Raw genomic sequence first — 144,179 nt, forward strand, 5'->3', positions numbered from 1 at the left:
CAGTACGGCGGAGCGGCCCTGACTGAAGCGTAAGTGGCCGCCTACTGAGGACAGAGGCACAGATGAGCCGTGGAGGCGGCAACAGGCGCGCGGGCCTGAGTGAAGCGTAATGAAGATTGGAGTGCCAAGTGGAGATGTCCATGTGGAGTAATTAGGTGATGGTATATGTTGCCCGTGAATTATATATATAAAAAATTAGTAATAGAGGTTGGAGTGAAGCAGTCTGTTGCTCCATTGGGCCCTCCGCAGCAGTGTTGCATCACAGGAAAAAAAAAACCTTGGGCGCAGTGGGCCCAAAGCGGTCGCTTCGTTCGCTTCGCCCTAAGGCCGGCTCTGCTAATAGTGACAATTAAAAAACATGCAAAGCAGACACCCGCGTGAACAACACTAAATGATAAAAGGCTGTGCTTCAACATCAGACCACTACTTAGTCCATAATGGAAAAGCAGAATGAAAATCAGGATGAACATGCATGAAATGTAAAAAAAAAAAAACATTATCCACATATAACTGCTATATAATGAATTATTATTATTAACTGCTTAATTTTTATTAAAATGTATTAACACACTTACTTTTGTAATTTCTTCACTGACCCCAAAACACTGAAACGGGGAAATGACAGCTCACTTAATTAGGCTAGGAGTCCAATTAAAAACAAACGTTGGTTGGAACTACAACTTGCTGCCCCAGGGGGTGCCCAGGATCGAGTTTGGGAGAATCATTGATTTAGAAAATAGAGCATTAATTAAACGTTGTAGGTTCCAATACAGAAGAATAGTATAATATAGCATGTACTTTATTGTCGGATAACAGGCCCCGCGATTTCTGGATTCCACATTTAATTCAGCATATCCTGTGTATAAGATAACGAACGGTAGGTTCACATCCCCTTTTCATATCATGTGGGAAAGTGCAAAGCTTCGAAAACTGTCGGAGCGCCGCCGGTGTGCTTCAATGACGTTAGAAGCTGTGGACGTCATCAGTCACGTGGTTCGAAAGCTTTTGGGGCTTCGCCACGCTGTTTGCAAGCAGTGCGTTTCATTAAACCAATCCAAGCTTCGAAACCTCAGTGTTGCAAAAGTGCCATCCCTAGGGAGTACAGATGTTGTAAGGCAGCAAAATAACCACTGTACTAATGCCTTCCCCATCCGGAAAATACTGCTTACCGAAAACCAATTATTTTTATAATGCCAAGTATATTTGGGCAAGTTCCGCTTTTCTTGCTCTAGTCTCTGCTGTTTCACTTAGGAGCGAAAGTTGTATAAAATACGATCATTCAAAAGTAACATTGAGAGCGCGGCCTTTTAAAATACTTCTAGAGAAATAAATACCGCTCTTCGTCGCCTTGCACTTTAATAACCTAACAATGTATGTTCCCTTTCAAATCTGTACGTGTAAATATCGCGCATTTACTAAAGTGTCTCGTAAATAGCAGATGCTCGAGTCAGAAGGCATCAGTTTTGTTTCATGTAGACTTCCGTAGGAAGGGGTCAGTGTCGTATGATTTTTTTTTTTTCGTCAAACTTCAAGAGGATTTCGTGTCCAGTGTTGGTGCGGGAGCTTACACGGGTCTCCGGATAGCAGCTGGATGCGACCCATAAGAACGTCAGGATGATTTCCAAGTTGACCGACGCCTGGCTGCGAATCTTCCGAGAAGTGGAGCGACTCTACGTGGCTCTGTGCCACCTGCACCTTGTGTTCGACCGTCTGTTCCATGCGACGGCGCCGCTCCTGGTCGGAATCTGTGCGGCCTGTCGCGTTGTTTACCGCCTCATTCTCGGGATTGATTGCTTTTTCAACGCGACCGCCAGCCGCTTCCAAAAGTTGCTCGAGTATTTCGGCTATCTGAACCCAGCTGAGAGACGAAACTTGGAGAGAAACTAGCACTGGCCAAGAGAGAATTGGGAAGGGCTGGTCGCCGCCTCCTCTTCTCATAAATCTGTGCGGAGCGCGACAGGCGTACGAGGCCATCCAGCTGCTGGACACCGTTACCTGAAAAGCACTTCACTGACAGCAGGAGAGCAGTGGATAGAAACTGACAACTAGTGAGGAATGCAGAATTAGCAGTCGTAGATAAAAAGAGGACGTTGAACACGGAAGACGGGTATGGTGAGAAGCAAACGCAGCTGGTCGGCGCCTGTCCAGCAGCTGCCGTCTGCAACACACAGACTTTTTTTAATAGTTCGTTTTGTTATTGGATCTGCTATTTAAATCGTTTAAAAATTGACAGAGTCGTCATTTCATTTATTATCAGTTATATTGATCAGCAATATATTTTGAAATGTCATGGTTGTGTTTATATGCGCCGGGGTGCACCGTCCAGGTCCTGTGCCGCCGGGGTTGGAGCCCCCCATGACGAAGAGATTGAATAAAGACGACTCGGAAAGTAAATAAATGGAGAGCGCTGCCCTCATTCTCTTATTGTTTTATAACCAGACCTCTCAGGTTGGAAAGGAATGAGCGCATTTGTTTACACCATGCTACAGAATGTTGGGGCGTCCCACCCTGGAAGGATCCTGTTCTGTCTTTTGCCTACTCACCAAAAAGGTGGTGGTTCGTGAGGGCTTTTATGCCAAAAAATGAGCAGCAGACCTTTTAGGTAACAACAAACAACAGCTTTTTATTTCGAACCCGCCATCAGCACCCAGCATACCCTGTTTTTTTCACAAAGTTCCCATCCCACTTTTTAGACCAATCACAAATAGAACATTTGCATTCTGGGGTTCTGTGCTCAGATACCACAGCTCCTCCCCTGTAAATACTAAACCCAGGTTGTACAGCAACCCAGAAAACAGTCTCCTTAAATTACTCAGTAATACAGTTACAAAATTCTTCCTCTTTTTTTTTTTTAATAAGAACTCCAAAAACAATTTTCATAAATCTAACCTCTGTGGTGCCCGCCTTATGCGAACTGGGCGAACTTGTGAATCCACCTGTGATGGAGGTTCAGGTGGAGGCACTTGCATAGTCCTGGTTTCCATGTTGCACTGACTCCTGTCAGTGCCTGTGTCCGCTACAATGTTCATCTCAATATCATCGATATCCAGAGATCCTCCAGTTTGAACTAAATCAGCCACCTCCACGCCAATTTCACCATTCTGCGTTAGTTTTGTATTTAACAATTGATTTACATGCCTTTTTACACATTACCCATCAACCTGAACCATATAAGTAACAGGACCCAACACTTCTGAAATTACACCACTTAACCATTTTTCCCCTCCCCTGTAATTTCTTACCAAGACATCTTGCCCCACAACAAAAAATCTAAGCTTCTGGGATCCGCCTGTTTTATTTAAACCTTCCAGCTGCATCCTATGTGAAAACTCAGGTTTAATTTGGGACAATCGGGTACGCACTTGCCTTTTTAAAAACAACTCTGCTGGTGTTTTGTTTGTATGAACATGAGGCGTATTTCGATAGCCAAATAAAAAACTGGCAATACAGTGACCAAGCGACATGCCCCCCAGTGCCCTATTCTTTGCTAGAGATTTTTTAAAGGTCTGAACTAACCGCTCAGCCAAACCATTAGAGGCAGGGTGATATGCTGGGGATTTGACATGTTTAACTCCATTTAATTCTAAAAAAGAGTCAAACTCTTTTCATGTAAACTGAGGCCCATTATCTGTGACTACTTCTTGTGGCAACCCATATGACGTAAACAAACTCCTCAGAGCTTCCACTGTCTTAGTTGTGGTTGTAGCTGGCATATGGATTATCTCTGGCCACCTAGTGTATGCATCCATGACCACTAAAAACATCTGTTTATGGTCCTCAGCAAAATCCAAATGAATTCTCTCCCATGGACTTGAAGCCCACTTCCAGGTTTGTAGAGGTGCCAAAGCTGGCATATTCCTCTGTTGCTTACAGATATCACATTGACTCACTTCATTCTCAACGTGTTTGTCTAAATCCGGCCACCAAAACAGACTTCTGGCTAGTGCCTTCATCTTTACAATCCCCCAATGATGCTCATGCAATTCTGCCAGGAGCCTAATTTGTAACTTCTGAGGTACCACCACTCGAAGACCCCACAGAATACAATCATCTTCAATAGTAAGTTCCAATTTTCTTGTAAAATACGGCTTTAAAGTGTCATCTGCCAGAAAATTTGGCCAACCACATAATACATGCTGTTTTACCCTTTTCAGTACAGGGTCTCTGTCAGTTTCATGTGCAATGTCTTTTGCAGTAAGTGGTAATTTATCTAGAAAACTTACTCTACATACTGGATTTGATTTCAGTTCCTTATTTGAATCCAACAGGGGTAACCGGGATAATGCATCTGCATTACTATGCTGTTCCGATTTTTTGTATTTAATTTCATAAGTATAAGCAGCCAAAATAAGTGCCCATCTTTGCATTCTAGCAGCAGCAAGTGTGGGTATGCCCGTCTTGGGTCCCAAAATCTTTAATAATGGCTGATGATCGGTTACCAATATAAATTTTCGGCCAAACAAATAATCATGGAACTTCATGACTCCAAATACAAGTCCTAAAGCTTCCTTTTCAATTTGAGAGTAATTTTTCTCGGTTTTGGTTAGCATTCGTGAAGCAAATGCTATTGGCCTCTCAGTGCCATCCTTCATTTTGTGAGAAATTACTGCACCTACACCTACAGGTGATGCATCACAAGCTAAAATAAGGGGCAATTGTGGGTCATAATGCACTAAAACGCTGTTAGACTGCAACTGTAATTTAGCCTCATTAAATGAACTCTGGCATTCCTCTGTCCAATTCCATTTCACACCTTTTTGCAGCAATGCTGTCATAGGTTGTATAATAGTGGATAAGTGAGGAATGAATCTGCCATAGTAATTCAACAAAGCCAAAAAAGACCGAAGCTCTGTGACATTATTTGGGACTGGAGCTTTCGCAATAGCCTCCGTTTTTTCATCTAAGGGATGAATACCTGTAGCATCTATAGCATGCCCTAGGTAAGATACAGTATTCTGCAAGAAAAAACACTTCTCTTGCTTTACTCTCAGATTGTACCTCTGCAACCGTTTCAACACTTCCTCCAGGTTTCTCAAATGCTCTTCCAAGTTCCTTCCCGTTACTAATATATCATCCAGATAACCTATTACACCATCTAGGCCTTGTAATATTTGGTCCATGATTTTCTGAAAAAGGGCAGGGGCACTAGCAACCCCATATGGAAGCCTATTATATGTGAACAAGCCTTTATGTGTATTTATGGTAAGGTAGGGTTTTGAGCCTTCCTCCAGCTCCATCTGCTGATATGTTTGTGACAAATCAAGTTTGGTGAACTGTTGACCCCCTGACAGTCTTGTAAATAAATCTTGCACTTTAGGCAAGGGGTACTGCTCTATTTCCAAACCCGGGTTGATCGTTACCTTATAATCTCCACAGACTCTCACAGTATTATCTTTCTTTGGAATACAAACAATTGGGGCCGCCCACTCACTGTAACTAATGGGGCAAATAACACCTTCATCCTGTAATTTAGACAGCTCCCTTTCTACTGCTTCACGTAACGCGTATGGCACTGTGCGTCGCTTACAAAATTTTGGTACCACACCATCCTTAACAAAAAGCTTGGCTTTGATTCCCTTAAGTGTTCCTAATTTAGGGTGAAAAACTGTGGAGTACCTGTCACACAACTATGCCACAGTTTCACTGGTGACCTTGTTTACAGGAGACCAGTCTAACCTTAAGCAACTAATCCAGTTTCTACCCATCAATGCTGGCCCATTTCCTTTAACCACCAGTAAGTCTAAATTTTTTACACATTCTTTACATTTTACCCAAACACTGATTTTTCCTTTTAGAGAAAGCATTTCATTAGATAGATAGATAGATAGATAGATAGATAGATAGATAGATAGATAGATAGATAGATAGATAGATAGATACTTTATTACTATAAGTTTTCAAATTACAATTAGCAGGGCTTAAGGTTATCTTTTTAAATTTACAATTGTACAGTTTATCAGAAATGACCAATACAGCTGCACCTGTATCGATCTCCATTTTCACTCTGACACCATTTATACTCACATTTACATAGTAGGGCTTATTACTGTCTCTGGTAGTCTCTAAAGTAAATAACTCAGTTCCTTGTACGTCACCTTCAAAAACCGGGCTGTAGTCTGTTGTCAAATGAACTTCTTGTCCTTGTATCTCAAACTGCTTTAAGGCAAGTCTTTCAGCGTCCCTGTTCTGAGACGCCCCACCAACGAGCGGTCCAGCCTGTATCCTTCGCGAAGGTTCCGACGTTCGCTGAAATGCTGCATAGGTGGTGTCTGTTTCAGCAATATCCAGGTGCCTTGTCCACTTTGCAGGTTTATTATTTTGGCCTTCCTGGCGTGCACGGCAAGCGCGAGCGATATGCCCTGTCTTCTTGCACTCGCGGCACTCCATGTCTTTATATCTGCAGTTATCAGGTAGGTGAACCTTGCCATTACATCGATAACACGCTTTCTCTATGACCTCCGGTTTCTTTCCAAAACCTTTAGTTTTCATGGTCAACTTTTCTTTTAAGACGTTAGTTTTAAGCGTCCTTTGTGCAAATTGTTGCGCACTGTTCTTTGTTACTTCGTACGCTAATCCCATTTCAATTACATCTTGCCTGAAGAAGGGGCCTGAGTTGCCTCGAAAGCTTGCATATTGTAATCTTTTTAGTTAGCCAATAAAAGGTGTCATTTTGCTTGGCTTTTCTCTACAATTGCCAGGGTTAAAGTCAAGTCTTTGCTGTGAGCCGCATTCAACAACCTATCCCTCAGCTCTGCGCTTTTAACACCACATACGAATCTATCACGCAGTGCTTCATCCAAAAAAGTTCCGAATTTGCAGGTTGCTGCTAACTTTCTCAGAATAGCGACATACTCGCTCACTGATTCTCCATCCAGTTGATTTCTAGCATGGAACTTGCATCTCTCGACAATAAAATTTGTTCTCGGCACGTAGTGTTTTTTCAAAAAACGTCCGGAAACGTCTTTTAGGATGGTTTCAATGGCGCACATAAGTCTATTAGCAAACTATGTGCTTTCTTTCCAACTATTGTTAAAAATACAGCTTTCGTCTTTTCATCCGTGCGTTGGAGACCATTAGCTTCAAAATATTGCTCTAGCCTCTCTAAATAGGCTTCGAAACTTTCCTCACTTTCTTCGAAGTGAAAATCTTCCGGCTTACCAAAAGCCATATTGCGTTTGCTCCTATCCGATACTCGTCGCCACTGTTCTGTCTTTTGCCTACTCACCAAAAAGGTGGTGGTTCGTGAGGGCTTTTATGCCAAAAAAATGAGCAGCAGACCTTTTAGGTAACAACAAACAACAGCTTTTTATTTCGAACCCGCCATCAGCACCCAGCATACCCTGTTTTTTTCACAAAGTTCCCACCCCACTTTTTAGACCAATCACAAATAGAACATTTGCATTCTGGGGTTCTGTGCTCAGACACCACAGATCCCTGCCTTGTACTTGATGCTAGAGATCTGCTTCGAAAGATTGAATGCAACAGGTCAGATAATGGATGAAAATACTTGGATCAAAATGATTGACATTGCTGGAAGTAACAGTTCCTCAGTTTAGGCTGAAATCAAACAGATCACCGGGACCAGATAATATTTACACTCGAGTTCTTAAGGAGGCTTGTGAGTACATATATATATATATATATATATATATATATATATATATATATATATATATATATATATATATTTGACACATATTTTTAGGAAGTCACTGCGCACTGGAGAGATCCCAAAGGACTGGAAAATTGTAAATATCATCCCATTATGTAAAAAGAGTGACAGGGCAGATCCAAGCAACTATAGGCCAGTAAACTTAACATGCATCACAGGTAAATTAATGGAAGGAATTATTAAGGATAAGATTGAGCAACACTTGCCAAGGACAGGAGTTATCCTGAACAGTCAGTATGGGTTCAGAAGAGGGAGGTCGTGTTTTACTAACATGCAGGAATTTTATGAGGAGGCAACAAAAGGATACGGTCAAAGTGGAGCACATGATATTATTTATCTGGACTTTCAGAAAGCATTTGTTAAGGTGCCACATGAGAGGTTGGGCATCAAATTAAAAGACGTGGGAGTTCTGAGTGTTGTTTTTAGATGGATGCAGAACTGGCTCAAACAGCAAGCAGAGGGTGATGGTGCAAGGAACCTCATCAGAATTGGCTGATGAAAAGAGTGGAGTTCAACAGGGGTCAGTGCTAGGGCCACTGCTATTTTTAATATATATACGTAAATGATTTAGATAGGAATATAAGTAACAAGCTGGTTAAGTTTGCAGATGATACCAAGCCAGGTAGATTAGCAGATAATTTGGAATCCGCTATATCATTACAGAAGGACATGGATAGCATACAGGCTTGGGAAGATTTGTGGCAGATGAAATTTAATGTCAGTAAATGTTAGGTGTGAATACACAATGGGCGGTCGGAAAATCGAGAGTACACCTTATGAGAAGGATTTAGGAGTTGGAGTGGACTCTAAGCTGTCAACTTCCAGACAGTGTTCAGAAGCCATTAAGAAGGCTAACAGAATGTTAGGTTATATAGCACAGTGTGTGGAGTACAAGTCCAAGGAGGTTATGCTCAACCTTTATAATGCACTGGTGAAGCCTCATCTGGAGGACTGTGTGCAGTTTTGGTCTCCAGGCTACAAAAAGGACATAGCAGTGCTAGAAAAGGACCAGAGAAGAGCGACTAGGATGATCCCATGGCTAAAGGGATTGAATTGTAAGGAAAGAATAAAAACTGAGCCTATATAGTTTAAGCAAAAGAAGATTAAGAGGTGACATGATTGAAGTGTTTAAAATTATGAAGGGAATTAGTACAGTGGATCGAGACTGTTATTTTAAAATGAGTTCATCAAGAACACGGGGACCCAGTTGGAAACTTGTTAAGGGTAAATTTTGCAGACATTAGGAAGTTTTTCTTTACTCAAAGAACGATAGACACTTGGAATAAGCTACCAAGTAGTGTGATGAACAGTAAGACTTTAGGGACTTTCAAAACTCGGCAATAGGTAGTTAGGACTGGTGAGCTTTGTTAGGCCTGTTGTCGTCTAGAGTGTTCTAATGTTTTCTTCTGTGTTCTTCACAGTGATGTGTCCTTTTAACAGTTTTGAGTGTTGACTGATCTGTTTTAATTATTAACCCGTCTTACTTGATACAGTTTGTGATTGTCGTGCTTGTAATAAGAAATATTATTTACATATATTTTAATTAGATTCACACATTTTGAGATATTTTTAGGTACATTAGTTTGAGTCAGCTATTTGAAAGAGATTACTGTGTATTTAGTAGTTAAATATTTATTTTTCCTTGTCTTCTTAGAGAGTCAAGGCTGGGGGGCTGTAAAGAGGCAGGGCCTGTTAAATTGTATTGTATTAATGAACTTAATATCCATCCAATGCTTGTTTTCCATCTTACCTTTTTTTTGTGTACAATACAGTTTTATGAAATCTGTCTGCTAACCTTGTTTGATTACTTTGATAATCTGAGGAATGGCGCTTGGTTGCTAACCCTCCTGAGTCATGCATTTTTTTAAATTTGACAGCTTTCAGTCTTCCATGGGTATTGTGACCAAGCGAATGCAACTTTAGTAAATGTCTAGCTTCACATCTCTTAAAAATGGATTGCACATTGTTTTTAAATAAAAAGGGAGAATGAAATGATCAGCATGCTATGCTTTGTTCATTTTTACTGTACAGTAATTAATAATAATATATCCATTGTCACACACAGGCTGCTAAAGGGCTCGAATGAGGGTAATTCCACACCAGACCAGGGGATGGCGAGGTGCACTAATCCTTTCTCTCTTTCCACTGCAGACCAATTATGGGAAATTCCATCTGGCCTCAGTGACATCACGATCCAGATGACGTTGCTTACCATCCTGAAGATTCCACTTCCGGTCATGACCCCGGTGATGTCACTTCCGGGCTCGAAGACAATACTTCTGGTCCCAGTCACGATTACCTCACTTCCTCTGCCTTACTTTAAATCCGCCATCTTAACCTCACCCAGTCAGTTCTGTTTTGGACTCCAATCTGTACACAACTGTACAACCAATTTAACGTTTTGCAGCCCATTTCAAGTATACGAGAGGCTGCCCCAAAACCTTTTTATGGCTCTTTGTCTTTTCATTGACCTAAACAGTGATTAGTTATTCATCCTACGTAAACAAAGATTTTGGACCCGAGTTATGTCCTGGATGCTGCCTTGTGGGTGGTCTACATGTTCCTCTCACGTCTGCATGGGTTTTCACTCAATGCCTGCTTTAATTTTGCTTGGCGTCACATTCTCTCTGAAAGTAGATCGTTTTGTCTTGCAGACTTCTGCAAACACAAAACACACACACCTTTAAACAGATGGTAAAAGAAAATATACTCAAACATTCGAGAAAAATAGCATAAGCTGGACTTGTAATGGTGATTTTAACTTCTTGAAACAAACAGCAGTAAAGGCACAAGAAGGCAACACATAATCAGCATAAGAGTCTCCGGCGTCACAGGACCATGTTCCTTTTCTGTGCATGAGATCCTGGTTCTTCTCCTTGGTTCAGTGAAAAAGGACCAAAGGCTGGATAACTTGATGAATTCCCAAATGATCACACTCAGAAGTTAAACTAGACAGAACATCAACAGGCAAACTGCAAGGTGTGTTGGCAGCTTTCTGTCTATAAACAGAATATTCTGTCAAGTTCTTCATTATGGAAAAGATTCTGTGCTAGACATTCTGTTGTATCTTGTTTTGACAGTTTTCTTTACATTGAAAGGAGCCTAGTGTCATCTCTATATATAAAAAAATCCCATGTCTAACTGTCTGTCTGTCTGTCTGTCTGTCTGCTTTTCACAAGAGAACTACTTGACGGATTTAGATCAGGTTTTTTTCTATAATTTGCTTGAACATTCCAGTTGATTTTGCGACTTTTCTGAAGAATCATAGTTTGCTTGGAGGAGTAATATATTCGCATTAATCCAAGACACAGGCTGTGGGCCGAGGGAAGGGGGAAGCATTGACGTCAGGAGTAGGGAGCCAGGCAGAGCCCTCCTCACTGTCCTGTTTCACTACTACACGGGTGGAGCCGCGGCAGATGGCTAGTAGTTCATAAAGTGTATATAATAATATAAGAGAGTTAAAAAAAATCACACATGCATCTACATAGCCAAAGCACACACTACACTGGGCACATTCCAAAGATATGTTCTTTTGCTTGATTGGCCAATCCAAATTGGCATGTGTCCAGTAATCTTGTGCTGGATAAAGTGGGTTAATGAAAATGATGGATGTTTACATTTTATTCTCAGAAAAAAACAATACAGATCCAAAAAGTGTGTTTGTGGATTAGACCTTTGACACACATACCCACAAACACACACAGAAATCCAGTCTTATATGGTTTGATTAGTCTTTTATGACTGTTTTGATTATTATAAATCATTATGTGGCTTTAGTAAATAGACTTTTTGTTATATATGTTATATATGTAAAGTAAGAAGATTGTATAACTACAAAAATGGTATTAAACTATTTTTCATTCAAGTTGTGGAGGAATTCTTGAATTTATTTAAACTGATGTTTGATTACCTGCGGTGGGCTGGCGCCCTGCCTGGGGTTTGTTTCCTGCCTTGCGCCCTGTGTTGGCTGGGATTGGCTCCAGTAGACCCCCGTAACTCTGTAGTTAGGATATAGCGGGTTGGATAATGGATGGATGGATGATGTTTTATTACAAGTCCCATATCTTAATAAATGCACACATTTCAATACTATTCATTCATGGCTCGCTTTAGCAAAAACTTTATATTATAAAAACTTTTTATTATAATTGTTTTTTTATTTAATAGCTGCATCATTATTAAATTCTAATTATAACATCTTATTTATGAGCTTTATAACAAATACAAGCCTTGCCTTTTTTAAAATGAAAAAGCATTTTTGAATCCGTATTCCAGTTGAAATTGACTGTAAGAAGTTAACATGAAAAGGACAGTTAGCCTGTGATAGGTCGATTCCTGCCTTTCAGCTAATGCAATCAGCATAGGCCCCAGTCTGCAATTCTGAATTGAATAAACTGTTAGAATACAGATGGAGATGTGTTATCTTTTGATGAATTTGTCTGGATACTGCATAGCAGTGGGAGTTTATTTTGAAATCTCTACAGTTGGGGTGACACAGGCCTTGCAGTTCCAGTAACATGGTGTTAAATGAAGGCCTGATTACTGTCCATTGAGATTTTACACATTATCATTACACAGTATATATGCAGGGTTTTTTCCATATCCACCAGTCACCTCATTTTCGGAGACTTGCAGGTTAGGTAGCATGACAGAACCGCTAGGGGGCATGCCAGCCACCCAACCCGACACAGACAGACACAGGAGACACACTTATAAACACACAAGTTTTTTATTTTTCTTCACTTGTGGACAACATCTTCCCCATTCCCACAACAAAGTCCAAACACAAAACAATTCTCTTCCTTCTCACTTTCTTTTCTCCTCCACTACTCTGGTCAAGCTTCATCTTCCTCCTCCCGACTCTGGTTCCTTGAGTTGTGCCTGTTGGCTCCTTTTATAAGGCACTCGGAAGTGCTCCAGGTGCTTAATGACTAATTTCCGGCAGCACTTCCGGGAGTAGCAGAAGGACTGTCCATAAGGGCTTAGTAGCTCCTGCTGCAGCACCCACTGGTAGCGCCAACAGGGCTGCATCAAACTCCAACTCCCATGAAGCCCTGCAGGAGTCTGAAGCACCACTGCAGCCCAGGGGGGTTGCTATCTAGTGTCCTGGGGGAGGTAACACTCTGGCATGCTTGCCCCCCCGGTTCTCCCAGTGTGGAGGCATCCTGCGCCGCACATTACAGTAGATTGATCCAAATGTGTAAGTATGTGTAAAGTTTTTCCTACCATGTGTGCAATACTTCCTGTATAGGCTCCAATCTTCTGTGAGTAAGCAAGTTCAGAAAATGAGTGAACAAACCTCTGTTAATATTTTATGGTATAGAGTCCTCGGTGACCCTGTTCTCCTTTTTATACTCTTTATTGTGTAGACCTTTCCAAAATTTTTAAAATCTTATACACTTACCACTAATGTCAGGCACTGCAGTTCCTAGATAGAGTGAAAGAACAGGCAGGAGATAGTTTCACTTTTAATTAATTAATTATTTTAGAGAATATGCCCAAATTATAAGAAGGCAAAAATAAATGAGTGTTGATTATAAAGCAGTTCAAGCTGATAATGCTAGAGATATAGTTTCAGATGGTGCAATAACTTGTAGGTACATTTGATTCTTCCTGGTCAGCTCATCATCTACACAGGCCCAGGCAGCCTGCCTGTTTCGATATGTCTGCTGAGACGGATTTCTTTTCTTCTCATGGAGAAATGGCAAGAGAGAGAGGTGGTCTTCTCTTCATAGCAAGAAGGACACAATGACTTTGCAAGCCTCCCTCTGTATTGTCTTTCTGCAGATCCTGACACATACACACCTCCCGGATATTTCCTGGGCCATTCGCCAGTGAAGCAGCTCAGACTACAGTGTAGGTGTGACGTTAACTATGAAACAAATCATGCAAGCTCAACCCCCTAGTTGAGCATTTTCTGTATTTTCCAAAAAATAAGAAAGAAAGGAAATGTAAGTAAGTAATATTAGATATCTAATATATGTAGATTCCCGGGCAACGCTGGGTACTCCTGCTAGTTATCTAATAAAAATAAGTCCTTTCTGTCACAGGTGGCCAGTAATTAAGTCATAAAAGCTAGCATTCCTAAAGCTCCTTCTTTCTTTTAAGACATCATTTAATGATAATAATAATAATTTTTTACAATATTGAGCTTATCATAGTGAGTGGGGAGCCACTTCAACCACCACTAAAGTGTAGCATCCACCTGGATGACGCAATGGCAGCCATTTTTGAGCCAGTACACTCGTCGCACCTGTGCTATTAGGTGGTGAGAGAGATAGCCAATTAGAGGTAGGATGAATAGGGGGGCAGAATGATTAGGCCGTTGTTATGGTGTATAAAATCTATACATTTTGGTTTCCATTATATTTTGTTTGAGACAAGACAACAGATGAACTAAGACAAATCAAAGCAGGTTTTCTTACACCTCACTTTTAAAACAGCTGTTTCCAACATTGAAAGGAAGACATTTCTGGTGGCTTCAATTACTTTATAACCTGGGAAAGGAAGCCTGAGCTGATACCTCAGGCTATTGATTACTTTATGGATGGACATTTGGGATAACAAAACTATGTGGTTTATAGCCTGGGAAAGGGAAGACTGAGGCAATATCAAAGAACTTTATTATCTGGGAAAGAGTTTGAGCAAAATTCATCAATCACATTGACAGCCAGCCAATCAGGTGCATGTGTTGTGAAACCAAGGCATGACATTTCATAATAAATATGCCTTGGTTTGGAGGAGCAGAAGGAGGAGAAGAAGCAAAGAGAAGAAAGAGAAGAAGAGGAACAGACGAAGACGGCACTGGTCGTCAGAAAGGCATCATGAACATCGATTGCTAAATCAAATGCCTCCCTGGGACATTCATCCTTGTCATCTGTAACTTTTTCGTAAGCTTTTCCTAAAGACTATATATATTCAGACTTTCCTATCAGTACCTATTTTCTATTATTCTTTGTTCCAGTGGTATTATTATTATTCTTGTAATAAACACCATGCTCCTTTTAACTTTCTATGCTTTGTCTTAATGTCTAGAGTGATTGAATTAATAAGCTAGATTTCTTTGAGCACCTGGTGTAGCCAGATTTTTTGCCATTATATCTGTGCTGCGAGGTTTATAAGGCTGAGAGTGAGGGCGCCACTCAATAGAAGGGACAGTACGATAAAAAGAAGGTATTCTTGGCTGATAAATGGCCTATAGTCAAGAGTGCCGAGTCTTTGTATGTTTAAATGTATTCTTGTAGACCAAAAGTAATATTTAGGTCTGAGATATCACTAAAACATCGTATGTTGTTCGTGCCGATAATAAGTAAGTCTCTTGAAGTGCTGAGTGACAGGCTGATGTGTGGTTTAAAGTGCTAAGGGTTAATCAGCTTGTGTGTGTCATTCATGGGGCACTGTTGTGGTTAGGGTCTGTGTGTGTGTGTTTATCTATGTGTGTGTGTGTTCATTTTAAAGTGCAACAGTAGACCAACCCGATAACGAACTTGATGAGAACATTTACCCTTGAGAAAACAGGTAAAGGGTAAGTAGAGGGAAATACTACGATAATACAGCCGTGCAGGGCAATTTAGACATTGGGATACACCCTACTCTTTACGAAGAATGCCTAGAGATCTTTTATGACTACAGAGAGTCAGGACCTCAGTTTTACATCTCATCTAAAGTATGGTGCCATTTTTACAGTGTTTCCATCAATGCACTGGGGCATTGAGATCCACATTCAAAACACACCTCTTCCAGCAACAACCCAAGCTTTTCTTAGGTGGTCTCCCATCCAAGGACTGGCCGGGCCCGAACATGCTTAGCTTAGACCTCTTGTGAAGTGCATATGATATGGCTGGTATTCACTTCTTGAATGACAATTTACAGGCAGTTATAAATTTTAAATATTCATCTACATAACAGTTATAAAAACAATACTGTATGAAATAAACTTGTAAAATACTGATATTGTAACTGATGTGGAGAAATTATGAAAGGCCTAACCATTTTATTGGCACACACAGAACCAGTCAATCTATTAGGCAACACAGGCGACCACTTAGGACTGTAATCTGAGGGGTGCCATTTATGAAGGTTAAGAGGTGTTTAGAATTATGATAGTAATGTCCGCAGTATGTACATAAAGGAGTGCCGTTTGTGTTTCTGAAAGTGTGCATGCCCTGGACACTGAACAGGACCATTCCCTCCAACCCATCATCAAACAATGATGATAATGAGTGGTCGCTGTTAATAAAAGTAAACCCAACAGAGGCCAACCCCAGGTCTTCAAAGTCTAAGAATAAATACTAACTACCCACAACGGAAAATGGGGGTTGACTTCCATCATCCTCACCTAGAGATTTAACTGGCATTGGGCACATATGCAATTTTGGTGCCTCATTATTTACATTAAAAATTGCCATTTTTAATAATTCTTTTAAAAATCATTTTGTTGTTAAGTTTAATTTCAGAAACTGTAGCGCTATATACATGTTAATAACTTCACCAGAAGACCCCTGTTGATAAATTAATGATTATAAGCAGAACACATTTTAAATCTAAAACCTTTTTTACACTTGAACTTCAACATTCCTGGTAACCCTACCCATAGTTCCAAGAGGGTTCACCCTGTTTACAGGCAACTCACTTTGTAATGTACAGTAGATTAACATGAAAACCAGAGTGGCTTTGTGTGGAGAAAATAGGAATAAAAGGTCACCTAATACAATTACTAGATGTAGTTTATGACTTATGGTACCTGTTTGTTTTCAGTAACTCAATTTACAAATACTGACAGCAGATGAAGTGAAGACAATTTGAAGATATGGCAACAGCAACTGGTGAGTGTTCCTTTAAATTTCTTAATATCGCTAAGATTCCATATCACTTACAAACATCATGCTTAAAAATGCTTGTATAAAATGCTGAGTTAAACATACGCCCTTCCTGGATTACAAAAGGAGAATTACTGTATAAACTGAGTTGGATTTCTAATATGAGTGTGCTGTTAAGTTTGTGCCTTGAAAACTAAATATAAATGTTTTAAAACTACTGGTTTGCAAATTCAGTTCTAGGACCCTTACCACTTTTGTACCAGCTAATATCCAGTTATTTTACAGCATAGGCCAAGCTTATTAGTGCGCCAACCGACTGTTTGGTAGCTAACTCATGCGGCTGGGTTTTTCCCCCCTTATGATCTGGCGATTACCTAATTTGCCATAATGGTGGTGCTGGCCCTGCTTACATCTGCACCATTTTGCTTTGAGTTTCTAGCTGTGGTCATGGCATGCTTCTGTTGCCAATATACATCTGGGAAGGTGATATGTATTGTAGGTGGAGGCTGAGTATTTTAGGAGGTGGGCATGCTTATGGCAGATCACCTCTAAGATGAGGTGATGTCAAAGTGTGCAGAAAAGAGCTAAATAAAATCTGTTAGGAGCCCTGTGCTAGCTTCACAGCAGGCTGTCATAGTGCTGACCTTCTGTCTGTTTGAACTGCCCTCCATTTAAAGGTAAGGCTGATCAAACTCATTTATGAAGATTTGGTCAACATGGCTCTTAAAAGCAAAACAGCAAAAATGGCAAATGTTTTAACTGCACTCTAGTCTGAAAATAGAGCAGATACCCAGTTCACAATGTAATCTTGAAGTTCAAGATCATGGAAAAACTAACAATTGTGTTTTCAACATTTAAAATATAACAGTGTCATTAAACTTGAAGACAAAAAAAAAAAACATAAAACATCTCTTGGCATGGCTGAATTTAGTTAAGCAAATAAAGAAAAGGTGTTTGTGCAATTGTATCTCTCCATTTTATAAAAAAAAATCTTGGAAGGAGATGATACATGACTTTCTCAGAGTGACACTTTCATGTCCCGCAAGACGAGACTTTGTCCCAAGAGATTTAACCACGCCCAGGGATGGAAATAAAAGATAAAGAGTAGATGACAAAGTAGAACGTCGTAAAAGAATTCAAAAATGTTGGCGCGATACACATGCAGAGCAGGTTAGAGATAATGGAAGTACGAAAATTCGAAAGTCTCAAAAAAATTATATTAAAGATCGCATTAGCGCAAACAGACGGAAATTATTACTTAGTGAAATAACGGAACAGCAAAAACAGATTGAATATATTGTTCGGATTTAAACTTTAAGTCAGAGACTTATAGAGCATCTAATTTGTGTTGTTATCAGGGAAAAGTAGTGTTTCTTCCCAATGAAGAGGCCTATCTGCAAGAATTAAGAGATTTGTTGTTTGGTGAAAGTGAAATCCACATACGCTGTCATGCTTGGGTCACAGAGTTGTACAGATACACAGGAAATTTTAGAGACAGAAACTTTATTCAAACACTTCAAACAAACATAAGTCTCTTTCAGGAGTGAATCGAGCTCCGTGTGTAGTCGGAGGGGACAGCTCCGTCTCTCAATTAAAAGAATAGAAAATCTCTTCAAAGGGGCAAAGCCTTGGGAGCTGGACCCCCAACAGGAGCAGAGGGTGTCTGGGGGAGAAGAGAGACAAGGCAGTGAGACAAAAGGACAGCTGCTGTACAGGCTTTTAAATGTTTGAAGCGCCACACAAGATGCAGATCACACAGCATGGCAGCAGCAGCAGCAAGCCAGCAGCTGATTGAGCAAAGAGGAGGTAAAAAAAAACTGTATTTGTTTCCAATTGTATCACCATTTAAGTGGGGGTTTCAGAGGAGCGACCGTGTCTCCTTGGGGTGCGTTCAGCCCCCCTCTTCATACTGCGAGCGGCAAAGACACAAAGTGGTTGGCGCATAGTGCAGGCCATGGTGGGGGGCAGGGGGATTGGGGTTGGCAAACGAAGCGAGCAGGGGGCAAAGACCCCTAGTAATCAAAAAAAAAAACAGAGTAACAGAAAAAATATCTCCAAATAATGATTCCTTGTATTCTCAAAATATGTTGTGTGATGGGAGATTAACTGCTGTGCTGCAGAGAGTCCAACAGACACATAAAAATGATTTTATACAGCCTTAGGGATGGGCAAAGGTCAGACAGAATTTAAACGACTTAAATGCTAATCAGGGTATCTTTGTGCAAATAGTATGTTGACCTATTGCAGGGCACACTTGTTCATGCTTAGATAGTAATAATTATTTATGGTGCACTGTTGCCTGAAAAGGTGAAGCTTGCATCTTGCGTGGCAATTTGCTTTTTTTCCTGCAGCTACCAAATGGGGTATATAGTTTGCAAATTAATGTAAAGTTCACACTAAATTTCCTGGCATAAAATTCTGGCACAACTCAACACCCTTTCACACAGCCAACTAACCCTGGCAAAGAATACATATACCAGAAAGTAAACTGTCCTTGCAAATAAAGAAATGCTTAAAGAAGTAGTTTGCTGAAACCAAAGCAGAACTCTGTTTGTCAAGATTTGCTATGATTTTGAGTCCTCAAAGGCTGCCAGTGTTTATTTCCATTGTTTTGGTCCACTTCCAGCGTTACTGGGGGCATGGCCTCTGAGGTCAGGAGCCATGTGTGAGCGATGTGACAGAATAAAAGGAGGGCTATGAGTGCAAATCCTTATCCTCTATGCGGATACCAAATCTCTGAAGTATTCAACGTTTCTAATTTTCTTGCGTGTATGTTTGGTTTTGACACTCTTATTCTCTCCACCATTATTAGTGCCTCTTATATTAGGCTTCAGTTTTGTTTCTCTTTATATCTTTTACTGTCTGTTTTTGCTTGCATCTTACGGTTTTTGCTCAAAATGTGTAACTGTCAGTTTGCTGAAAGAACATGTATACAGTTGCCATATCACCTTTCTTTCAATGAGTATATATTCTGCAAGAAATTAAGGCACCAAAGACCACCTTTACACCCTTCTGTTTAGGCTAAGTACTCCTGTGTGGTGACTGTGTGGCTATAGGATTCCTGTGTGTTTTCCTCCCACATAACCAGTTTACCATGTTTAGTTAATTGGTAACACTGACTGGTCCAGCGGGTGCAGCATGTGATTGACTGGTATGTAATCAAGGCTTGAATGAGTGAACTGGAAGAATGGCTATTTAAAAAAAAACAGCCACAGCCTAGAGAGCTGAATCAGTTAAAAGAAACTGTTTTTATATCTGTTTAATTTGGCATGGTTTAGTCTATAACACCTGGCAGATGGGAGAAGTTCAAAAAAGTTTGTGGCTTGGATATGAGAGGTCAGTGGCCTGCTTCATGATTCTAGAATAGCAGAAGTCCTACAAGATGGGAAGACTGCTGCCGATGATCTTTTCAGCAGACCTGACAATTCCTTGTAGCCTGTTCTTGTCTTGTTCAGTTGCTGATCTAAACCATACTGTGATGGACAGACTCAGTAATTGCTGTTTAGAACTGAATCGGCCACTCCGGTGGTAGAATGAACTCCCTCAGCTTTCACAGGAAGTACATCTGCTGCTGTACCTTTTTTATTATGGAGTTTATGTTGGCCTTCCATGTCATGTTCTGGGTGATGATAGAGCCCAAAACATGAAGATTGTGAAGACATCAAGACAATTGTCACCTTATTTTTAAGTATGAAGAGGGAAGGTAATAATGGGGGCGGGGAAGGCCTCTTGAAGTTCAAGCATTAAAACATGATTGGGACTTGCTGCCTTTTGGGGAAGTATACAATAGAGGTATGGTCTGTAAAGCCCCTAGTCAGTGGAGGAGAGAGAAGCTCTGGGGTGTTCCTCAGAAGCAGGACAAACCTATATTGCCTTTGAGTATCTCAGGTGAAACTTGTGATTTAACAAGCAACATGGCCTCCACTCTGTGGGACGACCCAGTCTGTGCACCTGTTTCAACAAAGCCACAAAGGGTGTAAGATCTAAATCTAGAGAGCAGTTTGTCCTCCAGGATAACATTCTCTTCCACCAGCATGAGCATGGGCAAAGGCTGGTGTTGTCTTTGAGTCTGTGAGGGGAAAAAGTGCTGTACCTAAGCCATAGCATCCCATGGTCAGATCACTTAGTGCAGGTGAAGACTTCAGACCAGCTGTCTCATTTCTATTGGCTGGGATGAACTAAGGATGTGGCCAATTACGTTAAAACATGTGCAGAATACTGGAAAGTTGGACCTTTGAAGAGGTGGCATAAGGTTCCACTTATCCTATTACCAGTAGTTGACCTGGTGGGTCCTCTTGACTGTAGCCATGCTGGAAATAGGTATATTTTAGCAGAATGCAAATACGCAACCAGGTCCCCAGAGGCATTTCCCTCAAAAAAGATCTGTGCCAGCAATATAGTCAGAGCACTAATACAGCTGTTTGCCAGGGTAGGGATCTCTGGAGAGGTGCCTACAGATCAGGGATCAAATTTGACATCATAGCTAATAAAGCAGGTTCTTTTGGTTTTTTTTTTGTTCTTTATTTCATCTTATATGATTTCTCGTATTAGAAATTTGTTAGTTTTCGCATACCCCTTGGGGTCAGAGCGCAGGGTCAGCCATTGTACAGCGCCCCTGGAGCAATTACAGGTTAAGGGTCTTGCTCAAGGGCCCAGCAGAGTAGGATCTCTTTTGGCAGTGACGGGGATTCGAACCGGCAACCTTCAGGATACCAGCGCAGATCCTTAGCCTCAGAGCCACTACTCCACCATAATTGCATACTAGGCATCTGGGGGTTAAGGACCACACCCTATCACCCACAGACTTGTGGGATGGTAGAGCAATGAAGTGCCACCCTGAAACAAAGGCTGTGGAAGTTTGAATGAAACTGGGTCAGATTGGGAGTGTCATATCTGTTTGCTTACCGGGAAGTTCCACAAGCATCTACCAGGTTCTCCCCATTGGAGCTTTTATATGGTCATCACATGCAAGGTCCTCTAGCAGTCCTAAAAGAAGCACTAGGGTGGAAAGAGAACTGAGTCACAGAATGTGCTAACTTCTGTCCTTAAGCTACAGGAAACAACTGGTAAAAGAAAATATGGAGAGTGCACAAGCCATACAGAGGTTATTGTATGACAAAGCAATCAAAGACCAAAGCCTTGCAATCTGACAAAAGGTACTGTTAATGCCCCCATCAGAATGCAGTTTGCTAGTCAAGTGGCAGGGAGCCTTACACAGTGACTGTACAAAAAGGGCCTGTCACGTACGAAATTGAAATGCTGGTTCATCCCAGGAAGCCAAAACAGACACTTCTAATGAACATGTTGAAATCCTGGTATGAAAATGCTAATCCGTCCTATTCGTTTTTGATTTGTAATGTCTTGGAAGAGGTAGAACAACAATACTTACCCTCTGCCAAGGAAGCAAAAACATTGCCCTCCTTGGAAAATCTGGCAGAAACAGAGAAAAGAAGTGTTAGCTATAATTCCTGTGGGCTTGTTTTGTTCCCGGCTCGGTAAGATAAATTTAATTCAACATGTATACGCTGAAACAGATGAAACAACTAGGGATCTGTGAGTGACTTGGTATAGCCCTGTAGTCCTTGGGCCTAAGAAGAATCGACAGATGCCTTCTGCGTGGATTACAGTAAGTTGAATAATGTATCTCCTTTTGATACTTATCCCATGTCTGAGATGGATGAGCTGGTAGAACAGCTGGGTCCTGCAAAATATTTAACTATTGATCTGTATAAGGGTTATTGACAGGTTCCACTTATTGAGGAAGCAAAAACACTGACTTCTTTTAGAGTACCTGGGGGACTTTAAGTTCACAGTGATGCCGTTTGGTCTGCATGAAACACCAAACAGCTTCCAGCATCTCATGAACAAAGTGCTGGAAGGGGCAGAGAACTATGCCAGAGCATACATAGACAATGTGCTAGTGTACAGCAAAAATTGGGAAGAGCACTTCCAGCACTTTATTGGATATACTTGATAGTTTGAAATCTGCAGGATTAGCGGTAAACCCAGAAAACAGTGATTGCCAAGACAGAAGTACAATACCTTGGGTATACCATGGGGTGGACCCAAGTAGACAGGATGACCACGATCAAGGATCGGTCAATTCCTCAGACCAAGAAACAGGTCAGGTTGTTCTTTGGCTTGTTGGGGTGGTATAATAGGTTCATCCCCAACTTTTCAGGTATAACAGCCAACCTTAACTGACCTGCTCAAAGGCATAGCACCCCAGAACATCAAGTGGACAGAAAACTGTGACAAAACTTTTAAGGTTTTGAAAGATCACCTGTAAAGTTGTGATTTTACACTGTGGTGATTTTAAGAAACCTTGTCTTTTACAGGTACGTTTACAACTTTGATGGGGGGGGGGGGCGAGAAAAGGACAATTTTGTTTATTAGTAGAAAATTGTTTGATAGGGAGAAAAAGTGTGCAACATTGGAGAAGAGAGGGCTGGAAATTAAGTGGGCAATAGTTTGAAGTACTACCTTTTGTGTAGTGAGTTCTTTGTTGAGAGAGACCACTGAGCTTTACAGTGGATGGAAAGAATGAGGCACTCCAATGCTTGAGTGGCACGCTGGTATTTGGCTCTCCAGCCTTATCGATGTCAGGTCTGCCATATTTTGGATGGGGGGAGAAGAACCTTATAGCAGATTATTTATCCCGTCCTAATGGACTGGAGTCTTAAGGGAGGAGGGTGTGTGGTAATTTGCCTTCCAGGCATTACCACTTAAAAGAGAAAGTCTAAGAACAGTGTAAGAACAACTTTCACATAATAAGAGAAGCACTTACCTGTTTAAAACTGTTGAAGTGTGGGGTGCGCTTTCACAAGGATTTTAACTTTGGCTTCAGCAAGTTCATGCATCAGGATGCTGGTGACAGGTCAGGCCTGCTGGAGGATGCTGTACATACCCTGTCACAAAGGCAAGTGTCTCTTTACCCACCTGCTGTTAGCAAAGAGAAAGGCGCGGAGCACGTAGTGCGTGCATACATTAGTTTGAGAAGGGGATCCCTGGATAAAGTCCAGAGAACGTTACAAGAAAAGTAACTTTCGGGGTGTGATCATACCCACTCGCACACACGTGAGCCTGCTAGCCTATTTAATTGGTTTGAAGATTTCAAATGTAGGAATAAGAGATGCTTCCTGTCTCTAGGGGTTGTCTTTTTAGACTCGGTGGTTGTATGCCGATTTCTTTTAGTATACGAAACAGCGGCTTGTGCTTTATTTACTGCTGTCACTGTCCTGCTCCACTGACAGACTGAGGAGATCGTTCCTCCCCCAAACTATGCAACTCTTCAATTCCACCCGGGGGGGTAAACGTTAACATTATTCAAAGTTGTTGTCTGTTTTTACCTACATTTTTATTACTCTTTAATTTAATATTGTTTTTTTGTATCAGTATGCTGCTGCTGGAGTATGTGAATTTCCCCTTGGGATTAATAAAGTATCTATCTATCTATCTATCTATCTATCTATCTATCTATCTATCTATCTATCTATCTATCTATCTATCTATCTATCTATCTATCTATCTATCTATCTATCTATCTATCTATCTATCTATCTATCTATCTATCTATCTATCTGTAATTTTTCTTTTTGTATAGATATCTCCTACTTGTAGCATTGGTTTGGTGGAGGTATCATGTATTTTGCATTTGCAGCACACTTTTCTACACTTAAACATTTTTGGATTTTTTTTGGACTGTGTGTGTAGTTCCTGATTTTTTTCTTTAAGAAGACTACAGTTTTGCGTATATGCATTTTTGCCTTTTCATTTTGGGACTGGCAAATTCACTGTCAATATCATTCACTATTTTTGATTGGGACATTTTTTTGTGTGTGTTTTGTGCACCTATATCTATATATATATATATATATATATATATATATATATATATATATATATATATATATATAAACCCAATCAAGGAAGAACAAGAAACAAATGGAAGTTAAAGTAGAGAGTGTGAAGCAGGCAGGAAACGGCAAAGAGCTGGTGCAGAAGTGAGGAGGCAGACAGCCAGGAGGAGGAGAAGAAGAGCCCCAGTAGGACTGCGTGTGGCCGATGCTCAGGGGTTGCAGTGATGGTTTGTTCCAGTTGAATGACTTAAGAGAGCGGGTGCGACCAGGAGGAGTGCGGCTCCATGTGGGAGTCCACAACAGAGATTCGCATGGGGAACCTTTTTTTTGTCCGTGGGAGGGAAGAACCTGAGTGTAGGGCTCTCAATCCAGACCTACTGTGGGGTCATGAAAGCAGCAGGGACTGAGGCCTGCTGACAGCATAAGAACTGAGGCAGAGTCTGTTGGGTAGGCAGCTCTTCATCTGCAAAGTCTGGAAGGATGAGCCGAGGAGATGGCGGTTTTAATGGACTGCATTAGGGCACGTGTCTTAATGGACAGTCTCTTGCACTGTTGGTTTTAAATTTGATTTTTATTGGAATATTTGACTTGATTCTTTTTTTTAACCTCCACTTGCACTTTGTTTTTATGGATTATTTATTGAAGATTGAGCACTGCACTTTTTGCAAACACTTTTTGTTGGATCTTAATAAAAGCACTGAGCACTTTTACACCTTCCCCTTGCTTGGATGTGTGAGTGTCCTCATTTGCCGGCTCATCCTGGTCATGACTATGAACTGTGTCGAGTTCAAGAACCTCCCAAAATGACAGTGAAAGCATGGAACTGACCCACACCATCAGTTTACTGTTGTCTTAGAGTGCAGGTGGACTTAGCCGAAGGACACTGAGGTCTTTTCCATAGGTAAACCTACCTCTTCACCTCCAACCCTAAGAACCTCCTAACCTATAGTTAAACCATCAGTTCTGGCCAGGAGCTCTGTGAAGACAGAAGTTGGAGAAAATGAACTACCTCTGACATGGCAGGTGTGACATCATTATCAGATTTTTTTTTTCTCTTAAGAACAGTTCTCTTTAGACAGTACAGCAGAATCAAAATCACCCTTTCTATTGTCCAGTGATTCATTTGCACTCCTTAATCTAATCTAATGTTAGAGTGGAGCATGGTCTATCCCAGCAGTACCCAGGAAACAATCTCTTGTGGAGAATCAGTCCACCACAGGTCCAGTTATGGAATTATATTGAAATTACACCTGCTGCCTCTAATGATGATGTCCTGAGTTTGCATTCCAGCAGTATTGTGTTGGGGAGGATAGCCACTGGGATGGGAAGCAACAGCCTAACCACATTCCTCATCAGAGACAACTGCTACCGTGTGTACTCAACAATCCCCTTCTCCGCTAACAGCCCAATCATCTGCTGGAAGAATTTTGATCTGTTTACCTTAGCAGTAGAACTTGCTACTTGTAATCCCAGGGTCTTGAGTTTACATCTCCAGGAGTATAGCAACAGCAGTGGAGTGACACAGCGATCAAATTCTGCTGCAGAGACATCCACTTTCCCTTGGGTGGCAGCTGGAGCAAGTATACCTTCTTGTCAGTTGTCTTCAGCATATTCCTGTCATTTGGACCTTTACACCCAATAGGTGACAGTTAGATTACTCATCCGTAGCACATTGCTAGTCACAGGATTAATGGTCAACTTTGTAATGATGCAACACTTTCGCTGAGAGACACAAGCAAAGAATTGCTTCTTCACTCAGTTCTGATATGCATATCAGCTGCTTCATAACAAAACGAATGCCCTTCTCTTTCAAGAGCCGTGAAGCCCTGATTTTTTGATTAAATTTCTGCGTGTTTAATGAGTATAGGCTGGCCTTCTTGAATAGGACAGTTTTGGGTTTTGTGTGTTTTTATGTGTCTCTCTTTTAATTTTCAGAAGACAACCCTTGTTTGTTTAACACAAAAACAAACAGAGCATTTGCACATTTTAAGTAACCCTCAAATTGAACATATCTGTACACCCTGTCACCTGATGATGGCTCAAGGTCATTTTTCTTTAAGCTGCTGATGTCCTAATCCAGCCTCCCAAGTGGCAAGAGGTATCTGCTTTGTGATTCTACAGTATACCACAAGGTGGCAGTCTCTCATTATATTAGGTCCCAGTGCGATCTGTCAAATTCAACTTGGTTTATTGGGATTTTTAATTGATTTAAATGGCACATAATTAGAAAAGTTTGGCAAGTAATAATATATAAAACCATTAACAAAGGTTTGTTTTAAGGAGGTGGAGGAGGAAGTTGGGAGCATTCACTGATAGCAAGGTTGAACAATAATTTAATTTATTATACAGATACCCTTCAGCTTTAATCTTGAACATCTTATATGAATCTGCACCCGTGGTATACTACATCCTATTATTTCTCTCACCCTGCTTCTATACAGGGTCTCGTATCAATCACAGTCTTAACATGAGACATCATTACGTGAAAAATCCAGTTGTTTAGCCATTAGCTACAAGGACAGAAGAAATACAGTATGTCCTGTGCCCTGGTTCTTCTGTTAGTCACAATTATCAGAAAATGGCTCTTAATGTGTCATAAAGCAGGAGCATTCAGTACTGATCTAGTAGAAGGTTCCTATCCCAACCATTTTAATAATATGATATCAGTCTTTTTTAATTATTGAAGTCATTTATTCAAAATGGGAGGGTGCAATGCTGCAGTGGGCAGCCCTTTGTTTAGATCCCAGTCCAGTCATCTTTTTTTCCCCCCTGAGGAAACTTTGTTTTTTCTTCCAATGTCCTAAAATCATACTGTATATATTAGGTTATTTGGATGAAAGTGGGTGTGAGTGTGTACTTGAGTGGGCCATGTGGCTCGCTGTCTGTGGCTTGTCCCTGAAGCTTGAACCGCTGTGACCCTCAATTGGATTAAATGAGTCTGCCAATGGAATATTAATATTATGTAAATTGCCCTGTGGTGGAGTGGTGCCCCATTTTGAGTGTGTATGATGGCAGGGGGCGAATTTAATCTGGTGGCTCATCTCAGTTTTCTGTGTATAATCACAGAATAGTGCAACTTTTACTTATCTTTGAAGCTCAGAAAGATAATATTGCAGCCTATGCACATGAGGCATTTTATGTATTTATAATGAGGCATAAATTAACAAGACACCAGCTCTCAGCGCCTATTGTGTTTTCATCATCATCTAGTTACTTCAAATAAAATATTTAGGGGTAAATTAACAAAATTAATTGAATGTATTAAAGTGTTTCTATTATCTCCATATTATTAGGTTTTTTTTTTTCTCAACAGAAAACGCTAAACATATATTGTACAATAAGCTGAAGACTTACAATGAGCGCAAAAAATGCGTTCTAATTTTTAATCTTCTTTCTATCAAGATTAATGGGAGAAAAAATCTAACAGCTTCTGTAGCGTAGTCATCTCGGGAAGGAATGCAGGGAAACTTCGATGTTCCACTGTACCTTTGGTGACGTCTTAGATTTAAACAACAACGATGTTTCACGAGTTATGTATTCGTCATATTAAAAACGTGTTATCATAAGTGCCAGTAGCCGCCAAGGCTGGCTCGTATCTCTGTACTTTGAAAACGTGTCATCGTCACCTCCGTAAGGAGAAGATCTCTGAGTCATAACGCAATCCTAAACGGAAATTTCAAAACACCGATGCGTTCCTCTAGGTCTGCCTAATTGTTGGAGGAGGGGCTCATCGAAAGGGGCAGGGAGGTTTCTTTTTTCTCCAATGAACGGAGGCGGAGCGGTCCACTTAAAAAAAGACTCCCCGCCCCTACGAGCGAGTCGTGCGGCTCCTGAAGGGCTCTGTTCGTATGGTTGGAAAGTGTGTTACTCTCATCCCACTGAGATTGGTTTCTACTGGAAACTTGATGCTTCAACAGAAATTTCGGTCTGAGGCATGGCATCTGTACCGTCCGCCTCGGCCAGGGCCGCCGTGATACGGTGTAGGGGCAGTTTGTTTGGACGAAAGCAACCCAAGAAGGCCTCATCTAACGGCAGCGGGCTTAAGCGTACCCCTTCTATCCAGTGGGTGCCACCGGCTCTCGCCTGGAAGGACCACACAGGGTGGGCTTCGAGAAACAATGAGAAACGCTCAGTCGGTACACTTTTAAATATAAAATGTCGACGGAAACAGGTCAATAATTCGTCCGGCACTTCGGCGCCAAAGCAGCCTTGCTCGCGTGGGAATCAAGAGAATCGATTCGGCTCCCTGCTTCCTTTTCGGATGGGGTTTTCTAGAAAGGACTGCAGGACTCGAAGCTTGGCGAGTGCCGAGGCTGTCCGGGATAGGCTGACCCACTGGCATGTCGGCGCCCCCTGTCCCCTGGAGGCTCGTCACGCCATCCTCCGCCTCACGGTACCGTTGGGACCGCTGCTGGGACTCCCTGCTTCTCCTGCGCTCCAGTTCTCCACCTGGACGAACCTCGTCAGGAGATGCCTCTGCTGGACGAGACCGCTTTCCTCGGTGTGGTACACATTAGCCCCGAGGAACGGTGACAGACTCTCGGGAAGAGAGGTGAGTAAAGTCATCAGCAATATTTGTCGGGGGAAGAATAGACTAAATGCGTTAAGACCAAATCGAGAAGGTAAGAGGGCGGCTCACATACCCAAAAACAATTGCTTTTTATTAAGTTTGTTTCAAAAAGTGAAGAGCCTAAATTTTTTTTTTGAGATCGATACACTCTGGGTACAGTTAATAACTGGCAAAAGCCTCATTATTTGTTTGGAAACTATAGGCCGGTGGGCTTTTATCAATGCACATCACAGGCAAGCTGAAGACCTCTAGTGATGTGCGAACAAATAATGGGTTCCTTTCTCACCATGGGGCAATTGTGATGGTCTGCGTTGCTGTCTTGTCTGGATGTCTGATGTGACTTCAATGATCTATTTACATTTTAGCTGCGCTAAATACTATGTATTTGGCATTTCTCAGGTTGTGCCATCCACGTTGCTGTTTTATGACCAAGGCTACATTAATACTATAGCTCAATTCTGTCTATTTTTGTGAATTTACCCTAGGGATTAATAATCTGTCTGTCTTCACACCTGTGTTTAAAGATGGGGTCTTTTTTAGTGGATTGTGAATAGGAAAAGCGTCACATTGAATAGCATGGTGACCTGATTTTAAGCAATTGAATACCAATTATGTGGAAACTTAATGCCTACCAATTTTTCTTCACAATAATGACATTTGTCATGTTCCTGCATTGAAAAAGCAAGATAAATGACAGTACTGAAAGACTTCTTAAGAATTTGAGTGACCAGCAAACACACAGCATTTTCTGAAGGAAGTGGTGCACCCGAGCAGATATTTTTCTGGAAGAGTCGCGACGATAGATGACACAAATGTTGAAACATCCATTACATTACATTATTTGGCTGACACCTTTATCCAACATGGCTTACATTTATGATAGAATTGGTTACATTCCTTTTGTTTTTTTTCCATCAAAGGCAGGTAAAGTGAGTTGCTTATGGTCACACAGTGTCAGTAGCAAGATTTGAACCCACATTCTCAGGGTTTGAAGTCTAAAGCCTTAACCAGTCTTAACACTGAAACAATCCCCTTCAATGTTCTTAAATTGTAATGCATTAAAACTTTCCATGTCTTGTTCTAGCCAGTACTAGGTCTGTATTTATTCAGCATCTCCAAATTACTCCTAAGAATTGTCACAAAATCTGACTTGGATAAGAACTTGTCCAACTTCAGAGTAGGAGATAAGAATTTACCATCCTCCACGCATTCCCAGGAAAGAGTGGGAAGTCACATTTAAGAATGAATGACGTCACAACTTAACGATACCCCAAGCCACAAAAGTGGGACTCCTGACCATCTTTTGTAGTTTTCTGATACTAATGGTAGGGCTGCACCACAAAGATGAATATTTGTAGAATAAGAATAAAAACATATGGTAGAACTTTGCAACAACATAAAGAAGAATAATAAATACTGTGACAAGCACCAAGATGGAAAGACTATGACACACACACTGAATTGAAGTCCAAATTTGGGCATGTTTGTTTAATAATGAATGCTCCAGGGATTGTTCCTGTCTTTTGCCCTGTGCTTGCTGGGATAGGCTTGTGATAGCTCTCCTGCAACCCTGCACAGAATAAAACTTGTTTAGAAAATGGATGGATGATTCACAGTTGTATTTTCAGATGAATCCCCTTCTTGATATTAGATAGATAGATAGATGCATAAATACTTTATTAATCCCAAGGGTAAATTCACAAATGGCCACAACAAACATCTTGTAAAGCAGCAGTGATAACAGACACAGCTATTCTTGCACGATAATCTGGAGTCACATTAACTCTTGCAATGTCCCATATCGTTTCTCACTGAGCCATGCTGTGTCTTTCTCCAGAAAACCCCCCCTTACTTCCCCCAAGGCTCTGTTTCTCTAAAGGCGCAGGAGTCTCCACCTGTCTTCTTGAACCTTCCCTGCCTTGTAAAATGTAACATGAATGTTCCAGGGGTTTCTGGAATGCAGAGCTCAGCCAACCTGTGTGACATTTCACTGTCAATCACCCATCCAGCCCAGCTTCTCTTCAGGGTAATATGTTGGCTACTACAGTGATTTTTGTAGGCTTCCTAGCACGCAAGGTATATTTTTTATACGTAGGTTGAAATGCCTCCAGTTTCACATTTAGTTATTCGCCATCCTTTGTCTGTTGATTTAACCTAAATACTTCAGTTCTGGGTCATGGAGGCCAGAGACGGTCATAGCAGCCATCGACAGGTGGTAAAACCCAACTCTCCTTGCAGTCACACTTTTTATTTAAGATTCGCCAAATTAACTATGTGTGGCTTTGAGGGAATTCAGAGTTCAGTGGGGGGTGATGTTTATAGACATACGGAGGGAATTTAAAGAGCATTTAGATTGCACACATAGTGACCAGGGTTAAAACCTAGCACTCTGGGGCTGTGGCATTACTTGCCACCATGCTGCCCTGACCGTTGTCCTTTGTTTTCTTTTCTTTAGAGTAAAGGTTTATATAGCTCCATATACAAAGCTCCAGCTTTATAGTGTGTATCTCACAACCTGTTAATCTGAAGTGTTTTTTATTTAGAGGGGAGTGCATCATCTGTTCTGGCCATCTGTGACACTGCTGTCTGAATATACCCTTGCATACCTGAATTGGCTATGTAATGGGCTGGTTCCTTCCTTATAAATAAGGCTGCTAGCATAGGCTCCAGCCCCCAAACCCTGATCTCAGATTACTATTTGAGAATGTTGTGTTCGCTTCAGAACATGAAATAACTTAAAGTACTTTCTTCAGCACATAGACATTAATTAAAAGAATAACAATGTGGCATGTAGGGGAGTCCTCCAACTCAGAATAAAATCGGTGAAGAAAAAAATTTACAAAAAGGTGATTTATTAACTTTAAATTAACAAGGTGGGATCAAAGTTTCAAAACAAGAGAGAAAATGAAAGATCTACAATCTTTGTGGGCCTTACTAAACAATAATTAACCTCTGACTTCAATGTTTTCCAAAACTGTCACTTCACATTTGCCACCTCAGGTTTGGCTTCCTAGCAGCAGCCTAGTGTTTGTCAAAGCTTTTTTTCCCATCTTCACACTTGATGGCTAAATGGCTGAAAGTTGTTTTAACACTAGAATCCCTGAAGCCTATGAAAAAACTTGTAATCCCTGGCCACCTAAAATTCCTTCGTACCTCGTCATCCGCCCCTTTGTTTTCCAAATGTGTCAAGCAGCCTGCTATTCCATCCCCCCACTGACGCAGCTCAAGTCGCACAGAAGACTCTTGGAGCTCAAGTCTGTTTGTCTGTGTGTGGGGTGCCTGGAATCGTAGAGGGTAAATAATATATCCTCATTTGGAATACATATATTTCATGTGTGTTCCGTGTCTATATGTAAATGTAGGATGGCAGGAATTGTTGAACACATAACTAAAACAGAAACGTTTTTCATGTTTTAGTAATTTAGTAATAATAAACACTTTAACAAAAGTATAACAAAATTAGTGTGCTTTTATTCAAGAATATACCTGAAGAAAAATAAGTTGGCTTAGGGTACAAAGTAGATATGTCTGCTTTGTTGGTGTCTCATAATCAAGAGGTCGTGGGTTTGATTCCTGGATCCTCCATAATTTACTATTTTGAGTAGTGAGCTGCTATTTTTATTACTCTAATATAATAAAAACATACATTTGATTTGAATCTGTAACAGCCGATGAAAATTTATGGTACTTGTGAAAGTTAGTGGTTTTTTTTTTTTCTTTTCAGTTTTATTCTTAGTCACATTCATGCTCCACCCCAACCCAGAGATCGTTGTAGACATGGAACACACATGAAATGTATGTATTCCAAATGACGATATTTACCCTCTACAATTCCAGACCTACCTCAACCCCAGATAAACAGACTTGAGCTGTGGTGGTGGGGGGAATGGGATAGCAGGCTGCTTGTGCTGATAGACACATTTGAAAAACAAAACACACCAGTGGAGAACTGGGAAGGAATTTAAAGTGGCCAGGGATTGAGTTTTTTCATGGCTTCAGGGATTCAAGTGTTAAAGCCCTGTGCAGAGCTATGTCTTTGAAAATCCATTCCAGATTTAGAAATGGCCTAGGAGGCCGGCAGTTCTGGACCTTATTTCTTAACAAATACTGCCCATACTTTTTTCATGGGCAGTAGAGTACCATGTATACAATGTAGCTGGCTTCCATGCTGCCATATACTATCTTGGAGAATACCTGGCCCAGTTTAACTACACTGAGGCAAACCTTAGTTTTTTTATTCTGGCATTTTACAGCCTGAATCCTGATGTGAATCACATGGCCATACCCATAATTCCAGCTGTGACAGTCCTATTTCATAACTGGTAATATTGTCCCCACAACTCTGAACTGAAATTGATTAGAAAGTGGATGGAGTGATATTAAAGTATTTTTATCTGTTCTAATATCAAAGGTTCAGTCAAAATTAAACACTAGGAGTAATTTGAATAGTCAAATGAATCAAAAACTACCTTGAGCATTTGTCTACCTAGGTGGCTTTTTAAAGTGGAACTTGATGGAGCTTCAGAAAAAGTTTAATGCTGGCTCTGTCAACTGATTTTCTTTTGTTCAGAATTTCTGGTGTGTTCTCAGTTTTTCCATGCGTTTCTCCATTATGGTCTCCTTTGTGCACTGTCACCAAGGCATATTTCAAAATGCTTTCTGGTGACAATGCTAAAAAGAGTTTTGAATAGTGTTCAATTAAGGAAATGTTTGAACTAGATGTTATAAGTAAAAACGGAAGGGGCCAGTGGGAGGTACCAGAATTCACAGCAGGAGGGCATTGTAAGGCAGTCTCTTGAGGTCTGTTAAAAATTTATGTAATCCATCACCCCATGCTAGGTGGTTGTCTCATTACACGACTTCTAGTCGTAGGGTATGTCAGAATTGTGTACCGCACTTGCTGATCTGTCATCAGAGCATGTCAATTTACATGACTGAAAATCATTACCTGCATCACTTTTAGCATCTTCCTGCTGTTGTGCTTGTCCCCTTTTGTGACAGCCACATGCTGCCTGTCAGAGCCAGCGCTATATAAAACATCAACAGGTACTACAAGTTCGGTACAGTCTGTGCCCTTTTTTCTGTTTTACATTCTGTTTTAGTAGGCAAAACATGAGACATTATCAAGACAAGCCTCTCTTCTATTTGTGAGGTTCAAAACATGCATGTTATTCCTTGTCACTATATTTTATACATTATACTTCCGGGTGAGCATTCATTGGATGCCATCTCTCGCGCCCACAGAGCCCTTCCCTGTGACTAAATACAAGATTATCAGAGCAAGTCACAGACTAGTCCACCAACTTATATCACAATGGACAACTGGTTTCACATGAGCACAATGCTGACTGCCTCAGATTCACTATGATTATGTAAATGAAAGCTATAACTGGAAAATACAAGTAATGTGACTTGGGTTTCAACCATCCAGAGATGTCTCCAGGTCTTTCTGATTATTCAGTTAACCTGCTGAGAAGGAGATGGATTAATAGAAAGGTGTCATCCATGGGTATTTTATCAGACGTGATCACTTTCCTCTTATAAGTGATAGCCATCATGTGGTTCTGTGCCTGTTCATGTATTTAAGATCAAATCAGTTTGATTTTGTAGAAGTAAGTCACAGACTTGTTGGACTGGTTATGTCAAACTGCTGGTGATCATGGGAGTGTGCGGTATTTGTTGGATTTATCAAGTTAAACCTAGTGTAAAATGACAAGCAAAATAGATAGTTTCATAATTGCAAGCATTAAGAGATTTTTGGTGCAGGGAGCAATGAAAGCAGAGTGGAGCAGGCAGCGTGAGGTGCGGAGAATGATACAAAAAGTGAAAACGGACTACCTTTTTTTCCTGCCTTGAGTTTGACCCTGGTTTTAAAAAAAGAAAGCCATATTCTAAAATGGTGTTACACGGCTGGGAACACACACTGGTGGAATGCAACATTTACAAGCAGGTGTGAACTCTTTAAATGTGATATCACTGTGAAGCACAAAACTCTGCTTGCTATTCCATTTCCAGAGGATTATTTGTGATTAAAATTAGCTGTGCCCACCCCAGGCATGCTACAGCAAATCCAGTGTAATGTCAAAGAATAGATAAAATGGCTGAAAATAAAGAGAAATTTCAAGAAGCAGCTTAGGCATTTCAAAGAGAGATAATATACATTGATCCTGTCAAAACTGGATGCTCTCGGATATTGCAACATGCAGTGGTTGTCACAACTTTGAAGTTAATAAACAAAGCCAAAAGTAAATGATGAATATGCAGCATCTGGTGTGGTCTTTTTAGATTTAGGAGAGAGAGGTCATGTTGATCCCTTCCATCTCTGTTGCACAAGCTGACAGAGGCTTCTTAGCACAAAACGGTTCTAGTTGCGGTTGATTACTCTCCTGAAATCTTTCTTGAGGGGGCTCACATTGAGCAGTTTGAAACAACAAAAGCTGTCCATTAAAGTATGGGTAGTAAATAAGCTCACGGCGCAGAGGAAAGATGAACATGAAACAAGTCAAAAAAAATATCATGAAAGGGATGTTTGTTTTGAGCAGGCATGTCAAACACGCGGCCGCATGCGGCCCGCAACAGAAATCTGTGCGGGCCCGCATGACAGATCCTAGTTAGCACTGAACTTGTACAAAATTATTACTATCGTTTGTGATTGAATCATTCTGCATCTTCAGTATTACTTATTGACTTTTCTTACTTCCGCCTTCTGACAAAAGCACGTTTTCCCATGGCATTACGGTACCGGAAATGTCATCTGCTAGTATAGCCACAAGCCTTGTCCAAAGTTAATGAGCCGCAGCGTCACAACTGAAGTGCTAGGGGTGGCCTTAGGCATGTGCTAACTGTGCACCTGCACAGTGCCGCCAAATCCCAGGGGACCGCCACGCCAATATATATTGAATATAAAACAGAAAGAGAAAATAATGACACAGCTGACGGCAATGTGGCCGAAAAACATTTTGTTTCTTGTTAATTAGTACGCTGTATTTACAAACGTCGCTAGAGTTGGAGCAGTAAGCTATATGTAGTATTATAATGTTTTGTCGTAATGAGAATATCATGGGCCGCCACTTGGTTTTCAAGTTACGGACACGCGCATATAGAAGCGTGTCATGAGCACGAGGCGGCTATGCAGTGTCCGCAACGGATGTGGCCATCTGCCGTGCATAAGATACCATATTGACATTGGCGGGTGAAGGGGCCACCGATTCTTTCTCTGCCCAGGGCCGCCACGAGCCTAGAGCCGCCCCTGGCAGGCTACACTACTGGCTGGGCTGCTGAGACTGGCCACTGGGCAGAACTGACCATCATGAGTAGTAATAGTCCGCATATTTTCACATTTTTTGCTCTAGTTTCATGTAATTTTGTGCTAGTATTGTAACAAACAGTTAGTGCAGACTACAGCTGAAGATCTGAAGTGGACGCGAGAAGTTGGTGAGTTGTGTATTAACAAATTTTTGTGATTTTGAGTTTGTAAAATTATTGTAGGTCAGGTGGCTTTTTGCATATCGGCATATTTTACAATATAAACTTTGAAGTAAACTTAGTAAAGTAAAATTTGATTTTTGGAGGATTTGTTTTCCAACTTGAATTACTGAGCAATGAATTCAGTGAGCATTTTCGTGATTTCAGTTCACACAAACAGGGCATTGCGCTGTTCTCTTACAACGTTGAGAATGCGCCTGAGAATATCCAAATGGAATTGATTGAAGTGCAGTCAGATTCTATTCTGAAGGCAAAATCCAACGAAGTTGGTGTGCCAGGCTTGTATGCTTACCTGCTACCCTCGTATGTACAGATCCGTATGTTGGCATCGAGAGTACTGTCAATGTTCGGAAGCACTTACCTTTGTGAGCAATTGTTTTTGTTAATGAAAGCTACCAAAACCCCACATTGTACACATTGTACGACATGTTTTAAGTAATTGGTCAAGGTTTCAGCCATTTACAATGATGCTGTAAGGAATCTCTTATACAAATGAGCTTCAGTATCTCACTGAAATGTCAAAGTCTCAAACTTATGGTACCATTTCTGAGCTAATGGCAGTGGGAGAGTTGTTCCCCTATGAGTTTCAAGTATATTATTATGGAGTCCTACACTCCAAGTTTGGACAGGCACTCGAGGGGATAAAAAAACTTAGGTTTTCGGGAGATGTTATGAATGGGCACTTTGATGTTCTCATTCCCTACACTTACATGCCTGATGTACACATGGCGCGCACACAAACTGAGGATAAAAGTCGCTTGCCTTAAAAGGCGGGTGAGCCTAGTAATATAATAAGGACCTAGCTTAGAGGTTAAGACTCTAATTCTACACTGTTGTATGGAGACTGCATGGAAATAAATTGCTTTACTTTAAACTTTAAGTGTTACATTTTTTAAAGTTTTCAGTATAGGAAAGAAAGCTACAGTAACTTGGTATAATAGTATAATAGTATTTGTTACAGTACGGCCCGCTGACGCACGTATGGCAGTCGAAGCGGCCCACCAATGGTAGTGAGTTTGACATGCCTGGTTTTGAGTAATTAAGCATGGTTAGTCCTTAGAAGTTTTACAGTTCATCCATCCACTATCCAACTCACAATATCCAAACTACAGGGTCATGGGGGTCTGCTGGAGCCAATCCCAGCCAACACAGGGTGCAAGACAGGAAACAAGCCCTGGGCAGAGTGCCAGCCCACCACAGGACACACACACACACCAAGCACACACTAGGGACAATTTAGAATCGCCAGTGCACCTAACCTGCATGTCTTTGGACTGTGGGAGGAAACTGGAGCACCCGGAGGAAACCCATGCAGACACGGGTAGAACATGCAAACTCCACACAGGGAGCACCTGGGAAGCGAACCCGGGTCTCCTAACTGCAAGGCAGCAGCGCTACCCACTACGCCACCGTGCCATCCAGTTTTACAGTTAAACGAAGCAAATTTGTGCTCCATGTTCTCGCTGATTACAACCTGGAAGCCTCATCTGCCAAATGTTTTGCTTAGATTCCATACTTAAATTTTTCTTATGCTTGCAGAGCAAAAATAGCATAATAAAATTGTATGTACATCACATGTCAAACAAAGTTGCTTTCAAAAGTCTCAAATTAATTTAATGAGCACATATACCTGTGCAAAGTTTTAGCTACTTCCTTGCTAGTAACCATGTATGGCTTAAAATGCATGTTCTTTTTGAATATTCATGATCTAGTCACCATATAAATTTGGCCATGTTCCTTAATGTCTTTACTACAACACACAATGGAAAAACACCAAAAATAAAATGTTAGTTAATATGAACTGAGAGATTACTGACTAAAGTGGAGAACTACAAAAACATTTTTTGCTGGTTTCTCTTTGTGGGTGTCCATTCATCCATCCATCCATTTTCCAACCCGCTGAGTCCGAACACAGGGTCATGGGGGTCTGCTGGAGCCGATCCCAGCCAACACAGGGCACAAGGCAGGAACCAATCCCGGGCAGGGTGCCAACCCGCCGCAGGACACACACACAAACACACCCACACACCAAGCACACACTAGGGCCAATTTAGAATTGCCAATCCACCTAACCTGCATGTCTTTGGACTGTGGGAGGAAACCGGAGCGCCCTGAGGAAACCCACACAGACACGGGGAGAACATGCAAACTTCACACAGGGAGGACCTGGGAAGCAAACCCAGGTCTCTTTACTGCGAGGCAGCAGCGCTACCCACTGCGCCACTGTGCTGACCCCTTTTTGGGTGTCACAAATTAAAAAAGAGTGGAGCAGCTGAGTAGAGAGGGGAATGGCAATATACCATCATGCAGTGCCCAGACCACTGCCAGCATGCAGCGTACATTGATGTAGGCTATACACACAGAACTGTGAGATATTAAGAGCATTCTTATTGAACTTTGCAAATTTTGTTTTCCAAGTAAATTATCAATGTTACAATCCACATGGGATGCACAATTCAGTGTGTTTCTTCGTGCCGGTCCCAAGCCCAGATAAATGGGGAGGGTTATGTCAGGAAGGGTATCCGGTGTAAAATTTTGCCAAATCAATATGCGGACAACAATACAAATTTCCATACTGGATCGGTCGAGCCCCGGGTTAACAACGACCGCCACCAGTACTGTTAGCCAAAATGGTGCTGGTGGAAATTGGGCTACTGTTGGCCGAAGAAGAGGGGGGGAGACATGTCCAGAAGCAGGAGGAGAGGAGGAAAGTAAAGAGAGTGGAACTGAGAGTAGGAACTTTGAATGTTGACAGTATGGCTGGTAAGGGGAGAGAGTTACCAGATATGATGGAGAGAAGGACGGTTGATATATTGTGTGTGCAAGAGACTAAATGGAAGGGGAGTAAAGCAGGTGGATCGGAGGTGGATTCATATTGTTCTGTCATGGTGTGGATGGGAGGATAAATGGGGTAGGAGTTATTCCGAAGGAACAGTATGTCAAGAGTATTTTGGAGGTGGAGAGTGTCAGGCAGAGTAATGATTATGAAGCTGGAAATTGGAGGTGTGATGAATGTTGTTAGTGCATATGCACCGCAAGTTGGTTGTGCAGTGGGTGAGAGAGAAGATTTTTGGAGTGAGTTGGATGAAGTGATGAACGGTGTACCCAAGGGACAGAAAGTGGTGATTGGAGCGGATTTTAATGGGCATGTTGGTGAAGGGAACAGTGGAGACGAGGAGGTGATGGGTAGGTATGGTGTCAAGGAGAGGAATGAAGTAGGTCAGAGGATAGTGGATTTTGCCAAAAGGATGGACATGGCTGTGGTGAATACGTATTTTAAAAAGAGGGAGGAACATAGGGTTACGTACAAGAGAGGAGGAATATGCACACAGGTAGATTACATCCTATGCAGAAGAGCTGATCTGAAGGAGATTGAAGACTGCAAAGTGGCGGCAGGGGAAAGTGTAGTTAAGCAGCATAGGATGGTGGTCTGTAGGATGACGTTGGAGATCAAGAAGAGGAAGAGAGTGAGGGAGGGCAGAGTCAAGGATCAAATGGTGGAAGTTGAAAAAGGAAGACTGCAAGGTTGAGTTTAGGGAGGAGGTGACACAGGCACTGGGTGGCAGTGAAGAGTTACCAGACAGCTGTGAAACTACAGCAGATGTAGTAAGGGTGACAGCAAGAAGGGTGCTTGGCGTGACATCTGGAAACCTGGTGGTGGAATGGGGAAGTACAGGAGAGTATACAGAGGAAGAGAATGGCAAAGAAGAAGTGGGATAGTCAGAGAGGTGCAGAAAGTAGACGAGTACAAGGAGATAAGGCGCAAGGTGAAGAGAGAGGTGGCGAAGGCTAAAGAAAAGGTGTATGAAGAGTTGTATGAGAGGTTGGACACTTAGGAGGGAGAAAAGGACCCATACTGATTGACTAGACAGAGGGACCGAGCTGGGAAAGATGTGCAGCAGGTTAGGGTAATAAAGGATAAAGATGGAAACATACTCGCAAGCGAGGAGAGTCTGTTGAGCAGATGGAAAGAGTACTTTGAGAGGCTGATGAATGAAGAGAACAAGAGAGAGAAGAGGTTGGATGATGTGGAGAAGTGCAACGGATTAGCAAGGAGGAAGTAAGGACAGCTATAAAGAGGATGAAAAATGGAAAGGCTGTTGGTCCAGATGACATACCTATAGAAGCATGGAGGTGTTTAGGAGAGATGGCAGTGGAGTTTTTAACCAGGTTTTTTAATGGAATCTTGGAAAGTGAGAGGATGCCTGAGGAGTGGAGAAGTGTACTAGTGGCGATATTTAAGAATAAGTGGGATTTGCAGGACTTGAATAACTACAGGGGGATAAAATTGATGAGCCACAGCATGAAGTTATGGGGAAAAAGTAGTGGAAGCTAGGTTAAGAAGCGAGGTGATGATTAGTGAGCAGCAGTATGGTTTCATGCCAGGAAAGCGCACCACAGATGCAATGTTTGCTCTGAGGATGTTGATGGAGAAGTTTAGAGAAGGCCAGAAGGAGTTGCATTGCGTCTTTGTGGACCTGGAGAAAGCATAAGACAGGGTGCCTCGAGAGGAGTTGTGGTATTGTATGAGGAAGTCAGGAGTGGCAGAGAAGTACGTAAGAGTTGTACAAGATATGTATGAGGGAAGTGTGACAGTGGTGAAGTCTGCGGTAGGAGTGACGGATGCATTCAACGTTAAGGTAGGATTACATTAGGGATCAGCTCTGAGCCCTTTCTTATTTGCAATGGTGATGGACAGGTTGACAGACGAGATTAGACAGGAGTCCCCGTGGACTATGATGTTTGCTGATGACATTGTGATCTGTAGCGATAGTAGGGAGCAGGTTGAGGAGACCCTGGAGAGGTGGAGATATGCTCTAGTTAGGAAAGGAATGAAGGTCAGTAGGAACAAGACAGTATACATGTATGTAAATGAGAGGGAGGTCAGTGGAATGGTGAGGATGCAAGGAGTAGAGCTGGCGAAGGTGGAGGAGTTTAAATACTTGGGATCAACAGTACAGAGTAATGGGGATTGTGGAAGAGAGGTGAAAAAGAGTGCAGGCAGGGTGGAATGGGTGGAGAAGAGTGTCAGGAGTGATTTGTGACAGACGGGTATCAGCAAGAGTGAAAGGGAAGGTCTACAGGATGGTGGTGAGACCAGCTATGTTATATGAGTTGGAGACGGTGCAACTGATCAGAAAGCAGGAGACGGAGCTGGAGGTAGCAGAGTTATAGATGCTAAGATTTGCACTGGGTGTGTCAAGGATGGATCCATATTACTAACCGAGAATGCTAAACCGGATGATGGACGCAGGCACATCCGGCCATGGGCCGTAGCTGCAAAAAGACGTACTGCGCAGGCGCAAAAAGAGTCCGCGAGAGTCGGCTGAGGAGCCAAGAAAGGCGGACAAAAGAGGGCGAGAAGAGGCGGATGAGGGGCCGCGAGAGGCGCAGGCGCAAAAAGAGTCCGCGAGAGTCGGAGAAAGGCGGAGAAAAGAGGGCGACAAAGGCGGATGAGGGGCCGCGAGTGGCGGACAAGACCACAGAAAAAAGGAGTGAGCACATACAAAAAGGAGAAATGAGGCGCAAAGTCAAACGCAGGAAAAGCACGAAACACATTGCACACGAAACGACCCCAAAAAAAAAAAAAAAAAAAAAAAAAAAAAAAGAGGCTCGCGCACAACAGCAAGGCACCCCCCCCCCTACAGGCACCGGACGGGACACACACCAAGAGGGGGATTCAACAAGCCCATGGAACACAAAAAAAAAGAACACAAAACCACCCCACAGACCCTACAAGCGAGGGACGGGACACACACAAAGAGGGGGATTCAACAAGACACAGGAACACAAAAAGAAAGAAGACGCTCGCGCAACAACAATCCTCAACAATCCCCCCCCCCCCCCCCCCACATCCATAAGAAGTCACACCCAAAGCCACATATTCTAAAGTGAACGTCAGCACCTTCACACTAGACAGCATAGGTGTCAGCATTGGTGGATCTCCTTACAATAAAGCACTATTAACCGTTCAACTGCAGAAAAGGAAACATATTAACAGTGACTGCGACCCTCCTTAGAAAGAAACAAGTCATGAATACACGGTCACGGGTACAAAACGAAAAGGAAATGATAACAGGAACAAACACACGAACACGAAAGAAACAACAAAATAGACGGCTATGCGGCATAGGTGGATCTCATTACAATAAGGCACTATTAACCGTTCAACCACAGAAAAGTCTCCATATTAACAGTGAGTGCAATACTCCTTATTACTTATCCATATTTCTAAAAGAAAAAATGTCTCGACTCCAAAAACGCAAAGCTCAACTAAAGCTTCTAACTAACGATGTACCTAAAAGTAAAAACTTTATGAACTGCGTTAGATCCTACAATAGTTCATTTGCTTTTAGTAAATATCAGGCCACCAAAAGGCAATGGCCCATACTGCTTTCCCATATGTGCACAAATACTGCATCACATTGGAACAGTGCACCCTGAAACAAATCAACAACGCAAATATGCCCAAATCTACATCCTGGATCCACATGACGCAAACTATCAATCAAAGTGCTGCATCGCAACAGGCACGGATTCAAAACGAAACACCTCCCGTCTCAGACATACGTTAACGGCAAGGAAGGCTACAACGGGCGTCTCACACAGCACAGGCAAATCGATTACAGCTCCAAAACAACACGTCCCAAATACTACACATGCAACAACGCGCCTCTCAAACGGCACAAGCAAAACATACACCGGGAAAATTCATTCGGATTAATGAATGTCATTTGCAATCATTGTCATTCAGTTCACTTCCCTGAAGAAACAACTGGCAATACAAGTAATACATTTAGACGTTGTTGTCAAAAGGGTCAAATTAGACTGCCTTCTTTACATTCATATACTGAATATCTACAGAAGATTCTAACTGACGATGTACCTAAAAGTGAAATCTTTATCAACTACATTAGATCCTACAAATCGGTATCCACTATGAACATTAACGGTGGCACTGCACGTGACATCCGTCTTGAAAAAATGTTGTTTATTGATGAATGTTCAATGGCATGAAGTCACTTACTGAACACCATTCATAAACTTCTACAAACGTTTATGAATAATAATATTCGATTTGGAGGAAAGGTACTTTTATTAGGAGGAGATTTTAAACAGTGATTAGCTATTCTTCCAGATGCCATGCACTCAGCTATTGTTCAGTGCACCTTAAAATACGCAGACAATTGGCATTGCTTTCAAAAGATACAGTTAGTAAAAAAGATACGATGTCCAGAACCAGATCATAACAATTGCTTATTACAACTGAGAGATGGTACACTCACCAATACAGATGGACTTCAGCCACATATTATTACAATTCCTCAAGCCTTTATCTGCGACGACTTAGTTACAGAGAGATTTGGAACAGCAATCTCATTAGACCAAATGCCCCTTTTAACACAACGCACTATATTATATCCAAAAAATATTAATGTGGAAAACATAAATACCCAAGTCATTCCATTACTTCCTGGAGAGACACAACTCTTTCTAAGCTCTGACAAAGTTGACTCTGATCACGATAATGACCATCTTCATTGACCTTACAAGTTCTGAGCTGGAATTACCTTTTACACTTAAACGGCGTGTACAAAGAAATTTTCAAATAAACCTTTACACTGTGCCACACACTTTATTGTTTGCTTTCTATTTGCATCATCTACATCGTCACACTATTCTATATCTCATTCATACATCACGCTCTTTGTCATTCCCAACACCAGGGGTTGGCGAGCGAAGCGAGCAGGGGGCGGAGCCCCCTAGTAGGATTAGAAATGAGGACATTAGAGGGTCAGCTCAAGTTGGACGGTTGGGAGACAAAGTCAGAGAGGCGAGATTGTGTTGGTTTGGACATGTGCAGAGGAGAGATGCTAGGTATATTGGGAGAAGTATGCTAAAGATAGAACTGCCAGGGAAGAGGAAAAGAGGAAGGCTTAAGCGAAGGTTTATGGATGTTGTGAGAGAGAACATCCAGGTGATGGGTGTAACAGAGCAAGATGCAGGACATAAAGATGGAAGAAGATGATCCGCTGTGGCAACTCCTAACGGGAGCAGCCGAAAGAAGAAGACGACAATCCATACAAGTCTCTGCTTTTGACATACAACATCCAAACATCTTTGAATTGCCATCATGTCTTCAGCGACAGGGTCCAGATCTTCATGTGCTCACTGTGGTGTTTCTCCAGTGGCTGAGGCAGCTCGTGTTGGTGCACCATGTTGTTCAGTACTGCACAAGCCATCATAATACAACAAACCTTTTGTGGGGCTTTACAGCAGTGTGCCACTGAATGAGTCCAAGCATGGCCGTCTACCATTTAATACCTTAATTGGTTTGTGATGATGACTGGCTGATAAGCTGATTTAGACTTTCTAGAGCCAGTCTCCATGAGCTGTGTCATACCATCTCATTGGGACAGTATGACTGAGATGTTACCCAGATACACTTTCCATACGGTTCAGGGTGAGTAAATTGAGATCAAAGGGCAATTTGCAGTGATTGCTGATTATCCTAATGTAATTTGCAATAATAGCACCATCACAGAATGAATGTGCCTTTGCAAACAGAAAACACGCTTATTCATTTAATATATAACTAATATGTGATGCTCAAATGTGTGACTAACCTTGCGAGATGTCCTTGTTCAATCCACCATTACCTCATTTTATCAGTAAGTAGTATGGTACATAGACTTCTGGGTCATGCTGTGCATGATGTTTGTCTTCTTGGGAACCTCACCATTGCCAAATATGCTGTACAGCACACACAAACTTGCAAGTTAATGCACAATACCCAAGCAAATGAGGTTCAGTTTAACTGAGGTGGTCTCCGTTATTTGTGTATGGAAATGAATGCATGAATCATGTAGTATAGACCAAAACTGGTGGGATATTAAAATGTAATGGGGAAGTTTGGAGTATTCTGTCAAATTGTGAGCTTTGATCTTATTTAACAAGTAGACCAGTGTGAAAAGATCACAGTATTTGAGGTTTTTTTCTTTACAGTTTATTATTTTCTTCCAGAACTCTTGCCAAGATCAGCAGTGCCCTTTGCAGAAAAACCAAGACTGTGAACTGAATGAAGAAGCTCGGTGGAAAGTGGCACACAGAATTCAAAGTATGGAGAAGGAAGGCATATCCCGGGACTAAGAGGAAGGCGGCCAGGCTGGAAGAGCCTGGGTGTGTAGTATGAAGTATCTGGGAGATTTTTAATTAAGAGAAAGTAGTGTTTAGCTTAAGATGGGGTTACCACTTGTATTTTGCACATAATATCACATAAACAATTATATTTTGGCCCAATATATAGTTTCAGGGCCCGGTGAATTAGACTTGCGGTTCAGAGATTAGTCTTAAATAGGATTAGGGACTCCCAATCTAATGTTTGTGATGGAATATCAGAAGAACGTTCAAGGAGATGTCTGCTGGCCCCTGATGTCATTTGTTTTTCATTTGGTTTAGAATTTCTGGTGCTTTCTTCCAGTATCGCTTTGCGGTATTTGCTTTCTTATGTATGATAGTTGTCAATCATGCACTGTTACCATCTTGTGCTCCACTCAGACTTTTATTCTGACTGCTGTTTCTTCTCCTCCTCAAGGGTGTTGCTACACAGTCTAACTTCAGTTGGTCGAGGTAGATGGGTGCACAGTTACTTCAGACCTACTTCTAGGACGTTTGTAAATTTAAATTGGTTTGGGAAGTACATTAATTCATGGATTATAATAAATGTTATCCAAGTTTAGCAAAGCTTGTGTGCAAGATTGCTAGGACATTTAGAGTTTACAGTTTCCTTTGTGTTTTTTACATTTTTTTATTGTTTAGAAATGTTTAATAGCCAAAGACTTTTGAATTTTCAACCAGATTGCTTCTCCAGGCGTGTTTAACTGGTTGTGCTTACTAATAAGGATACTTTTTTAATAAGCAAATAAAATATGCTGACTTTAAATGTTCTTACCAGTTATACCCAGTAGCTGAATGACGCACATTTTGATATTGTAAGGATATGCTTGCATTCCTTCCTTTTTACTTTTTTTTGGTGGAATTTTGTAAAATTTGTGCAAATAATTTTATAAACCCAACAACTACATTTGAATCTGCAGTTTCCTTTTTACATCTCCATTTTAGTGATCAAATGGTCATGTGGTTTGATAATTGTGATGGGTGCCAAAAGTAATCTGTTCATGCCTGCAGTCCTCCTCAGTGCTTAAGGAGCTGGTCTGAAAAATAACGGTTCAAGTGGTGCTACTGGCTCGTTGTGGCACCCTGAGCAAGATGTGTGTAATAGTTCAGGGATTTCACATGAAGGACCATGAGAAGCTGGTTTAAACTTTTGTTGAGATTGACGGGTAGCAATTTAGATTTTTTTGCCAAAACAATTTTTAAGGTAAGTTTTCTTTGTATTTGTCATGTCCAGCAGTATTCAGTAGTAACACAGTGTCAATAGCAATGAATCTTATAAAGTTCTCAAGCCTGCTAAATCCAAGTCAGGATAATGATGGGGATTATGGGGGGTGGTTGGTGGGGCCAGTAGCCCTGGCCTGTGCTACGCGCTAGCCTCTTTGCAGTTCTGCTGCAATTTAAACAGATTTTAATTTTCATGTGAAGTGGTACATTTGCATCCACGCCATGTATAACTGCCCGTGATTGCATTTCGTTTCTTTCTCTCTATTTAATAAACGACTTTTTCGAATGTTTGGCTCTGAGATTTAATTCTTTGCAAAAACTATTCTAACGGGAAACTGTTAATGTTTTAATCGAATGGCATATCGAGATCTCCTTTTGTTATCTAATGTTATCTGCAGAAGATGTACTACATTACCTTTCTTGGCTACATCCTTCTTTCTGCAGTAACGTGTGCTGGAAGACTAGACAGTGTTAACGGTTGTAGATATTCTTTATTTTGGAAGTTGTTGTTTTCATCTTCCGCACTCTCACCAACAACTGTTTCAGTATAGTCTATTGATATGCGTTTAACCAATTTGCCATGTTACAGATCAACATTTTTGGCATAAAATTGTTTGACTTCCTCTTTCTAGGTGCTAGGATTGCCCATGTACTCATTTTTTCTGTTGATAACACTTCATAATGAAATTTCTTCAATAAGATTTGGACATAATACGTCTTCTTTAATTGGGAACTTAAAGTGAGGAAAACGTTAAAATTTATAAGAAATGAGAGCACAAGAAGTGTGTCTGACAAAAGCATTCACACGACTGAGAGGTGAGAGGACCGTGGTCTTTTTTGAAAATGGTTGTAAGTATGACGTGAGTTGAAAGAATCTCATGGCCAAAGTCGCCGTCTCGCAGGGCTTGCTTCCAAAGGTTGTATGTATGATGTGATTTGAAAAAATCTTATGTTAAAAGTCTCCGTCTCGTGGGACTTCATTCCAAAATGTCTCTTCAAAAGATCACATCTCGTCCCAAGATTTTTTTATTATAATAGAGGGACAATGCAGTAGAAGCAGTTCCATAATGTACATGAATATGTTTTGAGAATGTGTTTGCAGTACTTGTGTATAACGTGTGCTGTCACCTTTCTCTTTTACTTCACTACATTTTTTTAAACAGAAATGGCTACTTTCACTGCAATTTATTTTGCTAAAAAAATCATTAGTGCCCTATTAAACCAGAAAACAATAGGGCTACACACATGCACATTTATTTACTCAGTTATCTAAGCCATCTTCCCCCACTTTAGAAAAATTTGCATATGCAAAGACTGGGATAATATTGAGCTGCATGCCATTGGTGCCAACTATACAGTCATTTGTTATACACCTCACTACAGGGCAGGGCAGGGCTGGACGTTGATGCCCAAACCCAGCCTCGCTTATTTTCATTGCGTATGCCGCCATGTTCAGATGGTGTCCTCATGGCAGGGTGCTGAACAGGATGGAAGTGATCTGCAGGCTGCAGTGACATGTACTTGTGTGCTCACATACCTGTACTGTGTGTTGCTCACATGTCTTCTCATGTTATCATGGATCCAAAACAGATCATGAATTAGCTGGAAAAACCGAAGTTAAACCAAATGGCTCTGATGATTTGAATGTGATGTTTGCAGTGACAATGTCTAGGAAAAGCACTTTATTTAATGACCAGTAACTGCACAGAATACACTTGACTTGAGCATTCTTAGTGTCCATAATCTTTCTCTGTACGTTTTTCATTCGTTTGCTCAGAGGTTGATGTGCTTGTTGCTTCCTGAGCAGCTCTTTTCTCCACCCTAGTGGCCTGCTTCTTCTCTTCTTTTGTCAGCATCTTTTCGCATTAAAACTGATTCAGTCAGTGTTTGTGTTGCAATTACTTAGTACATTTTCGTTAATTTTTCAATTAAGCTTAAGTCTTCATTCTGCCTCAAGAATGATTTAAGATATGAAGAGGTAGGGGAAGTGACGGCGAATGTGGTAGGGAATGAGAACGGCACCCATACGCATGCGCCACACTGCCACTGCTGAGAGTTAATTCTCTAATAAAATGAGGAATAACCTTGGAGGTCAATCATCCCCGAAAGCGGATAGTAGACGTCACATAGTATATGTGTACCACATTTCAGGTCAATAGGTCAAACGGTTTGTGAGCCACAAGTGATTTAAAATCCTGGACAGCCACGGTAGTGTATTATATATAAAGATTGTCAATGTCATTTTAGGGTTTGCTTTGATGACTAATGTTGTTAAACTAATTCTCTCAATTTTCATGTAGTTCACTGCTGTTTGAACAGAACTGGAGGTGAGGGAACACCTACAGTTGTTTTTGAATTATTTCTAATTAAGTGTTTGCCTTACATAAACCCCTTTGTAAAGTAAATTTTCAGGAATGGCTGAGCTTCTTTAAATGGGGCCTCTCCTGTTCGCACCTACTCCATTTAATTAAGATGTCTGCTCTCGCTGAATGTTACAGCTTCGAGTTGCAGTTGTTACTTGGCTCATAGTTTAGTGATTGTAATATGACTCACCTGTAAAGTAAATTATTTTAAGTTTGAGAATATTTTTTCCCCATATATAAAGTTCATAAGTAGATTCTATTCAAGCCAAACTCTGCTCCTGCTTGTCTGCACATAATGACCTGTTAGACCATGCAACATTTTCTCATCTCATCTTCCTGTTCTTGGGTAACAGTAGTGGATCCTGGTGTGCTCTTCTGCTGTAGTCCTTTTCCTTCAAATTGTGAGTTGTCCATTCAGAGATGCCCTTTCCACATCAGTTACTGGATTATTTGTGTCCTTTCAGAGCCATTATAGTTTCCTTGGGAGTGTTGAATATTAGTTGCACCATCTCTGTAAATTCCAGACTATAGTGCCATTAAAAGCATCTCTCTTTGACATGCTGGAACCACCACTTCTGACACCCACTGTAAAAGTGGATAAGATCACGCATCTTGCCCATTGTAGCATTCAGTCAAACAAAAAGTAAACTTTTTAACCGTGTTGGTATGTGCGCTCTAAAGCTGCAGGCACATGATTGACTGTTTGGAGAAGCAGGATCATCATTTATAATGAGCAGGTGTGCCTACTGCAATGGCCACTGTGACACTGCTGTAAATCACACTGTCCTTTTCTCCCATCACAGTGGAGAAGGTGGGCTCTAGCAACTATGATGTAACTGATTGGGTGTAAACCTTCAAGCCAGCAAGTGCCACATCTACATCAGACAAGCCCGCGATTCGCTAGCGAATCGGAAATCCAAGAATGGCAATCAGTTTCTATTCTGTCCGATATCTGGATGGATGACATATCATGGAGGGTGGGTGCGTCCGGGGAAATGTCATTTAATTACATAAGCATATCTGTACTAAAGCGGTTTCGTTTTGTGGAGACATGATTCTGTTGCCTTTGCTGACACCGACTGCTGGCAGAGTGGAGCACAGCAAGTTTAGTTTATAGGTTGTGGTGTTCGTGTGCCAGCCACTGAGTCTGGGAAGCCGCTGGGTTAGAGTCTGTGACCGTTATGTGATCTACATTACTGGCACAGTAGATTAGAGCAAGTGTAGCTCACAGGTTGTGTTGTTTGGGCGCCACCTACTGACTCTGGGAAGCCGCTGCGTTTGACTCTGGGGCGGGCGCCACGGCGCATTAAGTTGTGTTATTTGGGTGCCACCTACTGACTCTGGGAAGCCGCTGCGTTTGACTCTGGGGCGGGCGCCGCCGTGTTTTGGGACGCCGCTGCGTTTGACTCTGGGGTGGGTGCCAAACTGAATGACCATTATGTGATCTACATTACTGGCACAGTGGATTATAGCAAGTCTAGTTTACAGGTGGTGGTGTTTGGGCGCTTACAGGTTGTGTTGTTTGGGCGCCACTTACTGACTCTGGGAATCTGCCGCGTTTTAGGAAGCCGCTGCGTTTGACTGTACAGGTTGTGTTGTTCGGGCGCCACCTACTGACTCTGGGAAGCTGCTGCGTTTGACTCTGGGGCGGGCGCCAAGGCCGCAGTACGCATGCGCCTCTGTGCGTCCGCCGTGCATATATTAACTGTGGTTAAGTAAGATAGATGATGACTTTACAGCTTCTTTAGTTAAAAGTAGCTTTTTCCATGCAAAAAATTCTGGGCAACCTCTTCTGGCAGTCCTGTCTGCTGCAGATGCTCACAGTCACAACTTTCAGCATGCACTTCACAACTGGCTCTCCAATCAAAAACTACGGGACTCGCTAGAGCCAACCCTCTCAACTTTGATGAGTGGAAATGACAGTTGGTGATTGGCATTGCTGAAATAAAGAAACGTAACACTTATTTATGGTCACATGTTCTCAATGTGTTTGTGGAATTATTAATTTTGCCTAAATATTCCTCCGTGTAAGTGCCGTTTTTATAAATTTATTTAGGAGCAATGTTGAAATGCCCACATGAATTAAAAGACTTTATAAAATTGCCACATTTAGGATGAGGCTGTGCTCTGTTGCTAAAAAAAAAAATGAGTAACTGAACATTCATCTGACGTACCAGAAAAACAGTCACTGTACACATAGCGGAGACCTTTATTATTACAGAAAGATGCAATTCCATTTAAAAAAAAAATCATTTATACATAGTGTTTTGTTTGTATCATCATTCCTGGCTTAAATGCTTACTGAAGCAGTTTAAAAAGTAAAATGGTTCTCTTGCAATATTTTAGTTTTCAGTATCACTTGTTTGTGAAGAACTAGCAATTCAGCAATCAAATAATAAATAAACAGGGTAGCACAACCAAAAAAAAAAGGAATGTGAAAAAAATAAATTTCTGAAATGAAAACCTCCACTATCGTATGGCAATGTGGAGAAGGGGTTTGTCTGCAGTGCCCAGAGGAGTTCGTCGAGCCTCTTTAAGAGCGACCAGTTTATGTGCGATAACCCTGGAGCACGGTACACTTACAGGGGGCCAGCCTCCAACGGAATGGGCCTTCAAGAAGCCATTTAGTTTTGTAAGGGCAGCATTGTGAAACCTCTAACTTAATGGTTCAACATACTATGGTGTGTACGGCCACCAGTCAGTAAGGTTATATCAATACAACTCCACAGATTGAGAGCATTGTGTCCAGTGTATAATCTTGGGTAAAGACTCACGAGTATGACATTTTATATATATTAAAAACATGCAAAAACAGATAAAAATCAATGCACAAAACTAAAATAGGAAATACAGCAGTAATTAGACAACTCCACTATCTGATCCTGTCGAATCGAGCAGATTTAGGCATGATTGAGAAGGCTGCACATACATCCTGTTCTAAAAAGGGATGTTTGAGGACCACTTGGACTATAAGGTGGTGTTTCATATTTTAAGGGGTTGCCAATTCTATTGACATATCTTGCCACAAGGGCCCACTTTCCTAAATGCTGAAAGGTGGCCGTGGCATTGTTTAGGCCAAAGGGCATCATTTTTAGGTTGTATGAGCTCCGAGTGCTGATAATTGTGGTCTTTCACTTCCCTTCTTCCCCTCATGTTCACCTGCCAGCAATTTTGCATGTCCAGGAATGTGAATAATTATTTGATTTAGTCTAGCGTGTTGCTTTTGATTTCACCATTTAAAACAATACTGTATGTGATTTGTTTCTGGAGTGATTATCTTTTCTTTGCAGGATCGTCTCAGATTGTAATGAATAAGAAACCTGACACAGCCACTATTAATCATGCCATTAACACCAAAGCCAGACTGAACTCCATTGGCCCAAATGCATCTTAAGCACAGGCAAACGAGTCCTCATAAAAAAATAAAAGAATCAAACTAAAGTGATTTCCTGCCTTCTTTTGTGTAAAGCCACGACAAAGAAGGTGGAAGTAGTTCAATGTTAAATTATTCATTTTGGTTTTACTGTTTCTTCACTCTTCCACTATTATTTCTTTATGTCCACCAAAAAAACGACCTTGTTGTTGCTGACTGAATACGCCGGTATGACATTAGTATCAAGAATAATTTTGCTTAATCACTCATCTTCTAAAGGTATACAGACTTTCGGGGACAGTGCCTCCATGCCAGCCATGCTAGGTCAGACAGTTTACGATGAATTTTCTACACAATAAGCGCACTTTTTGGAGCCAATCCCTTCTAGCTTTGATCTGACTCTACGTATGTAAACCTTATCTTCACTGCAGATTTTTTTTTTTTTTTTTACCCAAGATTCTCTTGTTGCTAAAAAAAAAAAAATTTCAAACACCCTTCCTACAGTTTGAGTTAGTGAACTGCTGCTGCCTTTCGCATTCCTCGGTGTTGGAGAATGTGATGCAGTGTCATTTTCCTTGAAACCAACCCAGCCCTCCCCAATCCCTATACTGCGTCCACCCCTCCACATGCTGCTTTTTCTCTTTCTCTCTCAGTGTTGGTGTGAATCTGAAGAATTTGGTGTGCCATCATGGCTTTGATGACCATGTCCCGAGTCAGGCAATGATCCGCCGCCCTTTTTACGGTGTCCACGAATGCAGTGTGCGTTTCCACATCCATCGTCTTCATCTTCACTTTCTGTTGAGCTCTCACCAAACTGTCTGGGTTTCTCAAAAATACAGCAGCCTGCAGGAAAAGAAGGACTGGCATGAAACAGCACATACTGTATCATTTTCTAACAGCAATGGGTCACAGGTGGAGTCTGCTGCCTGGCTGCGTGAAAGAGACAGATAAAGAAACGGGCGACACTCGTAAGCAGAAGCACTATCTGAGCACATACTGTATGTCCTGTGAACCTAGAAAACGGAAAGGTCTGAGCAAATAATGACTCCGAGAAATGACACCCCTCTATTGTTAGACACCGAGCATGATCAAAGATCTTCTGTTATACAATTTTAAATATGTTTGCAACATGTTACTGAAGAAGTCCAGGAGGTACATATAGTATTATGGCACTCAATCCTTCAACGATCCATACATTTGCAGAATCTCTTATTCCAAACTTAGGGTAGGGTCAAGGGTGTCTATTGTGTCAGAAAGACAGCAATGGTGCATTTTTCAATCACATAGCTATGCATGCACAGAGATCATCAGTGTATTTGGTGTGCAGGAGGAAATCCACTCCAGAATATGTAAACTTCACGCCAACAGCAGGCAGGCTGTGATTCACAGCTGATCATCTAGAGCTGTGAGGAAACCACTGGGCCTCAGTGTTGTCCAACAATTAAAAATGTTTATGCAAATCTCTCAATTTATATATTTCCACAAATGCATTAAATAAATATATGTCAGACCCAAGAGGATTGGTGGTCTCTTTTGGGGCCAAATCTAACTGACATATAAGGCCAAAAGTTGAGAGTTACAATGCCAGTTAAGACTGTACTCCCTCCTCCTGCCAGCCAGAAGTGCTGTGATATGCTTGTAGCGGTGCTACTGTGGGAAGAACTTAATTTCCCAGCAGCCTAAAGCAGATTACCCGCATAGGATGACTGAAACGTAAGTAGGGGCTGCTGGGGATGAAAGAGGCCTGCTGGAAAGTTGAAAAGGGTGGCCTGATGGAGCAACGGGAGATCGTGATTTTGTGTATCCTGGCCAATGTGTCGTCTAAAAAGTCAATTGTGCCCTCGATTGTTTCCCGTTAGGCAGGCACAAGACAGTCCATTCATCCTGTCGTGTGTCTTCAAAAGGAGCGCTCCTGAAAATCTCACCCCTCGCTACTCAGGACTACTGGTAGGACTGTTTCACTCATTTTTTATGGAACCTGTTCTCAGGATTGTCATCTTCACACCATACCATTTCACCTGCTTTTGCTGTTTTGGACTGTATAAGGACGTTGTTGTGAGTGTTGTTTGGTTCATTGTTATGTTAAAACTGTATCACCGTAGGGGAAATTGGAGGTTTGTCTGATTGTTGTTGTGTATTGGGTTTTCATTTAATATATTATTTATTCATTCGTTGATTTTGTGTCTCTGCTTGTGAGTGTGAACGGTTCAGGCCAAGGCTGGGTGCATCCCTGGAATCTCCACCAAAAAAATAAATCATCTCATCGACAGTGTGAATCTTAGCGGCACCACACCGATACATGCTCAGCCTCCTGCTGTCCCACTAGCATGAAAACCCTGTGACAACAATCACAAGTCACCATTTCACTGGCAATAGCTACTTTAAAACTGGAGCAAAAGCAGATATGAAAGCTCATCTTTCAAAAAGCTAAGATGAGTTGACCTGAATAACCACATTAAATGAAATATAGATCAGTAGCTCAACCTTTCCAAACGCTTTTCTGGGCTTTATTTAGCATTATGTGACAGCAACTTCTTTATTATTCAGTCCACTTAATATAGCTCAATGTCATGGGGCCTGAGCCTATCACTCAACACTGGGCAGAAGGCAAGAACTTACCTTAGAGGACAATCAAATATACAAGTGGAGGAAGTATAGCATTATATAACACTGACGCTGCCAAGAATAGGACGTTCCTCCAAAATTAATGAGAAGACAAGGAGAAAAGTGAACAGGGAGGCTGCCAGGAGGCGTACAGAAATGTGAAAGGAGCTGCAGGACTTTCTAGTAGGTGCTGGTTGCTCTCTTCATGTAGTCCAGATTTACGGGGTAGAATAGCAAGATGAAAGCCTTATCTCACAAATATATACATAGTCTCCCAAAACCTTCATGGTTTCATGAGACTAAGGCTGAACTTTTTTGGCCATAATTAGAAAAGCACTACATAAATGTGATTAATTATTATTACTTTGAGGGCTTTGCCCCCTGCTCTCTTCGCTTGAACAACCGCCTGCGGTACGCGTCAACCATTTCGAGTCTCTGCCACTGGCGTTGTGAAGAGGGGGGCTGAACGATCGCTCCTCCGACACCCCCTCTTAAACGGTGATGCAATGGGAAACGCATCCAGTTTTTTTTTTTTACCTCCTCTTTGCTCAATCAGCTGCTGGATTGCTGCTGCTGCCATGTCTCATGATCTGCATTGCATGCGGCGCACTTCTGTCATATCACCTATTTCCATATATTCAATCTCTTTTCACTTTTACCTTTTCATCAATATTGCACTGAAGTTTGATTCCATGCTTGCAATTACATCGTGACAACGCAATGTATAATTGCCTGTGAGTGAATATCATTTCTTTCTCTCTACAAGAAATGTGTCTGACATAACCACACAGGACTTTTCCAAATCTCTTTGCATAAGCTCTTGTCTCACGGGGCTTCCGGCCCCAGGTGTGGTTACATCACTTGGCACGAAGACTCATCTTGCGGGTCATGAAATGTGATTAATTAATTATTATTATTAATTCCAAGAGGTATATTTAGCACAAGAAACAACACAGTAAAAAATGATGTTGGCAGGACATGCTCCGTGTCTCCTTTTCTTCAGCTGGAACAGGGCCTCAAAATGGAGACAATCATGAATAGCTCCAAATACCGACTGATTCTGGTGCAAAAAACTTCATGCATCTGCTATGAAGCTGAAGAGGAATTTTACCTTTTAGTATGACAACGACCCAAAGCATTAATCCTTTTCAACAAAGTAAAAGACTTCAACAAAACAAGGATAAGTTGCATTTGAATGCGTTGTCGAATTTTGTGCTCAGAAATGTATACATCCAGCGAATGTGACCTTCATTTCCTCTTTTTATGCAAAACCTATGTAAACCTGGGCTGCAGAATTTCTTTATGGCAGGAATTCTGTTGAAAAGAACACGAGGTCTGCCTGGCTTTTGACATCGAGAACACAGGAAACACTGCCAACATGGATCAAATTGTAGAGGAGCATCGAAGACGGATGGTATTTGTTGGAAACAATGAAGATTAGTAATATTCAGTGGGTTACTGAATATACTTAATAAGCTTTGCACTCATATAAGTAGGCTGCTTATGAAATGCTCTTCTTTCATATGACATATAAAATATATATTTTTTTTATTTCAGATCATTATTATTATTGTTGTTATGTTGCAGTGTTTGCTTTCCTTTCTGTTATGAATTGCTTGCCTTTGTTTCCATTTTTATGCTGTATAAATCGATGACAAAGCATTTTTTGGACTGCTGGGAGAAAGGCAGAGAAAGTGGTTTGTTTTGCATAGACTTCTAGAAGAGAGGTGTCAAAATTCAGAAGTGTTACCACACCCTGGCATTTTGAGACCCTCCACTGCTGGACTCCGGACATGTTGGAGTACAAGAGCTGCTGACTTCCTTAACTCAGGGACTTTTGAATTGCTGTTGTCTGTAACACTCCACAATCTAAACTTCCACGCACTCCTACAGCACCTGGAGAACACAACAGTCAAAGCATTCAGAGCACCTCTTCTAACTGCTCTGTTTGTCTCTCTAGGCTTTTATCTTGGGTCTCTTGACAGAGCTGGACAGAGTTGTGTTGCTGTTGTGGCTTTGAAGCAGCACTGTGAGTATAACAACATTTCCAGAACTGAACTTGTTCGTTCCATGGAGATAATTCTCCCTGCTGAAGACAGTGACATATCAGACTCTATAGAAATTAACTAGGTGGCCAGTTTAATCTATTCTTTCAGAACAATTAAAACACAACAAAGGTTTGTGGACATTCAGTTCCCAGAATGCTGATTCATGAACTGAAATATCATGTCTTCCAATTTTCCAAGGAGAATCTAAAGCTAGTGAATTTGTATTTGGAGATTATTAAGAGATATTTTAAAACTCTGGAAGAACTTGGACACATCACTATGACCCAGGTAAAAATTATAATGCTTCAGTTGTTTCAATTGTAATGTCCAGCAAAAAAAAAAAAAAAAAAAAAAAATGAAGTTCAAGGTTCAAGCCATTACTGGAAGGTCAATTGCCTCCATTTTTCAGTAAGTTATACTGTAAGTGTAGTGTATGTTTCAAAAGGCCAAGAAAATTGGTTGGTTGGTTGGTTGGTTTGCTTTAGTGTGCAGCGGTCAATACAGGGAAAAGCAGCAATGAAAGAATCAACCAATACTGTTCTGCCTCCATTCACACAGCAACGGCTGGAAAGCCCGCGCTGCAAATTCAAAGAAATACCAAATCTATCCTGTTCTCCAGACATGACATCTTATGACCATCCACATTCCCCAATCTAAAAGATTTCCACCATGGAATGTGCTATGCCAGTGGTGAAGGCAACAAGTCAGTTAAATATAATTGGTTACTCAAGCAAGACAAAATGTTTCATTTGTGTGGCTGAGAAAAGCTCTGGGAATGTTATAACAAGTGCATGAGGGTTCAGGGGGATTATACTAAAACTTATTTAGTTTTACTGGAGTATCTTTAATAAGTTATGATCCAAACATTTGATTCACTCATCATACACACACACAATGTTCACATCAGGAATTTGAAGGCCACAGTGGGTACAGATTTTCATGTCAGTCAGCAGCTACTTGGTGCCTGTCATCTATTACCTTTCTACGTTTAATGTGGTCTTGCATTTAAAAGCAACTGGCAGACTGAATTCTCACCATTAGAAAAAATCTGTCCATGCTTCTGGGTAACATTTGGTCTACGAGCAAATATAAATAAAAACACACTAACCTGCTTAAAACTTAACTTAATTTGGAGCTTGTTTATAGCATTGATTTAGCATCTGAAAAGCAGCCAGTGCAGCCCTCCAGGGCCATGTTTGTTACCGATGAAGAATACTAGAGCTCAGCAGAGTGTAGATCAAATTAGAATACTGTAGGATATGAACAAAGCATTTCCTCTTATTAATATCTGTTTCAAGTGTCTTTTTTTTCTTAGAATTTGACTATTCAAAAGAGTTCAACTTTGGAGGACAATAAGCCCCGTGACAGTGTTACTGCCCTTATTTTCATGTGTAGGGACTACGACAAAGGAAGTAATCACACATACCTAACAAGCCATTGTCTACTGGCAGCCAACAGCAATACGTCTGCATAATACCTCACTGTGAGTGGGACTGACAAATCAGAAGTGTTCTTTCTTTTTATTCATTCTGGTGTGTTTTCAGACCACAGTGTGTATGTATATGTATTTATTTATCTACCGGTTTCTGTATATATTTAAACGGCTTCTGCAAAGAGCCAAATTTCCACCTGGGGACAAATACTCTTCTATTGTCTTATACTATTTGGTGATGTACCATGTCTTGCACAGTTTTCTTATTACAGTTTAAATTTTCTCCTGTCTGGTGCACTATGGTCCTAGAGACGCATTCATTTCACTGGGCACTTGCATATTGCTAAGATGACAATAAAAACTGACTTCACTTGATTTGACTACTGCTGTGTCTCTGGACATTTTTTCTAATTCCTATGAATTCCTCACTACAAAAAAAATGTGCAATACACAGGGATGAATAATGCTAATAAAGCAAATGTGAAAAACATTTCAATATATCATATTGCATTTTGTGAACTGGATAAAGCAGGTTTAGAAACTGAATGGGTAGACAGATGATCTGATCCTTCCAGTTTCTAAATCTCATTTTGTTTTACTTAGTCCCAATAAGGCTGCAGTGTTAACCAATGTGCAGTGTGCTCAGAACGGATATAAAAAATATGTAAACTGCATTAAAATGGGAAAGTATAGCAAAAGGAAATTCTAAGTGCTCAAAGTTCATTATTAACAAGCAAAACTGCCTAAAACAGTGTCCTGGCAACTCCCACTAATTCAAACCATGTACAACAGCTGTTTCTGTCACATAAGAGCTATGTTAGACTATAATAATGATAGTAACAAAATTCTGGTATCTGCTCCCTCTGGTAAATTCAATATTAAACAGCGGCCCTCTTGTCAGTCTGCCATCCACATAGAGACAGGAGAGACAGCTAGCAGGCGTTTTCAGAGAGCATGTTGAAGCCATTAAGATCAAAGACTTTAAAAAGTCTACGGTAGAACACTTCACATTCCATCATCGTAGCCAAAAAAAGAAGAAGCTATGCTTATCCTCAGGCTGAAATCCTGTATTTCTACAGATCTTAATGATCACCTAACTTTTGAATTTCTTCCTTTATCTATTTTGAAGGCATCTTTTTCCCCCACCTATTCTCACCTTTTCTCCTTTCATATGCCCTGGCTTTGTTTCCTCCTTCCCTTTATATATATATAATAAAAAAATCTTGGGAAGAGAGACGAGACGTGACTTTTTCAGAGACACTTTCATGTCCTGCGAGACGAGACTGTGCCAAGAGATTTAACCATGCCTGGGGCCGGAAATAAAAGACAAAGAGTAGATGACAAGGTAGAACTTCATAAAGAATTCAGAAACGTTGGTGCGATACATGTGCAGAGCAGGCTGGAGATAATGGAAGTACAAAAATTCGAAAGTCTCAAAAAAATGATAGTAAAGATCGCATTAACGCAAACAAATTAAATTATTACTCGGTGAAATAACGGAACAGCAAAGAGATCGAATATATTGTTCAGATTTAAATTTAAGTGGGAGACTAATTCATGTTGCCATCAGGGAAAAGTAGTGTGAGAATTAAAAGATTTGTTGTTTGGTGAAAGTGAAATCCTGCCAGAGAAAATTTCAAGCCCCGTGAGACTTTGGAAAAGTCCTGCCGACATCTAAAACATTTACAACCACGCACACAGTTCAATCATTTCTCATTTGTGTGAATATTATTGTCAGACACAGTTCGTGTAAACAGAAAGAAACGATATTCACTCACGGGCAGTTATACATTGCGTTGTCACAATGTAATTCCAAACATGGAATCAAAATTCAATGCGATATTGATGAAAAGGTAAAAGCAAAAATAGATCAAATATATGAGCATAGGTGATATGACAGAAGTATGTAAATATTGTTTGGCTTTAAACTTTAAGTCAGAGACTTGTAAATCGTCTAATTCGTGTTGCCATTAGGGAAAAGTAGTGTGTCTTCCCAATGAAGAGGCCTATCTGCGAGAATTAAAGTTTTGTTGTTTGGTGAAAGTGAAATCCACATACGCGAGTGGCAGGGACATGAAGTTGCTGGCGCGTAGCACAGGCAGGGGGGTTGGAGAGCGAAGCCCCCTAGTGTATATATATGAGTCACAGGAGGCTGGGGGCCAGACCCAGCTGGGATGCCTGGAAGGATGGGGAGGCAGTCATTATGTCCCCCGGGCTGCGAAGGGGCAACCGCCCTGGATATGCAGGGGACCACGGGGATGAAGCAAGGAGGCACAAACCCGTGGGGGCCCATGGCTGCCACCAGGGGGCACCCCAAGTCTCCTAAAGCCCGGGAGCTCTGCACTTCCACCACACCTGGGAAGGTGGGGGAAGAGCCCGGAGTGCTTCCGGGTAGCAAGGGCAGCACTTCCCCCATACCAGGAAGTGCTGCTGGAACAGCATCATCGAGCAACTGGAGTATGTCCAGGTGAACATAAAAGGGGCTGCCTTCCTACAGTCTGGGAGCTGGTGTCGGGAGTGGGAGCAGGACGAAGCTCCCGTGAGGAAAGGAAAGGTAGTCCGAAGACATTGGGAAGAAGGCCCGTGTTAGGGGTGTTTGATGCGGGAGCACTGTGTGCTGTGCGGGACTTTGGTGAAATAAATGTGTGTTTTTATAAAGAAGTGGTGTCTATCTGGTGGTGTTCAGGCGTATCTCACAAATTTATATATATTATATATATATATACACAGTGATACCTTGAGATACAAGTTTAATTAGTTCGGTGACCGAGCTCTTAAGTCAAAATGCTTGTATCTCAAATTAATTTTCCCCATTGAAATTAATTGAAATGAGATTAATTTGTGCAAGTCCCCAAAAAACCACCCCAATTTTTTGTTAAATGTTTTCAACATAAGAAAAATGCATTTATAGTGAACAAATATTGTATACAAACAAAACAAAACCTAATACATAAAAGAGAATCTAAAGAAATAAACAGACGTTGGCAAAGCCGATTAGCGTATTGTAATGTTTTTTTTCTTTCACTTCACTTTTGCTTAACTTAATTTTCTTTTTCACTAGTTTTTTTCTTTTTTGCCACGCTTTCATCACTTTCATTCGCATGGCGTTTCAATAGAAATCTGTCCAAGGAGCTTTGTTTAGTCCTCCCCTTTAGAATGTTTCTGAAATGAGTTAGGCAAGTGTCATTAAATAGCGCGGCTGCAAGTTCAGTTTCATTTCAGTAAAGTCAGGTGTTAGGCAAGTGTCATTAAATAGTGCGGCTGCACGTTCAGTTTCTTTTCAATAAAGTCAGGCGTTAGGCAAGTGACATTAAATAGCGGCGCTGCAAGTTCAGTTTCATTTCAATAAAGTCAGGTGTTAAGCAAGTGTCATTAAATAGCAGCACTGCACATTCAGTTTCTTTTCAATAAAGTCAGGCGTTAGGCAAGTGACATTAAATAGTGGCACTGCAAGTTCAGTTTCATTTCAGTAAAGTCAGGTGTTAGGCAAGTGTCATTAAATAGTGCGGCTGCACGTTCAGTTTCTTTTCAATAAAGTCAGGCGTTAGGCAAGTGACATTAAATAGCGGCGCTGCAAGTTCAGTTTCATTTCAATAAAGTCAGGTGTTAAGCAAGTGTCATTAAATAGCGGCACTGCACATTCAGTTTCTTTTCAATAAAGTCAGGCGTTAGGCAAGTGACATTAAATAGTGGCACTGCAAGTTCAGTTTCATTTCAATAAAGTCAGGTGTTAAGCAAGTGTCATTAAATAGCGGCGCTGCAAGTTCAGTTTCATTTCAATAAAGTCAGGTGTTAAGCAAGTGTCATTAAATAGCGGCGCTGCACATTCAGTTTCTTTTCAATAAAGTCAGGCGTTAGGCAAGTGACATTAAATAGTGGCACTGCAAGTTCAGTTTCATTTCAATAAAGTCAGGTGTTAAGCAAGTGTCATTAAATAGCGCAGCTGCACATTCAGTTTCTTTTCAATAAAGTCAGGTGTTAGGCAAGTGACATTAAATAGCGGCACTGCAAGTTCAGTTTCATTTCAGTAAAGTCAGATGTTAGGCAAGTGTCATTAAATAGCGCAGCTGCACATTCAGTTTCTTTTCAATAAAGTCAGGCGTTAGGCAAGTGACATTAAATAGCGGCGCTGCAAGTTCAGTTTCATTTCAGTAAAGTCTGGCGTTAGGCAAGTGACATTAAATAGCGGAGTTGCAAGTTCAGTTTCATTTCAGTAAAGTCAGGCATTAGGCAAGTGTCGTTAAATAGCGGCGCTGCAAGTTCAGTTTCATTTCAATAAAGTCAGGTGTTAAGCAAGTGCCATTAAATAGCGCAGCTGCACGTTCAGTTTCTTTTCAATAAAGTCAGGCGTTAGGCAAGTGTCATTAAATAGCAGCACTGCAAGTTCAGTTTCATTTCAGTAAAGTCAGCCATTAGGCAAGTGTCATTAAATAGCGCGGCTGCAAGTTCAGTTTCATTTCAATAAAGTCAGGCATTAGGCAAGTGACATTAAATAGCGGCGCTGCAAGTTCAGTTTCATTTCAATAAAGTCAGGTGTTAAGCAAGTGTCATTAAATAGCACGGCTGCACGTTCAGTTTCTTTTCAATAAAGTCAGGCGTTAGGCAAGTGACATTAAATAGCATGGCTGCACGTTCAGTTTCTTTTCAATAAAGTCAGGCGTTAGGCAAGTGTCATTAAATAGCGGCGCTGCAAGTTCAGTTTCATTTCAATAAAGTCAGGTGTTAAGCAAGTGTCATTAAATAGCACGGCTGCACGTTCAGTTTCTTTTCAATAAAGTCAGGCGTTAGGCAAGTGACATTAAATAGTGGCGCTGCAAGTTCAGTTTCATTTCAGTAAAGTCAGGCGTTAGGCAAGTGTCATTAAATAGCGCCACTGTATGATCATAGTTGTAATTTTTTCAGGGTGTTTCTTTTCTTTAAAGTTCGAAACTTTTTCCCACATTGCAAACACTTCCTTTATCTCACTTTAAGAGATAAACTCCTCCGCGATACCGATCTCCTGCACAACCTCCGTATGTTGCTGCGTATGTAGTTCCGTCAACTCCTCTGTCGTCAGTTCCTCCGAATGTGCGGGGACAAGCTCTTTGATGGCTCGTATTTCGAATTTTGGCTCATAACTCAAGACAAAAAATCGACCTAGTGACGGCTCGTATCTCAAAAAACTCGTACATTGGGGCACTCGTATCTCAAGGTATCACTATATATATGTATGTGTATATATATATATATATATATATATATATATATATATATATATATATATCTCTTCTTTTTCTTTTTCAGTTGAACATCTGAAGAAGGCTATACCACTGAATCATTGTCTTTAACCATTTTTGCTTTTCAGCGTGGAAATAACCTTTAACACTTTCTCCTTAAATAATGATATACAAAAAATCTGGAATTAATGGATAATAAAAGTGTTTGGTATGTAATGTAATATAATTAATTTTTTTCTACCTTCCCTCCAGTAATATTTGTAGGTAACAGCATGGAAGTGATCCCCACCCACCACTCCTCTTAATCCCACTGTATTATTTTAGCCTTACATTTTGATGACCTCCGGCCAAGGTGTTCATTATCCACAGTGTCACTTGACCACTCAACCTTCTTGTCTGTCTTTCTCTTCCTCAGCTTGATAGTCAGACTGCGACCCTCCTAAAAAAAAAAAAAATTTAAATACAATACTGATCGGAAAATATTGTTTAAAACCCAGACATATAAAAGCATAATAATACAGATAAGGCCTGACCAAAATATTGAGTCGCTCTGATCACTGACCAAAGAAAAGGACTTCAAAGTAGTGCTGACTTAATGAATAGCACAGCATAAATAAATCCCTCTAACTCCAGGAAGAGTAAAAGGAATCCCCTTGATTGTAAGGTGTTTCTGGCATGAGTGTCACATAAATGACTATAATGAAAGTAACGACTGACTGAGAACCCTGAATTAGGTTAAGTCATTTCGTGTTACATTATGATTGACAAAGCTGCTAATCTTCCATTATCAGGCATATATTACATCAGAATTATATAAAAGAAAAGAATCACAATCAAAAATATAATATTGTTGTTAATTTTCAGTGACCACAGGCATTATGTTTCTCTCTTGAAACACTTCAGCCACCAGTTAAGTAATACTCCTAGTACCTTCCCGTATGTTTTTTTTTTATAATATAACCACCTTCAAAAGTCAAGTTCCTTTAATTCTCTTTTAACATGATGTGTGATTATTACGATAGGGCTAAGAATCCACAGTGCAGGCAGCCGCCCTATTAGGTTTTGATTAGATTTATTTATTTTCTCTTAATTGCCCTAAACTATTATTGCTAACAAGGCAGCTGGGTTCAAGTTCCTTAATTCAGTACAGCTAGCTGCACACTATTCCCGGCATTAAAATCAATTTACTCAAGTTTTTCACATTCACTTCCTACTTGTGGCCAGACTTTCCATTTAAGTCTAGGGCTACTTAAATAACTTGGTGAATGTAAAGACAAACAAGAATGGCGGCACAGACACAGAAGTGACTGAAGAAGGTTGTGTAAGCATCATGTTGGGAATGCATGTGTTAGTTTGGGCTCTGTGATTGCCCCTCCATGAGCTGGCTGACTTTCCAGAAACTGGATCAGGCTGGCTTGATTTTTTTTCTCAGAACATTGATACATTGAGCCTTAAAGGCATGTTATAGTAATGTTTCTCCATGCACATTCACCGTTAACACAACAAGAAGGACGAAGAGGATGAGGAGGAGGTTGGGAGCATGCACTGATATAGTGCATTTCCGCAATGTTTCCATGTTAGCTGAACGGTATTAAATGGATTACGCTATATGCCGAAATCCAAGACTCATACACCCACCCAAAGTGGACATCATTTTGGCTTAGATTTTCTTAATTATGGAAACATTAACAGAAAATGAGACCTATGTCAAAAATGAAGAATACCAATGTATGAAATGTACAGACAAACAGAACATTTGTCATAGGCAACAGTTCCTTTATTTTTTAATTAGAAGTGTGATCAGAAAAGGCATGAATAGGGATAAACTGGCATAGAGGAAAAGAAACAGAGAGATGAATCAAGCACATTAGGACATCTATTGCATCAAAATGTTTTTAGTTTGACCAATTAAAAGAAATACAAGTAAAAGCAAACAACATTTATATTTCAACGTAATCCTTACCTCTATGGCATTCAATTTAAAAACTGCATCTCGCTTAGTGGTATGCAGTACACCAATAGAAACAAGACACCTGTAGAAATTTGTTAACCAGGGGAAATTTTTGCTTGTTATTTTCAACACAGTTTAGTATATCAGGAAGACATGTTTGTTACTATTCGGAAAAGTGACACATACTGTAGAAGTGCTGTAGTGGTGTAGCGGGTGTTCAGTTACCTTCTGACACAAAGTGGCATGTGGCAGTACAACAGTTGGATGGAATATAAGGCGAAGAATGAACTGTGGAGTTTCTCTGTGGAGAACAGAGTACTTGACCATCAATGAAGTGCCTTTAAAAAAATGTTTTTAAAAAAGTGCATGTATTTAATAACAGACACATAGTTTTTACCAACTGTTTTTTCTTGCTTTTGAACACACAGTCAGGTATGCAGTTTCTGTGCATTGTAATGTTTTCACACACCTTGGAATACAAACTACATAACCAGCATCATTTTCACATGTGCTGTTTAGTGCTGTGCTCTGTACACGCAGCTTGCTCCTTCCACGGTGTGCCAACTCGTGTGTTCTCCTTTCACAAGTCAAATAGGTGCTGGCTGTGTACTTACATGACTTGGCACATTTTGATGCAGGTTGTGTACCATGTATTCCAAGAGACTTTTGCACTTCTGTTAGACATTTTTAATTCTAAAACGGTATTTATTATTTGGTAAATATATTTTCTGTTTTATTTATTTAATTGCAGTTTGCATCACTAATCAAATATAACATACATTTTATAAAATACATTTTGTTTGATATTAAGGTAAAAAAAATTAACTGAGTAGGACTTTGTTTTAGAAATTATTTGATTTTTAGGTCTATACCATGATATTTACCATGTCACACGCATGCGCACGGGGGCAGCCTGGGGGCTCTAGTAATGATAATTGCCTGCCGCTTCAGAGCTTGGTGTTGTGTCATAATGCCTTTTCTTTTCCTCCCTCTGCTGGACCACTGCTGATGTTATATCTGGTGTCCATCCACCTGAACCTGCCACTTCTTGCCAGAAGGACTTTAAACCAGAAGATCTGCCATTTTGAGTCTGTTCATACTCAGTCTGAGAAGATGTTTTCTGTTATTTTGAATTTGTGTTTGTTGTTTTTGTCAATAATTATATGGGGTTTGTCATGTGGTACCCCAACTCTTTATGATCTCTTTTGTTGTAACTGCTACTTTCCAAAATTCTGTAAATTTCATGATATATAATTTTGCTGATATTGCCTACCCTTAGTTCTAGTGGTGCAACCCACTCTGCTGTAGCCAGCCTGACGTCTTCATTAAAGTCATATGGCATCCCAAGGAAGTAGCCTTCAGACTGATTAATAGCCACATGGAGCTAAGTTTTGACAAAAGGGTGGATGTGTTTTCTAATTGAGTCCATAGTTTCACAGAGCAGTGTCTGTGGGGTCATTGTTCTGATACAGAAGAGAAAGAGTTGGCAGTTTTTCTCACTTGTCTTTTAAAATAACTGACTGCCACAGATGATAAAGAAAATTAGCATAATGTCTATTATCCATGTAAGCAGGGATTTTCAGGGATGTAATCTATATGATAGGCACTATCCACATTATAAAAATAATGTGCAAATGTTGCTAATTTCTTTGGTATTAGAGAGTCACTCTGCTTCCATTATTTTGATTGGTGTTTGGACTCTGGGTCATATTGCTGTGTTTAAGTTTCACCTTTCATTTAGGAAACACTTCTTAAACTTCTCGCATTCTGCATTCACTGGCTCAAGATTGTCTTTGAACATTGGAGGTAGAGATGCTTCATTTCAGGAGTCAACATTCTGGACACACTGGCTAACAGTTAATTGTTTATGAAGGATGGAGTCAAATGACCCTCCAGCTAATCCAAATAGTGTCTGCTATTAAAAAGATGTCAGCAGTTGGCCAAATTTTGGGTCAAATTTGAGCCACGCTGCAACAATGGAATTCTGCAAACCATCTCTCAATGGTATCACACCAGGAAATGCTGACTACATACATATTGTTTGTAATGTATTGCAGTGGCATAACTGTAGGCAGTATAGGTGGGCATTGGCACCGGAGCACATGGTAACTGAATAGCTGCTGTTAACATGCTTGACCACTTGTCATTAGAACAAAAAAGGCTAATAGTGTAATCAGTCCCACAACTCCAAAGGTTAATTATGATTCTTGACTTTTTTTTTTTTTTTTAATTGTATTGATTTTATTGTAATTGCACAACATTCCATACAAATAGATACATTTTTACAAAAATAGGATTGAGATGATTCTTGACTTTTATGCAGTGGTCACTTTTCTAATTTGTTTTAATTTAATTTCACATGAGGGGGCCTAAATTATTTTTGGCACTTGGGCCAATCAAACTCTAGTTATGCCACTGTCATATTGTATTTTATGGGTAATTGATGAATTAGGGAATTCACACATTTTATATAAATCCAGTTTTTTTTGTTTTTTGTTTTTTTTTTTAAGAATTGCAATATTTTCATCAGTGTACAATAAAAATCATCTTAAAATATGTTTGTTAAATTAGAAAAGTGAAAATTTCTTGCTGCTGTTCTTAGTAGAGGAGGCTTTAAAAACAGGTCTCTTGACCAATAAATGAGGGGGAGAGTTGAATCTTCAATTGAAAAAAGCAATCCCAAGGGAGCTTGCATTCACGATTTAAGACGTGTACAACTTTTTCCCTGAAGCATCTATCTATATAAAAATGCTAAGATCTGTCCGAGTGCCATGCAATTACTCTTAAACTAATGGGGCTAGAACCTTGATCCTAGTCTTAATCGAAAACCTATCACCTGATGCGTTCTGGAAATTGGGCTTTCAAAAATGTCCTAATATGTGGACAAAATAGAAATCTTCAGTATCTAGAAAGCTACCTAGCAGGAAAATAACAGATGAAGAAAGTCTGAATTTAGCCTGGGATACTGTATGCAGTAGGAGCTCTTTTAAAATCATGAAGCCATTGGTGTTTCACAAATCTCTTATATTCTATCCATGACTATTTACGGGCCTGTTGCAGATGTATTGTAAATGGAGGTGTTTTTTTTTTTTTTTTTCTGAAAACCATCATGTAAAAAGTTCATTTGGGAATCAGAAAAGGTTCAACTCTGGCACTGCTCTGAAGAATCATTCTGGTTCCTTTATTTTTTAACAGTATTGATGAGTTATTTATTTATGAGTGTACATTATGGTATTTATTTTACAGTTTAACTGTTTGCGAATTTGAAGTTGCGTATTTACTTGTTAACTGAAAAGCAATAATGCGCAATGAAAATGCGGTGTCACCTTGTTTTAGTAGCCACCTGTGATTTGTTATAGTACCTGAAACCTTGTGAGTTGAGTTCAATCCCTGACACCTGGCTGTGTGAAGTGTGCACCGGTATTTAAGACCACATTCACAAACAAGTAGGTCAGATTATCGACAAGTGCACGGCTGGATTGACGTCCCTCCCAGGGCTGGCTGTAGCCAGGCACCCGACGCTATTGGGACTGGCTCCGCTCCCCACACCGCTATTTTGGAATATGCAAGTTCAGAAAATTGACAACGATCGCGTGTGCTAGTCAGTTGGTAAATGCGTTTTACTTTACAGCTTTATTTTTATTTGAGTAAACTTTCTGGGACAGAGATCATCTGTGTGCCTTAATCAAAATCACATGTATTCGTCTAAAATGTGGTACAGCTTTGCTACTGTTTATAAATTAACATTTCAAAACTATCTGTAATTGGTGAGAAGAAACTAAAAAATGGGAAGGAAGTTAACACATGTTGCCTCACAGCTTTAACAATTTGTCAACCAAGGGTGGGTGCTGCCGCCTCCGTTACGTTCGCACGTTCTGCCTAAATTTACGTGGACATTCCTTACATACAATAAATGCTGCACTAAATGTAACTTTCCAATATCCCGCATGAGCAGAGCAGAACAAATCAAATCAATTTGTCGCATGCAAGTATACGTAGTGCAATCTGTAGTGAAATGCTTAGCTGCTGAACTCCATGAGCGAGCAGGTGTGTGTGTGTGTGTGTGTGTTTTGGAAATGGGGGTCTACCTTAGTGTTTGACAGATTAAGTTCACTACAGTAAACTTAAAACGAGTTTACAAGATTAGTGGTTGGATTGATGCCAGGAAAACTCGCATTCTAAACTCAGATTATTATAGTTAATATTTTCCAGAGAAATCGTTCGCACAGCCAACCCACAATCTTTATGATCAACGCTCCCCCCTGAAGTAAACCAAGTTGCTCCGATTTATACTCTTGCACGTACTGCAGATCTCTTCTGACACACCCATTGAATCTTTATGTCCAATAAAAAACACCTGTTGTCCAGGAAATTCCAAATATATCGGCGCCCCACTCCACAGCCCCTTCCGGAAAATTCGCTCCGCTAGTAAACTTCATCAGTCCCTGTAGCTGAAAGGGGCAGGACACTTTCCTAGTCGTATATTCAACCAGCTGGTACAACTACGCATGCCGGGTATCCGTAGTCTCCACGGACTTCTTACCTCAAAGGTAGACATCAATCTGTTTCCCTGCCAGTGTAGACAACTAAGGCTTTTTTTCGCGTCTATCGGACCAATCTGCATCGCGGCATTATTCATACTCACCGGCTGCTGACCATCTCGGTTCTCCGGCGGCACAGTCTCTGTGATCGTCTCTGTGGAGCTCCCCCCTGCCTCCGCCATCATCTCACAATGCAGCTGCGAAACTGCGCTTTCCACCCGGGATCAGTACAGTAGGAGAGTCCTGCTCTGCACGCGTCTCATGTGATCAGCGGCAGTAGCTTTAAATGATTTCGATTACTCTTAACTTCGAGCTGTTTGTATTTCTGCAGCTGTGTCTCAGCAAGACAAGAGCCTACGAGTCCACGCCTCCTCGGTCCCGTCTTTCTTTCCTGTCCGGGCAGAGCACATGAATTCTCCCGGTGTTAAACTCAGTTCCGTAGTATTTACGTTCCATGTGACGAGAGTACGTTACATTAAATCTCACGGTGGTAACTTGGAACATAATCATTTATGTTAACATTGCTTCCAGAGGTAGATTGGCGAGTTTCATCACTTTAAACCCGTTCCTGTCATTTTCCTGTCGGTTTTTAACACGATGCTACACTTTAAAGACCAATTTGTCCTAAGGCAGTGGACTCTAAACTATCAGATTACTAGGTTGATTCACCTCTTGTAACTTCAGTATCTGACTCTGAGCAAGTACTTAACATCCCAGCAGTCTAACTATAAGAAATCTATTTTATCGGCGCTGACAAGTTGCATCAGCCCTAGTAAGAGGTGAGCCAACAACGATATGAGGCAAGAGGGTGTTCTGTAATTCAAATTAGCCAGTGTAAAAGGATATTAATTTAATTGTGTCATTTCACCCAAAATCCCTGTTTTGGTTTTTAAATTAAGTTTAACCAGTGATAAAATTTTTTATTTTTTTCTGTTGCTGACCTTTGCCACTGCTGTTCTGTTTTGCGCGCCTTTTCTTCAGTCTGCTCCACACCAAGCTCGGGTGGGGTGTAAATTGGCGGGAGGCTGTTAGTTTGTATCCATTTCCCTACTCTTGAGTAAACGACAACTAACAGTAGCTGGGCCATGACATTTCTTTTGTCGGCACAACGCAGAGTAGTGGCCGTGTCGCGGACCGTCTACTTTACAAAAGGCAAATGTTGTCTCAAGATTTCAAAGAAGTGCGGCATCGGTGAGTCCTCTTACTAAGCTACCAGAAAGAGTGAAAATCCGCTGGGTCTGCGTAGTTCTTGAGCTTGTAAAAATGATTCTATGCATTGGTGACATGGTAAGGCAAATTAACAATTAGGTAAATTAATTTCAGATATCTTAAAAAGTAGTTTACTTTTTAAAATATCCGAGACTTGTTTTGAGAAATTAAAAAATGTATCCTTTACATTTTAAAATTTTTGCAATGCATTTAGCTGTTACCAAGCGTGCATTTCAAACTGTCTCAAATACAATTTGAGATACCTCACATTGAGTTAAGCCTGTATTTTAAGCTATCTGAAAATGCATTTGAAGATACGTTCTGTAAAATATCTGATTCTTTCAGTGGGACTTATTGTCTATTTTAAAATCTCTTGAAATGTATTTGAGATATCTCGAAATGACCAGGAAGTGATTTTGGGACATCTTAAAATGTATTTCAGATATCAGAAAATGGAGAGAAAGCATTTTTGAGATATCTGAAATGTATTTGAGATTTCTTAAATTGTACTGTAGATATCAGAGTAGCAGTTTCAGATTCTTAAATTGTACTGTAGATATCAGAATAGCAGTTTCAGATATGTACAGTACAATTTAAGAAATCAATTTGGAATAATTTTATGGCTTTTTTTTAAACATACCTTGAAATTTATTTCAGACATCTTAAAATAATGTATGAAATGGAGCAGATTCCCATTTTAGGATATACAGTAATTAAATTAATTTAATATTTGTAAAAATATATTTTGAATATCTCACACAAGTGAATTTCAAAATCATAAGTTATTTTTAAGATATCTTCATTATATTTTAAGATATAAAATAACTTCCTGCTCATTTGAAGATATCTCGAATGTATTTCAAGACACATACAAAGGAAGTTTTTGAGATATCTTAAAATGCTTACAGACATATTTTAAGATAACTTGAAATGCACATGGAAGTTAGATTAAGATATCTCAAAATGTATTTGAGATATCTTGAAATACACTTCAGATATTTTAAAGTGTAGAGCATATTATTTCAAGATACCAGAAAATCTATTTGATATATCTTACAGTGCTTTTAAGATATCTTAAAATAGATGCATTTTCCGATATCTATAATTCTTTATATTCTTTAATTCTATCATTCTTTTGTGGTACCTTAAATGCATTTTAAGATATCTGTAAATGTTAGTTTGGCTTGCCATACAATACTTTAAATGCACCTTAAGCTGATGACCCCAAAAGAAATATATAAAGTAAAAGCAGTTGTTTGAAAAAGAGTGGATGACTGTTAATATGCTAATAGAAGTAATTAAAATTCATAACTTCATTTTGTACTTGAAAACACAGATCAGCTTACCTGATGTATTTCTTACCCTTAATAAGATGATTCTTTGAGATACCCATAACCACTTGTATTAGTAACTGGTGGACCATCCTTTAGCATCAGTAACCTCCACCAAATGTTTAGTTACTGATTAGAAACATGGGCAACAGTTAGGAGGAATTTTGAAGCTTGTTAAACTACTACACACAGTCAGACTTGCTTCAGTTTAAAGTGGTGTAGATTCAACAAGTGTTCAAAACTACTGTGAGGAGTGCAAGCTTTTGTTCCGTGAAAGCTTCCATCATTTAGTCTTTTTATAATGGTGATAGTAAACCAAGTTTCAGATGATCCTCCATAATCTCTTGCCAGTGCTCAGTAGCAAAAGATTTGCATGGTTCGTGTGTTCTTTAAACATTTACGAGTATTTACCACTAGTTCTCTGTAGAGAGGGAAAATTGTTATTGGGATGATTCTGCTATCATTATGATAGAAACGATTGTATATAAGATTAATATGATCACTATTTTTTTGGCATTTACCTTGGAATAATTCCAATATTTCTGATTATTCTTACTTTTATGTTGATATTATAAACTGGGTCTAACTGGTAGCAGAGAGAGTGCAGGCAGAAATTGCGGCGCCTTCTTGGTGGTCTTCTTTCTTGCTTCATTCCTGTGTAAGGCACATTAGGCATCGTTACATTTTGCTAGGTTTTCAGTGGCACACCAGGCCTGCTTAGAGGGTGGACTTTAATGGGATACAGAAAGCCACTTGCACTCTGGAATGAGCATTAAAATGAATGGCTGAACTTCAGGTATACATTGACTTTGTTTCTTCTCATAAGAAGCGGTGTTAATTAAAGATGAGTTGATATCCCTGCAGAGGCTTTTACAAATATGTACCTAAAAGGATAATTCAGTTCAAGCTCTTATGTGTAAGGTGAAACTTTCTCATCCTGACAGACATAATGTGTAATGGATCTTAATTCTTGAACTAGGTGCATGCATCTGTTCTGCCTCTTGGGAACAGGAAGGTGACTCTATCTCTTAGGAGCAAGAAAGAACTTTCTTTGGCCTGGAAGCTGCTCTCCATATAGCATTGGGGATGGATGTGCTGAATTAGCTCTAAGTTCCAGTCCTCTAATTTTAAGCTTTGTACCAATTATTGATCCCAGTCTAAGTGGACTGATAAGCAGTATTACTTCAAAAGGGGAACTTTAATACCTACACTTTTGTGATTGAAAGAGTCACACTTTTTATATGAAGTTGCAAAAGACATGGCAAAGAGCCTAACGTTTAAAATGAGCTGAAGAAGACAACATTGCATTCTCAATGAAAACAATACATTTGTTATGTTTCAGCCAACATTTCTGCCCTGCCTGATGTTTACAGTTGTGTTTCTTGTTTGTATCATCTAATTTTATGCCATTTGTTTGTATTGATGTTCCTTTTATTTATTATGTACATTTGTCTTTGCATTTATTGGTAAATGGAAAAGGCCTAGGTTATGTTCCTTGTGTTTAGTGGGTGGTTCCCCAAGGGGTGGGACCACCTGCAAGAAACAGCCCTCCACTGTATTTGTGTGAGGGCCTTCCATAGTTCCTGGCAGTTCATTTGGTGTTTCTTGTGCTTACTGTGCTTTGTGCTATTGCTCTTTGTGTTTTCTAGAGTTTTCAAATCTGTTCTTTGATTCTCAACTACGTTTTTGGATTCTGTATTGGGAATGTGTTTATGGATTTTTTTTTTTGTGATCAACTTTTTATTAAGTAAAGACAAATGTGCTCTGTTTTTCACTACGCCTCTGGATTCTGCATTGGGACTTTTCAGGCAATACCTTTCAGCTCTTTGGAGCTTCATGTATTGCAGAGCCTTTGATAAAATAAACCTTATATTTTATAAAGGTTTTTCAAAGCCCCTTTTGCTGTCTAGTCAGGGTTATGATGGTATTTTCCCCACAGGTGGGCAATTTTTTGAAAGTGTTTTTGGAACTTGTGCTTTTGGGACTCCCGAGTAATGACAAAATGCACTTTGCTGCAAAAAAAGTTCAGCATTTGCATCTGGAGCAAGAATGCACACCTCCACACAGCATCGGACATCACACTTAAATTCTTGGTATCATAAAATTGTTGATGTGTGGCAAGACAAATTAAAACACCACAAAGCTAGTAAAGAGATAAAGACCCCCTCTCTCATGTTTGAATGTTACTGTATAGCAAGATCATGACTTTGTCAGGAAAACCTCTAGCTTTCAAGAGTAACTAGAGAGAGACGCTGTTTATACTGTATATATAAAAAAAAACGCACATAACATCTTGGCTAGAGTTTTCCAGAAGGCACAGTGGAGACTGAAAGCAGTGGGATGAATGTTCTATGACCAGATGGCACCAAAATGAAGCTTTTTGGCCATCAGACAAAACCACATGTTCCACTGCACATTTTCAAAAACACGCTAACCCCACCATGGTGGCAGCATCGGACTATGGGGATGCTTCTCTGAGCAGGTCCTGAGAGGCTTGTGAGAGTAGAGGATATGCAGGAAAATTCTGGAGGAAAACCTGATGCAGTCTGCAAGCAACCTGCTCCTTGTGAGATGTTTTCCAGGAAGACAACAGCCTCCAAGCACATTCCAAAGCTACACAGGAATGACCTAAAAACACCGTTGTCATTGCCCTGGTGTGCCCAAGTCTGAGTCCAGATCTCAATCCAAATGGTTTCCAAATGTTTGGGAGGATGACAATTGAAACTGTCAGCTGTTGTGAAACATTTTAAATGTTGGCCATATTACAGCCATTGCTTGGAATAAGTATTCCGTCCTCCGTTTTCAATATTTTACCTTCACATTCTGACATCCACATCGATTTAGACATATGAACATTGAAATGAGGGGTTGTCCTGATGGCCTTACTTGTTTTAGTGATGTCAGCATAGCATACAGTGACATTTCACACTTCTACCCAGCCAGGTTGTGAAGTTTTGGAAAAATGTTTTTCCCAGATAAAATTCCATTACGATTTTTGGTAGAATTTTTGGGTTTGCTCTGCATAGAATGATATTACTGGTAAATAGACAGATACTTTATTCATCCTCACAGGGAAATTCAGGTGTCCAGTAGCTGAAGCATGTCAGTAAGAAATTGTGACTAAGATTATTAAAAAAGGCAAGGAGAACAAAACATAAATAGTAACAGTAGACTTTGGTCTTTACTTATGATTTGGACTTGGAATTTTCTTATTCTTAGCAGTAATGTTCTAGTCACCATAATAGTTGCTTTGAGCATCACTTCAGTGATATTACTGCAGTGGGTTCAAGTGGTTATTCCATGTGTCTATGTTCCTTTGTTGAAAGACAACTCTGCAGTTGGGTTGCAAGATATGACTCAGGCCTGTTATAAATATTTTTATAATTGGATGTGAGCTAATGTGGTCTTCAGCCCATTTTTAAAGTGTGTATTACAAAAGTATAAACTCTGTTGTATCTGAATGAATGCAGCCTTACCAAAAAAGTGATTACGGAACAACAACAGGTAAGCTCCCAATGTGGTTGGAGATGGTTCGTTCAGTTCATTCATTACTCTGTCCTTTTCTTTGACACACATTGACCTGTAGTGTCATCTGCTGAGAATGTTTCATGTATGAGCATGGTTTTATGAATTAAGATATTTAACTTATTGATCACATCTCTTTATCTGTAAATATTATTGGCCTGATTGCATTTTAGGTATGTCTCATACAGTATCTTCAGAAATTATTGTAAATGTACCAACTTTTCATTATCAGAATATTTTAATAGAATGTTCAAAGTTATACAACAAAAATTGTCTTGAACTGGAACAAGTTTTTTTTAACACAAGAAAAAAAAAATAAAATCTGGGGCCTCATTTATAAAGCTCAAATAAGCTCAAAAGAGGTTTGAAATGTGCGTAAACAACTTCCCATACAAACATCAGGATTTATAAAAGAAAACTTGACCCATGCATATGCCACACATGACGCACAGACAGTATTTTCGTATCCTTTAAAGAGGGTAAATGCAGCATACATGCACTTAAGAAGTTTTTTTGTTTTTACATCAGTTTATATTAGCTACCTGTTGTTACTTCTCAGGAACTGGCAGACAGGTCAACAATATCTTCTCCAAGCCTTCACTTCATCATTCCTGCTGTGGTGGGAGCAATTAACTGACTGGTGAGGCAGTACATCAGGCTTTTGTATAGTATGGGTGTACTTTTTTTTTTAAAAAAAAAAAATGTTTTTGCCAATATAATGTAATCGGTGCACATTACTGCACTCATATTGCAATTTGGGAACCTAGCAAGAATGAAGCTGCTTTTGTTAACCATAATCAGTCACATTCCATGAATCCACAAGACAGCCAAGATGTGACTGGCAAGCATTGTGTCTCGAAGGCCTGGGTCAGCTTGCGATTCATATATTTTGAGGCAAAGTAGTTTAGATAACTGGCTGAACCATTAGTTTTTCATATGGCCTGTACTATTCATTGTAACAATAATCACAATCACATCATTACATGCGCTATGTAAAAGCGGCTATTGGCACAGACAATGGTACCTTACACCTTTTCAGACAGCGCTATAAAACCGCACATGATCTTGCAGCTAGATATTCTTGAACACAGGTGGCAGGGTCTCGATGCATCATGTGAGAGAAGCTGGCACATTTACAAAGTGATTATGATTTATAAAGGGTAAATTGAATAGAAATGTGCCTTATAAATCAGATTTTTTTTGTGGAATACATATTTCTGTTTTTTGTTTTTTTTTGTGCGTGCATATTTTCATGCTCGAATCCACGCAAAGTCTTATAAATGAGACCTCTGGACAGTTTTAACTCTTAAAGGCCACCCTTCCCTAATACCTATAATACACTGGAAATGATGGTAGCTTCCAAATGTCACTTTATTTGGCCATCTGTAAGCATCTTGTACTTTTCTTCTAGTAGGTTATGCCACTCTTCAATTTCTTCTAGTTCTTAAATGGTTTCAGGGTTAATTTTACCAAACAGACTGAGATAAGGTCAGTTTAACACAGTCCATGTTTTAACAATTCTTTTGTGCTTTTGGATGTGTGTTTTGGGACATTGTCCTATTGAAGGACCTGTGATCTTCGACCCATAACAAGTTTTCTGACACTAGGCAGCATATTTCTTTGTAAAATGCCCTGATAATCCTGACATTTTATGATTCCCTTCAATATGTTAAGATCTCTAGCACCAGACGCAGCAAATCATCCTCACAGTGTCTTGGAATCCCCACCATATTTAACTGTAAGTAGGATTTTCTTTATACACATCTTTATTGCATAGCCTATTAACGAATAGCTGGTCTACATTTTCAAAAAGAGCTCTGCTTTGGTTTCATCTATCCTCAGAACAGTGTCCCAGGAGGATTTTGGTTTCTGTAGGCAGGTGTGGGCAGTGATCACTTGTGCCTTTTTATGTTTGTCTTTTAACAGTGAGGTCTCCCTCAGCCTACTCTAAAAGAGCCCTTCTTGGCTTAACGTGCGGCATATGGTCGAAGTTGTAACCATCACTCTGTTAGGTTAAATTTCTATGAAAATTTTTATGTGGTATTTTTTTCAATAGTTTGCGTCAACCATCAAAAACATCTTTAATCACATTTCCTTTTCCCAACATGTCCTTGGAGGTTTCTGACAGGTCAATGAGCAGCATACTTCTTAATATAATTGTGAACAGAGACAGCAAGAATGCCATGGTCACTGGAGATTACCATGTACCCTTTGTCATTTACGTTTGTAGAGAATAGTTTTTCTGATGGCCTCAAACAGCTGTTTTCTGTTTGGCATTGTTAATAAGGAACAGGGTTTCAAAGTGGCATTTTTAAGAATTTAAGCCAAAATTCAGTTGGTAATTCATGTCATGCGATTAGTCTGTTTGTTGCAGATGAGTCTAGTTTCACTGCAATAAAAATAGTTCTTTCAATCAAATTGATTTGAATTGTTCCATAAGGAGCCACAAATTGTGTCATGACAGCTTTTCAATTTGTATAGCATTTTCACACATTTCAGTTTTTAATTGTTACTGTTCATGTGCTGCTGTAACCCGAGTTTGTTTCACCGCCCTCTTTTTCAGGAGATATTGTTCATTATATATTGAAAATAAAATGCTGCCAATAGGAGTGACAGCAACTGTGTTACAACAGAAGTGTTATAATATAATATAACAGACACACATTGATATAAAATAAGGAAAAACATTGCTCTAATCAAAAACAAAATCAATTCAGTAAATCACAGAAAAAGGTAAGATTTGTTAATCTTAACCAACACCAACAGCCCCACTCACTTTTTTTTTTAAATAAAATCAATAACAAAAAAAACATTCCATACAATTAAGTTCAACTTAACAACACTAAATTCAGTTCAAACCCCACCTAAGATTAAAAGAGGAAGACTAATAGCCAGAGTAAAACTTTTAAGAGTAAGGAATAGAATCCTTTTCCCCAATATAAATGCTTATTCTAAAATATTATTGATTAGATCCTGTCAGGTTCTAAAAAAGTTTTGAACAGATCCTCTAAGTGAGAATTTGGCCAGTTGAGCGAGATCATTCTATGTGCTAGTAGTGAAGTAAAGGCAGTTACAGTTTGTTTGTCCTTCTCCACTTTAAACCCATCTGGTAGTACACCAAACACAGCTGTTAATGGATTAGGAGTGATTGTGACACCACGGCTCACTGATAGGCATTTAAAGATTTTTATCCAGAATGATGTTAATTTGGTACACACCCAAAACATGTGAGGCTAGAGCTCGATTGCAACATTTGCAAGTTGGATCTTACCCTGAAAACATTTTGGACAATTTTAAACAAGATAGATGTACTCAATAAAAGATTTTAAGTTGAATAGCTCATATGGAGCTAGAGTGATTTCTGTGCTTGGCTGCCTTCCATTCCTTTTCTGAAATGTTGAGTTATGAGATCCTTTTCCCACTGTACTCTGGGTTCTTTGAAAGGAAGGGATTTTAACATGTTTTTATATATTACTAGGGGGCTGCTCGCTTCGTTCGCCAACCCCCGTGTTTGGTTTACCAGATATACAATACAGTTTATTTTTTGTGTAGCCCAAAATCACACAAGAAGTGCTGCAATGGGCTTTAACAGGCCCTGCCTCTTGACAGCCCCCCAGCCTTGACCCTCTAAGAAGACCAGAAAAAAATTCCAAAAAAAAAAAAAAAACTCTTGTAGGGAAAAAATGGAAGAAACCTTGGGAAAGGCAGTTCAAAGAGAGACCCCTTTCCAGGTAGGTTGGGCATGCAGTGGGTGTCAAAAAGAAGGGGGTCAATACAATACAATACAGTACAATACATAGAACAGAATAAATCCTCAATACAGTATAAAAATAAAAATTCTAGAAGTACGGAGTAGAATTTCACATTAGATGATATCACATAATATGATTTGGATTTGTTTAAAGTCCTGAAGACCTCATTCATTAAGCTGCCTCCCCCATTTTGCCATTCCACATCTGAAATCGCGCTAATCCGTTGAAAGGACCCCTCATTCCCACGTCCCCATTCATCAGGGATGACTACTTTAGGCAGGCAATCTACAATTTAAATAGATTATTTTCTTGGGAATTGTTACATATCCATTATTTTCACTTTTACTTTAAAAACTTTTGTATAAACAATACTTGTTTCTTTATTTCCTGCCCCGCGCGTGGTTACATCTCTTTCTTGCCAGACGTATAATGCTGTTCGTGTTGTGAAGGGTGTTGCGGCTGAACCTACGCTAAGGATATGCCTTTGGATCACTTGCTGTCTTTTTGCTGCTTGCTAGCTGCCTCTTCTGCCTGTTGCATGTAGTTGTTTTAAGAGCTGGGAGCACATGATGCTTGCCTGCCAAAAGCAATCCAACAACTGCAAGCTTAGAGGTGTGTTGACTTGTTTTAAATGATGGCTCACTGCCTGGTCTCGCGTGACGTTGTAAAAGCAATACCCGTCTTTTATTTCTGGCCCCAGGCGTGGTTGAATTCTTTCTTGCAGGATGTAGAACGCTGCTCGTATTCAGGGGGGGTAGCTGCTGTCATGCTGCCCTTCGATCTTTTTAAAGCCTGTACAGCCGCTGTCCTTTTTGTCCTTTCCTTATGTCTCATGTTTACGGTCCCCGCGAGACGCACCGTGGCAAGTCTCCTTGGTCTCGCGGGTCTTTAAAATGTCTTCCGAGATAATCATGTATCGTAGCCTTGCATTTGCTTTCCAGGACAGGATTTCTTTTTATAACAGAGAGATGGAAATGCTGAGTCTTCAAGACTGATCAATATTTCTTCTGAAATAGAAATAGGTTTGAGGGGAGGAGAATTGGGCAGATTTCATTTACCAAAGTTTCTAATTTGGAAGTAGTGGAAAAATTGTGTTGGTGGGAAGCTAAATTTGGAGTGTAATTGTTCATAGGATGCAAAGACATTATCTATATACAAACCTCTAAACAATTTAATCCCATACATTCTCCAAACATTAAAAACTGTGCCAGTTAGAGAGGGTGGAAAAAGGTTATCACGAACAGGTGTCACAGATACAAGCTTCTCTATCTTAAAATGCTACCTGCATTGGTTACATATTCTGAGTGAATGAAGGCCAATTGGGTTGTTTGTATATCGTATTGTATTTACTGGAGTACAAAGCAAGGATTATAAAGAAGTACTGCAGGATTTTATTTCTATTGCAGACCAAGCTTGTGGGTGTTCATCTATTTCTGTCAATATCCAGGTATTTATAACTTGTATATTTCCCACCCAGTAATAATATTGTAAGTTACAGTAGGTGAGCCATGCCACCTTCTATTTTAGGTCATTGTAGGGTTGCCCTGGATGTTTTCAATTCTAAATAAATGGTTATGATTGAATCCAATTTCTTAAAAAAATGATTTGCTAATGTATATGGTGGATGCTATGAAATAGAAATACAAGCTTAGATAGGATACTCTTGACAGTGTTAATTCTCTCTGCTAAAATGAGATGAAGGGTAGACCACCTATGCATGTCTTGTTTAAGTACTTCCAAGCAGACGGCAAAATTTTGTTAAAAAAGAACTCAATATTTTCTTGTAATGTTTACCCTTAGGTATTTAAACCGATATGTCATGATAAAAGGGAAGGTGTCCAATCTAATGTTGTGTGCCAGAGAGTTCACTGGAAAAAGCATACTTTTATTCATATTAATTATGAGTCCAGATATCTTTTAAAATTCTGCTAGTGTTGTTAGGACAGCAGGCACAGCATTTTGTGAGTCTGATATACATATATAGTACCATATTATCTTCATATAGTGAAATTTTCTGTTTAAGTCCTTCTCTGTCAGTCTCCTTTATCTCAGATGCATTTCGAAAGTGCACAGCCAAGGATTCAATGGTAATTGAAAATAGCAGTGGTGACAGGGGGCATCTTTGTCTAGTACCATGTTCTAGTTTGAAGTAGTCTGAAATAATGTTAATACAAACTGAAGCTTCTGGACTGGTATATAGTAGTTTGAGCCATGCACATATGTTCAGGTCAAACCCAAATTTATGCAACCAATAACCTCACTCAGAGTAGTTAATAAAATGAGTTTTTCATTATTACTAAACTTCATCATATGGTTTAAACAAATAAACCACATAGAGCTAAACACTGATGCTGGCGGGATCCCAGCAGACATAGTGCAGCATAACATTAATGAATACTTGTTAGATTCTTAAGAAAATCTGCATATCCGCACAATTTTTTCCATGTTTAATGTAGTATATGGTAGTTTTAGAGTTATAAAGGGTACATTAGGATTCTTACAGTTGAAACCCTAACAATGTTTCTGTTGGAAATCACAATGGTTTTATAACACGATAGTCCAATCCCATCCTACATGACTCCAAATACTGCTGTAAAAGAATCAAGGGAATTCTAAATCACGGTATCTGATAGACTTCAGTATTCAACCAACACTGAGGCACTAGATGAACCCTTATTCCCATACTGTATTTTGCACAATGATACCAGGGCATATGATATGATCCACTTGAGTTACCCAAATTTGAGCAGGCAGGTTTTGCCTTCTTGATCTATCTCTTTGTTCTTCTCTCATTCTGAACCTCCACTCTTCCTTTTCCACATGCAGGGGCATTGTCTGCCATTTTTGCTAAATTAAACATAAGGACCAACACAAATGCTTTATGTTTAACAATCTCCCATCAATTGAATCAGAGTTAACCTGTGTTTGCCCTATGGATTCTGAGCGAGACAGGGTGGTGTTTCTATAAAATTTCTTACTATGGCAACTACAAGATAAGAATGGCTTAGTTTTTGCTATTTATGTGAACTGAGAAATACAGGATGGGTTTGGCCAGTTGTGTTCTATTGTAAATCATTGTCTGCTGTTACCTCATTGTGTGTACTAGAAAAGGAGTAAAGGAAAAAAATCATTTAAAAGAATTCATGTCCAGTGTCATTGGGCAGATGTGAGATGCTTTTGCATTTTTCTGGTTTATGAAGATGCTTAGCAAGTGTATAACCAATAATTTATAGTAATAACTAACACCTGTATCAATCATCTTACCCCATACTCAAATCTCTATACAAGGTCAGTACACATTTGACTTTTTTCACAAAGGAGGTACAAAAAGGTTAAGGACCTTGCCTTATGGACCGTGATCAAATATGTATCTCATGTAGGTGTAGAGGCCTGGCTGCTGTTTTTCCTTGGTTGGGATAGTTAATATATTGGTGTAGTGGTGTCCAACCATTTATATGTCACACTAAGCACTTTTTGATTGTAACATAGAGTACCATCAGGGAGTTTATGTTAAATGATTTCACAAACTTTTACAAACAGACGGGTCATGTATACTACAACATCACAGGCACAATTGTTATGCATGGTTCCTTACCATGAAAAGTTTTCTTTCTTTCAGAAGATGGTATGTACCAGGACACCCATTTGCTTTTTTGAGAGTTATATATTTTTGAATCCTCCTTATTGGCCTTTTCAGGCATAGCTCAACCCGCCCCCCATTGTCTTGTATCATCTACTAGCTGTATTGTGGAAACATTGTGTCCCTACCACGGCTAGAAAGTTCTTGGCTTGAATAGGGTACTGTGGCAAATTGTTTTGCGAGTTCTGTTATCATCAGCATTCTGTCACTTTTAGAATAGCACAAGCATGACAAATTACTACACACTCTTAATTGTTAATTTATGAAGATGAGATTTTAATGGCTTGCTAAAATTGGTGCGAACAATGACTGCGTCACCTATATATTTTTTTCATTAGAAACTTTGAAAATGAGAAATGCGTTTAGAACATAATGGAGGAACTAGATAATGGAAGACTATCACATTATTTACACTGATATAAAATGCACATCTTTTTCACTCCCACAAAAATGAAAACTGTTTGACAACATACTCCTTTACATACAGGGTGAAGGGAGGTTGGACAAGCCTGTTGCAACAAAAATCAATGCAGCATGAGACACCAGTCTGCTGCAGGGCTTTTTCAGACATAACTGGAAATTGGAGTATTTACAGAAAATCATCACAAACAACATGGAAACCCCATAACAATAACAACCAAGAGGCATACATAATTTATAAATAAATCAAAGCAAGAGTTGGCTTCTAAAACCATTAAAAGCACCATAGTGTCATTGTAGCCACACATTTTAAGCCCAAAGGGATGAGCACTCATGCATTATAATAAACGTGCACACTAGTTTTCAAAAGTCTGTAATCACCCAGAAATTTTCATGCTTTAACATAATTTTTTTGTTTTATTAAGGAACCATTAAACTAAATTAAAAATGTAGCCAAGACATTAATATTGCGAATAGCTATTACTGACAAATAACCGATTTGTTTTATTGTTTACATAAGACTGCAAAGCCCTTACCACTACTCCAGTGTCCTAATGATAAACCCTTTTAACTCTCTAATCAATTATGTTTAAATGATTAGAAGAAACATCTGTAATTTTGTTAACACAGCTGACGTCGGTTATTCTGTTCAATAACACAAGTCAATAGTCTTTCCTGTGTTGCATGGCACTCATATTCCTAAAGTTCAATACTGGGTTAAAAATGGCCAAAACAAAATATGCTTCTTGTAAAATAACACTCTATTGTTTTGTGAAATGAAAGCTGTGTAATGTGATAAGAAACTGAATATTTCTGATGAAGATGTCCACTACTGTTTTGAGAGAAGTGTGAAAATTGAATCTAACCCGGGGGATATTTTTCGTACGTCGCTTAAATCATCCGAGATCAGGTGCCTCATCTTGGATAAGTTAATGCCGGTGACACTCATCCGGGATAGGTCGGTTTTTCAAACGCAGCCGTGTAGTAGATTAGTCTAGCTGGATCTAATCGTATGAGATGAATGCGCGCGCCTGCGCTGAGTGAAAAACCCATATACAGTATATTGAGTCTAGAAAACATGATCAGCAAGTATGATAGGCTGTAACAAAATGACGAAAGAATGGCAGCATTTTTTTTCACACACGCCGCGCAAGACCTTTTATTTGAAGGACATGAAGAATGTCAAGATTTAATATGCACAAGGGTTAACACGGCAAAAGCAGCCCAGACCAGAAAAGATGGCTGGCAAAAAGTGGCCGACGAATTAAACGCTAAGTACTGTGCATTGTACTTACTGAATGCAGCGTTTCATTTCCTATGTGTCAGATTAATTATTATTTAATATGTGATAATTCCAGATCAAACGTGAGCACAAGGAGAACATGGGAACAGGTTAAAGTGAAGTACAAGAATATACTTCAAACTGGTAAATATTGGTATATAACTATTTAAAGAATTGTTGACATAAAGAATCATATATAATATAAAAAACATTAATTTTAAAGCTAATAAGATGGCAGACAAGCAAAAAACAGGTGAAGGTCCACGCAGTCCAGACCTAACCCCTGCAGAAGAGTTGGCTCTCCAGCAAAATGCCCATCGCCCTGTTTCTGATGGCATTCCAGGGGGAAGCTCCTCCTCAGAACCAGTGGCAGGATGCAGTGGTCACTTCATTTCAGGTAAAGGATGGTCACTGCATATATTTGTCCTCCATGTGTGCCATAGGTATGTTCCATATAGCCCTCTTTTTTTGTTGGGTCAGTTGCAGGGAATGTCATACCCCTTGAACCTGTGTATAACCAACGAGATATTGACGAAGGTCAAATATTTGATGAAGACACTGTGTCTGATTATTCATCAGGAGGAGAGGTACATTTTCCAAATAATGTTTGATCAAACTCCACTCTGATCAGTCCCATGTGCCCCAATCACATTTGGAAATCCTGGTAATGAGAATGTTAGGCTGATTGTGAGATTCTTCATGGAACTGTGGGTGTTTTTACTTGTGTATTACCTACCTGCAATGGCATGGAACGCCTCTTTTAGTGTCTGCACACACAGGTGTCCAGGAAACACTATGAAAACCGATGGAAATATTTCAGAGCCAAACAGACTTTACGAATTGCCTGGCAAACTGCACTTTTAGTTAGATTTTCCGCATCGGCTACAGTATATAAAAAAAAAAAGTGCCACTTGTAAAAAACCTCAAAGCCATGCATACTGTCTATGTGGTTGTGAGAGCCCGACTTCGCCTAGTTTGACTTCGAATATAAGGTGCTAATAAATCTTTGAGGTACAATATTCCCCCTTGGCTAAAGCGGTATCTTTCGAAAAGAATTTCCTCCGGGAGCAATAAAGGATCTTGCAGATCATGCAAAACCCTCTCTATATGAAATTCTCTTCTTATAAATTGTGCACCAATATCAATTGGTCACTCATTCATGAACGGCAAAGCCATGACTGGATGACTTACACGCACCGTCACTGATCACGTGTGCAAACGAATCCTTGTTCATGTAGAACAAACCTGCTCTGAGCAGGTTTGCGGATTAGGATGTGTTGCTATGACAACACTTCCAGCAAGAGTTTCGAAAAACCGACAGATCCAGGATCAGGCCAAATCGTCAACAATTACATCCGGCTAAATGACTAATCCATGTACGAAAAATACCCCCCAGGACAGATAAAAGTATACCAGAGCCTTTAAGGTTAAGTTTTCTGCTTCCTTACATACTACATACCAAATACAAGTGTCATCTGCATCAATGAAGAAAATATGTTAAAATGGGCAAAAGACAGACATTGGACTTCTGGGAGATACCAAAACGTTTATTTTAACCATTTTTCTTTTTTTGACGGTTTCAGATGTTTTTGTCTTTGAAAGTCTGTTTCTAAGGACAGCTTTCTGAAGTTATATTTTCTTTTACTGTGATATTATTGATGTTACATGGCCTTTCAAGTTACCAAATTGGAACCTCATAATACTTTTATTGGATGTTTTAAAATCTGTTACGTACGAGTATACCTCCTGATGGAGTGGTACCCCTTTCAGAGTTGTTTCCTACCTTGTAAGAGCTGCAAGGAAGGGCAGCAGTTCCACACAACACTGAAATTGATAAGTGGGCAAGAAAATGGTTGTTGTATACAAGCCAGTTCTTTTCACCTCTATAAACCACAGCATTGTTCTGGCTCTTCACTGCAGCACTCTACCCTTTCAATAAACCCTTGGTAGTACATGTATTGACTATACTTCCCAAAGGAACGATCTAATGTTAAAAATAACCTGACATTAATACTTCAATGCTTTTGTTCATTGCCAGTAATTCTTCAGTCAGACATAAAGAAAGGTTTTTTTATGGTTTTTATAGACCTATGTCTATAAGTAATACCAGAACTATTTTCATATTTCACATGATAGTAAAATTATGTTTTAATTAAAAAATAAAAAAAAAATCATATGACCATATCCTGAAACCACTTCCTCAAGTATAGGCTTGCCTAATTTCCCACCACTTTCTGTGGTCTTGGCTATCTTTATTAGAAAAGGCACATTTTCTCTGGATAACTAACATCACCTGTATCCATATTGTCTTTGGCCTAACTTCCTCCATTTATTTAACAGTACTAATTGTTCACCCAGTCATTCTTTTTTTTCTCTTCCCATACCTAAACTACCTCATCCCATTTCTGCAACCCTTTTAGTGTTATTTCTAGTTCTTTAATTCACTACTGACATAGTGGATGAGCTGAAATTTAAATGTACTGCAGCTTTATATTCTGAAGGCAAGTGCATGTAATGGGAAAAGGATAATTTTCCACAAGATAATTCAGTTGATATGCATGTATTTAAGAAACATGTTTATTCCTGTCCTGAATTATTTCCTAACATTTCTTTCAAAATGTGGCAAAATGATAAATCTCTATGAACCCAACCAGTATTTCTTGGATTTTATTTAGGGAAATTGCAGGTATTCATGAACATAGCTACATCATCAGCTTTGACTACTTTGTTGAGAAAGTTTACTATACATTCTGTACATGTTTTAAATGTGAAATAAAAGAATATTCTGATTTAAATGAAAAAAAAAAAACCCAAACAAGTCATTTTTATATTCAGGAAATATGGGTAAATTATACAATATAACTTTTAAAATGTACTTTTAACCTTTTATAATCCTAAAAAGCTGTTTCATAAGAACGCTTATATTGACACAAGTGTGTGAAGGATGAAGAGTTTGGTAAGAGTGAAGCATCATGAATCTTCTTTTTCCTGATATCTAAAAATGAAAAGCCAAGATAATCATTAGTTACTAATACGTGTAGGGCTGATGGAGAATCAATGCAAAAGGATACAATTAGAACAAAAAACTGTCTCATTCATTGGTGGAATGCAAAAAAGTCACTGGTTTTAGAAAGAATGAAAGGAATTCTAGAGTGACTTGTACTAAAACTATATTTTTTAAAATCACATATTTACACTTTTTTTTTTAATTCATGTTTGTCAAGGAGCACAGTTGGCTAATAATTGCATATTCATAGTTTCCATACTACTATTGGCCTTATTTTTGCAGCAGACCTACCTGCAGCGAGTACAGGTGAAGAAAACTGTTTGACCTTCATCAGCAGACCTCATTTGTCGGGTATGGTATACCATTCCCTCATTTCCACATCTTGCACACTTTCTGTCAGTCTATAAAAAGACAAATGGGAAAGTATCAATTTCCATTGGCTGTATGAAGAAAAGTAATCCACTTAACACTTTCTTCCCCTCTACATAAAACCCTCTTACCAATGGACACACCGGTCTGCTGTTTGCAGCAGTATCACTTTTAATTTAGAATGAAAGCAGCTAAATTTGTTTAACATTATGGATATTCTCATTTTAACAAAGGTGGTTATTTCCCATTAATAAAAAAGCTGTGTATCACCATCACTTACAACAGGGCCCTTCAGTTCTTCCCCACCAACTATTTCTGCAGATACAGATGAAGCTTCTAGGCTGTTAAATGTGAATGAAGACTTGACAGTGAATGACTCAAACTCTGGAAAATAAGAAGCAAATGGATACAACAATTCTGTTAGATGCAGTTGTATTGCTACACAAATACTCAAGCTAGCTCCTCCAATTGGACTGAAATATGAGTTTCCAGGTAGCAATGCTTGTTTTAAATTATTTTGTAAAGAAATGTTTGACAATAAAACAGAGGCCCAGTAAACAATACCAGAACAAAAATGAAGACAAACCAAATGATTAATATATACTATATTAAGTTTCAGAACAAAGACTATCAGGGCAGCAACAAAACAGCAAGCCATTTCTGAATAGTGAACTGTTACCGCCACCTTATCTTATAAAAGAAAATCTTGGGTCGAGATGTGATCATCTCGGAGAGACACTCTGAAGTTTCACGAGACTAGCACGTCACACCCTACTTACAATTTCTCGGAGACAGTTTAACGTCCTGCGAGACAAGGAAGTGAAACAAAAGGACAGCTGCTGTACAGGCTTTTGAATGATAGTCACACATCTCGTTAGCAGCAAGGCAGCAGCTGATTCGTCCACATCTCCTCAGCATGCGTTCAGCAACTGACAACCCCCCCAACACGCGTGTGGCAGAGACCTGAAGTGGCTAGCGTGAAGCGTGTCCTCGGCATATATAGGCATGAGAATCTTGTCTGTACTTTGCAAATTTATCACCAAAAGAAATACACAGAGACATTAGACATAAAAATGTAAGGCTAAATCACAACTGCACAAAAGAAAAGCTATACAAGTCCACAGACCTATTATTTGATGAGAAGACAACTCCAGAGCATATTACTCAGTGATTGTGTCTTTTCTCAAGTTATTGGAATTTTTGTCCTCAGATATGACCAAAATTGCACTTAATTTATCTACCATATCATTTGATATTGCTAGCTTCTCAAACAGGAAATAAAAAAAGCATACATTTTCAAAATATGGGTTTCCATTACATTTACAAAAAAGCGACTTGTATAAAATAGAAGAAAAAACATTTTGGGAGACATTGGTAATTTAAGTTAATATAATCTAAGAATAAAATACACTACTATTCGTTAAACTGCATAATGCTATAGATGAGTTGCGTCAAATTAGAAAAAACTTTTTATAACTTTTGAATATGTTAAATACTATGCTACTAATATGCAAATTACTTGAAACACTGTACTACATTTTTGATGAATTAATCATATTATCCCCTAATGTTTCAACTATTTCCCATTTAGTGATTTCTCAAATAACTGCTTAAAAAATCTAATTCAGCATTTACTAATAAAATTACAATTCAAATGAGAAGGACAAAAGGAAAACAAGTTTATTTAAAATAACTACATTTTTTTGTATTGCCAAAGACAAGCTTCTCATCCTAGTTTAAGTTTTGGAGTCAATAAGATAAGTTCTATACTTTTTCTTTCTTGCAAAAGAAAATCTTAAAAGACTCTGGTCAATTAATGAAAGCGTTAAAACTTAACCTCCCATCATACTCCACAACTTCTTTCATTTTCAATTGTTACCTTTATTTACAAAATCTTAGCGAGTCCTAGACATATGTGACACATGCCTTTGAAGCCAGCCATATAGTGGGTTACCCTCAAAAACCCTCTCATAGCAGTATGCGACTGGACTTGCCATAGATAAATACAGCCACCAGTGCTGTCAGGCAGCATGTAAATTGTCTGTCAAAGAGGTAACTTTGCGGTACACTGGAAATTAGAAACTGTGTTTCCCCGAAAATAAGACCTACTCTGAAAATAAGCCCTAGCATGATTTTCAGGCTGCTCTGTAATATAAGCCCTACCCCAAAAATAAGCCCTAGTCAAGATCATCAGCTGAAAAGTAAGCCGCCTAAGGCCAGGTTTATACTTCACGTGATGTGACTCATGTACCTGAAACATCCATTAAATTCTAAGGACACCTTGCCAGAATATCTCTGAAAAGGATGGTTAATGATTACATACATCAATTTGGGGATGCGCCCATTCCAGCAGCATTGGCGCAAAACAGAAACAAAATCCCTGGATGGGGCATCAGCTCATCACAAGGTGAACACAAGCACACACATACACTGGTGTCATTGTAGCTTCACCAAATCCCCAAACCTTCATGTCTTTGGATGGAAAGCTGAGCACACTGTGGAAACCCACCAGGAAAACATGCAAACTCCAGGCTGGGATCACCAGGGACGTGACTCTCTGCGAGACAGCAGCGCTACTGCTCTGCCACCGTGCCACCCCATATGTGTAACTATTAACTTTGTTTAAATAATGAATACTGTTAACAATTTATCTGTAAATGTAACATACATATTGTAATGCATTTGATCAAGAAAGTGATAAAGTATAAATCTAAGAATTCTAAATGTCCAGAGAGCTGGAATATCATAAATTGAATGTGTTCTGGGTGGCGATCTATTGCTGCTTGCCGCTGCTGTCAGGTCCAGAGGAAACCCCAGAAGCGCGTTGCGATTAACAACTGGGTCGGTTTTAAGATGACGTTTACAATGGACTACATTAATGATAAAGTAAACTACAAGGTTAAAGTGGACATTTCGAGTTTAAAGCCAAAATTTCCACTTTAAATCACAAAATAGACATTTTCATTATGTCCTTTTTTTTTTCTCTGTGGCTCAAATACGCCGCCATACATTCTGATGGTATTGTAAAGGTGTTAAAAAAAAAAAAAAAAAAAGACGGACAGAAGATGGTATGTGAGATTTTTAAAATGTGTTGTGTCATTACTTTGGGGAATATGCGATGCTTGAATATAAAAGCAGCATGAATACATTTGTATGTCTGCATTTTGCTTCACCACATCGAACCAATCATCAAACAACGAAGCAGACACATCGATCTGCAAAGGGGCTGGAGTAGCAAGAAATTCAGGCAGGAATTCAGGGTTTGAATGTGGAGAGTTATGACGATATTCCAGAAGAAGATGACATGACTGTATTTGGATAAATGTACATTGTTGTACATGAATAAATACAAGATATCCCTTGAAAATAAGCCCTAGTGCATCTTTGAGGAAAAATTAATATAAGACCCTGTCTTATTTTCTGGGAAACACAGTATGTGGAAAAGTCATGGGACAGTCAGGTGATCTGTCATACTTTACAATTCCTAGTTGCATAATCTAAAATCCTCAAGGAAATCAGATCCAGCAATTATGATTCCTAACTTTTGACATGCCCTTGGATTAAAAATTGTATATCATGCCTCCAGAATTACCTCGCACGTCAATGGAGAACTGACATCTTGGACATTTAACAACATTCTCAAAGCTGGGTAAAGGAAGAACTGTGCCACATTCTGGACAGAAATCTGTCACTCCATGAAAAGCAGAGCCAGTATTCATCTCATATAATGCTGCAAAAGGAATAAAATAAAATTAGTAAACAATTATTTATAGAATTTCAATTTTAGGAAACCCAAGGTGAAAGTCAATGATGTATTTTACTAGAAATACAAGCAAATTGTTTGAATGTTAATTGTACCTACCTTTATTTATTAACATATTATATACAATATACTGTATAAACAGATTTGTTCCAAAAAGCTTATTTGTACTAGCTTTCAATAAATTCAAATAATTTTTCTAAGCTTATTTTTCTTATGTCAGACATATGGTATTTATAAAAGCAGTATTGATACCAAACATTGTTGGAAAAAAAGAAAAAAAAAGTACCTCATTTGGGGGTGAGAACTCCATTGTCACACTATTTGCCCCACAAAGAATATAATAAAAAACACACATTGTGATTTTATAAATCATTTAACATTGGTGTTAACATTATTGGTTCTGTTTGATGAAACAAATGTTAATTTTGTTATTTCCAGCTGCAATGCACTTCCTGGCATTTGAAATTAAGGCATGATCAAGTTACCCAGATGCCTGGTAAAAGTTTCCACATACTGACTAATAAAATGTGCTATGCTTCTGAAAATAAAATCTACTATATAAACAATACAAGCAACAGTCGATTAGCTATAGTAACTGGTTGTTCCCTGTGTGCGGCATAAAATCTGCTTTTGTAATTATAAGTATATAGCCAGCATTCTATATATTCTGTAATTACAATTAGTTTAAAAAAATTACTTGTAACAGTTTGCAGAACATACACAGAAAACACATTGGGTACATTCTAAAAACAAGCAAATCACAGAAAAAGTAAAAAGATTAAAAGGTTCAAAATGTGCTATGTTACTGTGTCACCCAGGCCCAATATGAGAAATCTGAAATGCACGCATAACTCGGGAGATGTTGAATACACTGGCAAATAAGGCAAAGATCGGACAGCAACTCCATTATTGACAATAGCCAGGTTTCCATCCAAGGAGTTTTTGCGAAAAAATATTTAGCGCTTCAAATTTTTTACCGATATAGCTGATGGAAATGCTAATTATCGATGAAATGTTGTACATGTCGACATAATATTTTTCCGTTTAACTTTAGCGCATAAATTCCATGTCGATACTTCAGATGTCGCAAAAACTACATTGGAAACAGTTTTTTGTCGGAAAAAAGGGCTTTAACGCAAATAAATGTGTCACATTTTCATCACGTGCAATCAAAACGAGAATGGCGGAGCGGCTCGCATGGTCTGATGAAGAGAGTTTTTTTTTTTGATTAAACGTCGTTATTTTGTATTAATTCAAATTTCAGTTTTAATTAAAAACCTTAAGGGAAGCAGGTTAATTCAGTTGTTATCGCACTGTGAAGGGATGTTGAAAGGTAGGCTCACCTGTACAGATCCGATGCTGCAAACACAGCTGCATCATGGGCACTTCCAGGAGTGCCAACGCAAATGTCTCGTATCATGCACCTGTCATCAACAAGGGCCTGGAGAACAATAGATGGCCACCCTTTGCGATTAATGTAATCGCGGTAGCCTTCCGTCGGGGGAAGAATAGGCACATGCGTGCCATCCAGCGCACCGTAAATCTGTGGCACAAGATGCACCAAGGAATTGCGGTATGCAATTTCATTGGCCTCCGCTACAGTCGGAAGTCTGATATAACGCCGCATTAATTTTTCTTTAATAGCGGTGCACACAGCATATACACATCGATGGACGGTAGTTTTACTAACCACGAAAGTTTCTCCAACTACTCTATACTCGGCACAGGTTGCCAGCTTGTAAAGGGCGATGGCAATCCGCTTTTGGGTTGGAACCGGTGGGCGGGGGCAACCTGTGATGGGCGCAACATCAGGACTGATGAATCCACACAACATGTCAAACGTCGGCCGTGTCATTATAAAATGTTGCAGCCAGAGATTTTCTGTTAAGTGTCTCTCCACCACCTCCTCCCAGAAGGTCTTATTCCATCGTCTCTCCCATACCCGTGGGTTTCGTCGCACTGGGGTACTTTCTTCGAGCTCTAGGGCTATTCAGACAAGCAACTGCTTCATTCTGCTGTCGTCTTCGGATATTATGTACAATTCCAATTATTTGTGAAACTGAAATAACAGTAAGCTGGCAAATTTCAAAAAACTGTCTGAATAATCTCTCCATTTCTTTGTTTAGTGGAGGGGGTGTAACGTGGAAAACAAAAGGTAGATAATTTGCGACATACACAAAATTATGTATGGAAACGGCTCAAGGGCAGATTTTTTTCGCGATACAACAAAAGTTATGCGACAGTTCGTTTTGGGGGGGGATGACGTCATCACGCACACCATTTTATCGATAAAAAGCCAGTTTGATGGAAACAGGCTGGAGACAGCAAATTTCGCACATTTTTTTTACGTATATTCTGTTTGTCGATAACAAAACGTCGCAAAAAACTGGATGGAAACTTAGCTAATGACACAGATTTCAAGACCCCATGTAAAATCATGAACAATAGGTTAATCAAAATGTCAGTAACACTAAGTATCACTCTGGGACACCATAAATGGAAAGATTACACAAAACATAATAAGTCAATAAATAAAGATTATTTTAATCATTTAAAAATAAATATAAGCAACCTCAGCAGCAGCTCTAATGAACAAACATCCTGCTAAATAGTACATCTTTGGCTTCTGGTAGGATGCATGTGACTTTTACAGCTTTGGTAAGTAGAGCATTCCACAGTCTACGGCCCTACAGAAAAGGCTACTACTCCAATGGCAGATTTAGATATTTTGACAGTTTAAAGACAACCCATATCCAGTGATCACAACACAGGCATTATTAAATTATGGAAGTTAAAAGGGGGACTAAGCCACTTCATATGTTAAAAGATGTGTTTTAAAATGTCAGCTCCAAACTTACTCAGAAGCCAAAATAGTAATTTGAGTAACACACTCAGTGTGATGAGTTAGCATTTACATCTTTATGCAGGAGCATTGGTGTTTAGGGGAATGCAACCATCATTTCACTTTTATCATCATTCATAATGGCAGATGACACTGCTGCTTCACAGCTGCTGAATCCTGGTATCAAATTCCAGCACAGTCGACATGTTAGGTTAACTGGCGATCCTAAACTGTGTGATATTTTTTTTTTTGACCATATCAAGTTTGTTCTCTGCGTTATGTTGGATACTTCCAGAACAAGTCCTGGCAGTCTCAAAACTAGTCTGCTTTAGGAAGTATTGATGATGAATGAATACATCCATTATGACTTCATTATTCTTTAAGTGGTCACTTTGTATACTACAGTATACCTAGTCAACAGAAAACTAGCCCCTCACAGCTGGAGTGCTGGGTCAAAATATTGGCAAAGGGATGCTAGCTTCTGTCAAATCCAGTGTTGTCCTAACAGTTAGCTTGTAATGGCCCTTAACTCCAAACAATTTTCTCCCAGGATCCGACTGGGAAGGCTGTATTGTGCAGAATGAATTGTCACATTCCTAAAACTATTTCATTACTTTTCCAGTATTCTGGCATGAATCATTATTTGGATGAACAACTAAATTAGCAGAAGGGATATACTGCTGCTACTAATCACTTAACTATCAGAAATGTTCAGATATTAAAAGGCATTCAAACATGGGGTATCTTTAGACAAGACTAGCAAAGTGTACTGTAAACACACACCCTACACTATCACACAGCCACCACTTGCCTGTGCTGGTGCCAAAAATACAGCTGATGTGAGTAACCAGAATGTTCAACTTTGGTTTTACATAAAGCTACTGCCTTTTTTTTTTCCCTAGGTATTTCATCTGGCAGCACTTCTGAGCAGCCTGCTAGCACGGATACACCGAATACCTGCTGATAAAACTGCATATTAAACAAGAAATGTGGAAGAATAATCCTCAAAGCAGTGGGACTGCATGAAAATTACTAAATTGTATAGGGAACTACATACTATCTACAGTGACAAAAGAAACTAAAAAATGTTTGACAAAGCAGGAATAATGTATATTTCATGACAGGGTATAAAGTACTTAATAACAGAGGTTAACCTGAATCATTAATAAATGGATTGATGGTGGTTCATCCATCCATTATCCAACCCGCTATATCCTAACTACAGGGTCACGGGGGTATGCTGGAGCCAATCCCAGCCAACACAAGGGTGCAAGGCAGGAAACAAACCCCGGGCAGGGCACACACATTAGGGACCATTTAGGATCACCAATGCACCTAACCTGCATGTCTTTGGACTGTGGGAGGAAACCAGAATACCTGGAGGAAACCCATGCAGACACAGGGAGAACATGCAAACTCCACGCAGGGAGGACCCGGGAAGTAAACTGTACCACCATGCCACCCTTGATGGTTCTTAAACCTACAAATTGTATTTAGCAGGCAGCATGGCATAGTTAAGTCTGTAGACTCAAACTCTGTGATTTTGTGAGTTCAAATCCTGACACTGTGTGACCATGAGCAAGTCAAGTCACATGCCTGTGCTCCAATTGGAAAAGTAAGGAAATGTAAAGAATTGCATCTCAAAATGTAAGTCACCATTAATAAAGGTGTCAGCCAAATAAGTAAATGTAAATTTGAAAACCGCTTTTGACTCACCATCTCACTTTTATTCCTACTAGCTAGCATTTTATTAAATAAGCAAGGGGTGCACTTTTTGCCTGAAACAAACTTTTAAAAATTAAAACTTAAGATTTTTTCTAAATTATTACTTCAATTTAAACATTGCGATCATAATGACTAAATATTGTATATTGGTATCATAATCATTCTCGGTCCCAACACAAGATGCACAATACTATATACACTGCAGCAACTGAGCAAAATTAACCTAGCTGAGAAACTTAACATTTCTTCATAGACATCGGCTCTCTGACACCTTCTAAGAGAAAAACATTTATCACGTTCTATTCTCTCCTTTTTCCGTTTTCACAACTACATGACTTCAACAGTGTTAAGATTTACACAGTATTAACCCTACATGTTTGACACACTGAAAACTACTGATCAAGGAGCCACCATTCTGGCCATTTTTCCTATGCCCAGTCGTTGCCCATATGAAGTTTGCAAGTTCTCTCTGTTAGTTCTGCTCGACTCCAGTGTTCCATCCACAACCCTAAAGATGTGCTGATTAAAATCAGCCGTGTGTGAAGGACTGGTGTCATGTTCACAGCGGTTTACTGCCTTTTCCTAAGTGTTATCTAAATAGGCTCTGAGACGCCAGTTAAGGTTCGCTTCTAGTGTGCATTTGACACCTGCACTTTACTCATAGATAACTTGTCTTGAATTTTTTATTAGCAAACAGCGGGTAAAAATATCTTTTACTTGCACCATTATAGCGTTCAGACCTCCATTATGAATACGTACAGGAAAGTATCGACTTCCTCCTGCTAGCAAGAACTACATAATACAGTCACAACTTACAGAACTCTATATTAATTTATCTTCATCCACAAAATATTAATGATTTTGACCAATCATAACTTTTTTTTCTGCGACTTTGCCAATCAATAGGACCACCAGAACATCTCAAACACACGATGCTTCACGGTCAAAATCATTCTATAGGCCTTTTGAACGATATTTACAGCATTTCTAAAACGTACGGCCAAAGTAAATAATTACGTGTTGTAATTAATTTCTAAATGCAAAAATGTGTGTGGCAATATCTTCAGTACTATAAACGTATGCTCACCTGTTAATAAACGTGTCCGTCTGTAGTATACGGCCAGCCGACACCACTGTTTAGTCTGTCCCAAAGCAATTTGAGGGTAAAAGTCCCATCAGCGCCATCTATAGGGTCGGAGAGGATCGCAGTCGCCACTAAAGTTAGAAATTGGACAAATATTTTTTCGTCGTATGCAGTGCACAATTCTATTCTTCGAAAAGACATAAACAATATATACATTTGATTGTTTCACTCTATGGAGTAAAGTACAATTTGACAAAATGTTGAACATTTAAGGCAACTATTCATTTTCATTTTTACATTAGGGACTCCATGCCATTTCAGCAAAAGATTTAGAATTAGAGCCTAATTAAGCGTGGTCTGTAAATACGAAGCAAAGACCTGGCTTGCAATTTATTTTGACAGGCAAAATTCAAGATATAGCAAAACTAGTTCAATTAACTGTAAAGGGAAAATGAAAATCCGTACAATTACTGTTAGACACACTGTTTATAATGCCATGTTTTGAATCAGGCAATCAGGCGGTCAGCCTAGTGCGTGGACCCTTCCGGCTGGCGGTCTCTCACAGAGAAAAAGCTTCACTCGACAGTTCAACGGTGGTGCTTGTGTTGCATTTAAAGGTAAGGCTGGCGGATTTATGTTTCATTTGGTGCAAATATGCGCGCTTGACCTGCACATGTGATTTGTGTGTATTACAAAGTTTTAAAAGTGATGCGTCGCCAATTTAATTTCGTTTTGGCATATTTACATCTATAAAATATTAGCAAGGCCTGCAAGTGAGTTACTGTACCGTCAGTGGTAGGCGAGGAAAAGGGAGGGCGTGCTTGAAGTAGGCCGTGCGATTGTGAATAAAATCTTAAGTAAATTATGAAACGGTCATCTGGTTTAATCTTGTCGATCCTCCGTTGTGTGTGTTATCAGCTATCTTTACAGTAAGGAGAAAACAATACGTTTCACAATCTAAAATTAGAAATTTCGTTTACTTAAAAAAAAAAAAAAAAGCTTTGTGCGCTACGCAAATGACGTCAGACGTTTGTTTCGGGGCAGCCTTTGGTGCAGCTCATTGACAGATTTACGTGAGCATTGTTATTTTGGGGACAAATAGTAGGATTAGAAAATGGGCAGCATTTTCATTCACTTGAAGTATAGAAAAGCCGCGATATGAATAGAATGTATTTTATTACTTGAAAGTTAGTCATTTTATGATTTTTACACACACGATTTGTGTTTAATGATCCTTTTGCCCAATATAATTTAATCTTCACTGTAAATATATAGTTTCAGTAGTATATTTTTACTTTGTATGTGTTTACTATTGTACAGTTTGAAATCAACGTGAAATGATAGTTTGAGACATGTGGCCTTTTCGCTCAGTGACTGTTAATCCATAAATATAAATCTGTTTTATTTATATTCATATATATATATATATATATATATATATATATATATATATATATATATATATATATACATTTTACTTGACTTGTCATTTTGTAAATGTCAAATACAGTAGGCTAGTCACAAGCAGTGTAATCTCTATATTAAAACAAGTCTGTCAGTGGTGGTCTTTGAGAGTTTTATATTTAGTTAAACAACTGAGCAACATGTTTAGGAGACAGGACACTGTGCTGTGAACATATAGTATCACCTGCAGTGCTAAAAACATGCTAGTACCATCAGTACACAAGTATGTCTTACTAAAGTCTACCAGGATAGGAATCGCAGTATGATTATTTTTCCATAATTCCTAACACCTTATCACCTAGGTTTCAAAGATGCATTCTTTCTGTCCTTCAGTTTCAACATGGGCTAGATCTCCGGAGGTCTGGCTAGGTTCCACTGTGCAGAAGGTGTCGCCAAAAAGATCTAGTGTCTTTGACTTCTTTGAAGCAGGAACACATATTCTGGAGTGACACAGAAAACAAGACTTAATTATGCTGTACAAAATAACTATTATTTAAGTATGTGCACTTTCAACAAAAACAAGCAATATACACGCCTTATTCGTTGTTTTCAGCATAGGACATGTTAGGATGAAAATTAAGATTTTGGTCACAAGATGAGTGTGGCCAATGGAGAGACAGAATACTTAAGGACTATCAGCTGTGTTTGAGACACTGGCAAGTTGCATATCTCTCCTCTTTACCCAGAAAAGGCAGCTTTTAAATTTGAAGTTTAATTCAGACACTCTGTGTGGGACTCACCGCACATTCCCCAATTTCCTGTTCAAGCACCTTAGCCATAGTTTGTTTCATTTTTATTATCAAAGTGCATTTTCCTCTGTAACTTGGAAGTGATTCAGATATTTAGTTTGAAGTGGTGCATTGACAGAGTAGAGTGGGCTGCTATTCTTTACACATGGATGGTGGTAGCATCTTTCAGTGGTCTGAGTAGCATAACAACTTCTTCAGCGGCAGTGACGTCATTTATGCATATCACCTGTACCAAGTTTTCTGTCCAGGCGTGAGACACACACTGTAGCTTGCTGTTCCAAAAATTGTTTCAGCATATTGAGTGAACAATTCCAGAGAGTTATAACGTCCTGTTTTAGATTGTGTTCTGGAACTCTAACTTCTACTTCTTTTCTAAGACTGTGATAGTTACCTTGCTGTGTTGAAAAAAAGTCACAACCCATCTCACCCTGCCCAAGTGCTGTCCTGCAACAGTACATTTCAGGCCTTTCTGTGTTGCCAGATTAATTGTATGCATGAAGCATTTAATATGGGGTGATAAATTTGCCTCTTGGCTGGCTCTGAACATGCTAGCATAATCGCTCACAAGAGCAGGTTTTTTGTTTTGCATATTCCACTCCTTACATGCTTCTGTCAACACTGCCCTAGTGTTTACTCCTGTGTGCGTGTCATTCAACATATAAATTTGAAGAACATAATTCTTCATTTTTCTAGACAGTGTTGATGAAATGGAAGGTCATTGTTACATTGGCTTAGGTTATGCATGATGTCCAACCATCTGATGTTGCAGGACTTGCCATGCATCCATTAGTTTGCATTTAATGTCGTCTTCACAGCTTCAGTACGCAGGTTTCCCTGAAGTGTTTTTGAGAGGGTACATTGTATTTCGTCTCCAATGTGTGCAATAGTTCACAAAAGTCTTTATTGTTCACCACACTGTAGGACTTCATATCCTTGCAAATGAGATGACAGATGTAACATTCATTGCTTTTTTGAAATTGTGGGTAAATTTTTGAGGGAAAAAAGGTTAACAATGCATGTATGGGAGTTTTTTTTTGTGAAAGAGCCAACAGCTCAAGTTTTAAAGTGAGCTTAACAGGTTTGTGGTATTTCCTGAGTATCTTAACTCACTCTTACATTTTTTGCAAACAACAGAGGTCTTGACTGTCTGTTCATTATACTGTATTTTCTGAAACCAAAATGTTTCCAAAGTCATGATTTCTTGCCAATGGGAGCCTAAAACCCTTTTCTTGCCTTCTACTGCTCAGAATACTGGTAGACTACTGTTACATTATTAGGCACTTTAATGTTAGCACTAGCATGTAAGCAAGGCAGACTGCCTCAAGCTTACACGCATGGCATCACATACAGTACAGGTGTGTGCAGGGAGGAATAATGTTGGAACAGCTGTGAAAATAACTACAGACACATCCATATTTGTGTCACATTGATGATACTGAATTGTGTGCTATTTCACTGATGCATTGGTACAGATTATTGGAATGTTATACCCCTAGCCCCAAGCTAAGCTGTATGTGGGATGGTAAATTTGTCTTCCAGGTCGGAGCTAGACAAAGCCTGCTTCACAGTGTCATGTAAAGCTCCTGTGGACTGCTGTGACTTTGAAACAGGAGGCTGAAAGTGGGAGCTGTATTTTAATTTAAAAAAAAAAAAATGGACAGAGTAAGCACCAAAGTGACAGGGTCTCCCATGGCCTTAACAATGAGAGAGTTGTAAATAGTTATTAATTGCATTTTGTTGTGTGTGTTTGATCAAAAAAAAAAAAAAATCAGTGAAGTTTTGTTCCTTGTATATGGGACAGATCATTACCATATTAATGCGAAGAATATAGCAAGCAGCACATCTGTAATGTCCAAATCAATTTCCTGGAATTGATTCAGATATGAAAGATCGGATGTTGAACAAACTAAGGTAAAATGTAAAGGATGCAAAAGGACAATAGCAGTTAGAAGTGACAGCTCATACTGATTATTTCATCACTTAAAATGAAAACAGCAGAATGGAACTGGTATGAGATAATATAGGACAAAGTTAAAGCCTGTTCCCAACCAGCAGCTTCCGAGTTTTCTTTACCCTGGTTTAGCATGTACCACACAAGGCTCCCTGTTATATATCCCGTTATTAGACAGGGTGATTTCGTTTAGAGCAGGGCATGCCTTGTCTCAGGACGGAGGAAGAAAACGCCAGACCTGTACATCAAGCCTTTTTACCCTGCAAAAGTAGCTTGGCTATAATGGGGACGAGAACAAGCAGGCTGTTTGTAACAGGTGGTCGGATGGCTATCAGAGCACAGTTGCATAAACTCCTCAACAGGCAGCTCACTCTAGAGACCAGTAGTTATATTACAGTCAAGAAGTTGGCTGATGTGCTTTGGTAAATAAACTGCTTAAAGAAAGAGAGAAAGAAAGAAAGAGAAAATGTTCTTGGTAAAGTTGTTTCTTAATTATAGATCAGTGCAGTGAGGGCTGCAAAAGAGAAAAAAAATTGAAAAGTGCAGAAAGTTTAAGTAAAGGTTCTTGTATGTGATGTGAAAGGATTGTAGAGGCAACAGGGAAGAAGAATAAAGGCTGCAAATTTAAAAAGACATTTTCTTATTTTGCACTTTTTCTCATTGATAGTAAAAGTATTTAAAATTTTGCATTTCTAGGAAGGATGCAGTTGTATTTTCAGCTTGCAATACACGGACAGCCTTATTTTGTATGTGGTGTTTTTTGTTGAATGTGATTTTTATGTTAAAATATTTAATCATACATAATCTATGAATATAATTTTGTGTAATTTTGCCTAGCATTATGGTTGTGTACTTTGAATTCCAAGTGTGCATAAATCTTGAAATTTTAGGTGAATTTATACAGACTGCTCAAAAAAATTAAGGGAATACTTGAGTCACACATTGGATCTTGATGAATGAAATATAAAAGTGGAAAATCTTTACTTAGTAATGCTGTGTAATTCACTGAGAACAAAATGATTCAACAACGGTCAATGGAAACCAAAATCACCAACCCCTTGGGGGCTGGATTGAACATTATACTGAAAGTCAAAGTTAAAATTGAAATCACAGGCTGATCCACCTTGCATAAATTTCATCAAGGCAATTCATAATGTGACTCAGTGTGTATGGTCCCAATGTCCCTGTATGAACTCCCGACAACGTCTAGGAATGCTTCTGATGAGAAGGCGAATGATGTCTTGGGATATCTCCTCCAAGACTTGGATCAGATCAACAGTGAGCTCCCGAACAGACTGGCGGTACTTGGTGGTGTCCGATGCAATGATACATAATGTCCCAGAGGTTCTCAATTGGATTCAGTTCTGGAAAACATTCAGGGCAGTCAATGGCATCAATTCCTTTGTCATCCAGGAACTTCCAACACACTCTGGCTGCATGAGGCTGGCATTGTCCTACATCAGGAGGAACCCAGGGCCCACTGCACCAGCGTAAGGTATGACAATGTCTTTGAGAATTTCATCTCGCTATCTAACAGCAGTCAAGGTACTATTTCCTAGTATGTGGAGGTCTTTGCAACTCTCCAAGGTTATGCCTCCCCAGAAAATCACTGACCCACCACCAAACTGGTCATGGTGGATGATGTTGCAGGCTGCATAATGTTCACCACGGCGCCTCCAGACTCTCACATCTTTTAAATGTGCTCAGTGTGAGCCTGCTCTCATCTGTGAAGAGAATGGGGTACCAATGGTAGAGCTGGCAATTGTGGTATTCTTTGGCAAATGCCAATCAAATTGCACAGTGATGGGCTGTAAGCACAGTTCCCATTAGAGGACGTCAGGCTGTCCTGACACCGTCATAGTATGTTTTTGACAGTTTGGTAATGTGCACTCTAGTAACCAGCTGGAGGTAATTTTGTAAAGCTGTGCAGCATTTCTCCTGTTCCTTCTTGCACGCTGCTGGGTTAATGCCCATCTGTTTCTTTCCAGCTCTTCTTGTGGAATGGCCCATCTACTGGTATACTCCATGCTTCTTGCGATGGCACGTACGTTTGTGCCATCGTGGATGAGCTGGACAACCTATGCAATTTAAATTGGCTGCAGGTTCTTCCTCATGTTGCCAATAGTGACACGGACACTAGCAAAAGACAAAACTAGAGAAGAATTGGTCAGGAAAGATAAGGAGAGAGGAGTTGTCTGCGGCCACCACCTGCAAAACCATTGCCTTTTGTGGGGTTGTCTTGCTGTTTCCTCTCCTGTGCGCCTGTTGGTCACTTTCATTTGCATCAAAGCAGGTGAAGTTGATTTGCTTATGCTTCCCACCTGGACAGATATCCCTAAAGGTTAATTGACTTCGTGTTAGACTATGGTGATTAAGTGTTCCTTTAATTTTTTGAGCATTGTTTGTTTTTGGTTTTTTTTGTTTTTTTTTTTAGCTAACTAAAGTAATTGAAGCACCAGTATAAAACATAAACTAATCTAAAAACTATTATATGTATTGATACTATGTGAGTGATTATAAATGACAGTTATCTGGAGGAGAGTGAGACAGCAGTTCAAATTTGGGTAGCAACATACAATACATGCAAGTGTGTGCATGTGATTCATACATACGCCAGTAATTCAGCATAGCTGTACTTATGTTTTGTTTTTTTTTCTGAAAGGCATTAATGGCCAAGTACCGCACTCCATCAGACCATCTGTTTTTACAAAGAAAGCCCACTGTTCATTCTTCAACTTTTTTCCTTTCTAGCATTGTATTACCATATGCTGTGTTGGGTCAGAAGGTAATGGAACGCCCACACTCTGTCGTTACCGTTGCTCACAAAGTAATTTGGTTTTATATTTGACTTGCTCTAGTAATCGTAACAGATGCAAAGATCGCTACATAATACATTTATGAATGTTAATGCAAAATAAATGCGCTACATGTTGAATATACAGTTATTGCAATTGTAAAGCTTAATTCAATTAAGCCAAAAATGTAAACTCCAAATGAAAATAAAATGGCTTAGAATGCAGTTTGTCTCATAACTGTTACATAAACATTGAGCAATTCACACAAAAGAGCACTGCTAAGGCTGCTGTTTTTATTAAAAACCGAGCAGAGAGAGCATGAAGTGGATGGATGTCATTAATGTACAGCAGACCATGGCTGGCTTAGTGTTAAACTGGTAATGGTTTTCAATCTAAGCCCAACAAAGAGAACCTTTTGAATTTAATCTTCTTAACTGTGTGAATTTGCCCAAGATGTAACTTGTTTGCATGTGTTTTTTGTGTCCAATGATGATATGCGGTATGTAAAATGCTTCTTTTTTTTAATCCCCCCCCCCCCCCAATTCTCACATCTGAAGTGAAAACAATGGCTGAGAATGATGTGGACAATGAGCTCTTGGATTATGAAGATGATGAAGTAGAAAATGCAGCCACTGGTGATGTCACTGACCTACCAGCTAAAAAGGATGTAAAGGGTTCATATGTGTCCATTCACAGTTCAGGTTTCAGGGATTTCCTTCTCAAACCTGAACTGCTTCGAGCTATTGTGGACTGTGGTTTTGAGCATCCATCTGAAGGTAAATGCAATGCACATTATATGATATATAGTGTAATATATTTTATTAAGTACAAGGGTATTTTCATTTATTTCTTACAATTAAAATTAAGTGATCCAGATCTAAAACATAGAGAAGCATAAAGATTCATGTTTGTTAAGAACATCCCAAACCCATTTTGAAAATTACCTAGTGGTTCTTTTTCCCTCCTCTTTACTGATAGGTTTCGTTTATATTAGTTCTTCACCCTTTGTGGGATGAATTTAAAACCTGCACTGCCAAATATGCCAACACCATTACTATATCAACACCTTGCTTTTGCAGGTGTTTTTCCCTCAGAGGTATTTTTGTGTATAGCATGCCCTGCAGGAAGTTCAGTTCCCCTTTTAGATAAATAATGTGTTTATCAAACTTTAGAGTAGTTTGATGGAATAATGTAAACATTTTTAAATGGTAAAAATGGTGCAGTGTAACTTTTCAGGATACCCCTTTATATTCCTTATATTTCTCTTCTTCTTTACCTCCACAGTACAGCATGAATGCATTCCTCAGGCCATTCTAGGCATGGATGTTTTATGCCAAGCAAAGTCAGGAATGGGCAAAACTGCTGTATTTGTCCTAGCCACTTTGCAGCAACTTGAGCCAGTGACTGGGCAGGTGAGTCTGCTTTGATTTCTGATGCATGTAATTGTTAATTGAAATGCCTAGGTTGGCAAGAAATGTAAGAGTTAACCAAATATATCAATTTGGATAATCTGTTCTTCATGTTTACTGAAAATCAAAGTATAAAGAGACATATGCTGAAATGAAAGTCCTTGCCAGATTGGTTCTGTAGAAGAGTTGAATTAAAAAAAATCTAAGGTTAACCCTCTGATTAGAATATTAGAACAAACTCTTTGAGAACATTCATCCCAGCAAAGCTCAATGTTCCTCTTAGGGCTAAGCGATATGGCTCAAAATGCATATCATGATATTTTGGGGCCAAATGTTGATATACAATATGCATCAATATGTTTTCCTATCCAGTTTTATTCAAAACAGAAGTCACACAGTTATATTGTTCTTGTATTTAATTATTTGGACGTAATTGCACAGTAATATCTTTTTATGATTTACTTTATAATAGCATAGGCATTAACAAAATATGCTGATTATCGCAAGCAATGCATATCAAATCCAAATCCAAAATCAAAATCTTTGTTGTCATTGTAGCTATGAGACATTGTACAAGGAAATTTTTAGGTGCAATTTTCCAGTGCAGAAAAAAATAAAACAAAACCAAAACACAATTACTCAAGTTACTTATTTTATTCCCTTATTTTAGTTGTATCCAAAATTGTACATAACAGCAGAACAATGTTTTCCACTCATACATACATACATTATATTGTACTTGTCCCTTATCAAATGTTAACTTAGAATGAAGGTGTATTCGGTCAGACTGACCACTTAGCAGCATTCAGCATGGTGATGGCTGAAGGATAGAAACTGTTTCTCAGTCTATTTGTCTTAGTCTTTATGGATCTGAAACGTCTGCCTGAAGACAGGCTTTCAAACAATGCATGTCCTGGGTGTGATGGGTCCTGAAGAATTTTCTTGACGTTCCTGAGACAACAGGAACTATGTAGTTCTTCTAGTGAGGGTAGAGGACAGCCGACTATCCGCTGGGTGACATTAATGACCCTGTGGAGCTCTTTCTTCTGTGCTACTGTGCAGCTGGAGAACCACGCACAGAGACAGTAGACCAGGATTCTCTCTACTGTACAGCATTAAAAGGACACCAACAGTTTCTCAGGGATGATGTTCTTTCTGAGCACCCTCAGGAAGAAGAGTCTCTTTTGGGCCTTCTTCACTACCTCAGCAGTGTGTGTTCCCCAGGTCAAGTCCTCCCTAGTGGTGACTCCCAAGAAGCGGAAGTCTGAGACCCTCTCCACACAGTCCCCATTGATGATGAGTGGCTGGATGTTGTATGCCTTCTTCCTGAAGTCCATATAAAAATTAATGCAAGAAAGCCTCTGACTCTACTTAGGTATTGTAGGAGTAGGTGCTTTAACTACTTTAGTAGATTTTCCATTAAAAAAATATATATATATATATTGAGACCTTTTATTTTTAAGCTGTATTTTGCTAACAAATTAACCATGACAAGAACAATCATTCAAGTGACTTCACAAATTTTGTGCAAGAAATACAAGTTTATCAACTGCGACTGGCTTTAAAGATGCCCTGTGGCAGTTCACCATGTTGTCCCCTGTGTTAAATGTGCCAAGTGTGCTACTCCAGGCATTGAGAATATATCTCGTATACAAAACTGTTTTTAAAAAAAAAAAAAAATAAGAAGACCAACCAAATTAAATTACTAACTTTTTATTATTCTAAAGGAGACTGTTTAACATCATACCCTTGTTTATTGTTATTGTTACTATTGCATTAGGGTTTACTATGCTTATCCAGGGTCACTTTTTAAGACCATTCCCTGGGTTTACTATCTTACTATTTCAAGACTGTTAAAGATTATATTTTATGCTTATAGTATTTCAACTGTATCAGCAATAGATATCTCAATTTTAATCCTCATACGCCGCTGCTGGGGGGATTGTTTTGTTTTGGATGTTCTCTGTCTCTAGGTATGTCTGAGGACTGGGACTTTGTGAAGTGGGGTCCAGCCTCACATGGGGAGGCAAAATGGGGGGGGGGGGGGGGGAGAGGGAGAGCAAACTATCTCTAATCTATCCTTTTAATCCTTATAATTACCAACGTAACAATAGGCTACATGGCAATAACTCCTGAGAAAATTGTAAATTAAGGTCAAAGCTGTCTCACTTTCAGTTAAGACTACAAAATGACATCAAAAATTCAGATTCAATGTCTCCATTACGGAACAGTTTGTGAGCTGGAATGTTAAAGGCCTGAATCCCGAATTAAAGAGAAAGTATTCTCTCACCTAACAGGTCAAAATGCTAAAATAGTATTTTTACAGGAGACCCACATATTAAGCAAGGATCAGTTCCGGCTGCAAAAAGACTGGACTGGAAAAATGTTCCATTCCAGCTTTACAGAGAAAACTAGAGGTGTGGGAATTCTTATACATCAAACAGTCTCATTTGTGGTATCAGATGTAGTATCTGATCCTGAAGAGACATATTTGATTGTCATGGGCAATTTATTTAACTGTAAAGTAATTTTGATAAATGTTTATGCACCAAATGTGAATGATAAGGAATTCATGCAAAATGTATTTACATCCATTCCCAATGTGAACACTCTTAAAATTATAATGGCTGGGGACTTTAATTGTGTTTTAAATCCAGACTTAGATAGGTCTCCTGTCACAGGGGTGATGACATCTAACACTGCAAAGACAATTACACAGTTTGCAACTGACCACAACTTATCAGACCCCTGGAGATTTCTAAACCCAAACTGAAGAACATATTCCTTCTACTCACCAGTGCATCATTTCTACTCAAGAATTGATTATTTCTTTAAAGATAAAAATTTCTTGCCTACGATTAAATCTTGCAAGTATGACGCTATGGTTATTTCCGACCATGCCCCTCTGATCTTGGAGCATAAAATCATTATGCCCCACATACTTAGCAGACGAGAACTGTACAACATACAACAAATACATCCTCAGAGGTCTCCGCAGGAATACTCTGGGAAACCCTGAAGGACTTCTTAAGAGGACCGATTATCTCATATCTTTCCCACAGAAATAAATTAGAAACTAAGAAGGTATCAGAGCTAACCAGCAAAATTACTACAATAGATCAAGAACATGCCAGGTGTCCAAGTGAGGCTCTTCATAGGAAAAGGCAGGCTCTGAATTCAGAGCTCAACCTCTTGACAAGTAAAGAAACTGAAAAACTCCTTTTTAAATCAAGACATCATTACTGTGAACATGGAGAGAAAGCTAATAAGCTCTTAGCTCAACAAATCCACAAGCAAGAAGTTCGCAATGAAATCCCAACAATCACCAACACAGAGACAAAATCATTGACCATAAAAATATAATGCACACATTTAGAGACTAATATAAATCCTTATATTCTACTAAGTTTAAAGAAGACAAGACACAATCTAATGCATTTCTGGATGCATTACAGATACCAGAAATAGATCCTCTTAGTACAGAGAAATTGGATAAACCTTTGGCACTTTCAGAATTACTAGATGCTATAAAGTCTCTTAAGAGTGGGAAAGCAGCTGGCCCTGATGGCTACCCTGTCGAATTTTATAAGAAATTCTCCACTCTGCTAGCTCCCCTCTTATTAGCAAAATTCACAGAAGTTAGAGACAATAAAATTCTACCTCAAACTTTTTGCCAAACATTAATCACCATATTTCCTAAACAAAATAAGGACTTATTACAGTGTGCATCATACAGACCAATTTCACTTCTGAATAATGATTTTAAGATCCTCTCCAAAGTCCTAGCTAGAAGGATGGAGAAAGTGCTTTCCTTTGGTAATATCACAAGATCAAACTGGATTTATTAAAGGCCGACACTTTGCTTCCAATCCTCAATTCCTGTTTAATGTAACATATTCACCCACAAAGTCAAACGCCCCAGAGATGTTGATATTGTTGGATGCAGAAAAAGCATTTGATATGATTGAATGGAACTACCTTTTCACTACATTGGAGAAATTTGGGTTTGGCCCAAACATTTGTGCATGGATCAAACTACTGTATACCAAACCAGAAGCTTCAGTTTGTATTAACAACATTAATTCATACTACTTTAAACTAGAACGTGGTACCAGACGATGATAGCGGGTCCACAGCTCAAGTCAAAAAGGCCACTTTTTAAATAAATAATTGCCACCCTCGTGGCTTAGAGAGGAGGCGTGGTATTGTGGCCAGAGTGGTTCCCGGGTGATTCGTGATGCGGACGGTCCTCGCTTAAGTGCACAGTTGAGGACTTGTCCGCATCTGTAATTGTTGCCGGGAGCTACTAATTGCCACACCTGATCCACATACCCGGATCATATAATAAATATAAAAAATATATATATAAAAAAAAAAGAATGGGAAGGGAGGTTAAGGGTGAAGAAGACGGCAGGAAGCAGGACGGAGAAAACCGGTGAAAGGGAATGAGTGAGTGTGCGCAGGCTCATGCTGATTGCAGGCAGCTGGGAGAGACGAGCCCAAGTCTTGGTCTGGGTGAGCAGAACCGGAGCTAGAGATCGGAAAGGCCACCAGACAAGTACAGGGAAGAAGGTCAGCTGCATGTAGGGTGACTCCCCTGGTGCATAGCCTGGATGGGAGAAGCAAGGGTGTCACCAGTAAAAGAAGGCACCGGGCTTTGTTTTAAAAGACTGCTTCCAGCAATTGTTTAGTCTCTTGGTTTTTAAAGGATTTTTTCTATGTTGTTTTTACCTCCATCCTTTCACCTGTTTTTATTTGATTATTTATTTATTGACCTTTGAGAGACACTGCACTATTTATTTGAACACTTTTTTGATTTTATTGCTGTTTTAATAAAAGCACTTTGCACTTTTTGCACCATCCCCTTGCTTCATTGTTGTGCCTCACTATCCAGCTCATCTGTGACATTACCGACGGTGTCGGGTTCAAGAGCTCCCAGAAGCTGGATGGGAGCATGGAGCAGAACCCACAACGTCACAGATGCCCCTTGTCACCACTACTTTTTGCAATCGCCATTGAGCCTCTGGCAGTTCACTGTCAAAATGATTATCAGATAAAGGGGATTATCAGATAAGGACTTGAACAGAAAATTTCTCTATATTCAGAAGATATGGTACTGTATATATCAGACCCACAAAATACTGTGCCTGCAGTCCTAACAGCACTTACAAAATTTCAAAAGATTTCTGGTCTCAGAATTAATTTGAATAAAAGTGTGCTCTTGGGCGGCACGGTGGCGCAGTGGGTAGCGCTGCTGCCTCGCAGTTGGGAGATCTGGGGACCTGGGTTCGCTTCCCGGGTCCTCCCTGCGTGGAGTTTGCATGTTCTCCCCGTGTCTGCGTGGGTTTCCTCCGGGCGCTCCGGTTTCCTCCCGCAGTCCAAAGACATGCAGGTTAGGTGGATTGGCGATTCTAAATTGGCCCTAGTGTGTGCTTGGTGTGTGGGTGTGTTTGTGTGTGTCCTGCGGTGGGTTGGCACCCTGCCCAGGATTGGTTCCCTGCCTTGTGCCCTGTGTTGGCTGGGATTGGCTCCAGCAGACCCCCGTGACCCTGTGTTCGGATTCAGCGGGTTGGAAAATGGATGGATGGAAGATGAATATCCTTCCTAAGCTTATCTTTTTATTTCAAAACATTCCAGTATACATCAATAAATCATTTTTTAAGCAATTAGATTCAACCATAACCTCATTTATTTGGAATTTAAAACATCCATGTATCCCCTGCTTTGTGCCCCAATAAATGCAAGTTATTGCCAATATACTAACAACCCAATTGTGCTTCACTCACTCAGAATATGGAAACAATGTAGAAAGCATTTTAAGATAGAGAAGGTTTAATCTGTGGCACCTCGGCATGAGAACCACCTTTTTCAACCCTTGCAAACAAAAACCATGCAGTTTTTAATATCTGTAAAACATTTGGGATTAAATTACTTAGAGCTCTGTACATAGACAATATCTTTGTATCCTATGAACAATTACATTCCAAATTTAACTTTCCAGCAACACATTTCTTTCGCTATCTTCAAATTAGAAACTTTGTTAAACAGAACCTACCCAATTTTCCTCACCTCACACTATGCTGGAAAAAATATTTTGCTCATTTTGTAGGACTCAAGACAGCATTTCTGCAATATATAAAACCATTTTACAGTCTCTCTCTTTCAAAGATCCAAGAGGACAGTGGGAAAGGATCTCTCACTCAACATCTCAGAAAAGAAGTGGAAGGTAGCAATGCAGCGAATTCACTCGCGCTCCATATGTGCAAAGCATGCAATTATTCAACTCAAAATTATATTTCGAGCACATCTATCTCGTTTAAACTTATCTAAAATGTTTCCAGAGCAAGATCCAACTTGCAAACACTACATTCAAGTTCCAGCCTCATTGGGCCACATGTTTTGGGCATGCGCCAAATTAACATCATTTTGGACCAAAATTTTTAAATGCCTTTCAGACAGCTTTGGTGTCACAATCCCTTCTAACCCATTAACAGCTGTGTTTGGTGTACTTCCAGATGGGCTTAAAGTGGAGAAGGACAAACAAACTGTAATTGCTTTTACTACACTAATGGCACATAGACTTACCTTGCTCAACTAGAAGAATCCTAACTCTCCTCTTTTAAGTCAGTGGGTAACTGATGTTTTATACTATTTGAAATTGGAAATAATCAAATTCTCACTTAGAGGATCTATGCAGAACTTTTTCAAAACCTTGCAGGATCTAATCAATAACATTTTAGAATAATCTCTTAAAGCACTGAGGAAGCAGATTCTCTCTCCATCTCTTTTTTTTCTTCTCAGTTTATCTTTACCCGCTTATTAATTGATCGATTTACTTATTTTTACTAGCTGTAAGTTTTACACTGTTGGTCATGCTCTCTTTCTCATGGGTGGGGGTTGATTTGTTTTCAATCCTATTTTTGTAAAAATTGATCTGTCTGTACGGAATGTTGTAATAAAAAACATTATTTGTATAGTATTTTGTTTTAGTTTTTAAATATAACACTGTAAAAAGAAAATTCTCTGAAATAACCACAAACTAACCAGTAAAAATGCTAATAACTGAATGTAATTGAACTGAAATTTTTAGAAAGCAATATTTTATTCAAATAAAGCTAGTGCAAAATCTGCTGATGCTTCTTTGCAAGAATACTTGATAACTTTGGCTACAGTGTGGCTTCAGAGAGACTAAGCGCTTCATTGACATCCATTCGGTTTCTCTTTCATTTTTATCAGTGGTAGAGTTGAAAAGTCTTCTCACACAAATAGCTAGTAGACACTATGACTAACAATTTAATACCTGTGGCAGTAGTTCATTGCCAGGGACTACAGTGAAACCAAGCTTTACGTGCTCTTAATGCCTAACAAAGTTTCCTTCTCTTTTTTGGTTTCTGTCATACATTCTGAAGTATAATCACATTTATTTTTCACTGTTTCTTTTAACACTAGAATTACCAGAGCCTACGAAAAAACTCGTAGATCCGTCCCACCTTAAATCGCTTCACACTTCTCCATTAGCGTCTTTTGTCCTGTAAATGTTTTGATAAGCAGCAAGCAGTCTACTATCACATCCCCCACTGCCGCACAGTTCTCCGCTCAAATCTGTTTACCTGCGTGTCAGTTGCTTGGAGTTGTATAGAGTGAGAAGTCAAGCAAAATGACACCAAAGAAACACATCACAGTAGGTACAAATATAAGAGAACAAATGCGCTCAGTCAGTCTGTAACAGCTGGTGTAAATGTGTGATACTTGTAAAGGTTAGCTTTGTTTTGTTTTTTTGTTTTTTTTTATTCAGTTTCATTCTCTGTCGCGTTCACGATTCTACTGTACCCCCCCCCCCCCCCTCCCCATCTGACACTGCTGTTTTTACATAAAGACATGCTATAGCTCAAATGTTATTTATTTGGATCCCATAAAGATGTGCTATAGCTCACTATAGCTCAAATGTTATTTATTTGGATCACATAAAGACGCGCTATAGCTCACTATAGCTCAATTGTTATTTATTTGGATCACATACAGTAAAGACGCGCTATAGCTCAAATGTTTTTATTTGGATCACATAAAGACGCGCTATAGCTCGCATGTTATTTATTTCGCCAACGCTACACCTTCCAGATCTAAACACTAACGTGGTGTATGTGCCCAAAAAAGTCTAAATGCATTCTCGTACCATTGCTCGCGTACTAAAGTGTCAGCAGGTATTTTTTGTGACATTACACGTGTAATTTGTGTTCATGCTTTTGACGATCAAACAGAGGAAGCTTTGCAGTTCACTTGTGACTTTATGCTGTAGATCTGGCTCTTACATACAAAGGACGGTGCATGTGCCCAAAACATTAACATTTATATTTTACTTACATAAAAGCCAGAGCTAATGTTATTTACCTATTTACCTCGAGTTATATACTTACATGACGAGGGTTCTACATCGGATCAAGAATGTACTTTTGCCATCGCTGTACTTTGTATATGTACTTGGGAAGCTCTGCACTCGAGACTTTACGCTGTAGGAAGTAAGTAAATAAATAATTGTAAATAGGTAAATCGAATGTTATTTACCTTGAGTTACTTACTTACATGATGACGGTTCAACATCGGATCTGACTTTTATGTAAGTAACATATAAATGTTAATGTTTTGGGCACATGCATCTTCCTTTGTATGTAAAAGTCAGATCTACAGCGTAAAGTCATGAGTGCAGAGCTTCCCATGTACATAGTGCAGCGATGGCAAAAGTGCATTCTTGATCTGATAATGGGGAGGGGCTTGGGGGGGGGGGAGAGATTTTTCGTGAGTTGGGAACATGAACATGGCTAAGAGAATAACAGAATAAAAAAAAACAAAGCTAACCTTTACAAGTATCATAAATTACACCGGCTGTTACAGACTGGAATCAAATGTATGTGTTTATATTCAAAAATAGTAAGAACACGAGCAGCTCAGTTCTCAAAACGGACTTGCCCGGGATCGAACCCGGGAAGCTTTGATTACAAGTCAGCAGCAGATACCGTTGCACCACCGAATCTGTCATGCCAATCATGTGTCAATGTTGCAGGTAAACGTGGGTTGTTTTTTTGCAGTTATATTTTTGAATAAAAGCTCATTTATTCTGTTATATTTGTACCAGTTGTGAAAGTGTTTCTTTGATATTTGGAATTCAGGCATCACACATTATATACTTCATGTCTACGTTTTGTCAATTATTACTAAAACATGAAAAACGTTTCTGTTTTAACGATGGGTTTACATAGATCTTTGTAGACACGGAACACATATGAAATGCATGCGTTCCAAATAACGATATAGTACTTATAAAAGGAGTCATTTTGCTTGACTTCTCACTCTACACAACTCCAAGCTACTGACACGCAGGTAAACAGATTTGAGCTGAGAAAACTGTGCGCAGTGGGGGATGTGATAGCAGGCTGATTGCTGTTTGCTGCTTATCGACACATTTACAGGACAAAAGACGCTGATGGAGAAGTGTGAAGCAATTTAAGGTGGGACGGATCTATGAGTTTTTTCGTAGGCTCTGGTAATTCTAGTGTTAAACTCGAAGCACTTGTACTTGGCTTACTTTTAGTATCACCCCTACTTCTGACTATTGTTTTCACTTTTAAAGAAGGTTAAAAGGTTTTGTTTTTTCTTTCCATTTTGTAGGGTTTAACATTTTACAGCATAATGACACAAGAAATAATTTGCTTTCCGAAATAACACAACAGAATATTTGCAAACAATATGCACGTGTTGTTGACAGTCGAGCTGACACAATACTAGCAGAAGAATGAAGCTGCCCCCTCCATAGCTCCTTGGCGAACAGTCTACACCCCAGCACATTGCCACCTATACTTGTCGTGAGTCCCCAGCTAAATGCAAAAAAGAATAATCTAGGTGTAAATTCAGAAAATAAGGAAAGTAATAATCAGCCTGGAACAAGTGGAATTGAAAAAAAGCATGTCCAGTCGGGCTCAGAATTAAAAGACAAAGTAGAACTTCATAAAGACGTTCAAAAATGTTGCCACTATACACATGCAGAGCAGGTTAGAGATTATGAAAGCAGTGGAATTTGAAAGGCTCAAAAAAACGGCACGATACAAATGCAGAGTGAATTAAAGAATATGAAAGCAGGAAAATTAGAAAGAATCAGAAAAAGAAAGTAAAGATCACAGTAGCCCAAACAAATGGAAATTATTACCCAAAAAAAGGGAAAATAATCACCACAGACCAAGTGTCATTGGATGGTGGGGGGGGGGGGGGGGCTGGACAAAGCGAGGAATGGAGATCGAATATATGGTCATAGGTGATATGTCAGAAGTATGTAAATATTGTAAGGTTTTGAAATTTAAGTCGGAGTATTTCAAAAATGGGGTTTACCTCACATGCATATTATTGGTTACTTTGCAAAAAAAATTATTAACTGCTGATGATGTAGATCGTTTTGTCTGTGCTGAAATTACAAATGGAGAAACCTATCCTGAATTATGGTATAAAGTCATTAAACAAGTCTCACGGACCTCATTTAAAAGATTCAGCATGTTGGGACTCGAAAGATTCCAAATATTGTTTTTAACGAAGTTCTGAAATAAAAGTGAAACTAATGAAATAGCAACAATTCAAAGAAAAAAAAAAAAACCTTAAAAGTGTGTATCCAGAAAACCAAACACGGGGATTGGTGAGTGAAGCCCCCTAGTTTATTTAAATAATGTAATCGTAAATAGTAATAGTTTCCAAGGAGTGCTCTCACCATTAGGGAAACACAGTCTGAAGTTCAAGTCTCAAAAGTACCCAGTAAAATGTAAAGTACAAATTGTGACGAGTAAGGTTTGTGGCATGATACGTTAAATAAATAATCAGGAATCCCAAAGCACTCAGGCTTCAGGCTGATGCAGGTACATGTTTGTGCACATGCCGCTCGGAGGTGGATTGGTGTGCTTAGCTGATCACGCATTCACATGCAAATGCAGGTGGGTCAGTCAGGTGCTTTGTTCTCACCTTGGAACGGGTGCACACCTGCACACGATCGGTGCTATAAAGGGAGCCTACATAATGAAATGGAGAAGGATCATTGGATGAGACAAAAAAAAGACTGTTCGCCTCTTCAGCTATCCTCTGGATTATCAGTGGGAAATCGTATGGCAGCAGCAGCATGTGAGAGGAGGTAGAGCAACTGGACCCCGCGAGTGGAGTGGAGTGTTATTGTTGAATAGTGTATAAGTGGTGACATGGAACGAACCCCCAGGAAACCATGTAGCACCATCCTGGCATTTGGGATGCCAGAGGTCTGGCTGTGCACATCCTGGAGGTTGCTGGTCGAGGCAGGCGGCAATGGGAATCAGGAAAGGTGGCCGTAGTTGTCTGCGTCTCTACCAGTTGGAAGATTGGTAGACTCGACCCTCTGCAGTTCGCATACCAGGAGAAGGTGGGAGAAGAGGATGCCATCATCTATATGCTATACCGATTACTCTCCCACTTGGACAGAGGCAGTGGTGCTGTAAGAATTATATTTCTAGACTTCTCTAGTGCCTTCAACACCATCCAACCTCTGCTCCGTAGGGACAAGCTGACAGAGATGGGAGTAGATTCATACCTGGTGGCATGGATCGTGGACTGTCTTAAAGACAGACCTCAGTATGTGCGTCTCGGAAACTGCAGGTTTGACATTGTGGTCAGCAACACAGGAGCACCGCAGGGGACTGTACTTTCTCCAGTCCTGTTCAGCCTATATACATCGGACTTCCAATACAACTCGGAGTCCTGCCACGTGCAAAAGTTCTCTGACGACACTGCTATCGTGGGCAGCATCAGGAGTGGGCAGGAGGAGGAGTATAGGAACCTCATCAAGGACTTTGTTAAATGGCGCGACTCAAACAACCTACACCTGAACACCAGCAAAACCAAGGAGCTGGTGGTGGATTTTAGGAGGCCCAAGCCCCTCATGGACCCCGTGATCGTCAGAGGTGACTTTGTGCAGAGGGTACAGACCTATAAATACCTGGGAGTGCAGCTGGATGATAAATTGGACTGGACTGCCAATACTGATTCTCTGTGCAAGAGAGGACAGAGCCGGCTATACTTCCTTAGAAGACTGATGTCCTTCAACATCTGCAATAAGATGCTGCAGATGTTCTATCAAATGGTTGTGGCGAGCGCCCTCTTCTACATGGTGGTGTGCTGGGGAGGCAGCATTAAGAAGAAGGACGCCTCACGCCTGGACAGACTGGTGAGGAAAACAGGCTCTATTGTAGGCATGGTGCTGGACAGTTTGACATCCGTGGCAGAGCGACGGGCACTGAGCAGGCTCCTATCAGTTATGGAGAATCCACTGCATCCACTAAACAGTGTCATCTCCAGACAGAGGAGCAGCTTCAGCGACAGACTGCTGTCACTGTTCTGCTCCACTGACAGACTGAGGAGAGCGTTCCTCCCCCAAACTATGCGACTCTTCACTTCCACCCGAGGGGGTAAAAGTTAACATTATTCAAAGTTATTGTCTGTTTTTACCTGCATTTTTATTACTCTTTAATATTGTTTTTTGTATCAGTATGCTGCTGCTGGAGTATGTGAATTTCACCTTCGGGTTAATAAAGTATCTATCTATTTGCTGGGGAGACCGAGTGTAGGATACACTGGGCTGGCTGAGGAAGAACTTTTTGCTGATATGGTTTTATTTGGATTTGCACAACTGTTTTATTTGGATTTTACATTTGTTGACTTTATCCTCCATGATGTACACTGGATTTTATGGATTATTTATCAATTAATGCACAGCTCATTTAGGACACAAGCTTTTTTTTCTAAATAAAAGCACTGTAGCACTTGCACCTTCCTCTTTCTGACTGTGTTTCCTCATTTGCCCTGCTCATCTCGGTTTATGACTATTGATGGTTTAAGGTTCAAGCTGCCTAGGACCATGGACCCAACCCGGACTTTCACACAAACTGTTACCTTAATATATGATTCATAGTATAACCAAGCAGTTTCAACTATACAGTGGTGTGAAAAACTATTTGCCCCCTTCCTGATTTCTTATTCTTTTGCATGTTTGTCACACAATGTTTCTGATCATCAAACACATTTAACCATTAGTCAAATATAACACAAGTAAACACAAAATGCAGTTTTTAAATGATGGTTTTTATTATTTAGGGAGAAAAAAAAATCCAAACCTACATGGCACTGTGTGAAAAAGTAATTGCCCCCTTGTTAAAAAATAACCTAACTGTGGTGTATTACACCTGAGTTCAATTTCCGTAGCCACCCCCAGGCCTGATTACTGCCACACCTGTTTCAATCAAGAAATCACTTAAATAGGAGCTGCCTGACACAGAGAAGTAGACCAAAAGCACCTCAAAAGCTAGACATCATGCCAAGATCCAAAGAAATTCAGGAACAAATGAGAACAGAAGTAATTGAGATCTATCAGTCTGGTAAAGGTTATAAAGCCATTTCTAAAGCTTTGGGACTCCAGCGAACCACAGTGAGAGCCATTATCCACAAATGGCAAAAACATGGAACAGTGGTGAACCTTCCCAGGAGTGGCCGGCCGACCAAAATTACCCCAAGAGCGCAGAGACGACTCATCCGAGAGGTCACAAAAGACCCCCCAGGACAACGTCTAAAGAACTGCAGGCCTCACTTGCCTCAATTAAGGTCAGTGTTCACGACTCCACCATAAGAAAGAGACTGGGCAAAAACGGCCTGCATGGCAGATTTCCAAGACGCAAACCACTGTTAAGCAAAAAGAACATTAGGGCTCGTCTCAATTTTGCTAAGAAACATCTCAATGATTGCCAAGACTTTTGGGAAAATACCTTGTGGACTGATGAGTCAAAAGTTGAACTTTTTGGAAGGCAAATGTCCCGTTACATCTGGCGTAAAAGGAACACAGCATTTCAGAAAAAGAACATCATACCAACAGTAAAATATGGTGGTGGGTAGTGTGATGGTCTGGGGTTGTTTTGCTGCTTCAGGACCTGGAAGGCTTGCTGTGATAGATGGAACCATGAATTCTACTGTCTACCAAAAAATCCTGAAGGAGAATGTCCGGCCATCTGTTCGTCAACTCAAGCTGAAGCGATCTTGGGTGCTGCAACAGGACAATGACCCAAAACACACCAGCAAATCCACCTCTGAATGGCTGAAGAAAAACAAAATGAAGACTTTGGAGTGGCCTAGTCAAAGTCCTGACCTGAATCCAATTGAGATGCTATGGCATGACCTTAAAAAGGCGGTTCATGCTAGAAAACCCTCAAATAAAGCTGAATTACAACAATTTTGCAAAGATGAGTGGGCCAAAATTCCTCCAGAGCGCTGTAAAAGACTCATTGCAAGTTATCGCAAACGCTTGATTGCAGTTATTGCTGCTAAGGGTGGCCCAACCAGTTATTAGGTTCAGGGGGCAATTACTTTTTCACACAGGGCCATGTAGGTTTGGATTTTTTTTTCTCCCTAAATAATAAAAACCACCATTTACAAACTGCATTTTGTGTTTACTTGTGTTATATTTGACTAATGGTTAAATGTGTTTGATGATCAGAAACATTTTGTGTGACAAACTTGCAAAAGAGTAAGAAATCAGGAAGGGGGCAAATAGTTTTTCACACCACTGTATGTATAGGTTATTTATTTAATGTATAGTGTCACTTAACACTAGAATTACCAGAGCCTACGAAAAAACTCATAAATCCGGCCCACCTTAAATCCCTTCGCACCTCTCCATCAGCGTCTTTTGTTCCGTAAATGTGCCGATAGACAAGCAGCCTGCTATTCCACCCCCCCCCCCCCCCACCACCGCCACAGAACATGCACAAAGTTCTACCAGCCTTGATTATCTGAGAGTGAAGTGCTGGAGTTTTAGAGTGGAAATAATAGCTTGTTATTTGGAACACATGCATTTCATGTGTGTTCCTATTCTACAATAATCTGTGTAAACACATTGTTAAAGCAGAAACGTTCTTCATATTTCAGTAATAAATGACAAAATGTAGGCATAAACTATTGAATGTGTGAAGCCCGATGTCCAAAGATCAAATAAACACTTTCACAAAAGGTTCAAGGACGATACAACAGCTTCTGTGGCGTAGCGGTAAGAATTGCTGACTTGTACTGCTTCTTATATTTACCGTTTTCAGTAGTGAGCTGCTCTTATTGTTGTTATTATACAATAAACACATACATTTGATTTCTGCCTGTAAGAGCCGGTGTACATTTATAGTACTTGTAAAAGTTAGCGTTTTTATGGTTTTTTTTTTTTTTTTTTTTCCACTTTTATTCTCTCAGTCACAATCAAGATACATACTACCGCCCCAGCCCATTTCCCCCCATATATCCCACCCAGGGATCTGACGCTGTTACATCTTACAGCTATTCCAAGTTTCAAATAAATAGTGGTGTTTTGTGGCAATGGAACTGGAAATTCTCTGATCTGGAGGGATAAAAGCTGACGCTCAAAACGCTGGTGAATCTGCCTTCTTCGTATCTCACCGTCACTTGAATTTTTTTTTAATTCAGTTTTATTGAGTGTTCCTGCTCACGCTGAATTTGTATGCACCTTATGGTCCATGATGTCGAAGCCGCACTGACAGTGCCACAGTGTTTTCTGAAATGTACTATACAGGTCATAAAATGAGTTATTCCAAATATAATATATACATATGTCTCTGTTTTTTGTCAGTGCGGCTTTGGCATCATGGACCATAAGGTGCATAATAATTCAGTGTGAGCAGGAACACTCAATAAAACTGAATAAAAAAAAAAATTCAAGTGACGGTGAGATACGAAGAAGGCAGATTCACCAGCGTTTTGAGTGTCAGCTTTTATCCCTCCAGATCAGAGAATTTCCAGTTCCATTGTCTGAAAACAGCACTCATATCTACAGTTATTCCCAGTTTCAGATAAAAAATTAGCCATGTCAGATCGGGGGCGGGGGTGGGTGTTGTATCGTGATTGTGACTGAGAGAATAAAAGTGGAAAAAAAAACGGTAACTTTTACAAGTAGTATAAATTTACACTGGCTGTTACATTTGATTTGTGTCTGTATGTTTTTTATTGTGTAATATTAACAGTAAGAGCAGCTTACTACTCAAAACAGTAAATTTGCCGTGGAGCCGGTTTCAAACTCACGACCTCCGGTTTATAAGTCTGCGGATCTTACTGCTACACCACTGAAGCTATTGTATCATATTGTACTTGCACGTTTTGTGAAAGTATTTATTTGATATTTGTCCATCAGCCTTCACACATTATACAGTTCATGTCCACATTTTGTTATTTTATTACTAAAACATTAAAAACTTTTCTGTTTTGACAATGTGTTTACACAGATTGTTGTAAACACAAAACACACATAAAATTATTTCCCCTTACAATTCTGGGTAGCTCACTCCCAGATAATCAATCGAGGAAGGAACTAGGAGAACTTCTGAGGCGGTGGGGGGATGGTATAGCAGGATGCTTGCTGCTTGGGCTTATCGTCACATTTGGAAGACCAAAGACGCTGAGGGAGAGGTGCGAAGGGATTTAAGGAGGGCCGGATTTACGAGTTTATTCGTTGGCTCTTGTAATTGTAGTGTTAATAGATATTGCCCATATTCATCCATCCATCCATTTTCCAACCCGCTGAATCCGAACACAGGGTCACGGGGGTCTGCTGGAGCCAAGCCCAGCCAACACAGGGCACAAGGCAGGAAACAATCCTGGGCAGGGTGCCAACCCACCGCAGGACATGCCCATATTCCAATTTGTCAATTCTAACTGACTGGAGTATAGACAGGCACATCATAGTTTTGTTGCTCTAGGCAAAATAGAGCCCTCAGTAGTGCCTTTTAGAACACCATGGTGGAGTGATGTGGTGGCAAACTTACTCAACTACAGTATTTCTTGGAGAAGATGGGGGCAGCATTAGTCAGTACATAATTGACATGTATGGAGACTGCATTCTGCCTACTTGCAGGTCATTTCTGATGGTGTGATATAGTGAAACAAAATTATTTTGCATACCTGAGTAGTTCAGATATACAGTATACTGTTACTTCTTTAGTAGAAATGTTACTCACTTTTTTCTTCCTTAACTGTAGGTTTCTGTGCTGGTAATGTGTCACACCAGGGAACTTGCCTTCCAGATTAGCAAAGAATATGAGCGATTTTCAAAGTACATGCCAACTGTCAAGGTAATAAGATCATATTTACATTTTTTACAGGTTTTGCTTACATGAAATCTTTTTATAAGCTTCAATCAAAAATGTACTCATATTACATGTTAAATTGACCTTCTGTTAGGCTAAATATCTTAATACATAATTCGCCTGCCTCCTCACTCACTCACTCATGTCCGTCCGAAGCCGAATGCACAGTCGCCTTCTGCGCAGCTGCCAGAAAAACCTTACGAGACCGACATCTAACCCCAACATTGCGGCAGGCGGCGGATTTACGGCTGCAAAATATTCAAAGAGAGATGCGACTTCGGTTAAAGCTCTAGAGGCCTGAAAGGTGATTTAGACTACAGCTCGAGGCCTAATTACGCATTCTGATTCAATTACACATTCATTCAATACACCTATATCAGGTTTGTGGTGCTTATACTTATTACTATTCCATATTGTACTGGAACATTCATCATTCAATATTATACTATAGGCCTGGAAAATTCATCAACTAACAGTACAAGCCTGTACAGTAATGAGTAAAGCGGACTACAATCATTACAAAACAACTTCTTCATTACTTATCATTTGTTCTTCATACACTGCTGACACAAACTCGTGCCCGTTTCATCTTACGTTGTCGAAACGGGCTCTTTGACTAGTTAATAACATATTTGAAAGTGTACCAAATCTAGTCAGGTTAATGTTTCATTGTATTCATAATCTTAACACCTGCCACTAGCTTTTCATGTTGGATCTATGTGCCTATATGTAATAATATAAAAAGAAATAGTTTGTGTAAGTCTATGCACAGTTGTTCATATATTACCTGAGGGCAGAGTGCTTGCAGTGTATAGGATAGGTAAAAAACACACCTTTTATATTTATAAATAAAATATTAATGGAGAACATTTGAGCCAATACTTTATTTTATATGTAGTAAATCCTTGCCTGTACATACAGTATTTGGATGTTTTTAGTCAAGTAACTTGGTGTTTGGAATTTTGGTATTTAGTGGCAATTAGAAGTTGTGGAATTTTGGGGGCATACAGCTCCCCAAACCCGGACACAGACAGGCACAGAGACACAAGTCCAAAAGAAACACACAGTTTATTTCCTCGTGGGGCATCTCTATTCCCCGCTCCCCACTATAGAACACAGTACACAATCACCCACAGTAATAATGCTCAGTCCCTTCTGTCTCTCTTTCTCTTCTTCTTCTTTCTTTGTCTCTTTTTTTCTCTGCTGCCTGCATTCCTCTCCCAGCAAGCTTTGTCTTCCACCTCCCAACTCTAGCTCCTCAATTGGAGTGAGGTGGCCTCTTTTATAGGGTACCTGAAGTGCTCCAGGTTCTCCCGGATCCTCTTCCTGCAGCACTTCTGGGTGTGGTGGAAGTGCTGCAGTCCAGGACTCAAACTCTCCAGTTGAGCTTCTAAGCTCAAACCCGTGGCCCCTTTCTGAGCCAGGGGGGTTGCCCTCCTTGTGTTCCAGGGGAGGTATTGCCCTGAATATGTCCTCTCCCCCGGTCCTTCCATTACAGCAGCGTCCCAGCCAGGCAAGGGCCCTGGCCATCTGCCACAGAGTGCATTCTGGGTATTTGAGGATTCAGTCCTGAGCAGAAGACTGAGTTATACATAGTGCAGTGATTGGATACCCTTTCATTAGTTATGTTGTGTTACCTTTTAAATTATTATGAAAGCATCTAATTAAAGCCACTAGAATTCCATTTATTAAAAACTGCAATCTTTGAGAATTTAATGCTGGCCCATTTTTTTTTTTAGCTTAATAGTCTCACATTGTCTGTATAGAGTTTACAAATTCTCTCCATGCTTGCATGGGTTTTCCTCTTTATCCCAAACCTGTCCATGTTTGGACATATGAGTGCAGTGATTTCTTTCTCTATTTTGGGGAGCTAATGATGTACTGTGGTGGCTGTGAATTCTATATTTAGCAATTTAAACCAAAGTTGAAGTACTGAGGATGATGATATGATCACATACCTCTACTTGTTTGTTTGTTTGTTCCATCTTATTTTATTGCTATTAACACAATTTGGTGCACTGATAGAACACGTAATGCTCATTATAAGCATCCATGAATTGGTAGTTAGCTTTACCTGATTCGTAAAAGTTTATGGGGAAAAATATTTTACATGAAGTTGTACAGAGAAAAATTGTTATTCTAATAAAACAATCTGTTTCATTACTGAAATAGCAATTTTTGTATAGTATCAAATGTTATTTTCTTAAATGTTTTTATATTGCTTCAAACTGTGTATTAAGGATAAGAATTGCATACAAGTTAAAAAAATATATGACCAGAGATTGAAGGTTGTAGTGAATTCTTACTTAAAAATGTAATCCAAAATATATGCAAGGTAATATTTTTGAAAATACTTTATTATTGTGTCAATGAGTAGGTGTAATTGTTCATAGGATTCCTGAGGGTAATATGTTTGTTTGGTTTTCTTCTCTGTTTACACAAGGTGGCAGTGTTCTTTGGAGGCATGTCCATAAAGAAGGATGAGGAGGTTTTGAAAAAGAACTGCCCGCATATTGTTGTTGGCACCCCTGGACGAATTCTAGCACTTGCAAGAAACAAGAGCCTTAACTTAAAACATATCAAACATTTTATCTTGGATGAGTGTGACAAGATGCTAGAACAGCTGGGTGAGATTATCTAATTTCCAAGTCCTTTTAATTGCTTTTTTCATTTCAAAGTTATTGTATACTAAACATTTTTATTTGTTTAGCACTACTAATTTTTTGTGGTTACCCTATCAGTATAACATTCCTACACAATATACACACATATACATATATATAAAATATACACAGTTAACTGCAAATTTATGGCTCCATATGGGACCAGTCACTGGGCCGTTTGTCAGTCACAAAGTATGCAAGATGATTGCAATTGAGGCTCTGTGGGTCTGGTGGAGGTGACTAGTACACATACTTTAACTGCTGGTCTGGAATAGCAAAACCAATCTTCAAGCCTCCACTGTGTAAGGGAAGGCGGCAGGGGCCAAATGCATAAGTATTATCCATGTGGAGGAGTGCTGATCAAAAAAACATAAAAGGCACTCCAAGAGTTAGAAAACATGAGAACCTGTGAATTAATAATAATAACAGCAACAAAATATTTATTACATTTGTTTTAGTCTTCTTGAATGGAAAACAAGACATTTGAACTACTGTATCTGTGTAGATAGGAAGCAAAAAAGCTGTCCCAGCTGTGTGAAGCGAGACTTAAAAAAAAAAAAAAAAGCTGTGTGACATGGTCAATCAGTGCCCAGACTATTTATTTATTTATTTATTTATTTATTATTATTTATCATCAGCATAGCTGTGGTAGCTCACGTTGTGTCCTGAGATAATCTGACCTAACGGAAGTATGTAGATTGAGAAGAGCAGCGGACCCAGGATAGAGCCTTGTGGAACACCATATAGGATATCATGTGTCTTTGAGTTGTAATTACCACAACTAACAAAGAATTTTCTCCCTGCCAGGTAGGATTCAAACCAATTTAAGACAATGCCAGAGAGGCCCACCCACTGACTAAGGCGATTCTTAAGAATATTATGATCAATGGTGTCAAATGCGGCACTCAGATCTAAGAGGATGAGAACAGATAAATGACCTCCAAATTTACCTGCAAATCATTTACTACTTTAATGAGTGCAGTTTCTGTGCTGTGATTTGTTCTAAAACCTGACTGAAATTTATCAAGAATAGCATGTTTATTAAGGTGCTCATTTAACTGCATAATGACTGCCTTCTCTAGAATTTTACTTAAGAAAGGCAGGTTAGAGATGGGTCTAAAATTTTCAAGAGCAGAGGGGTTGAGGTTATTTTTCTTAAGTAGGGGTTTAACTACAGCAGTCTTAAGACAGTCTGGGAAGACCCCCGTATCTAATGACGAATTTACTATGTCAAGAACATTATCAATTAGCACACCTGATACTTCTTTGAAAAAATTTGTTGGTGTTGGGTCAAGGACGCAGGTGGAGGGTTTCATTTGAGAAATTATTTTTAATAATGATTATTATTTATTATTAATTATTAATGTGGGGCCGCTACTCTGAAATCTTTATATCGAATGGGAAGCTCATTGCTCTTTTGTTTGTGCCACTTGCTTATAATTACTGTACATCATAGGATCAACTGCTCATCATTCATTTGTATGTTCTTCCTGTTCATTTTGTTTGTTCTTCCCTACCATCAATTGATTCTACACAGGAGACAGACAGACATACAACCCCACCCAAGACTCTGTGTAGTGTTGTTAAATGTTGCTTGTAATCAGATAGATACTTTATTAATCTCTAGGGGAAATTCACAAATTCATAAGGAGGTTTAAAAAATAAATAATAAAAAAAAATTGTGGTAATGTTGCCTTCAGTGCTGCCTCAAGCAATAAACAAAAGGCAATCAACCTTTGCAACCTGGTGCATTTGGTTTTGGCAACCTCTACAACATTATTACCCCGTTTCTTTTCTGTGCTTCTTGACTATATGTACTAATGACCTCAACTTGGTCAGCTGTAAATCGGTTCATGACTGTATAAAATAAGAGATTTTTTCTTCTGAAAAGTTATTTTTGTTGTCTGTCAATAATGAAAACGTAATTTATGGGGTAATCATCCTAATCCTTTTAAGACTGGAATTTTTTTTTTATTTTTTTTTTTTAATATTTCATGGTTGGTCAATTCCTCTTTTTCAGACATGCGTCGAGATGTCCAGGAGATCTTTCGCATGACCCCCCATGAGAAACAAGTCATGATGTTCAGTGCTACCCTGAGCAAGGAGATACGACCTGTCTGCCGCAAGTTTATGCAAGACGTAAATACCCTTCTTCTAGCTTCTTTAATTCAAAGTTCAAGTTCCTGCTTCTCATCCTCTCCCACTCCTGGCAACTCCACTTGCCTGAAGATGTAGCCTGTAAACCCTCTGCAGTTGCTGATAAAAGAGAGTGAGCAAGCAAGGAAGAGATAAAGTGGCTTCCAACTCTTGACTTCTACAGCCAAGACATCCAGCAACAAAATGATCTTTAATAGTTGGCCATTTTTATACTTTATAACATCTATTCACTTCCACTTGCACTACATGATGCATAATACATTCAACAGAGTAGCCTTCTCAGTCATTTAATACATTTAATCAAGCAAGATCTATTTCATATTTTTAACTTGCAAAAGATTCAATGATAATAGTGCCTTCACCAGATAATTCATCTGCAGAGTAATTACCACAGACATTATTACAAGTTCTGTCAGCATCAGATAAAACTATTTTGTCTAGTGTTTTAATTTGAAATTTGGCTATTTTTCCATTTTGAACCCTGATACAAGCCTCAATGGCTAACAAGAACCCCATTTATGTAGTAAAGAAAGGTTATGATGAGTATCAGTGAAGAAAAATCAAGCCAAACTTAACTGGAGGTTAAAAAAGAAATGACAAACTGATATTTTTTTGCTTCTCTATAAAGGTTTTTGATCGAAATGCTTACTCAACATGAAAGTCAAAAATCTTTTTATTTTAAAACCCAAAGATTGTTATGGACTCAGATATTTAAGTATAAGAAGTTTTTCTCGTCTTATTAATTACTACTTTTTTTAAGAAATGTATTTAAGTATGAAGATGACCAGAAGATTGTATCTGACCTTCATATGCTCTGCAGATAAAGCTTGTAGTCTCTGTTCCATCCATTTTCTGGACTTGCTTATTCCTTTAAAGGTTTGCAAGGAACCAGAGCCTATCTGTGTAGCATTAGCAGCAAGGCAAAATCAAACCTTGGTTGGAATGCCAGTCCATCACTGGGCAGTTTTTAGCCATCTTCATTCCAAGTTGCAGTTGAAAACTCCAAACATAGTAAAGTCGCTGAAAAGGTCATTTTCTCTGCAGCTTTTTAGTATCCCTGTTTAAAGCAGACATTTTAAAAGATGTGTTGATTAAACAAACTAGAACATTTTTTCTCATTTAATTATTCAGACAGATGCATACTGAAGCATTTCTTGTGTCAGAACAACTTATTAAAAAAGAAAAACTTTTTCTGCAGTCCCTCTTCTGCTCTGGTGAAGGGTATTATTATCTTTTGTTGTACAGGTGTACATACAGAATCAAGAAATTCAATATCACATTTTACATGGGGGTTAAAAATTGAACAGATCCCCCTCAGTCCTCTTTTATATAATTAAAAAAAAAAAAAAAGAATTATAATTTGTTCAGCAGCAGTACATTGACTTAGTGGGAGGTCTGCATATGTCTTGCTTATGGAAATAATGAAATTTGGCTATTTTTGGCCCCTCCATTTGACCTCTTGATTTATAAAGTTTTTTTGCCACTTGCAAGTTTTGAAGAAGGCATAAGCTGTATGTTCCATTTAGTTGTTATCAGCATTACATAAACAATAACAAGAACTTGCAGAAATACCCATTGATTTATGGACTCCCTTCTCTCTCACTATATATGGCGCTTTCCTTCCCTGGCACAACTTGCCACATCATTAAAACAATACAAGAAAAACATGAAATATGTATTTCCATAAGTACACACACAAAAAAGATCTCCAAGAATTGGCATCAGTTTTTGCAGCTTGTGAACCCAAGTGAAAGAACCTACAGCACCTGATGACACCCAAAGAAGACCTGCAGCCTGAGAAGCTGACCACCATCAAGATGAACAAGAAAGACCTGAAGCAGAGTTCGTCATTGGCAGAGCAAAGAGTGTGGGGAGAGCGAATGGAAAAAGTTCTACAAGATCATTTATCCTTTTTATTTTTACATATGCAGGGTTGTTCCAAAGAATACATGTGGTAGTGCTGAGTTTGACTTTCCTAGTATAATTTACAACATGACTGTTTATCTACTTGTTTAAAAAAATATAAGTAACATTTCTCCAAACAATTCAATATATTTTAAGGCAAAGTTGATAGGTAGTGAATAATAGATGTTCTTCCTAACTCTTAAACTAAAAGAATAAGTGATTTTTTGTGAACAATCATTTCCATATAGAGTAGCTCATAAAATATCATGAATTTTAAAAGTTTGATTGGCTACAACTTTTTCAGCCTTGTCAGGGTACAAGTTTAATATCCTTGCCCTGCATCTATACCATAAGTGTTTTAAGTTAACATTATTTGAACAACCATTTCATAAATAGCAATTGTATCTATTAATATTACCAGAAAACACTTAACAAATATAAAATTCAGAAACGAGGACAAAATTGAATTTAATTTCTTAGTTATCGAATAGTTAAATAATGAATATAGTATGCTTACCCAGATGGTTCCTTATAGTTTTTCGGGTATCAATGTCATGCAGTATTTTGGTATGCTATGTGCACAGAGGGTGTAATCCAGTAAAGTAGTATAAATAGGCATTTTCCTTATATGATACAACCTTTATTACATTTCCCAATATCGTTTTAAAAAGAAATACAATTCCATTTACACCCTTGGTCTGATTTACTTACTGATCTACTTATCTAGCAAATCAGATTCACTTCTTTTAAGAAATGATGAATAAATTTATTAAAATCAATGTTCTCAAAACAACATATATAGAATTGTACACTTGACTACAGGCAGTTCCTTTTTAGTCAGTCAGTCCTTCACTTGATTTTAAAGGAAATCCCTTTTTTTAACTGTAAGGCAAAAACTTTTAATGTTTAAAAAAAAAAAATGCACCACATGAATGTTGATGAGATTTGATCCTGATGTAAGTGGTTGAATTTTAACATTTAACTTGTTCAGTTAGAAGATGAGGTAGATGTTGAATGTACATGATTTAGAAATGTTCATTACATAGCCTTGCAATCCCTCCACAGTCTCATCTTTATCTGGGTTTTTTTAGTGTATTACAATAAGTCACATAGTACATTTGGCAGTGTTGTGAAGTTTAAGTAGGGTGGGGGGTTTAGAAGTTTGGTTTACAAGTCAAATATGGGGTGGGGGGCGCCGCTCTCTTAACACTTCCTCTTCTGCCCTCAGCCTATGGAGATATTTGTGGATGATGAGACTAAACTGACTCTACATGGACTTCAGCAGTACTATGTGAAATTGAAGGACAACGAAAAGAACCGCAAACTGTTTGACCTTCTTGATGTATTAGAGTTCAATCAAGTGAGTTTTTAAGATCTGGGTTTATATGCTGGGTAAATGGTGATGGCGTTTTGTAAATTCTAATATCTGTTAGAAAGAAGAATGGCTGCTTGGAAAGCCTTTTCACAAGTTATCTGTTTTTAAAATGCACATGCAAAGTTAATTAAAAGCACAAAGAAAATATTTCATAATAAACCTCCAGTCCTTCTTGGTTTTAATGTGCCTCTTAAAGCTAATTTTATATTGTTTATAAGTAAATGTTTAGTATTGACAAATGGTTGCTATTTTTTTCTTTTTGCATGTTTGTGTCACAAACATTGCCTCATAATTCTAGGTTGTCATCTTTGTGAAGTCTGTCCAAAGATGTGTGGCTCTAGCACAGCTGCTGGTGGAACAAAATTTCCCTGCAATAGCTATCCACAGAGGGATGCCCCAGGAGGAGAGGTGAGTATTTAAAAATATCTTTGAATTTGTTTTTTTCCAAGTAACATCTTTGGTTCCAAAACTGGACAAATTGTATGTATAATCTAACATTCTGGGCTATATGCCTGAGAAGTGCTTATTTGGTTTGTTGTGTAGAAAACAGATGTATGATCTTTTGAATTACATATAAATTGTTCTATATGTATCTATACAATCACTATGCAGTGATTGTATAGATACATATATTTATAGCTATATATGTACTCAAATTGCAGCTATTTAAGGGCTGTTTCAGTGAATACTTTTCTAATTCTAATTGGGCAGTGTCTTGAAATCTCAGCATACATATTCACTCATTAATAGCAATCAGATGTTTGTGTACAAGAAAGAAATATATGTTCTGCGAAGAAGTAACAGATTAGGTCACAATATAAAACCAATAAACTTAACTGAATTAGGTGGTCTGATTTTTCTCTGTTTACAACATTGTCCACTTATTAGGCTTTACAGTTTCACATTTAGCAATATGTTATTGTTAGACAACAAGTCTTCATCTACTCTTGGGAACAGTTGACCTTTTCAATTTTAGAATTTAGTTCTCTTTCCTATAATAATCACTCACCTCTCATATTTTTTTTTTTTTTTTTTTTGGCGAGTCACTTTGGAAAAAGATCTGCCAAATTAATAATAATAATTAACTCTGATCATTGTGATACAATATTTAGTATGTATTTAGTAATTGTTCCACTTATTTGTATTGACAGCATAAGACTAGTAAATCAAAATTTCTGAGTTTTAGGGAAATCATGCTAACTGTATACTAGGGCTGCAACTAACGATTATTTTGATAATCTATTAATCTGTTGATTTATTTTATTGAATTAATCAATTAGGGATTTTGCTTGGACTGGTACTTAAGTTTCTTCACAGCCATTTTTTCTAAGCACATACACGCTAATGTTACACGTGAATACAAGCTTATAATGCATCACCATAATTTAGCAGAATGACCGCAGCACAAAAAAAAAAAAAAAAACAAATATGGCAAGTGAAAATGTGAACGTGTACTAGCTAGTGTCTAATGGCACATATTTTTAGTCGCCCATGAGAGAACTCTGTCTCATGCGCTAGTGTTTTAATTGCTAGTGCATTGTATAGGGCTGGACTATGACTTGAAATATTCCTTGTTTCAAATCGAAAGTCATGTCATTATGCCTAGCCTAGCAAACATTGTGTTCATATAATGTACCTGTATCACATAACACTGAAGTGACATTTAACTTACTGGGATGACGGCAAGTCTAACTCCTCCACAGAGCCTGTATCAGTATGTTTTATGTTCAAATGTTTGTGCTTCTCCGATGATCTCTTGTGCCATAAGAAGTCAGACCTACACATTTTGCAACTCTCAACCTTTTTTTTCTGCGTTCAGAGTAAAGTGTTCACAAACCTTGAAAGTCTTGGGTCGAACTGTCATTTTCTGCCACTTGCTTACCGTTTGCATTCACAGCTGAGAGAAGTAGTGATGCAATTGCATGCCACACCGTATTAAGCCTAATGACAATTTTTTGCCAATGTTTTTCACTGGTATACAATGATTTTGGTGCCAACGATGTCTGAACGGTTTTATATTAAGTTTATGGTGCTGATTAAGAATATGACGTTGGTTTCGCCAGATTGGCTCTAGTTTCTGAGATATTTAATAATTAATTAATTAATCAATGCAACACGTTTGAAAAGCATTTAGAATTGCAAGAATATTTTTATTTTAGTTACATCTAGTAAGTAAACAGTCTTAACATCATACAAATAAAATTAAAAATATCTAACAGTGACAGGAAAAATGTTATGTATGATTTTATTAATTAATACAATATTAATTAGTTATTAATTGTTATTAATGTCAATGCATCAAAAAACGCTGTTTATGCAATTTCCTTTTATGTGTGTCATCAGGACAATCGCGTTGGAGACTCCAACAGTAGTCTACCATCATGTGTATGTCCCATCTGCCTTGATATCTCTCCTCTATCACCTTCATATCCTGGTGGAACCTCTCGCCTTGTTCCTCGCTGAAGTCTCCAAGGTTATCTGGAAATCTGTTTAAATGGCTATGGAGATAGTGCATCTTTATGCTCATATTAACTCCCAAATTTCTGAAGTTAGCAAGCATATCTTGCACCAATTCTTCATAATTGTCTGCTCTGTGATTACCCAAGTAGTTCTTCACAACAGAGACAAAACTCTTCCAGGCCGAAGCCTCAGCGTCATTCATGGCATTTGGTAAAATTGGAATCATTCATGAGTTTACGAATCTGAGGACCATCAAAGATTCCAGCTTTTAGTTTTTCCATCCTCAGTCCAGGGAATGATCTACAAATGTACTTGAAGCAATTACCCTTTTTGTCCAAAGCCCTAACAAATTGCTTCATCAATCCTAGCTTAATATGAAGCGGTGGGAGAATGATTTTGTTCTTGTCCACCAGCGGCTTGTTGATGATATTCGCAGCGCCAACAATCATTTCTTCCCTTGTAGCGCATGACACTTTTGTCCAATGATCTTGCTTTGCCCTGCTATCCCAGAGGCACATGAAGCATGGGTATTTTGTGTATCCAGATTGCTGTCCAAGCAAGAAGTTCACCATCTTCAGATTAACACAAATCGACCAGTGATGTTCATGATAATGGATTTTCTGTAATACGATTTTTACATTTTCATATTCTTCTTTAAGTTTTGTTGAGTGAGCAATGAGAAGAGATGCATAACGGTTACCATTGTGCAAGAGAACACATTTCAAGCTTCTAATGGAGCTGTCTATAAAAAGCCACCAGGCTTCTGGTCGATATTCTGTTAGTCCCATTTGAAGTACAATTCCTGGGATATCATTGCAGTATACAAGTTCTTCCTCTTGGTTTGAATATGGTTGAAGCCTGTCTTCTCTTGTTCGATAGGCTGTAATTTTAACTTCCACCTTTATAAGATTTCGTTCATTAAGTTTGGATGCTAAAAGTTCAGATGCTTGCTTGGACAGATGTAAGTCTTGAATCAGGTCATTGAGTTCTTTTTTTCTTAATGGTTAAGGCGTCGAAGAGCTTCCCTCAAATTCACTTCCACTACTACTACCTGCCATACACTCTAATCCCTGCCTCTCTTCAAAGTCTGACAGTGGCTGGTTTGGTAGTCTAGTAAACACTGGTATGGGAACGTCATTCCCATGTGGAATAGGTCGTCTTGCTGATTCCAAATCAGGATAATCCCTCCAAGCTTTCTTGTAACGATTAAAGCCTTTAATCTTTACAACACAAAAATAACAATCGTCATGGTGGTTTTTCGGTTTTCTCCATACCATTGGCACACCAGTTTAAACCTTTTCTTTCACCTTTTGTCCACTGTTGTAGGTGCTCCACACATGTTTTGCAAACCATATGTAGAGCCCAAGACTTATCCTGGTCTCCAAGCTGTATTCCAAAATAAGCCAGGTATCCTCGATGCACAAAGTCTGTGATATTTCTTCTTTGTTTTTCAACCATGTACTCTCCACAGATGTAGCAGAATACATCAAGATTGTTGATGCAGGTTCTTCTTGATGAAGTCATGATTTTTACACGTATTTATATACTTACTAAGACAGAACTTTTTGGGTATAAACCAAGACTGGGTTGACAAACTTATACTGTAGCCGACTTCTTTCCTCTGCAAATTCACAGTTGAATTCTGGCTTCAAAAAGTTGCCTTTATAATATTGTAGGCCTACAAATTGAAATACAAAATAATTATATGGGATGTTTCATTACCTAAGACACTGTTAAAGACTCAAAAGACAGACCAAAAGCTATTGCATTTGTTATCACACACAAGTCGCATTGGGGGAATGCATTATTTTCATGGATGTCCATTATCTCCAAAAGTAGAACCAATTCAGCAAAAGTAATGGGATTTTTGAATTCAGCACCCTCAAAATACCCTAAATCAATTCAAAAAACCTTGGCACCTGAAAAAAAAAAATTTTGTAGACCTGTGATCGATTATTGCTGATAATGTTGATTAGTTGTTGCAGCTCTATAATACACATGTCCAATTGACAGCCGTGGAGAGTAAAACAAACATCAGTTAACAGTGTTACTGCAGAAGATAAGCCCGATGGAGGAGTTTCAGATAGCCTAGGAATGCACAGTAAATAGGTCTTTGCATTGATATCTGCTGATAATGAAATAAGAATAACCTTTTAACACAGAGCGAGTCCAGTGTGCTCAATTAGTATGATAATACATTTGCTATTCACTAAGTACCATGAAGTTTGCTTGTTTACAAACTCTGCACGTTTTTGATTAAAGTTTTATCTGTGTTGTCGTTTTTCACTATGAATGCCAATGACAACAAAATAATAAAATCCAAAACATTTTATGTGAATGTTTTGTATTCTTGAAATTTTTTTCAAATAACTTAATAGACTTTAAAAGGCACCACTTGCAAAAGTATGCTCTAACCAAATAACAAAAAATTGTTATTGATTACAGGACAGGTTGATGCAGTTGTTATATTAATTGTAGGGGCATTCATGTTTCAACTATACGTTTCATTGAATCTTTAAATGAAAAGAAGTTTATCTCTGGAAGTAAAGTTTTAAACATGACACATTCTATACATTTTAGTATAGTAATAATTATTTGCTAATCTTAAGCTTGAAGAAAAAAAAATCATGCTTTTTAAATTAAATAATAGATAACTTGTTTGACCATACCATATCCAAATGTGTTTTAAAAGTTGAACCTTTCTGCCTTGTCTTATAAATGCTTCCTGGTTTGTGTCTTAAATACACCTGTCTATAATTTTCCACATGTCTTAATTGTGTGAGTCAGTTTGGAATTTCAAAAGGCAAGTTCCTTTCGAATGTGTTTTTAAAAAAAAAAAAATGTAGAAAAATTCACCAAATTGGTCAGTGGTGCTAGTAAAGCCACTATTACCAATGAGTAAAAAGAACAAGTCTTGGAGAGTGTGGTGAAATACTTTGCATTTATTCTCATGTATATATTGTTATATATTGACATCTATTCTTGGGTATTCTCAGAGTATATATTTGTCTTTCTTGAGTTGCACAGATGCAAGTCATCTCTATTTTATGTATCTGTTAATCCTTTACTCTGTAAAAGTTGCACCTTAGTGACATGAGGACTGAGGGTATTTCAGGTGAATTTTGCAACATAATTTTGTCAGCTTGTTTTAGCCATTTAATTTTTGGCAGTCTCAACAGTTCAGTTTAACCTGCATGACTTTACTGAAGTGATTAATTATTTTTCCTGAGAAATGTGTTCCTTCATCTAGAGCAGTGTTTCCCAAACTCGGTCCTGGTGAACCCCTGTGGCTGCAGGTTTTTGTTCCAAACGGACTCCTAATCAGTGACAACACCTGATAGCAATGATCTTATTTAATTAGCTGTTTTTTTTTTTTCTTTTATTCGACATTCAGAAAAGCATAGCAGCATGATTTTGACATTTATAAGACATTTAGAAATATTTCTGCTTTTGCTATAAATTTAAATGCTTAGCTCTCTTTTGTTGATTTCATTATACTTTGCCCTTTCTCTGTGCAGTTTTTCCCCCAAGCAAACAACACTAAATAATCAAAGGCTGCAAGTACTTTAGCAATTGACCCACTAATGAGTAAATAATGGATTAATTAAACAATTAGAAGACCTAGAAAAGTAGAATGAAAATACTGTTAAAAAGAAAAAAAATACATTATTCCTATATAACTGCTTGGTACATTTAAATTTTTTTTTTTTTTTTTTTTTTTTTTTTTTTTAGCAAACCTAGTTTTCTAATTTCTATATTGTTCCCTAAACACAGAACTTGGGAAATATCAGTTCACTTAATTAGCCCAGGACTTAAATTTCAAACAGAAGCTGGTTGGAACAAAAACCTGCAGCCACAGAGATTCACCAGGACCGAGTTTAGGAAACACTGATCTAGAGATATCAGACCCATCTATATTTTGATAGCAGGCCAATGCCAAAGTTCTGAAAATGTAACAGTAACAGATTTTTTTTTTACTGTATCGGTAGTACTGAGAAAATGGCAATACTACTTTTGTCCCACATCTCTGCCACATTTTAAAATTCAGACCCTGCATTGTATTTTGATCTTTGAGTGCCAATATTAAGTTTACTTAAAATATAGTTGGTTAACTACTTGATGGATATATTACCATTTTGAAGCTATTATTACTGTTAGTATTTGTATATTTTATATTGTGTTACAGAAATAGGAACAATATTGTTCACTTCAGTAATTGAGGTACTTTAATACAAAGCCATTAAATTTTTATTTCTGTCTTTGCTCTGGTATCGAGTATCGAAACATTTCACCTTCATTGGTATTGAATACAAAAAATCTATTATTATGACATCACTGCTTTCATTACTGGCTATTGTGCACCATATTACAAACCTTTTTACCCCTTTCCATTGCACATATTTTAAAAGCTATGTGTGTCTTTAGTACCTATTCTTTTCATTAAAATGACTTGTAACAATGATTTTGTCTATTCCCTAAGGAATGCATGTATACAGTGGTATGTTTGAAAATGTGCCTCTCTGTCTGTCATGTTACTTTCATATGAAGAAGTTTGTTTTGAAATTGCTCACTTGATGTGCAAAGTTATTTGAAGTTATGTTAAATCAAAGTTTTCTATTATATCAGTATCATTAGTGATGTTTCCTGCTATGGCCAGTTCACAGTTTCTCATGTTCAGAGCACCCCATGTCCCCGGTCACAGGGCTGCCTTTATTACATTTATTCTATTTAAAACAAGTATTTCCATCATAATCATGTGTTGAGCGTGTAATGAAACAATCTGTTGAAACTGGAGAAAGACTGTCACGCACAGGAAGACAGTGCAGACAGAACACAGCCAAAGCCCGAGACCGGACTCAATTATAGGACTTTGAATCTGTGAGGCTGAGTCACTTAATATAATGCTAGATTTTCTATTACTTTCCAGTTCCAGAGTGTGATCATTTAAGCTTGACTTAAATCATCTTGTTAATAACAGGTAAAATATCTGATGATTGAATAAATAAAAACATCAAAAGCAGGAATTAGCTGCATTTTAAGTAAACATAGTAAGATCCCTGAGTATCTTTATTAAAGTTGTATGGGAAAGTTTCTAACTGAAGGATAAAAACTTTACTTTCCTTCTGCCCTGGCTTGAATACCTGATTTCTCCACTACTGCTGGCCAGCAGTACTTGGTCAGTTTCCTAAAAGGGGCGAAAAAAACGGTGCAGCACATGAGCTGGCATTCAAGTACATTTTTGGCTGTGCTGGGTTGGCTTTTCATTTTTCTCCTGATGTGTGCCTCGATCCCATTAGGCTTGGCATTGATTCTGCGTTGACCTGTGGCTTGTCCTCCCAGCTCTTTGCTTTTTATCGCCCATGCCCTTTGTATGTGGGACCCATCTTTCCTTCCATCTGTGCTGTGCCAACTGCTTGCTTGCGCGTTAGGCTGCAGCTTATAAGAAGATATCAATGAGATGGAACTTAATGTCTTCCGTGGATTACCTCATTTCTCTTTGACCTCAGTTGTTGATCAGTCTGTGTTTAGAATCAGGATGGCACTGTTTAATACTCAATCGATTCTAACAAATCTTTTCTCCTGGGGGACATGTTCATGGGTGAAAACTTGGATTTTATGTTTCTGACTAAAAAATGTCAGGAGGACATGAGTAAAATCCATTTGAATGAGCTTTGTCCAGCAAACAGTGCCTGTGTTACAACGCCATGGCTATTTGGTCGTGGTTGTGGGCTTGATGTGGTTCATAAGACACAGTTCATTTTCAAATGTGAAAAACTGGCTGTGCAAAAATTTGGGTCCCCTTGTAATTTTGCTGATTTGAATGCGCGTAACTGTTCAATACTGATTACTTGCACCACCAAATTGGTTGGATTAGCTCGTTAAGCCTTGAACTTCATGGACAGGTGTGTCCAATCATGAGGAAAGGTATTTAAGGTGGTCAATTGCAAGTTGTGCTTCTCTTTGACTCTCCTCTGAACAGTGACAGCATAGGATCCTCCAAGCAACTCTGAAAAGATCTGAAAACAACGATTGTTCAGTATCATGGTTTAGGGGAAGGCTACAAAAAGCTGTCAGTTTCAACTGTAAGGAATATAATCAGGAAATGGAAGGCCACAGGCACAGTTGCTGTTAAACCCAGGTCTGGCAGGCCAAAAAAAATACAGGAGTGGCATATGCGCAGGATTGTGAGAATGGTTACAGACAACCCACAGATCACCTCCAAAGACCTGCAAGAACATCTTGCTGCAGATGGTGTTATCTGTACATCATTCTACAATTCACTGCAATTTGCACAAAGAACATCTGTATGGCAGGGTGATGAGAAAGAAGCCCTTTCTGCCCTCGCGCCACAAACATAGTTGCTTGTTGTATGCAAATGCTCATTTAGACAAGCCAGATTCATTTTGGAACAAAGTGCTTTGGACTGATGAGACAAAAATGGAGCTTTTTGGTCATAACAAAAAGCACTTTACATGGCGGAAGAACAACACCACATTCCAAGAAAAACACGTGCTGCCTACTGTCAAATTTGGTGGAGGTTCCATCATGCAGTTTGGCAAGTTCAGGGACTGGGGCCCTTGTTAAAGTCGAGGGTCGGATAAATTCAACCCAATATCAACATTCTTCAGGATAATGTTCAAGCATCAGTCACAAAGTTGAAGTTACGCAGGGGTTGGATATTCCAACAAGATAATGACCCAAAACACAGTTTGAAATCTACAAAGGCATTCATGCAGAGGGAGATGTACAATGTTCTGGAATGGCCGTCACAGTCCCATGAGTTGAATATCATTGAAAATCTATGGGATGATTTGAAGCAGACTGTCCATGCTCGGCAGCCATCAAATTTAACTGGAGAGATTTTGTATGGAAGAATGGTCAAAAATACCTCAATCCAGACAGTCATCAAAGGCTATAGGAGGCGTCTAGAGGCTGTTATATGTGCAAAAGGAGGCTCAGATAAGTATTGATGTAATATCTCTGTTGGGGTGCCCAAATTTATGCACCTGTCTAATTTTGTTATGATGCATATTGCATATTTTCTGTTAATCCAATAAATTTAATGTCCCAGCTGAAATACTACTGCTTCCATAAGGCATGTCATATATTAAAAGGAAGTTGCTACTTTGAAAGCTCAGCCAATGATCAACAAAAGTCCAAAGAATTAAGAGGGGTTAAAATATAATATATATATTACATTTTGATTTACTTGAATCCTAGTCCTATTGCATCATTTTTATCAGAGTTTTCTGAGTTTTTATCATGAATAATTATGCTGGAGAATGTAATAATTATGGGTGATTTTAACCTCCATATTAACAATATGAACTGTAATGCAGCATGATTTTTTTTTTTCTGTTTTTTTGTTTTTTGTTTTTTTTTGTGTGTGTATTACTGAAAATTGTAATTTTATTCCGCATGTTTCTGGTCCTACACATATTGGCGGGAATACGCTTGATCTTGTTTTTACTTATGGTATTAATATTGATTGTATTTATCTTTGTGATCTTATTTTTAGTGACCATAAATGTATCTTGTGCCATAATCTCTTGATCTTGTACCTGTTAGACAACTTACTTGTACACAAGTTATCAATGATGCTGTGGTAGCTCAGTTTTATACTGTAGTAGCTCAAAAGACTTTGATGGAATGATGCTGAGGCATTGGTTTACTCTTTTAATCAGCAATGTACTAATTGAACTCTATTGCACCTTTTAACTCCGATCACAGCCGCTGGGTCAGTAAATCTTTGCCTTAGCTAAATTAATCTATTCAAAGTGCTAGGTGCCACTGTTGGAAGACTGAACATTTGTGCAAGGCCTCTAAATTGGAAGTTTACCACATTTATTTAATTATTTAAAAGATTTGCATTGCCCATATAACACTGAGGAATGCTAGGGCTTTGTATTTTAAGCAATTAATATCATATAGCACACTTAATTACAAAGTTTTGTTTGACAATATTTCTAACTTTGTTTCTCCTGTCTCTGTTAGTGTTCCTGTTTTTTCAGATATGGATTGTGATAATAATCTCAACTTTTTTGTTGAGAAAGTTACTTCCATTTGATCAAATATCTCTGCTTTTCCATACTTTGTGCAAACTGATCCCCCTTGCTTTTTCAGTCTGAATTAATCTTCCCCAGTATCTCTCAGTCTTCACACTTTAATCAAGACTTTAAATCCTTCATCTTGTATGTTGAATATTCTTCCAGCTTCTGTAGTTTTAGGAGTTCTTCACTTGATTGGCCCAAATTTGGCATCCATGATAAATTGTCTCCTCACTGGGCTTGTTCCAACTTAGTGCATGTGTGCTATTGTGTAGCCTTTGCTGAAAAAAAATCTAATCTTAATTTCCTGCCAATTTTTAATAATCTGAGGCCTTCTAGAAACTCCCATTCCTGGCTGATGTTATAGAAAAGGTAGTCGAATCACAGCTGACTGCTTTTCTTAATAAATATCAAAAGTTAGATCCATTTCAGTCTGGCTTTAGGAAACAACAGTCCACAGAAACAGCACTTCTTAAGGTGACTATTGACCTTCTGATGGCTGCTGATGTTGAGGAGTGTTCGGTCTTTGTTCTTTTGGATCTTAGTGCAGCATTTGATGCTATAGACCATATGCTTCTAATTAATAGGTTAAATCATTATGTGGATATCTTTGGGACTGCCTTAGACTGGTTTTCGTTTTATTTGCCAGAAAGACATTTCTCCGTGTGGGCGAGTACATATCAGCCTCAGCATCCTTGTCATGTGGAGTACCGGAGGGATCTGTTATTGGGCCAGTGTTATTTTCCTTATACATTCTTCCTTTAGCTCAAATTTTAAGTTATTTTAAAGATATTTTGTGTCACATTTATGCTGATGATATTCAGCTTTCATGCTCTTTCAAGCGACAACACCTCCATAAGTAATATGCCCTAGTTGAATGCCTGAATGAAATTAGTAAATGGCTAGCTGCTAATTTTTTTACAGCCCAATTAAAAAAAAAAAAAAAAAGGTTCTAATTATTGCCCCCTTAAATTTGCATACAGAGATCAGTTTCAGGTTATTTGCTGTTTCAGTCAACTTTAAATCTTGCATCCGGAACCTGGGTGTTATGTCTGACCGATCTTTATCTCATGTTAGGTCCTTATCTCATTCTAGTTTTTATCATCTGAGGATTGTATTAAAGCTAAGAACAATAGTATTGAAGGCTCAAATGGTGACATTAGTAAATGCTTTTATTTTGTCACGTCTTGATTATTGCAGTTCTTTATATGTTTAAACAAGACGTCACTTCTACGTGGTCTCATATTACTTCGATTTTATCTTCTCTTTATTGGCTACCAGTAGAGAAAAGCCAAGCAAAATGGCACCTTTTATTATTAGTACTACTTGACTACCAGTGGAATTCAGAATGCGTTTTAAAATTTTAGTATCCACCTATACTGTAGAGTTCTACATGGTCAAATACCACAATGTATTTCAGATTTTTTGCAACATTATACTATCAGTTGCTCACTTAGGTCATCTAACCAGGGCCTTCTTATTATTCCACATACTCGGCTAAAGACTCGTGGGGATTTGGCTTTTCAGTCTGCTGCACCGAAATGGTGGAATATCCTTTCTTGTACTTTTTGGGGTGCTGATACACTTGATATATTTAAAAACAGTTTGAAGAAGCACATTTTTAGGTTAGTATATGGGTAGCCATTTTTGGTTGTTCTGATTTATGGGTCATTTGTTGAAAAGTTAGTTTTATTTTTTGTTTTGTAACTGTGTTTTGTTTTCTATGGTGTTACA

At 39.1% G+C, this 144,179-nt stretch overlaps 4 protein-coding genes across 4 annotated transcripts in view; 2 read left to right on the top strand and 2 right to left on the bottom strand.

The window, feature by feature from the left end:
• Window positions 1-28,129: 28,129 nt before the first annotated feature.
• LOC114650769 (uncharacterized) lies at window positions 28,130-45,667 on the top strand. Its single transcript, XM_028800611.2, has 2 exons — window positions 28,130-28,902; window positions 45,430-45,667. Exons 1-2 carry the CDS (start codon window positions 28,285-28,287, stop codon window positions 45,553-45,555), a joined length of 744 nt encoding a protein of 247 aa, XP_028656444.1. The 5' UTR covers window positions 28,130-28,284; the 3' UTR covers window positions 45,556-45,667.
• Window positions 45,668-51,358: 5,691 nt separating this feature from the next.
• ppp1r11 (protein phosphatase 1, regulatory (inhibitor) subunit 11) lies at window positions 51,359-70,729 on the bottom strand. The gene is made up of 3 exons (XM_028800625.2): window positions 70,439-70,729; window positions 64,173-64,281; window positions 51,359-53,385 (listed from the first exon to the last, which is right to left on the bottom strand). The coding sequence occupies exons 1-3, from the start codon at window positions 70,517-70,519 to the stop codon at window positions 53,192-53,194; spliced, it is 384 nt and encodes a 127-aa protein (XP_028656458.1). The 5' UTR covers window positions 70,520-70,729; the 3' UTR covers window positions 51,359-53,191.
• A 16,964-nt stretch (window positions 70,730-87,693) lies between these two features.
• polr1h (RNA polymerase I subunit H) lies at window positions 87,694-98,608 on the bottom strand. The gene is made up of 5 exons (XM_028800639.2): window positions 98,287-98,608; window positions 92,462-92,599; window positions 89,150-89,253; window positions 88,792-88,901; window positions 87,694-88,488 (listed from the first exon to the last, which is right to left on the bottom strand). Exons 2-5 carry the CDS (start codon window positions 92,586-92,588, stop codon window positions 88,464-88,466), a joined length of 366 nt encoding a protein of 121 aa, XP_028656472.1. The 5' UTR covers window positions 92,589-92,599; window positions 98,287-98,608; the 3' UTR covers window positions 87,694-88,463.
• A 143-nt stretch (window positions 98,609-98,751) lies between these two features.
• The window catches only part of ddx39b (DEAD (Asp-Glu-Ala-Asp) box polypeptide 39B), a 50,584-nt gene continuing 5,156 nt past the window's right edge, over window positions 98,752-144,179 (top strand). Inside the window, exons 1-8 of the mRNA XM_028800600.2 lie at window positions 98,752-98,900; window positions 105,800-106,018; window positions 106,527-106,654; window positions 123,730-123,822; window positions 126,281-126,464; window positions 128,521-128,639; window positions 131,791-131,922; window positions 132,236-132,345. Coding sequence (XP_028656433.1) covers window positions 105,808-106,018; window positions 106,527-106,654; window positions 123,730-123,822; window positions 126,281-126,464; window positions 128,521-128,639; window positions 131,791-131,922; window positions 132,236-132,345 — 977 coding nt within the window. The 5' untranslated portion in view covers window positions 98,752-98,900; window positions 105,800-105,807. The remainder of the gene's footprint in view (window positions 98,901-105,799; window positions 106,019-106,526; window positions 106,655-123,729; window positions 123,823-126,280; window positions 126,465-128,520; window positions 128,640-131,790; window positions 131,923-132,235; window positions 132,346-144,179) is intronic.

The sequence above is a fragment of the Erpetoichthys calabaricus genome, chromosome 1 (assembly GCF_900747795.2).
Source record: "Erpetoichthys calabaricus chromosome 1, fErpCal1.3, whole genome shotgun sequence".
NCBI lineage: Eukaryota > Metazoa > Chordata > Cladistia > Polypteriformes > Polypteridae > Erpetoichthys > Erpetoichthys calabaricus.

Bases quoted from the DNA above. Each gene is read 5' to 3' on its own strand.
- LOC114650769 (XM_028800611.2), top strand. From the start codon at position 28,285: ATGGCATCTGTACCGTCCGCCTCGGCCAGGGCCGCCGTGATACGGTGT. The intron at 28,903-45,429 runs GTGAGTAAAGTC...ATTTTCTTCCAG, and splicing joins ACAGACTCTCGGGAAGAGAG to AACTCTTGCCAAGATCAGCA.
- polr1h (XM_028800639.2), bottom strand. From the start codon at position 92,588: ATGAATACTGGCTCTGCTTTTCATGGAGTGACAGATTTCTGTCCAGAA. The intron at 89,254-92,461 runs GTAATTCTGGAG...CTTATTTTCCAG, and splicing joins GTTCTCCATTGACGTGCGAG to AGTTTGAGTCATTCACTGTC. The intron at 88,902-89,149 runs GTAAGTGATGGT...GTCTTTTTATAG, and splicing joins AAGAACTGAAGGGCCCTGTT to ACTGACAGAAAGTGTGCAAG.
- ppp1r11 (XM_028800625.2), bottom strand. From the start codon at position 70,519: ATGATGGCGGAGGCAGGGGGGAGCTCCACAGAGACGATCACAGAGACT. The intron at 64,282-70,438 runs GTGAGTATGAAT...TTTTTTTTTTAG, and splicing joins ACCGAGATGGTCAGCAGCCG to GAGGGTCGCAGTCTGACTAT. The intron at 53,386-64,172 runs GTAAGGCTAAAA...CTTTTCCTGCAG, and splicing joins TGGCCGGAGGTCATCAAAAT to GCTGCTGTATTTTTGAGAAA.